Source organism: Colossoma macropomum, unplaced genomic scaffold, assembly GCF_904425465.1.
Source record: "Colossoma macropomum unplaced genomic scaffold, Colossoma_macropomum, whole genome shotgun sequence".
In the NCBI taxonomy this organism is placed as follows: domain Eukaryota; kingdom Metazoa; phylum Chordata; class Actinopteri; order Characiformes; family Serrasalmidae; genus Colossoma; species Colossoma macropomum.
In genome coordinates this window covers 46295933-46407599 of record NW_023494791.1, presented here as the reverse complement: position 1 = coordinate 46407599, position 111667 = coordinate 46295933, and the positions used below count along the sequence as shown (strand labels likewise).

The 111667-nt window shown below is 40.6% G+C and overlaps 3 protein-coding genes across 3 annotated transcripts; all 3 read right to left on the bottom strand.

Moving 5' to 3' along the window:
- Positions 1–2822: 2822 nt before the first annotated feature.
- Positions 2823–30486, bottom strand: LOC118811001 (tandem C2 domains nuclear protein). Its single transcript, XM_036575188.1, has 11 exons — positions 30267–30486; positions 28767–28949; positions 27238–27405; positions 22633–22706; positions 19834–19909; positions 17521–17621; positions 16064–16180; positions 12612–12803; positions 7395–7509; positions 5621–5820; positions 2823–4660 (listed from the first exon to the last, which is right to left on the bottom strand). The coding sequence occupies exons 1-11, from the start codon at positions 30334–30336 to the stop codon at positions 4550–4552; spliced, it is 1407 nt and encodes a 468-aa protein (XP_036431081.1). The 5' UTR covers positions 30337–30486; the 3' UTR covers positions 2823–4549.
- Positions 30487–32044: 1558 nt separating this feature from the next.
- Positions 32045–61363, bottom strand: fbln5 (fibulin 5). The gene is made up of 11 exons (XM_036575187.1): positions 61115–61363; positions 60863–60917; positions 59716–59764; positions 59320–59625; positions 44207–44329; positions 43303–43419; positions 41309–41425; positions 39049–39171; positions 38459–38585; positions 35195–35390; positions 32045–33388 (listed from the first exon to the last, which is right to left on the bottom strand). Exons 1-11 carry the CDS (start codon positions 61156–61158, stop codon positions 33227–33229), a joined length of 1419 nt encoding a protein of 472 aa, XP_036431080.1. The 5' UTR covers positions 61159–61363; the 3' UTR covers positions 32045–33226.
- Positions 61364–69746: 8383 nt separating this feature from the next.
- On the bottom strand, positions 69747–111449 carry trip11 (thyroid hormone receptor interactor 11). Its single transcript, XM_036575186.1, is given in 23 exon segments — positions 69747–72178; positions 72803–72941; positions 73257–73382; positions 80714–80828; positions 81919–82000; positions 88285–88384; positions 89062–89165; positions 89319–89482; positions 89795–89988; positions 91270–91410; positions 92413–92694; positions 94360–96942; positions 96944–97117; positions 97264–97461; positions 98450–98548; positions 98648–98685; positions 98961–99299; positions 99581–99746; positions 100560–100628; positions 100751–101053; positions 103617–103727; positions 104028–104104; positions 110926–111449. Coding segments are annotated over 23 exon segments (5964 nt in total). The 5' UTR covers positions 111062–111449; the 3' UTR covers positions 69747–71954.
- Positions 111450–111667: the final 218 nt, after the last annotated feature.

Here is a 111667-nt window from a genome sequence, read left to right as displayed (position 1 = left end):
GATGATGCTCCAAAAACAACCATCAAATAAACTACAATGAAAGCTTCATATGTAGAGGAAGCCTCAGAGGTTCACCTACATGGTAATATCTTCCATGGCAAATTATTATTTTTCTTTTAATTTCCATTTTTTTGTTGTGGCTTACAGTCAGCAGGGTGCTGACCTCATCAAGCCAGTGGACCGATACATGCTTGCTATCTGGGCAGTTTTCCCCTTTACAACAAAATCAGCCAAGACATATTTGGTGTCTTAAGTTTGCTTCTTTAGTTTTTTGCGCTGGAGCTACAAGGCTAATGTTGCTAACAAGTAATGGAAGCTTATAATTAGCGTCAATTAGCATCATTCACACTGCATCCTAAATCATCACACACCTTGCCTTTCATGCCTACTGTGAAAAAGGTTACATTTATTATTAATCATTCACTACAAGAGCAAATAACCATTACTGCAGTGAATTCAATCCTTCTGTCTATGTTTATAGATAACAGTGAGTCATACAGTGTCAGAAACCACAAGCAAGATCATTAGAGATTCCCCGTGCTGGTCTAAGCTGGTTTTTGCTGGTCTTGTGTTGGTCTGGTGCTGGTTTAGCTTGTCACCCAGCATGGTCCAGTTCACGACACGTCTTACACCATTCCAGCTGACGCTTAGCATCGCCCATGGTGATCTTAGGCTTAGGTCCAGCTGCTCGGCCTGGAAATACGTTTCATGAAGCTCCCCACACCGTTGTTGTGCTGTTGTTGCTTCCAGATGCCGTTTGTAGCTCTGTAGTGAGTGATGCTTCAGAGAACAGGTGATCGTTACATCAGCACTGGACAGCCCCACTCTGGTCTACAGCTTCACGGCTGAGCTGTTGTTGCTCCTAGACACTTCCATTTCACAGTAATAGCACTTACAGTTGACTGGGGCAGATCTAGCAAGGCAGAAATTTCTCCTGGCATCCTATGATGGTTCCATGTTTGATGTTAAGGTGTTTCAAGGTGTGGCTGACACACTTGAACTCAATAATTAGGAGGGATGTCCACATATTTTTGGCCATATAGTGTACGTGTGAACGGCTTTATCTGTGGTGCCATTTATAGAGATCTAAGCTGTGTCAATTTTAACTCTTGTTTGTTCATCATTAGTCACTGATGTTACAGCTGCTTCAGAAGACAAAACAAAGGTTAGCTACACATGCTCACCTGAAGGAACAGAGGATTTCATTTATTTAGATTGGAATAATATTTTTAATACGAGTATATTTGTGTGTATGAAAGCCACTCACACACACACACACACACACACACACACACACTCAAACCCTCTCACACTGATCAGCTGTTGAGCTGGGGTGTGTTACAGCTGCACCCCAGAGAAAGTATGTATGTGAGGCGTGTCTCTCTACAAGTAACCATTAACCCTGTTCAAACAGTTATTACGTAAATGATGATGTCAATTACACCAGCCTCCCGGATACAGAGTGCCGCACACCACACGCACTAAAACACACTGAAAAGCTCAAAGTTAGTGAGCTTGGGGAAAAGTTTACACATAATTACCTACACAAGCTTAAACCCACAGTTTGACAAAAATCTTATTATACCCAGTTTCCCCCTCAACCCAAATGTGTTCTATCAGCCAAGGCATGCCTGGTGTCTGAAGTTTGCCTCTTTGGTTTTACACTGGAGCTACAAAGCTAATGTACAGTACTGTGAAAAAGTCAGATCACACTCTCATTCATTCACTCAAGACAAAAGGCAGAAAACATACATTTAATAGAAAATTACACACAAGCCTCTACTACATATATATCACGCTTTCAGTAGTGTGTCCACCTTTTACCATTATTACAGCTTCTGTTCAAGTTCAGTCTTAGAAGTTGGTTGCATACTCAGATTTTCAAGGTCCAAGTAATCCCAGTTACAAAAGTACACATCTCAGATGTCCAGTTTCAGTAGCCACATTCACATGAAGCTTGATAATCTGGTAATAATCTGACTAATAGCTCAATCGGAACAGAATACGTCCAAGTAAACACCTTAAACAGAATAAACTAGTCCAGTTGAGGCCATTTGGAGTACAATTTCTATCCGATTGAATGAGTAAACCTGGGTGATCCTGTAAACAATCCATTAAATAGAAGAATAATTCCCGTGTAAACTCCTGTATCTGATTACATTCCCTATCGGAAAGTTTAAGTCCGTTCTGATCATGTTTGTCGCGTCATAGTGAAAGTTTATACCGTTCAACATGGCGGAGCAGAAACTGGTCTGCAGAGGAGACGTAGTTTATGCTCTGATCTTTAAAAGACGGCGGTGGGACGGACGTCCAGCTTATGTGTCCCAGAACATGACGTCTTCCTCTTCGCCTTCTTTAATAAGGACATGTGAAGGACGTTTTCCTGAGTCTGACATCACTTTAAAGCAGTTAAAAACACAAGCACTGCTCACTGCTGCTCATCTCACTCTGACTGGACTCACGTGATGCTGGTTGTCATGGTAACGTCTACACTCAGTGGTACCTCTTTGCATACACGTAATTTTGGATCAGATTACTTGTGGTGTGCATGTAAACTGAGATTTTCCATCAGATTATTGAGTAGAATGAGCATAAACACCTCAGTCTTAATTTATAATCGGAATGAATTCAATCTGATTGGCAAAAATCTTTGCATGTAAACACAGACATGGCTGAACAGCCCATCAAAAACTCCAATGAGCTAATTTCTCATTCACTTCTCATTTCATTTTTTCCCTCAGTGTACATGCACTAATTTGCGTCCTTCAAAAGCTTTCTAAAAGTTTGGCAATTATGAAAAAAAACATGCACAGCACTCAACATAACAGACATGTTTACTTTAATTGATTAGACACTACATGTGGGTATTTCCCATAACGAATAATACATTATTAGTACATATAATACATATTCAAATGCTTAAAAACTACAGCGAGCTCCAGTTCAGTTTCACACAGCACTGCTCAACTGGAAACTTATCTAGGGATCCAGCCCAGGCCTTAACTAACTAATGTCAGGTTGCCAGATTTCGATAAGTCACCCTTTATGTACGCAGAGTCATAGCAACTGCCAAACAGATGGAGCTCAAACACCTGTCAAAATACCACTTATGTAATAAGACAGTAACAGCTTTATACATCTATATGCATGAGTGTATAAACATGCACAACTCAATATAAAGTTCATTTCAGCCACACTGAAAAAGCAATGCAGACAGGAAATGAACGGCAATGGAAAACCTTACAAACACAAACGTTCCTTTGTCCTGCTCGCCCTCTCTCGCTCTTCCTGCCTCTCTTGCTGTTTGTGGAAAAAAGTGACCGATTGAAAGGTTGAATTTCCTTCAGACGGGAGCGTAACTCAATCCGTTTAACTTCTAAAAATGAAAGCTTTTTTAAAAGTGTGTCAGCTTTCCGTGACTCACAAGAGGGCCATGGAATATAAGGACACAATCTCTCTTTCTAGAGCTACTGCCAAAGGTAAGTACGCAATAAAGGCAATAATTGTGTTAACATATTGTATTTTTTTCAAATGGAAATGATGCAGACATTTGATTCAAGTAAATTCAATGCATCTGAGAAAAACTACAGCTAAAAGAAACACAATCTACAGCTGAGGTTTAATTCCTGTTCACTTTTTTTCACTCATTTTATACTAAAAAATGATATGTATGATTTTAAAGTGTTAAAGTCCCACAAATGACAGAAAATGACACCTCTATGAAGAACACCACTATGATAATGCTAATTTCTAGCACTCCTATGGGAGTTCTAATAGTATGTTAGCACTAAGCTAACACTGGTACAGACTAAAATCTTTGGCTGTTCTACGCTCTAGGACGTTTTTTTCTCATGAAAGGGGTCCCACCCACAGAAAAACAACACGTGATTGGTTGATTTCTCTGTCACTTCCTATTTATGATGGTAGTCAGTCCAGGTCCTGAAGTCCTAGCCAACAGGAGATCTCCTTAGACACCACAAAGAAAACAATCCTGATTGGACAGTTTTTCCTTGGGTGCTGCAAGAACTGAACCCTTTTGTTTCCAACTAGAACTTAATGAAATGAGAGCATAACTACAATACTTGCAGAGTTTAAATACAACAAGCTTGATGATTCTATTGAATAAAAAAGAACTGAAAATTGCAGATTTTTTTAGTTCCCAGAAATCATTAGGCCTTCTCTAGATGCCTAGAAGGCTCTGAGAGTCCTACCAAAGCCAGTGAATGAGGCTTCTGAACACAGTCTTGTGTTTTTCACAGTGGTCTATTCAACATAAAGCCAGAAAAGCCTCGAAACAGACAAATCAAGACAAAAAACATGTTTGTCAAGCACTCTTGGTGACAGCCGTGCAGCAGTTTTGAGGTTTGTCATGCAGTAATGCAGAAAGAGCTGCAGGACTTTACAAATTCAGGACTTCACAATACCTGTGTTCATGTTTACACATGTGGATACAGTCTGCTCATCGCCTATGCACTGTGTACAGTATACCTGCCTGTCGATCTACCTCTCTTTCTCTACATTCTCTCTCTCTTTGTCTCCTCTTTCTCTCTCAGGAATGTCTGACCCTGTGCCATGCCGTCACTATTTTTTCAGGGTGTGAGATAGAGTCTTTCCACTGTTCCATGGCCTCGGGTGATGGACTTTCAAAACCCAGGAGAACCTAGAGACAGAAGAACACACACAAAACATGCATATGTTCACAATTTGTGATGTAATAACATTTTCCTATTACATTTCGTGCACTTGTGTGTACATTATGCTCACATTTTTATTTTCACATTCTATATTTTCCTGTATTTTATATTTTTTCCCAGAATAATTAACAGTTGTGTGATTTAACCTCTTATTGACCAGGGTATATTTTGGTTTGTCCTTCTGAATTTACTTGACCAAATCGTAAGGCAAATTATTCAGTAACTGCATGAAATAAATGTAAATTTTTATTTTATATAAATATATTTTTTTAAAGCTTCCCTCAAATTAACAGAATGTGTGTTTTATGATCATAAACATATTGCTATATGCTTACAATTTACTGCTGAAGGCCAAAAATCTCAGACACTCTTTGTATTTTTAAAAAAAAATAATTTTCACAGAGCAGATCACTGAAGAGACGCCATTTGTTTAGTTTATAGCCCAGATTTGTGGAAAAATGGGTCGACTTTCAGTAGAAAAAAAAATTGTGAGCTTCTTTTATTATAAGGGTTTAAAATTACATCACCCATCTATTTGACTGGAAAGAAGACAGTTACAGCTCTCATACGACCCCCACCTTTTGAATGTAGCTTATGAAACATGAAAGTTATGAAGAATATGACAAAGTGCGTTTTGGAGCCACTGGTGGTCTCAAGGAGTTGAAAAGGTTAATGTACCAAAAATAGCTGTAATTAATTTTTCACTTCATTATCCAACTGCTCTTCATTCCAAACATTTTGTTTCTGATACATGCAGATGACTTCTGGGCGGCATTGTTGTGATGTCACATTAAAAAGGAGCTGCTTTTGCAGCTTCATTTCCATATATGGACTCCACACACTGTGACGTGTTTATGTAGTACTCTTTTATTCAAAAAAAAGTGAAGAAAATTCAGTGCACTAAATATACAAGTGTAAACACTCACCTGTCCCAGCAGGTGTTTTCTGCGTATGGATCCACGGCTGTACAGTTTGACTGACAGCTGTAAATTGTGGTCCTGGTTGGTGATTGGTAGGAGCACCGACTCCCCCCACTGGACCTGACCTCCAGATGACCTCACTACTTTCGTCTTCCTCTTCAGTATGAAGCGTCCATCGCTAAACATCTCCACTTTCACAAAGAAACCTGCCAGGAGCCACCAGGAAGAGAAAATTCAGATCCTCCCACACTGTAATAGACTACTATTTAAGAAAGTCATTGAACAGGAAATGAGCTACAGGCTGGAGAAGGTGAACTCAGGGTGGCTCAGGACTGCTAAGCAAACACTACATATGTGGCCTGGATCACAAAAGTACTGCTTGATTTATGTTATTTCTGTCACTGTGTGACACAGCAGTGGGCAAAATGGCAAAATGCAAAATCACAATACTGCAGAAATTTCTATACGATACACGATGCATATCTGTTTTTTCTGACATCTGATAAGTTATAGCAGACAAATTAGTGCAACATTTTAAAAATACTATTAAAAACTATGAATCCAACTAATTGAGTTCAACATTTGGCCCACTGTGCTGCACTAAATCCAATTAAACAGGACTAATTATGCTCTTATTTTAATCAAACATGCAGTTGGAATGTAGTTTTGAAGTACTGATGATTCCATTTATTGTGATGCAATTTATCACGATAACAAGTCATACTGACCAGCTCTAGTGTGACATACTGTTATCTATAAAAAAGTACAAAACTATATAATAACTGATGTTTTAGGAATGCAGTTTGTGAAGTATACATGTCCCCTACTTGTTAGCTACATTAGCCTAGTAGCTTCAGTGCAAAACTAAAAAAGCATGATACCAAGCATGTCTTGGCCGATCAATTACATTTGTGGTAAGTGAGAAAACTGTGTCAATTTATTTATGTATTTATTTTTACTCCAATATCCAATCCACGGCTCCCAAGTGGCGAGTCCGGAGTTTGATCCTTGCTGATGGTACAGCCATCCATGGCCAGGAGTCCAAGAGAGTCCAAATTGGCCTCTCTCTCCCTCTCTGAGTGAGGATGACCCCTTTGTCTCCCCCCATCACCCAGCGGATGCTAGCCAGCGCAGGCGTCTGTTAACTGATGTAACAGAACTGGCGGTTGGCGCTTTCCAATGACGCTGTGTTAGCAGCAGTTTGAAAAGATGTGGTGGAGCTTCACAGGCTGCGGAAAAAGCCTGTGCTAGCTTTCACCCTTCTAGCGCTCGTGGTATCATGGTGGTATAAGGGGGGAGTCCTAACGAGTGGGTGGAATTGGATACCACTAAATTGGGGAGAAAAGTGGGAAAAAATCAAAAAAGCTACCTAGCTCTCCCTCTATCACACGATGCTACCAAGCTGGGAAGGTAAGGGCTAGAAGGAGCTTCCTCAGAGACACATGAAGCTCCACCACATCCTTTTTAAACTGTCACTAACATGACATCATTGGAGCTCAACACTCTTAGAGAACACTGCTAATTCTATTATGTTATGCTAACAGATGCCTACATTGGCTATCATTGAGCTGAAAGACTGGGGTGAGCGAGGACCATCCTACCTACACAGAGAGTGCGAGGACAGTCATGATCTTTTGGACTCCCAACCAGTGGATGGATGGCTGGATGACGCAAGATCTCATGATGATAGCGCCAAAGCTTAGAGAGTTGAGGCTGAATCTGTCTTTATCTTTTTCAAACTATCACTTTAAAGGGCGCAGAAGTGTTAACTGTGACTCACTCTGTGTGAGGAGTGAGGATGATGATGGTAGATTCTGAGCACTGAGGATCTGGAGCTGGATCCGGCTGCTGACCGGCTGGAAGCACGTAGCCAGCTGGAGCTCAGCATGACAAACCTAGACAAACACAACGCAGGCAGTGTTACACTAAATTAAACCAACACACATACTAACACAGACACTGACACTATCAGTGCCAGAACACAAGGATGAAGCAATAAATGCTCTCCTTTCCCTTTATAAACGGAGAGTTTATCATATCTTGTATTTGTACTGTATTTATTCTGTATTTTGTGCTAATTTCATGTTTACCTTCCCCGAGACTGCAGGTGGAAGGTGGATAGTATCTAACGCTGGCGCAAAGAAACTTTTTATTAAAAGACACATCATAAGTAAAACTAAACTCTGAAAGGCAGGCAGGCAAACAGAGGGAGAATGAAACAGCATGATGAAAGCCACCTTCTTGTTATAGGCCGCAGAATTGTATTTGATTGTATTTGATTGTATAAGATTGCTCTAAGCAGGTTTTGGGGGCACCCTGGATCACAGCCCCTTGCTGTGAGCACGTACACACAGACAGACTTGATTTCTGAAAGCTAGAGACGCAAACCAGTTTCAGCAAGAACTCAATCCACTGGCCTACATTCACTATTGACCAATCCACAATCTATATCCCCTTTTCACCCGCTTATTTCCGTAAACTGTAATCTCCAAAATATTTATTTCCTTTCCAATTTCTGTTTCCCAGGTCAAGTACACCTGCACATTACTGTGCAAAAGTCAGAGACCACCTTGTATTTCATTTCCAGTCAAAACAGTAATTAGGTACAAGTTACTCGTTTTTTGGGAGATTTTTCCTGCGATTAGATGTGAGATAATCCACTTAAGGAAGGAGTAGTCAACGAAAAATGAGTGAAGAAAAGTTTCTAAAACTGGAGTTGAAAACTGATTAAAAGGTACAGAGAAAATGAGGCTCCTAACAACCACCTGGAAGACCTGGTAGACCCCAGAACTGCCCCCCGTCAGATAAACAGCACTTAAAGCTTTCATCTTTGAGAGAGAGGAGAAAATCAAGCTGCTTCAGATCTGAAAACATCCACAGGTGTTTCTGTCCATCCTTCCACTGTGAGAAGACGACTCAGCGCTGTGGGTCTGAAAGGATGTGTAGCTGTCAAGAAGAACCTCACTGAGAAAAGGAGATCAGGGGTCGGCAACCCAAATGTTAAGAAGAGTCATTCTGTCAAATTTCAACAAAAAATCTAACCACCTTTGGAGCCACATTTCATGTCCATTTTATAGAAAGAAAGCTTCACCATCTTGGCTGTAAATATGTCTCAGTATGTGCTGATGTGCTAGTATAGGCTAAAAATATAATATAAATGAAATTGCAGACTTACTTTGCTCTGCTTTAAGCTTCAGCTCAGCTATAGCCACTTTTCTCGCATCTCCAGCAGGAAACTCTTCCACGAAAGTAGAACAGTTTCTTGTAAAATGTCTCTCAACGTTCGACTTTTTACGAGGCTGAAGTCGTTTCTCAATTACCGGCTTATTGTTCGAATTTTCCTGTTCCACCTTAAATCATGCCAGAATTTAGCTAGCTGTGGGATTTAGCTAACTGTTGCTCCATTTAAGATAAAACGTGAAAATACGAACAAAAAGCTGGCGAACGAGAATCTGACTTCAGCTTCACAGGTTTTTGGTGTTTGACAGTTTCTCTGACATTATTGTTATCTACATTATGTGACCAACAGTCTGCATGCCAACCTTCAGGGTTAACGGGTGAATAAGCAGTTATACATTAACTCCAGCGTTTAAGACCATTTAGTGTTAAAAAGCTTTTACCTAAAAATCTGGAGGTGTGTCTGATGATTTCTTTGAGAAATTGAAAGTTTCTGGTAATGAGTGCACACACCAAATACTGAAAAAGATATTATATTTAGTTGGATTAGTTGAGGATTTTCTATTAAAAAAAAAAGACCCCCATGGACCCTCACAGAGCAGGTACTATTTGGGTGGTGGATCATTCTCAGCACTGCAGTGACACTGATGTGGTGGTGGTGTGTTAGTGTGTGTTGTGCTGGTATGAGTGGATCAGACACAGCAGTGCTGCTGGAGTTTTTAAACACTGGGTCCACTCACTGTCCACTCTATTAGACACTCCTATCTTGTCAGTCGACCTTGCAGATGTAGAGTCAGAGACGATAGCTCATCTGCTGCTGCACAGTTTGCGTTGGTCATCCTCTAGTCCTTCATCAGTGGTCACAGGACGCTGCCCACTGGACGCTGCTGGCTGGATATTTTTGGTTGGTGGACTATTCTCAGTCCAGCAGTGACACTGAGGTGTTTAAAAACTCCAGCAGCACTGCTGTGTCTGATCCACTCAGACCAGCGCAACACACACTAACACACCACCACCACGTCAGTGTTACTGCAGTGCTGAGAATGATCCACCACACAAATAGTACCTGCTCTGTGAGGGTCCATGGGGGTCCTGACCACTGAAGAACAGGGTAAAAGGGGGCTAACAAAGTATCAGAGAAACAGATGGACTACAGTCTGTAACTGCAGAACTACAAAGTGCACCTATATAGTAAGTGGAGCTGATAAAATGGGCAATGAGCGTAGAAACAAGGAGGTGGTCATAATGTTATGCCTGAGCGGTGTATATATATATATACATATATATATATATATATATATATATATATATACACATATGTTTTGACAGGATATTAGATTAAGAGTACTGTACACATATATACACATATACACTCAGTAAAAAATCACTGCCAGGAAAAGCCTCTCCTTAATTTACAACAGCCAGCCGTGCATTATATAACAATAAAAATGATAGGAGGACAATTTAAACCCATAAAAATATAAAACAATAAAACAATGTGGGAATTTCATAGCGAGATGTTCCGGTTGAGACAATAATCCTCATTAACTGCTTATTGTTAAGATATCTGACACCTGATACCTTTTGTAGGAGGGTCAGCACATCCAGGAACAGACAAGAGGCAAATAAGGCTGCAGTAACACAATGTGCATCATAAAACGTAATGTATCACTACTATGAAAATCAAGCACCTTGATACTCAAACAAATAAAACAAAAGCTGAAAGAGCCAAAGGTTTTTGTTCGCATCGCTGCTAATCTGTGCTAAGCATGAGGCATATTAGCAAGCTGCTTCGAATGAGCTGTTTTATGAGCTCCATCCCGAGTTGCTTTCTCTTTCTCTTTCCTCTCACTCTCTATCACCTTCTCTCTTCCTCCACCCTTCCCGGCTCACCCCCTCTCTCCTTCACTGACTCTCTCACTCATATGGTTTCAACAGTGTAAAGTTTGTGCTGTAATTGATAATATGAGCCAACAGAATTTGTGAAAACTCAAACTGACTCCACTAGTTTTAGTTCCACAGCAGTTCACTGACCGATACGACTGTCAGTTCTCAGATTTCTCAAACAGCAGAAACAACGAGGTCTAAAATAATGTGATTCAAACCGTGGAACTCAATTACAACCCAACTCAGTGCACGCTTTTAAGAAACATTTGAGAATGTATCCCTTAAATTTAGCGTTTATAGCGTTTAATTAAAATTCTACATCCCTCTGGTATTTACATTTTCAATTTGATCTGTCGGTTTTATGATTTTAACTCAATACTCATAATTTGTTCTATTACTGTTAGCTTTATTACCCATCTGTAAAGCACTTTGAGCTGCCCCAACATGAAAAGTGCTCTATAAATACAGATTATGATGATGATGATGATGATGACGATTATTATTATTATTATCATTATTATTAATAATAATAATAATAATAATGATGATAGATATTGTAGCACTGTGGATGGAGCTTCCCAGCATTTTTAGTGTTTTCTTTTTTCCAGTCCTTATTTTCTTCAAAGGACCAAAATTTGGTCTGACCAAGAGAAATGGTCTCGGGTCAGTTCATCTGCAAATACACGAGTTGAGGGAGGCTATCAACAGCCATTAAACAACAGAAGAAGAAAAAGAACTGAGGAGAGCATATGAGCCGTGGAACCAGAGAGAAGGAGATGGAAAATTTAACTGTAATTTGGTCCAAAACTTGAAAAAAATGCGTAAAAATGTCTAAATGTATATCTTTTTGTCTAAGGAGGATGAGAGAGAGAGGGAGGATAATTTTTCTCTGTTCAAACAGAAAAGGCTGCCTGCCGAACTGACACCACGCCAACGTCAGACGCTCCTCCACAAACCAGTCAGTGTTAAGTACAGGGAGACGCACCCCACGCAGGTGATGACGGCAGGACACAGGTGCGTCAGTTCTTTAGTGCTGTCACTAAATTGCAACGTGAAACCAAAACTAATCAGATCAAATGTACACAATGTAACAAAAACATGAACCATTGTCTGGACGCTGGTCTTGATTTCAGGTGAAAAGTACTCATACTTTTACTTCAGTAGAGTTTCTTTGGTCTTTCCCCAAAGTCCTGCTCGCATGTGGAAACAGTGTTTTCTGTAGAGGTGAGCTTAATCTGAGGGGATGGATCATCCTTAGACTAAGCAGGAGAATTTTTACCGAAGGAGAGAATGAGACTGATGCTGAGGACAGTTGTGAGCTGTAAAGCTACTGCAGGCTTTAACCCTTGTGTGGTGTTGGGGTCTGTGGGACCCATTTTCAATGTTCAATGAAAAAATGATGTGATTTATTATTATTTCAACCTCAGATTCTTTGGCCTTTCCTCATTTTCTGTGAAGAACATCTAAAATAACCCATTTTCAGTGTCTTCACTCTGTTCACCCCCCACACCTTTATAGTACACATGTGGTGTTAGGCTGAACCTGCAGGGAGTAAAAGTGTGGAGGTGCTGTGTCCTTCACTCTGTTCTCCTCCTACATGGCCTGCTGTTAGTGTGTGTGTGCGTGTGTGTTTGTATATGTGTGTCTGTGTGAGGGTGGACAACATGGACAGGCTGCTGACTGGCTACAGCTGCTAAAGGAGAACCCTACGCTGGACACTTGTGATATTTTAAACATCTGGTATTTTTACATAAACTGTTATGGCTGTATTGATTTAAAAAGACAGTAATGTGGTGGGTCCAGCAGACCACTGAGTAACAAACACATCAACACCACACAAGGGTTAAAAGCTGTGGCCCTTCAGTGGAGTCTGAGTGTAAGAGTGTGTGTATTTGATAGGGCAGTGAGAACGGAGTTATCAGCTTTGACTCACGCGTGGTTTGCAGGGCGGTCTGATGTCCAGCCAGTGTTGGGTCTCCTGCGGTCTGAGCGCTCTGAGAGACAACACACACTCTCCCAGTGTGCGCTTGCGTGGCGTGTGTGTCTGCAGTCGCAGCAGAAGTGCAGAACTGCGCAACTGCTCCAGGCTTAGAGAGAACACAAACGTCTCCATAAACACCATGTCCTGACAGAGAGAGAGGGAGAGAGAGAGAGAGAGATAGAGACAGAATATGAGCGGCTCAAATATCAAAGCATGGCGTTTTAAAATTTAATCTGTTATATATTGTTTTTGGGTGTTTTATATTATAAATGTTTGAGTCTGCTTGTGGGTGGTGAGTGGGCGGGGCTTATCCTATGGACACACCCACATTCCAAAGACTGGGCTTTTCCCTGAAGTTGCTTATACACCAATCAGCCATAACATTATGTCCTTGTTTCTACGCTCATTGTCCATTTTATCAGCTCCACTTACTATATAGGTGCACTTTGTAGTTCTACAGTTACAGACTGTAGTCCATCTGTTTCTGTGCATACTTTGTTAGCCCCCTTTTACCCTGTTCTTCAGTGGTCAGGACCCCCATGGACCCTCACAGAGCAGGTACTATTTGGGTGGTGGGTCATTCTCAGCACTGCAGTAACACTGACGTGGTGGTGATGTGTTAGTGTGTGTTGCGCTGGTGCGAGTGGATCAGACACAGCAGTGCTGCTGGAGTTTATAGCAGCACTGCTGTGCTAGTTTTAGAAGATTTTGGCCTAAATTTTGTTTTTTAAATCCATTAATGGTGGAGAGTTTTTGAAGATTTATCACTATTTTCCATCATCAACATTCCATATAAAACTCAGAAGACTCGTGTAGGTTCACTGGTGGTTTAGGATAGTAAATAAAATGGCTATATTTGTGTTGTAGACACCTGGTTCCAATCACCACCACTGTAAAGAAATATGAGTTGTCTCTCCTCGATATCTCAACAACTAAATGATTCAGAAATTTTGGTGAAATTCCCCTTTAACACTGTATCTTTCATTAATGTTTTTGCATACTCAGTGGGCTACTTGTTTTCTGAGCTAGATAATCCAGTTTAGGGTTTATTTTGGCATTAAAGTCCTCTAGGCCATCAAATGAATTAGTCTTTTGAAGAAAGGACATTGACTCTAGAGGGAGTTTTTCAAAGGCTTTCCAGTCCATGACATCATCAGCGTACTTCCCCTAACCCCAGCCAGGTGTTTTGTTTACGCCTACACTATAGTTTACCCTTCAGCTGGAGGCAGGTGAACCACGCAAACAAACGATATCACCAAACATTCTGGTAAACGTAAAACAAAAACGTATATGAATGCTATTAGACAGCTGCTTGTGCTGCACGAGTCGTTACTTAACTCGAGCAAACGTGACCACAATGATTTAACACTTAACAATAAAGGGTGGAATGAGAGGGCAGAACAAAGATGGATTATGTAATTAGATAAGCGCACAGTCTCACACACGAGAGAAACGCCCAGAGCTCGGAGAACCACGTCCCTCTCTTTCTAATCAGGAACATCATGTGTATCATGGATATCTGCTATAATTACACCTATTGTGTAAAAGCATGTTTTCATAGGGGTATTAAATATTAAACATATGTTACAGTCTCAGTCCTCAGGCTAAGGGCCACCGTCTGTTTGGCTGGCCAGGTGACGTCTGGTCTGGAACCACTATACTCCAATTCTACTTCGATATTAATGTCATTTTTGTGGCCCTTGTACAAAAATATCTGTGCAAAGGTTTGGCAATATTAGATGTTTTGATGTGTTTTATTAATCATTGTTTATTTGATTAATTAAACATATTGGGAAAAAACCTAAAATGTGGCCTGTGCAAAAAAAAGATATATTTTATATATTTTATGCTTTAATTTTTTTTATATGTTAAAATCACATAACTCAATTAAACAGAACTTGTGCCAGATTTAGGTTTCTTATTTTGTTCTTCACGGAGAACATCAATAATTCAATCTGAAAAGAGATGTTAACATGTTTGTTTACGGCTGTAAATGCATAATAAAGCAATAAGCCAGTGGATGTGCCATGGTAACAGGGTGTTGTTAGGCAACCCAAAATAAAAAAATACAAAATACAAATACAAAAAGTAATATTATTAACTATTTCTTATTAATAATATAATGATAGTTCTTTAAGGGTTCATTAGTAAAGAAACTGGTTCTACACACATCCACGAACATTCAAAGAACCCATTTCATGATTAAAATGTTCTTTGCATGGTGAAATGGTTCTTCAGATTGATGGAGAATGTTTCTATATGGTTCTATATAGCACCTTTTTGAAAGAGGTTCTTTATATCACCACAAAGGGTTCTTCTATTGTAACAAGGTTGATATCTAGAACCATATACAAAACATTCTCCATCAATCTGAGGAACCATTTCACGATGCAAAGAAAGTTTTTATATGGTTCTATATAGCACCTTTTTTTTTGAAAAACGTTCTACATAGCACCAAAAACGGCTCTTCTATTGCAACATGGTTGATATCACAACAGTAGAAGAACCCTTTTTGGTGCTTTATAGAACCCTTTTCAAAAAGATTCTATATTGAACCATCTACAGCACATTTTCCAACAACCTGTACACCCCTTTCAAGATGCAAAGAACCCTTTAATCATACAAAGTGTTCTAGGAGTGTTCATGCTCCTATATATATAAGAACCATATTCTTTACTAAGGAACCCTTGGAGAACCATCTTTTTTAAGAGTGTAGGCTATGTTTAGCCTAGCAACATAATGTACTATTTCATGAACTGTACAATGGTTTTTAATAACTCAGCCAACTGATATGCGCGGTCATATGTGTGCATTATGATTAGAATTGCTTTAAATTGGGTTAATATTTCATATATAAGCACATATTTGAACAAGATTACTGCCATTTGACTTGAGGCAGAACAGAGAATATAGAATAGTATATTCATTGTTACATAAATATGTAAATAATTATCTGATAACACTGTGATATAAATGTATGACATTTATATCAAACTCTATCAAATATAAGGAGACACATGTGGCCATATAGTATTTTTTAACATTAAACCCACCTAAGCTACAAGTTGCTTTTAAAGCCTTGACTCTGTTAAAGTTAAAGAATCCTTCACCCATGAAAGCTAATATGGCTAATAATTAATGAAAGGAAGTGCTGGCCTGCTAGCATGATCCAATTCACACCCTCAGAGTAGCCAAGTACAACTCAGAATCAGCATTAAAGCCTTGTGTCCTTATTTCCTGGAATTTCTGGTCACTTTTAAAAGAATTCCTGCACTGCTGAAGCAAATACAGTAGTGTAAATGCTTCCGAATGGGTCTATTGAGGAGCAGAGAGCGTTCTGCATAGTGAGCGGAGGTGTTTAGGTGTGTTCTGTGTGTGCAGTGTAACAGCAGGGCTATACTCACTGGTGTTGCGTCTTTTACTGAAGTTTTAAACTGCACAGGCCTCGCCATGGTGATGACCCCTTTAATCCCGACCCTCTGCTGCTCTGGTCCCTCTGCACAAACACACAGGTCCTTACACTGGAAATGAGAGACACAGAAAGAAAGAAAGAAAGATTAACCGTGGGGATGCATCTGAAGGTGTTGTTGTGAAGGTCTGTATGTTGTGTTGGCTATATTGTGTAACCAGTTTATTTAGTGTACTTTTGATAATACTTCTAAATCGTACTTAAAGAATCGTTATTCAGCGGTCAAAGATTTTGACCCTTGATTAACCATTAACCTTCCTGAGTGCCAACGAATTTTTGACTCGTAGCTCACTGAGTGGAGAAACTGTGAGGACAGTGCAGATTCTACGCTTTAAATCCGCATCGCACTGGTGTGTGTAAGTTGAAGGGGAGATGTTTCATTATGATTTGAATTGGACGAAGCATTATTGACAAGGTTGTCTGCTTGTTTTGTGGACAGAAAAAATGTAAGTTTTACATTTCTCACGTTTCTGTCATTTTGACAAAATAAACTGAAAAAAGTGCAGACCTGAACTTGTCGACACAGAATGTAAATCTAAATTACATAATACATTTATTATGCAACTTAATTGTGTTATTAATTGTGTATTATGTATATAATTGAAATTATGTAATTATCTAAGATTCATATAATCGTAATTGTGTTGTCATTTAATATGCATATAACTGTAATTATGTAATAATGTAACATACAATTGTAATTGTGTAGTTATCTAAAATGCATATTACTGTATTTGTGTAGGTATCCAAAATGCATATAACTGTAATTGTGCAATTATGTAACATACTGTAACTGTACAATTACATAATATGTAATTGTATAATTATGTAATTATTATACAAAATAATAATTATACTATACTGTAATTGTCTAAACATGTAATTACTTTTAAACAGTATAAACAGTATAAAAATTACACAAGATTTTAAACCTGATGTTTTTGTGCTGGGAATTCCCCTTTTGCAGATTGTTTGGGGGGCTCTTTTACATGTTTTGGAAAGCGGAAACACACTTTGCTACAAATCTGATTTGCATTAATTATGTAATGTTAAGCATAATGACACAATGACTCAATATGTTCTGGTGTAGATGAACAGGCAGTAAGTGAATAACGCAGTTATGGCCTGATGTGGCCTTTCAGTAACAGGTGAGTTTGCTTTAGTATGGAGTAAAGAGCAGAACGAAGAGGAAAAAGAGGCAGAGAAAGGAAAAGATTGAGGTAAATACAGAGATTGAAACAAGAGAGAGAAAAATGCATGAAAAGGGGGAGAGATGCGATAGTTCTGCTCTCTCAGGGTTTTGGGACAGAGGCTCCATTAAGAAGGAACAGACGGACACAAAGGTCTCCTTGTGTCCCACTGAGGCTCCACTAGACTGGGCTGTAACTTTACCTGCACCACGGTGATCCACACCTGCTCCACCGCCTCCTGATAGCTCAACAGCACACACACTTTCCCCAGCTCCCGCTCGTCACCGGACAGCGTTATGGACTCTACACACACACATACACACACAGTCATTTACACGTCTCCATACACTACCACTACCAGGGACCAGGAACAAGGAGTAGGAGGAGATTCTACAGAGGAACAGTCTGTTTATCTGGACTGTAATGCTCAGAAACACACTAATATTAGGATAAATTCAAACATTATTACAGTAAGCAGGGATTTTGGGTGCATTTGTATGCAAAAGTTTATATTACATAAGTTGACACATCCTCTATGGAGAATAAACTCAAATATGGCATTTTACTGCAACATTTATTGCATAATTTCTATTTATTTGTTTAACAAATTGCAAACTTTTGCACAGGCCACATTTATTTTTTTTTACATAAGCATATAAACAGTAACTGTGCATTAAAATAAGCAGAAGTGTGTTCTCAGCCTTCATCATTCAATACCTGCTTTGGCTAATCAAAGCTTTGTGGAGTTAAAACTGGTGTGCTGATGATTATTTAACAAGTCAATGCTGGGGGCATCAAGGCGACACCCAAAACTAAATTTTGTTCTTCTTACTGGCTCAGAAGATCAACTACTTTTTTAAAAACAAGACAATCGTTTTACTTTTTACTGCATTTACGCTTATTTGCATTTATTCTAATGATATATGGTAGTTTTACTGGCAAAACACACTTCCTGCCAAGAGAAATGGATTAAACAATATTGCCTTTTGCACAGCACTGTTTACGTCTGCGGTGGAGCCCAAAAGGCTGAGACCACTAGTGAAAATGCTTCTGTTTTGCATTTGTTTCTAATTTGATATGCTTCTTTGCTCTTTGATCAATGCTTTTCATTACAAATGATAATATCAGCATAACAATCTGAGTGACCAGTAGAATCACTCAAATTTTAACACAAATTTCAGAATTCTTAGTGTTTGTTGCTTTAATGACTGTGTGCCAGACTCTGGTCACTAACAGTGAAAGTAGCCTCTGATCAGCTGTTTAAACCCACCCCAGAGTCATCCGAACATGAGCTATACTCAAAAAATCCGACCCTGACCCTTTAGTACAAAGGCCTTAAAAGGGTCAGTTTCACAAATTTCCTTAAATTTGAACAGTGACCTAGAAACAGTGCAGAATCGTGAATATTTCTTCTTTATTTTACTTGTCATCACTTTTCTTTGCTTTAATTTTTTCGAAATATTAAAACTTTCTGTTGTTTATTTCCCAGATTAATGCCGGCCTCACACCAAACCATTTTTCAAGCGATTTCACTGTCGCAGACAAATTTAAAATCATGAGAGTCTTGCTGGAGTCGCGTCGCGCTCGCACCGTCTCGATTGTTTAGTGTGAGGTGGTCAGGATGGCTGTTTTAGGTCAGTCTTTTTCTCGTCTTGACGCTGCGACAAAATCAACCGTGTTTAATATTATCGCAAGTTTTAAGTCTTGGCTCATGCAAATAGTGATGTGCCAGGGGTGCGCGAGAGAGCAAGCGGGCGAGCGTTAGAGAGAGAGAGCGCAAAGGAGAAAATGCATCCACGTAAAAAGGCAAATCTGCTTTAATACAATAATCATATTAACTTAAAATGTAAACTGGCTGTTTTAATATCTCAGGTTCACTGGGCCTGTAACAGGAATGAGGGAAATGGACAGAGTGACATTATTGAAGAATCATCAAGCCCTTTTTTTGCTTTCTGTCAAATTTAAAAAGTAGCTGCACATTTTACAGGTTAATTAAAGATTCTGGGTGATGATCTGCCAGAGTATACAGCTCTACAGTGAACTGGGCTGAGCTCCAGATCTTTACACGCCCAGCCAGCGTATCTTCCCATCTGCACCACCATAGAGTGGAAGGAAAAGCGTTTATCTGCTTATAAATTTCCACCGGGTGCATGATGGGAAATAATCTCAGAAATCTAGTTGCAGTCTTGTAAATAGTGACACTGCAAGATTCCCAGTCTTTGCAAAATCATAGTATGTGACTAAAAACCGTGACACTGTCTTTGGATGTGAGAGGGTGTCAGACTTCAGTCTTTAAAAGTCTTTTCAAAGTCTTCTAGTGTGGTTAGCATAAGTGAAAAATCCCAGATTTTCAATGTGGTCTCAGACGTTTGGACCTCGCTGTACAAGTCAGTGGTGAACATTTACCTCAAAAACACCTCCAGACCCAAACCATTCAAGAGGGTTTGTTTAAACAGGAAACTTGCGAGTTCTTTATGAATGGAGTGTGTTTGTGGTTGAGGCACAAACGTGTTACCTAGACTACGGCTGCTCCCGAAGGAATCCTGTACGGAGGACGTGCTGCTCTGGATGCTGGACACTGAGTCAAAGCGCTGAGGAAACAGAGAGAGAGAAAACATGCCTGACCGATGTAGGGCTGGGCAATGTGACAATATATATCATCATCGTGATAAATTATGCACAATACGATATATAATGCTAACACGTTGTTTAAATAACGTTGTTTTTGCCATTAGTACTTATTGAACACTGATCAACTGCATGTTTTATTATAAAGAGAGCATAATTAGTCAGTTTAACTGGATTTAGTGCAACACAGCCTGCAAAATACTTAATAAAAATCGCTGTATTAACAGTTTTCGATAGTAATTTTTAAAACGTAGCACTGCCGGTTCTATTTTCTGAGCTCCAACTGATCAGATGTAAAGTAAATATAATGACATATCGTATATTTTGAAGATTTTAATTATCGCAATATTATATTTTTTTCCATATCACCCACCAGTAGACTGATGATTTGCTTGATGCAGTTTCATCCACAGTTTCATCATCATTGTTGAAACTGGCAAGTCTATTAGACATTACTCAACAATTTGACACAGTTTAAGGCAACTGTGTTGACTATTTAGGCATAAACAATGCTAATTGGTGGGGTATAAGCTTCCATTATCTGTTAGCAACATTAGCCTCGCAGTGCAAAACTAAAGAAGACACATCACTTGGCTGGTCGACTATAGGGGTAAAATGGTGTACACTTTGGCTGCGTTCACACAGCAGGTAAAAGTGGCCCAAGTCTGATTTTTTCACCAAATCCGAGTTTTTTGTTTGGCTGTTCACATTATCTTTTAAATGTGCTCATCGACATCAGTCTGAGCAGATCAGCTCCTAAACTGACCCACATGTGCAAAAGAACAGAGCATCACGCTGCTTCACGGCTCATCCAGAGGTAAACAATCACGACTGCCAACGAACGCCAGTCGTTCCCGGAGGTTCAGCTTCATCTTCACCAGCATCACAGGAGCCATCATGAAGCTTCACTGACTGACAGCTGGACTCATCACCCAGAATGTGTTAGAGCCGTAAAAAGGGCATGTTATTCGGCCACGGCCACTTCTTTGGTTCGCGTCCTCGGAAAACTTAAACTTTGCTTTCAAACTTTTAACTGTTCTTTGACGCTGCAGCCTCGTTCTCCTACGGCCGCATTCGGCCATTTCAAACTTTTCTCCCAAACGTTTATGAGCCCTAGCAGTGTGAAATTAGGATGAATGTCCAGTTGGATTGACGTAAAAGCCGAATGAATTCCGATCTGGCTGTTCAGTCGCATTGCTGCATATTGGATTTTAGTACCACATATGAAAGCGCAAATCCGAATTGAAAATGTCAGATTCAGTGTGTTTTTTGCTGTTCACACTGACACACAGCCACATATCTGTGTCACATATGAAGAAAAAAATCGGATTTGGGCCACTTTTACCTGCTGTGTAAACATAGCCTTTGTCTCACTATACCTGCTGAATAGAACACGATCCTCTACAATTGCTTAGTTACCTAAACCTGATGCTTTTGCATTGTAAAAGAAATCTGTGTTAGTCATACATAACTATAAAGCCCCTCAACAGACTGTTTCGAACAGTTTTAGTAAAGTGGAAAAGCCCTGTGTTGGTCAATAGTGTCATGTAATGCTTTATGAAGTTTTTTTTTTTTCATTAAAAAAATAAAAAATAAAAAACCTGGACACCCCATTGGCTAGCTCACCCAGCTTTAGGGGTCCAAGCACCTCAGTCTGATCCACTGCCTTACACTTCAAACTGGAATTCCAACCGTATGTAGCGACATTGCAGCTGGATTGAGACATTAGTGCATTGTAGAGAACTGGGCAAGACATGAAACGCTATCAAATATCCGCTCTCGCTAATGGGTTGTTGACGACAAACTGACTCAATATTGTTTATATAACTAATGTAACAAAAGAGGCCTCGCCCAAAGCAGCCTTGTCACCTGGCTTTGTGTTAAACGCTCAATGCCAATGTGATTAATTCTCCATTCATAATGCTCTCAGCTAAACTTGGCTTCTTTCATGGCAATGCGCTCTCCATCCCGGAATAAGTGAATAGATTCTATTTGTAGAAACACGTTCCTAACAGCAAAACAATACAGACCCAAAGAAAACAAGAAAGAGAAAACGGACACGTTCCTGTAGGACGTTTACAGACCTGAAGTATGAAGTGTGACAGCTACTTGAAGGTGTAATATTCCTTTATTATTGATGAAGTCACGTTTCTCCTCAAACACTTTTGTTTTGAAAGTATGGAACGTGACTGTGGCCTTCGGCAGCTGAGTAAACGTACTATACTGTTAATTAAAACCCCATCTACTCTGGTTTGATGTGCTTTAAGGAAGTAGTGGAGTACAGGTATGTGGGCACGTGCGCAACTGTGTACATTTATTTTTAGAAACATTGTTAACAGTATCTTACTTATTGCAAGATATAGATGCAATGACAGCACTTAAAACATATATGGGGACATATTATCACACACCCACACACACACACACACACACACATATATATATATATATATATATATATATATATATATATACATTTCGCAGTTCTGTCTTCCAGAATGGTGACACGAGACCACGGACGTTTGGATCACGGTTTTGGTCTCATTATATATATATATATATACTGAGGCCAAATATATACACACACACATATAATTAATAATTATATATATAATATATAATACTTATATATAATACTTACATATATAAAAACATATGTGACATTTTATTATTACATATAACTCACCTGAATGTGGCTGTGAGGGCTGGACAGGTCTAACATAGAGGCACTGAGTCTCTGTTTCCCATTCTGATCCCAGGCTGTGGAAAAAACAGAACTGAAATAAACCCGCTGCATGTTTTCTACTTCTATTAAAAGATGACATCATCATAGCAAAAGTTCATAACAACAGTACATTTATAGGAGAACCGAAAACATCCTTAACCTTAGAGTAAATTAAAGACATTTCATAGTAATCTTGGTCCATCTCAACCTCATTTGGACTCTTGTCTGAGTCTTGGGGTAAGATGGAGTTGGAAATTGCTGTCGAGACCAGCAATGCCTCCATCTGTATATAATATATCTATCATAGACTTTTCTCTGCATCAGGGGCTCGTAAAAGTTTTGCAACTCGCGGCCCACACAACCGTGAATTTAAATCAATCAGATTATTTCTTTCTGACTCTCCTAATGAGAAGCTGATTTGGTAGCTACCAAATGCTGGAAGTCAGGCTGAAGAGAGGAAAGCTGCAAACAGAATTTGAACTGTCGGGAAAAATACAAACATAACTAGCTAACATTGTGCCAGAATGATCAATGAGCTTGATATAAACATAGTGTTTAATTTTGCAATCACCAATATTTGTCAAATTTAAAATTACTTTTGGTTAAATGTTTGTATTGTAACATATTTTTGCTTCCAGTTACATATATATATTATATGTATATATGTGTGTATATATTATATATATATATATATATATATATATATATATATATATATAATACGTTCTAGGCTATATATTATTTAACAATCTTTATTTTTATACTCTGAAAAAAAATTTAACCTGATCTTGGTCTTGACTCAGTACTCGAACTACTAAAAGTCTTGGTCTTGATTCAGACTCGATGTGTCCCAGTCTTGGTCTTGATTCGGACTCGACTACTAAAAGTCTTGGTCTTGTCTCAGTTTTGACTACTAAAAGTCTTGGTCTTGACTCGCACTCAACTACTAAAAGTCTTGGTCTTGACTCAGTCTCAACCACTAAAAGTCTTGGTCGTGACTCAGACTCAATGTGTCCCAGTCTTGGTCTTGACTACGATAAGTCTTGGTCTTGACTCGGACTCGACTACTAAAAGTCTTGGTCTTGACTCGAACTCAACTACTAAAGATCTTGGTCTTGACTTGGACTTGACTACTAAAAGTCTTGGTCTTGACTCAGACTCGGCTCTAGGCATCTTGACAGTAGGAGAGAGTTAAGATTAACTTTGGGTTAGATACTAAGCTACATTCAACAAACTCAGCTGTCGTATACTGAGATAGTAGATAGATGAACAATATTCAATCAGTCAATCAATAACACCCATAAAACACAGTGTTCCACATGTAACTAATGCAAACAGTAGAATGGCAAATGAGACTAATTCATTCACTGTATGTCTTATATAACACAATCACAACAGCCACTTCAGCTCTCTCAACATGTGTATCAAGCACAAGTCTGATTGTTTTCACAGCCATCTTTACCTTCATAATCAATGCAACACATAGGTAGCAGTACAAAACCATGAGCTGCGACACTCAACAATGAAAACTGGGGCACTGCCATGTGACATCTGAAATGGACAATAGAGGACTTATGTTGAGGAATGGCCTTCCAGGTCTGAGGATGCCATGAAAATAGAAGGGCAAATATTTGAATGGAACATAGCGTGCAAGAACATGTTATGAGGAAACTCTATATGATTAACGCAGTTACACCATCTCCATAGTGACACTCTGTATTTACTTTCTGGAAAAAGATTCCTTCTCAATAACCTGTAAGGTGATAAAAGATAAAAGGCACCATATGGGACTAAGGAATGAGTCAATGTTAGTCAATGTTAGTCAATGTTAGAGTCTCGTCGAGTCTATACTTCCTTAATGCAACAGTATCATAAAGTGATCAAACTTGAACTGTCCTCGAAACAGGAAGTTAAAATTAGAGCTGAATTACACAGACAAAACACTACACTGATATTATGTTGCATTATATTTTGATATGCCTTTGCAAATATACTAAAACACCCTTGACTGGGCATGGCTAAAGTCAGTCTGAAATCAAAACGGACCTTTTTTACTAAAAGTGTTGGTCTTGACTCGGTCTCGACTACTAAAGGTCTTAGTCTTGAATTGGACTCGACTACTAAAAGTCTACGTCTTGTCTCGGTCTCGACTACTAAAAATGTTGGTTTGACTTGGACTCGACTACTAAACGTCTTAGTCTTGACTACTAAAAGTCTAGGTCTTGTCTCGGACTCGACTACTAAAAATGTTGGTCTTGACTTGGACTCAACTACTAAAGGTCTTGGTCTTGACTACTAAAAGTCTTGGCCTTGTCTCAGTCTCGACTACTAAAAATGTTGGTCTTGACTTGGACTCGACTACTAAAGGTCTTAGTCTTGACTACTAAAAGTCTAGGTCTTGTCTCGGTCTCGACTACTAAAAATGTTGGTCTTGACTTGTCTTATATAACACAATCACAACAGGCACTTCAGCTCTCTCTTGGTCTTGGTAGTTGGTCTCAACTACTAAAGTTAGTAGTTGGTCTCAACTACTAAAGGTCTTAGTCTTGACTACTAAAAGTCTTGGCCTTGTCTCGGTCTCGACTACTAAAAATGTTGTTTTTGGCTTCGTCTTCACTACTAAAAGTCTTGGTCTTGACTTGGACTTGACTACTAAAAGTCTTGGTCTTGACTCGGACTTGACTACTAAAATTCTTGGTCTTGACACGGACTCGACCACGAAAAGTCTTGGTCTTGACTCGGATGTGACTACTAAAAGTCTTGGTCTTGGCCTTGCAATAGACTAAAAACACCCTTGACTGGGCATGGCTAAAGTCAGTCTGAAATCAAAACGGACCTTTTTTACTAAAAGTGTTGGTCTTGACTCGGTCTCGACTACTAAAGGTCTTAGTCTTGAATTGGACTCGACTACTAAAAGTCTAGGTCTTGTCTCGGTCTCGACTACTAAAAATGTTGGTCTTGACTTGGACTCGACTACTAAAGGTCTTAGTCTTGACTACTAAAAGTGTAGGTCTTGTCTCAGTCTCGACAACTAAAATTGTTGGTCTTGACTTGGACTCAACTACTAAAGGTCTTAGTCTTGACTACTAAAAGTCTTGGCCTTGTCTCGGTCTCGACTACTAAAAATGTTGGTCTTGACTTGGACTTGACTACTAAAGGTCTTAGTCTTGACCACTAAAAGTCTAGGTCTTGTCTCGGTCTTGACTATGAAAAGTCTTGGTCTTGACTTGGACTTGACTACTAAAAGTCTTGGTCTTGACTTGGACTTGACTACTAAAAGTATTGGTCTTGACTTGGACTCGACCACGAAAAGTCTTGGTCTTGACTCAGATGTGACTACTAAAAGTCTTGGTCTTGACTCTGACTCAATGTGTCCCAGTCTAGGTCTTGACTTCCGACTTGACTACTAAAAGTCTTGGTCTTGGCCTTGCAATAGACTAAAAACACCCTTGACAGGGCATGGCTAAAGTCAGCCTGACATCAAAATGGACCTTTTTTACTTTGTTAGTTCCTTTACCTGGTCATATTGTGCAATTCATTATATTGTATCAAGGTAATCCCTTTTCACAATAGCCACAAAATGCAATTTCCAACTGGAGGTCCACCATTTAAGGTGGAACAGAGAATTTAGCTAGCTAGCTACCGAGACATCAGTTATGTTATTCTTGTTATGAAGAAAAGGACCATAACACATTTAAATGACATTAAACTAAGATAATACAGTGGTCATCGTAATTTTTAACAGAGAAAATACTCCCATTTGTGGGTTTCTTTGGTCTCTTGCTCAGCCATCTTGCCAGTGTTTCTTTTTTTCTCATAACTCTCTGTTTGGAGTCTCTGAAAAACCTCCATTTGGAGGGTCATGTAGCCCCAACACTTTACCCTACCCCTCTATCTCAACAAGAATTGGGACACCCTACCCCTAGATGTGAACATGCAAAATGGAGCGGTAAGGGCTTAGTGGTACTGGGTGGGGGTGAAATGGGATTGGGCCTTAGACCATATGTGCTTAGATTAGCATTGCAGAGAATTACAACATTTATATCTGCAGGGTTGCAAATGCAGTACAATGAATTACCTGCAGCCAGTTTAGCACAATTCATTAAATCAAATCGCTGTTGTCAGAAGAAAACCTCGTATCTCCAAAATCATAACTTTACAGGAGAAGGAAAAAACCTACTTTACTTCTAATGTTAGTCAATGGAACCAGAATTTTTTCAAGTCATTTTGCGTCATTTCTTTTAGTCCAATCATCATGAAATTTACACACAATGTAAAGGACAAGAGTTATTTCTAAATTATGTCAAAAACCCCAAAATGTCGAAAACTGAGATACAGGGTTTTCTTCTGACAGCAGTGAAATATCAGTTTGAAATATCACTTAATGGTTATAGGCTCATTTGCATATTGCAGACTTCAGGTTGATTTCACGATAATGACTGACAAACAATATATTGCGCAACCCTAGATTGCACCTCTGCATCAGATTCATATTTAAACAAGCCCAAACTGCCTCTAAAGGGGGCAGTAAGGTGTGTACAACGTGTAGAAATATATATGGCCTACCTGACGCACCGCCTCCGAGAGTGCCTCTCAGAATGGGCCGTCTCACGGACCCCGGCGACACAAAACTGATCACATGACCCGGGAGAACAGGAACATTGGGGTCATATACGATTTGTCCAGCAGCAGCAAGCTCTGCCTTCCTCTCTATGTACGTGGCCCATGCAGAACCTGGTGCAGTGCATTGGTATTTATTATTATCAGTGTTAATGGACACCGTATATTTCATATATTTTCTTCAATAAGCATAAAACCTAGTGCGTCCAGCTTCAGGATTACAGCACAGGACAAAGGTAGAAACCATGTTTTATTTATTTTATTTCCAATAAAAGTTATTCATTTTTCAACGTCAGAAAAAAAGCATAAAACATACATTTAACAGAAAATTACACAGAAGCTGTCGAAGCCTCAACAACAAAATATAGTGTCACATGTTCAGTATTTACTGTGTCCACCTTTATTCCAGCTTCCATTCTTTTCAGGAGACTCACTTTCAGCTCCTCAAAGAATCTGCAGACACACCTCCAAAGTTCAGTCTTAGAAGCTGGTTGATCATTTTCTGAAGTAATCAAACACATTCAGTGGTGTTGAGGTCTGGACTCTGGGGTGGTCAGTCCATCGTTCAGCTTCTTTGTTTGATGTGTCCGTCTCCTTTTCTCAGTGAGGTTCTTCTTGATCAGCTACACATCCTTTCAGACCCATAGCACTGAGTCGTCTTCTCACAGTGGAAGGATGGACAGAAACATCTGTGGATGTTTTCAGATCTGAAGCAGCTTGATTTTCTCCTCTCTCTCAGAGATGAAAGCTTTAAGTGCTGTTTATCTGATGGGGGCAGTTTTGGGGTCGACCAGGTCTTCCAGGTGGATGTAAGGAGGCACATTTTCTCTGTAGCTTTTAATCAGTTTTTGAACTCCAGTTCTGGAACCTCATGTTTTTTCAGTTATTTGCTTTTTACTTTCTCCTTCCTCATGCACATGGATTGTCTTATATCTAATCTCCTCAGAGAGATCTTTTGAAAAATTCAAAAATGAATTACTTTTCTGACTTTTGTACTCTACAGCTCCATCAAATAATTTGAAGTAAGCTGCAAAATGAAAGACAATATATATATATATATATATATATATATGTATATGTATATGTATATATATATATATACACATATGAAAGGATAAATCGGCAATGTGAAGAAAAACTTTAGTGTCCAAAAGTATCCAGACACTCATTGCTGATACAGAGGCTCAACTGCAGATATACATGTATAATCTCTATAGAAAATCACTGACCAGTAGAATGGGACAGCGGTCACCAGGTTTATACCCCTCTAGCCCAGACCTGGCATTGGGCTGTGGAGTGATGGAGCTCCATCCAATACCTTTGGGATGAGCTGGAGTGATCCAGAACTGACCATCCACCATCAGTACCTGACCTCACTAATGCTCAATCAGACCCTCACAGCAATGTTCCAACATCTAGTGAAAGCTGCATGAACAGGTGTCTGCAAACTCATGTCAAGCAGGGCAGTTACTCACTCTGGTAGTTGGGGTACGCAGCTCCTCGGGGCTGTATGTAAGACGGTCTGAAGGAGGGGAGGACGAAGGGGACCTCTTTGCCATCAGGAGGCAGTTTGGAGAGGAGATAATCCTCCGAGACACCCACATTCTTCTTCCATTCGCTCTCCCTCACTGCCTTTCCAGGGACCGGAGCTTTAATGACTACCACAGGGAAATAAAGACGTTATCAGTGGCTGAGCAATGACCAGAGGAGCCTAAAACCAAGTACAAGCAGTAGTAAAAGTAGACAAGAAACCAACTTTAGTAAAAAAAAAAAAAGTATGTAAAAACGTTTGAGTTGGGTTCCATATAGAACTGCAGCAACATTTCTTAGTACATCCAGCATCTCAGGACAGGAGCTGAAGCTTATTAGGCTCTATTCTCCTCTTTTTGGTACATTTAGATAAAAAATAACAGGCTAAAGCTCCAAAGTGAGAGGTGAGGGGTGAGAAAACAGTCCAGAAGCTTAAGCAACACCACAGAATTAAATAAAACCCCAAAATGATTAAAATGGAACTGAGGAAAAACCTATTTTCACAAATATACTGTCATGTAAAAAGCAGCATCATTTTCAGCAAAGCCCATATGGGAATCTGATGTATGGCCATATATGCATACATATCAGAAAGTGTTCCCATTATATATATAATATATATATATATATATAGGTCCTTAACATTGTGTGAATTTTCATGCTGAATGGACCAATAGAAATGCCCCAAAATCGCTTGGAATGAAATCTCTTTGCATTAACTTAAAGTGAATGTAAAGAAAGTTTGTGCCCTCTCCTATGACTGATCTGGAGACACTTGATTTTCTTAGGACAGTGACGATTTGCATTATATATGGATCAAACATATATGGTTAAATGCACCCCATTACTGTCATAACTGTCATCTGCTTGCTTTTCATTTATTTAATGCTTTAAAGATTTTACTACTAAGCTTACAATGTGCATGTATTTAGAGTTTAGTTATGCAGCTATTACACTACATTTTACATCATTAGGACATATGTGGAAGAAACAAAGAGGCATACAAACCATATTATAGATAACGTAAAGTTAACATATATGAGTAACATATTCCATTCTTTTATGAATGTTTTCTATCATATATCGTGTTACACATATGTTTGTATATGTTGACATATGGCTGAAATGATGTCCCATATTTGAAAATAAGTTGGCATATATGTCACATATACGTCCATATGTGACAAAAACAAGTTAGCCAAAAGGGAAATGCATCTAAAAATGTATAGCCCACATTTGAAACCCATATATCATGTATATCAGGTTTCAGCGTGGGAGTACTCACACACACACACACACACACACACACACACACCTGAACTTCCCTGAAGGAACTGAGTGAACTAATAAGCTTCACTGACTAAAAGCAAAATACTACGACTAAAAAACACAGTAAAGTAAAGCACCACAGAGGGACAGAGAAGAGCTGAGTCTGAGGGTCTTACTCTGAGGGTCCGGCTCTTTCTCCTTGGTCACAAAAAACCTGCAGCAGTTTTTAATACATTCCGTCGCCATGCTGTCTTCAGAATAATCCCTGTGGATCTTTCTTCTCTAGTTTTTGTTTCTCAGGTCAAGCCTGAAGCCCTGCCGAAGGTCCAGCCCGCGCGTCTGCGCTGACGGTCATACTGAGGAACTTCTCCTCAGAGCTCAGACTCACAGCGCCATTCAGCCCTCAGCGCCGCACCAAACCGTGACGTGACGCAGAAGATTTGCATCTCATTTGCATTCCGGCTGCTTTCTCTGGATCATAACTTTAAAGATCAAATCTATGATTTTTTACTGATATTTTTACATGTTTCATTTTTTAAACAATGTTGGTGCTTTTTAGTGAGATCTACGCTTCAATAAGCTGCATATCTCGCATAAACATCTATGGATGCAACGTTATCCAACAGGTTACATCTCAAAGGGGAAGTCCACGAACTTTAAAAAAAATCGTATGATGAAAAATTTTATAATCCTACAGAAACCTATCTTATATAGTGGTGACAGAACCAGACGGCCGAGCATTTAGTGTCTTTGAAAGCTCCCTCATGGAAAGTTGTTACAATATATATTTTTTATAGATTTTTATATAGTTATATAATATTCTGCCTGAGATAGTTTATGATGCACACACATATATATTATATATATATATATATATATATATATATATATATACATACATACATACATATCATATATATATATATATACACACCGATCAGTCATAACATTATGACCACCTCCTTGTTTCTACACTCATTGTCCATTTTATCAGCTCCACTTACTACATAGGTGCACTTTGTAGTTCTACAGTTACAGACTGTAGTCCATCTGTTTCTCTGCATACTTTGTTAGCCCCCTTTTACCAGCAGCACTGCTGTGTCTGATCCACTCGCACCAGCACAACACACACTAACACACCACCACCACGTCAGTGTTACTGCAGTGCTGAGAATGATCCACCACCCAAATAGTACCTGCTCTGTGAGGGTCCATGGGGGTCCTGACCACTGAAGAACAGGGTAAAAGGGGGCTAACAAAGTACCCAGAGAAACAGATGGACTACAGTCTGTAACTGTAGAACTACAAAGTGCACTGATAAAATGGACAATGAGCATAGAAACAAGGAGGTGGTCATAATGTTATGGCTGATTGGTATATATGTATATATATATATATATGGACAGATATGTAGATGTATATGTATATTTATATATACTTTTTTTCCACTGTTTTACCATCAATAAAATTACAAATATTATGTGTTTGGATAGTAAAAAGGCTATACTTGTGTTGTAGACTTGGCAACTACCACTCTAAAGGAATCAGAGTAGGATGAAAAGATCATTTTAAATGGAATTAAAACTTTTAATTTATTTATCTTGCAAAAAAAAAAAAAGGTGCTCACCCTACAGGATGGACTTTTTGGGTCGTATCTCTTTTTAGACATTCACATTTAAAATGAATAAATAAGTATATAAATAAACTAGCATTTACAGTAACTATGATTATATTATAATCATTATATATTATAGATATGTAGATTATATTATATATTATAGATTTTTGTCAACAAAATACACAAATGCACTTTAACCTGTATCTATTTTTCATTTTGAATAGAAGCAATTTCTTTACGACCCTTTAAATTTAGAGTAAATGTGCTTTTTCAGTCTAGGACGCAGTGCAGCTTATCTCCACTCTACACATTAAATGACATTTGTCAAACATGCTGTCAGGTCATCAAGTTCATTTTATTTGACTGACCAGGCTCTCTTGTTACACTGACAAATAAAAAAAACTGAGACGACAGATGATTCGAGGGGATAGATGACCTTTGGACAGAAAGAAAACATAGGTAGGCTTTCGGGGCTTCAGACACTGCTGTGATGCTTAATGATTGGGTGATGATGATGATGATGATGATGGTGATGATGAATACAAGCACTGGAAGACTGGAAAAGACTGAGGGCTGAAATTTTGGCACTAGTAAAGCTCGCTTTCACAGTTTACTGCAGGAAAGGGTTAACAAAGAGACCGCCGGGGTGAGAATAATGAAGGCCTCTTTAAGAATGAGGAAACTGTGAGCTTCTATTGTTTCTGTAAATGATCCCCGAGGAGGAAGAAACACAACACAAATGCAAACATGAACTCATAAGAACAAAGAAAAAAAACATAAATATCCTTGTGAGTGGATGTACGAGGGTGAATGTGGAGGATATGGAGGTTACAGAAGGCAGCCTTTTTTATTAAAGGGAAGTTCCATCACTTTTCAAATATGTATTTAACCATTAATGCATAGACAAAGTCATCCAGAGTGGTTTGGTGTGAAACGCTCCAATCTAGAAAAACTTACCGAGTCAGAATTATTTACAGTGGTGGTGATAGGAACCAGATGTCTGCCTTTAAAGCTATATCACATAAATGTATTGCTGGAAATGGCTACAAATATGCTGGCAGATGCCTGAGATGTTGTTTTATGATAAATTCAAGATAAATATATATTTTTTAATCTGTTAATGGTGCGTTGCTACATATATTTGCTTTGACCCCTGGTTCCTATCACCACCACTGCAAAGAAATCTGAGTCGGTCAGTTTCTCTACAATGAACCATTTCACATCAAACCACTCTGAGTGACGTTGTTTACATCTCAACCATTGAATTATGTAGAAATTTTGAAAAGTCTGTGAAACTCCCCTTTAACGTCCATTATGAAGAGGCACAGTTTGGTAAAAGGCACTATTTGGTGCAACACTACAGTCCAGACTACGAAGGAAAGGTTGATGTAAAAAAAAGGTGTAAAATACATTCCAGAACAGATATGAACAAACACAGCTGCCTGATGGGTAATGCAGTAACAGGAAGTCCATGATGGAGGTAAGGGGCACGGGCAGGAGGTCATTGGTGGGGGGGTCTCAGAAGGGGTGCTCGGAGACGAATATTGTGAGGCGAATGATGGAACTGCCACGGAAGTTGATGACATTGTTGACCGTAACCATTTCCAGGTCCAGAACGACTGTCTTTGGTCCTCTGATCGGCCGAGCCAGAACCAGCGTGGCGCTGACGTTGCTGGTTTGCTGTGATGAAAGGGCAGAATAAGGAGAACAAGTATTAAACACGAAACAAACACAGTTACACACTGTCCTGTCAAAGTGAGTCATGACTTCATCAGGAATGAACCAAAATCCATGTTATACTGACACAAATTAAGATAAATTATCATATTTTTGTTGTATTTTATTTTTTTCCCTGACTTCCACTGATAACTGTGTGAATTTATTTACCAAAATCAGTCATAACTCTTAACGCTTAATTTTTTATTAATTATTTATTTGTATTATTATTTTTTTTTACAACCTCCATTTATCCTTTAGAATTCAAAAGGCTGTACATTTACAACTGATATATGTAAACAACCCACGTTCTGATTGGCTGCCCCACATTCTCAACCAAAAAGCAGTCTGAGCTGAAACACTTATAATTTCAACATGAATGGGCGGGGCTAAACTGCTGTGGGCTGAAATGGCAGATATATGTAAACATGTTGGATTTTTCTGACATCACAAAAACAACAATTTCAAAACAGGCTGTTTTTGCTGTTTAGTGTCAATACATGGACTGGGGAGTAAATAATGTGTTCTGAATTTTACTTACTCTCTCATCTCAAAAAAAAAAAAAGAAAAATTTGATTTTCCATGAAATATGCCCTTCTCCTCCTGTAAAGTTACCAATGTGAGTTTTTAATAGGCTAGCGATAATATATTGTTCTCCTGAGCAAAACTGCATTGGATATGACGTCTGCTCTGGTTACATGTAGCGCATATTACACCATCCAGACAACAGATGACCCAGGGACAATAAAGCTTCTCAGAGTAGGAGTGCTGATCTAGGATCTGTTTCTGTCAGTAAGATCGTAATAATTAAGAGAGATCTGATCCTAAATCAGCACTCCTACTCTGAAAAGCCTGATGAATGTTCAGGTATGAATGAGGAAAAACAGTTGTGAATTCAAGTATCTCACATTTTCACATGCTTACAGCTCCCTCTGCTGACCATATTTCACAAATACACAGGATTTATGTATATAACAGCTGCACTAAACACTTGACAATACACATTCTGCATTATATAATGTTCAATATTCATTAAACGAGTCATTCAGAGTGGTTTGGTGTGAAATGCTCCGTTCTAGAGAAACTTACCGAGTCAGAACTGTTCACAGTGGTGGTGATAGGAACCAGACGTCCACCTCTGAAAGCTCCCTCACAGAAAGTTACTACATGAAATGGTCATGAATTCACTGCTTTATGTCTGAGACACTGTTTTATGATAGGTTCACTGGTGGTTTTGGATAGTAAATAAAGTGTCTATATTTGTGTTGTAGTCATGGCGACCCCTGGTTCCTATCACCACCACTGTAAAGAAATTTAAGACAGTAAGTTTCTCTGCAATTAGCCACTCCAAATCAAACCACTCGGAATGACTTTGTTTACATCTACAATGACTGCTTTATGTAGGAATTTTGAACAATCTGTGAAATTCCTTTTCAGCATCCATTACGATGAGACACAGTTTGGTAAAAGGCCCTGAGGAATTCCCCTTTAAAAGCTCATTTCAAAACTTTTTGTTTGTGTGCTGATCAGTGACGTCACAACACTGGCTTTATTCCCAAAGTAGTCCTGCTTCAGTTTTGCAATTTGGCAAGAGCTGAACAGTTTTCTGTTTAATATGTTACGTTACTGCGAACTGATAAAGAAAACATGCTCATTTATTAAAAGCATATTGAAAAGCTAGGCGTCCCGGGGCAGCGTATCGATTGAGTGCAGTTGTGCTCAGTCCAAAAGTCTCCTAAATTCAGTCCGAAAGCACCGAGCTCCACTCACCCGCATGTAAAACTCTCGTCCCTCGTTGCCAGATTTGATCTGAAAGATGTAAAAGGCTCCTGGGTAGCGGGTGGTTGCCTGCATCTGAAAGATATCTGCAGGAACACTCCGGCCAGAGGACAGGTCCATGTGACGGTACAGAACGGTGAACGGCCTGTCTCTACAGGCAGGGTTCTCCGCAGGACACATGCACTGACTGAGAGAGAGAGAGAGAGAGCGAGAGAGAGAGACCGAGGCAAGGTTAATACAATGACCAATTAGTGGTAGTTGGTATTATTATCAATATATTATTTTAAAGGAAAAGTTCTGCAAAAATCAGCCAAGACATGGTTAGTCTCTGAAGTTTGCTTCTTCAGTTTTGCACTGGAGCTTTTAGCTAATGCAGCTAACAGATAAAAAGCCACCAATGAAAATTGTGAAAAAATTGACATATTTCTTCAAGAGGTCTTCAAGGTCTTATACTGTTTTCAGCTATGCAAAATACAAAATTCTTATCCATTTATCTTCTCCTCAACTTACGTCATGCCTAATTTCTACCCCAGCTGGGTCTCCACCTAGAACAAGCTGGGAGGGTGAAGTCTAGCACATGCTTCCTCCAAGACACATGAGGCTCCACCACATCTTCTCTAACTGCCACTAACACAACATCACTGGGGCTCGTCATGCTTGCAGGGGATTGCTAATTCTGTTATGTCATGTAACAGATGTCCTCGTAGGGTAGCACTGCACTGAGCGATGGGGGGAACAGGAGGGTCATCCTATCCGCCCAGAGAGAGAGGACAATTAGGTTTTCTTGGACTACCGGACATGGATGGCTGTGGCATCGCTGGGGATCAAACTTTTGTTTATTGATTTCAAGCTTTTACACTTATTCATACAATGACGAACACAGACTAACCAGTAAGACACAAATATATCAAGGATGGATATAAAAAAGGGGATTATATAAACCTCATATATCAAAATATATGTGCATATGTGTGTGTACTACATATGGAATACATCAAACTCTCTATCTCCTGACAAATTTCCAGTGTCTGAACCCACATAAGCGAATCTACTGCTGTGTTTGTACTGTATATTGTATACTGCACCAATATATACTGTACACTGCATGCTCCTCTTTATCAGTAGTACACTGAACAGTAACAGTGGATATAATTTGGTCAAGAGACGTGCCTGGGTGACTTTTAAAAGACACTTGATATCTTGGCAGAGTGGAGGGTGTTGTTTTCTTTGCATGTCCAAATCCAAAAATAAACTTCAGGTGTGGAATCTGTGTGGTGACACTGCAAAAATGATCTTTTAGCAAGTAAACCATTATAAATCTAGCCAATATATGTAATATTTCTTGTTTTGACATCGTTGTAAGAACATTATAAGATTATTTAACTCATTTCTAGATGTTTTTACTTGTTTTTAAGCAATTATATCTAGTGAAAGTGTCTTGTTCCATTGACAGATCATTTTATTTGTTTTGAGAAGTAATAATGATTTTGCTTATTTTTAGAATGCTTAAAACAAGTAAAACGATTTGTTAATGGAATAAGATATTTATATTACTTAATATTACTTATATTATATTTATAAGATTTATATTACTTAAAAACAAGTAGAAAATGTCTAGAAATAAGTTGAATAATCTTGTAATACTGGTGCAACAATCTCCTGAGAAATACTAGACATTTTGGCTAGATTTACGATGCTTTCACTTGCTAAGATATCATTTTTTGCAGTCAAACTAGTGTGGTTTGCAGAGACGCCTATGTTTTCCTTCATTTATTAAAAGGTCAGTCACTTCATTTTCATTAACATTCGTAGTTGGTAACAGAGCGAGTTTGATTTGATAAAAGCCGATGCTGTGCAGTTTGAATGAGACCAACTCAAATTAAGTCAAGTTACTGCTTAAACCACGTTATCTGTTTAGTACATTAAAGGGGAAATCCACAAATCTTCCAGATTTTCTCCATAACGCAATAGTGAAGTTGTAAACAGTCATTCAGAGTGGTTTGGTATGAAACGCTCTGTTCTAGAGAAACTTACCAAGTCAGAATCTGTTCACAGTGGTGGTGATAGGAACAAGACGTCCATAGCATTTAATGCATAAGCGTCTGATACAGCTGGTGCTCTGAAAACTCTGACTTTGAGTGGTGCATCATTCTGTTTTCACTCATCGGTGACTAAACAGTAATGTTAATGCTGGTTTAACATACACTGTGGAGCGATTTTGTCTACAGTGGTAATAGAAACCAGAGATATACCACAATTATAGCCATTTTACTTACTATCCAAAACCAAAAGAGAACCTACACGTGTCTTCTGAGCTTTTATATGCAATGCTGATGACATATAAGGGCACTATTTTGCCTTACAATGCTATGCACATACCTCTCCACCATGAGTACATTAAAACAATACATTTTAGCCCAAAACTTTCCTCAAAACTATCGCAGAACAGTGTCTCAGACATCCGGCAGTGGATTCACAACCATTTCATGTAGTAACTTTCTGTGAGTGAGATTTTAGAGGTGGACATCTGGTTTCTCTCACCACCACTGTGAACCATTCTGATTCTGAATGACTTTGTTTACATCTCAACCATTTAACTGCGCTGAAATTCTGAAAAATACAGCAGCAGCATTTGGACAAATTACTTTCTTTCATTTTGCGGTCATTTATTTGTCCATATAAGGCTAAATCTGGGGATATTGATTTGTTTGAGGTTAACAGGGCAGTTATGTTAGTGGTTATGTCCTCCTGAAATGACCGTGTTGCATTTTGTGGTGCAGTTTATCATGAAGACAGATGTGGTGAATATTTGGCCAGAGTAGTATTCTATCTTTGGTGCACTGGAGAATTTCACATTGGTCACATACTGCATACTACCTGCTACCTTTACGGACAATCAGTATGTGAGCAGTATGTAGCAGGCTATTTGAGCACGCAGACTGCATGATACTAATTGGTGGGGTATTAGCTTTCATTACTAGTTAGCTATATTAGCTTCACAGCTTTAAAACTACAGAAGCAAACATCTTGTCGCTGGCAAACCAAAACCACATAACTCATTTTCTTTCACTCTTTATATTCACACCATTTAAAAACAACAGCTGCTCTTTAAACTGTGTGCACATTTCATGATGAATTGACCAACAGAAGTGGCCCAGAATTGCGTAAATGTACTAGGCTGGACATACAGGGTGTTGTTACAACAGCAACGATACAAATCCACAACAAAAGAATGCGTTCTTTTCTCTGACTCACTTGTCACTGAACTCTATGTAGGGCGGTTCACATATGAGGGGGTCCAGGCACGTGTACCCTCCCTGGAAATTGAAACACACTTGTGCTGTTGTACACGTGTTGTTACCAGAGTCACATTCATTGAGGTCTTCAAAATCAAACACACAACAGTTAGTTAGGGGTCAGATTGGTCAACATTCATGTCAACATCATCATCATCAACTTCAACAACAACTACAGGTAAAGAAACACAACAAACAGAATTACACAGTACAATATAAATACACAATAATACTGCACACGCATATGAACTCTAATTTTACATGCTTATAAGCAAAGACATTTTATGGAAAGAGCAGATTCTAAACTCTCAATTGTGTTTGTAAGTTACAAAGGAGATATTTAATTATGATTTGAATTTGCCACGTTTCAACACTTTTTGACATCAGAACAAACAGAAAAAGTCTGAACCTGTCAATACAGAATTAAAGTCAAGGTAAACAAAATTATTTATTCAGAATTTCAGAGATCATACTGGACTAAAAATGACCCTGAGAAAGGTAACTGAAAGCCTGAACCCTTTTTTTACGTTGCTGTGTTAAGTGTGTTACCTTCACAGCTCCTGCCGTCTTCAAAAACGTAGTAGCCCGGTGGGCATGCACACGAGAATGACCCCGGAGTGTTTATGCATGTGTGCTGACACAAGAAGTCAGAGAAACTGCACTCATCCAAATCTGATAACAGAGCAGAGGGACATGTGAGCACCTCGTTTTTATATTAATGTTAAGTCATACATATCTCACAAGTGTGTGTGTGTATATACATATATATATATATATATATATACACACACACACAAATACACCGATCAGACATAACATTATGACCACCTCCTTGTTTCTACGCTCATTGTCCATTTTATCAGCTCCACTTACTATATAGGTGCACTTTGTAGTTCTACAGTTACAGACTGTAGTCCATCTGTTTCTCTGCATACTTTGTTAGCCCCCTTTTACCCTGTTCTGCAGTGGTCAGGACCCCCATGGACCCTCACAGAGCAGGTATTATTTGGGTGGTGGATCATTCTCAGCACTGCAGTAACACTGACGTGGTGGTGGTGTGTTAGTGTGTGCTGTCCTGGTCTGAGTGGATCAGACACAGCAGTGCTGCTGGAGTTTTTTAACACCTCAGTGTCACTGCTGGACTGAGAATAGTCCACCAACCAAAAATATCCAGCCAATAGTGTCCTGTGGGCAGCGTCCTGTGACCACTGATGAAGGACTAGAGGATGACCAACACAAACTGTGCAGCAGCAGATGAGCTATCGTCTCTGACTCTACATCTACAAGGTGGACTGACAAGGTAGGAGTGTCTAATAGAGTGGACAGTGTTTAAAAACTCCAGCAGCACTGCTGTGTCTGATCCACTCACACCAGCACAACACACCACCACCACATCAGTGTTACTGCAGTGCTGAGAATGATCCACCAACCAAATAGTACCTGCTCTGTGAGGGTCCATGGGGGTCCTGACCACTGAAGAACAGGGTAAAAGGGGGCTAACAAAGTATGCAGAGAAACAGATGAACTACAGTCTGTAACTGTAGAACTACAAAGTGCACCTATATAGTAAGTGGAGCTGATAAAATGGATAATGAGAGTAGAAACAAGGAGGTGGTCATAATGTTATGCCTGATCAGTGTATATATCGCCGATGTCAGAACAAAACCTTGTATCTCCATTTTTGTCGTTTTTCAGTTTTTGACATAATTTGAAAATGCCTGTTGTCCTTTACATTGTGTATAATTTCATGATGAACCGACCAAAACAAACGGCCCAAAATTACTTGGAGAAACGTCTGGTTCTATTGACTTACATTAAAAGTAAAGTGTTTCTTTCCCCTGTAAAGTTACCATTTTGGAGATACGAGGTTTTGCTCTGACAACAGCGATATGTATGTATATATATATATGTGTTTGAATATATACATATATACATAAAAATACTTGTCAAAGTCAGGAACACTTTGTAAAAGCAAACATGAAAATTTAAAATGTTGAAGCCATAATCAACAGTCAATAATATTAATATTAATTATATATACAACATAATTAAAATAACATAATATATTACTATAAAAGTAATACAAAACAGTAAAAAGGGATTTGAAACGGATGCAGATTTGCAACAGTGTGGTAACTCATTGTTAATAACTGCCCTAGGTGTGTTGGATGTCACATCGATTCAACTGCTGAACACTTTTGTAAAAACAGTATTGATTGTTTCCACAGTTTTGTCTGCTGTGTTTCTACAGCTGGACCATGCCAGTAGTACATGCCTGCTGAATCCTCTGGCTCCTTAATTTGATTTACAAACATTTGGATTTCTCATTCATCTCTGAGCTTTCCTCTTCTATCCTTCTCTCCTGAGTCTTCCTTTCTCCTCATTTCATCCACCCACACGCTCACTGCTTTCCTCCACTCTCTTAACTCCCTCCATTGCTGTCTTTCAGAAGTTTGCTTGGTCCCCTCATATCCTTCTATCCAAAGCTGCTTTTGAATTAGTCCCTTAATCACTATTCCCTACATGGGAGCCCTATATAGAACAGAAATGCTCATCTCATCACTGTTCCCTACATTACAAAATAGCACATTATTATATAGAAGAGAATTCATGATTTCATACGCTAACATGACACAGCTTTGCTCGTCTCACTGACATTCTGTTGCATACAACAGTGCATTATGGGTTTTTATGTCCACTAGGGTAGACTACAGTGAGACTACGGTCTCAGGAACAGCCTCTCTATCTCTCCTCCTCTCATCTTTTCACTTCCTTGGCCCTTCTCTTCACCACTCCCTCCTCTGTTCACCGGTGCAGGTGGTTCCATCGGCGGCGAGCTCGAAGCCTTCGTCACAGTTACACAGGAAGGAGCCGTACGTGTTCAGACAGCCGTGAGTGCAGGGGTCAGTCTCACACTCGTCTATATCTACAGACAGAAAGAGCGAGACAGAAAGAGACAGTGTGTAAATCCAGTGCTATTCTAGTTTAACCCCTTAAGACCTACAGATCTGTCAGTGTAATAGAATTAGAGTAATAAGCCACAGGATTTGGATGTAATGTGTGTTAGATTAGGATTAGGATTAGGCCTAACCTGGTAATGATAATAATATTAGTTACAAACAACACACAGTTCACAGCAATAACTGAGGGGCATGGTTAGGACGACAAGACGGGATAGGATGCAGAAAGGGGCGGAGCCAGACCAGGGAAACCGAAGACAGTCCAGGCAAGGAGTCGAGTGGATGTACGTGAAAAAAAGTTTATTGGAAGTAAACCAAAACAAGCATACGAACTAAATAAAGCATATAAACTAAATTAACACAACGATACGCAGAGATCGCAACATACTAGACCACCCAAGGAACAAAGGAACACAAGAGCTATACATGCACACAGTAGGCGTGTCTCAGTCGAGGTAGGAGAGATCTTTCTAGCTGCTGACGTAAGTAACGTGACACGTTTAAGCCTTACATTAAAACCTCTCTGCACTCAGAAATGTGTCTTTTTACATGACTGACTCATTTTGGATGGTTTATTATGTTAATATAGACATTTTTATCAAATGGGTTACTGTAACACAGAGTTTACATTTTTCCACTGAAAACACAGACTTGCTCAGTACACCCAAAAAAGTGATGTGTGCGGCGCTACTGGCAGCTTAGTTTTAGACGTCACAAATGAGCTTCAGCCTATCACGGTTCAGCATACTAAAATATGCTAATGACAGGATAATGATGCAGCAACAGGAACTTTCAGCTATAGAACATGCCTGTGCTAATACAGCTATTCATGTTTGAACTGTGTAGTATACTGTTCACAAAAACAGATAAATGAAAGTCGGGTGTCAAACTGATGTATTAAATACTCAATACTAATTTAGTATTTACTAACACTAATACTAAAACCAACTAAATAGGAAACCTACAAAAGCTTTATTAATGCAAATTTAGAGATTAAACATTCAAATCTGAGTGTGTGAACCTATGTTTTTGTATGTGGAGCATTATCTAAGCTACTTTACATGTTCCCCGTTAGCACTAGAAGCTAGTGACAGCTTAACAAGCTATCTGTTTCATGCACTACAACACAGGTTTAATCCTGGCTCACTGATAGCTCATTAAAATATGACTTCAGAAGTACTTTATATTTTTACATTTTATTATAAAACATGGTGCTGCAGCATCTCGTGAGTTGTAGCTGTTTCTCAAGCATTTTCATGTCACACATGAATTGATGAGGAACTATAGGTCTTAACAGGTGCACCAGCTCAACCACATTCAGAAGCTCCTAAAAAAAAAGGCCTTCGCTGATAAAATTGCAGAGAAACACAGACTGCCTGGACAACATGGCTTCAACCTCGAGGACGCAGCTTCAGAGGAGACTATAAACACCTGGTAACGATAATTATTGGGCAGAGTAACAAACAACACACAGGTAACAGCAATAACTTCAGGGCGGGGCTAGGATGACAAGATGCAGAAGGAGGTGGGGCCAGACCAGGGAAAGTGGCAGATCACTAGCTTGCATGGTTGCAGCATATAAACACAGTCCAAATTAATTCTGTGTTGTTTTTTTATTATTTCATTGCCTAAACGTCAATGAAAAGATGCACTATTATAACACATAAACTGCTTATACTGCTTATGATGTATTATCACAGCACATTCCTATGATTTATAATTCTCTCTTGCCACGTTTTCTGTCATTTTTCCTCCTAGTTTATGACAAAGATTTTTTATGACGAAGCCCCAACTCATCTCTGCACTGCTAAGCCAGTGATATTCTGCGTGCGCACATGTGTACCTTGGCAAGTTCTGCTGTCAGTATTCAGGTTAAATCCCGGGTTACAGGAGCAGGAATATGAGCCTGGCAGGTTGGCACACAGCTGCTGGCAGTAACCATAACGGCACTCATCAATATCTGGATGGGAGATGATAAGAGGGATTAAAATAGAAGAGATATTTAAGGAGTTAAATAAACAAGTTCTCAAAATCTTAAGATTATCTCCAGTTACTCAATGACAGATTAATGCATGCAGTTTGCCTAAATTTTGTCTGCACTGTTGTCTGATGCTAATTGGTGGGGTATAAGCTCCCATTACTTGCCAGCTACATTAGCCTTGTAGCTTCAGTGCAAAACTAAAGAATTTCAGACACGAAACATGTCTTGGATCAACAATTACGTTTGGAATGACAGGCAAATGACATAACTTTGATTTGTCAACAGACTATCGCTGTAACCTAATCAACACAGGACTTTCAATGGACACTTTACATAAAATAACGTCTGTTCTACTAATGCAAGACCACAGACTCAATTCGTACAGCCTAAAAGCAGGTTTGTGAAATCTTGCACATTCCATTTATACAATAAAGCTCTTGTACTTGTTGGGTTTGTTACAAAATCTCCTGTATTCGGTCTATTTGTTTAGCCTGTTATTTGTTTAGGCTGTTATGAGGCTGCGTGGTGTAAACAGAAACCAGAGGGAAAAAAGGTCTCCACACAGACGTCTGGGCAATAATCCACAGAACAAAACATCTCAGCGGGTTCTGCTTGGACCTGTTTTTCAGCAGCATGTGTGTCCTCATTCTCAAAAACTGCTTTGGAAATGAAAGCAGACACTTTTTCCACAATATCTGTATCTAATATTGTTATTTCCACAGTTTCCTGACGTGACAGAACTGACTGACCGGTCTTTAGTACTCACCCTGGCACTGTCCGCCCACTAGCCAAAAGCCCTCCGTACAGGAGCAGGTGTAGCCCCCCGCTGTGTTTATACACACCTGGGTGGGATTGCACTGATGGGACTGTGCCTCACACTCATCGATATCTGAAAAAGAAGAGAAGAGAAAAAGGAAAAGTGAAAATAAGATACAAAAAAAAACAGAAGAAAAAAGAAGAGAAGAGAAGAGAAGAGAAGAATGAAAATGAAAGGAAAAATGAAAAGGAGAAAAGAAAAAAACAAGAAAAGAGAAAATAATAGAAGGGAGGAAAAGAGAAAAGAAGAGATCACAGAAGAAAGGAGAAAAGAGCAGACAAAAGGGGAAAAGGGGAAGAGAAGAGAAGAGAAGAGAAGAGAAGAGAAGAGAAGAGAAGAGAAGAGAAGAGGAAAAGTGAAAAGAAGAAGATAAAAAACAGTAGGAAAAACAAGAGAAAAGAAGAGAAAAAAGAAAAGTGAAAAGGAGAAAAACAAGAGAAGAGAAGAGAAGAGAAGAGAAAATGGAAAAATGAAAAGGCCAAAAAACAAGAGAAGAGAAGAGAAGAGAAGAGAAGAGAAGAGAAGAGAGTAAAACAGATAAAAGGAGAAGAGATTATGTCATTAATAAAGATTACACATTAAACTGGTAAAATGTATGTATTTTCACAAAAGGACAAATGTACTGACACAATTCAGGGAAAACTATATAAATTTGATTATCTGTCAAACTATCTAGGTTTTATATCACATAGAGCAACATAAGCCCTCTGTGGAATTTGCTTCCACCACTTGACAATTATGAGCAATAATCCAGAGGCACATTATAATTCACTCAGAGCACTTTACCTGTCTTTAAGTGAAATGAAGTGACTCTAGGGTATGTACTGCATACGGAACAGACGGCTCAGGAAGGCAGGGCAGCAGGCCTACTGGTCAGATCCATCACTGTTATGACTCCATCACGCTGGTCTCCCACAACTTCAAATACATCATCATTTAATCATCGCCAGCCATCTAAAACTAACAGTGTACAGTTCCCAAAGTAGAACTTGGAATTGGAGTCTCAACGCTCTCTCTCTCTCCCTCTCTCTCTCCCTCTCTCTCTCTCCCTCTCTCTCTCATATCTCTGCATCCCATTTCCAGCATATTTCCTTATGTGGAAATCACAACCCCTTTCGGTTCTCAGACAGTGAAGTCACACATTTAAAAAGAAAGCAAAGGGTGTGTATGTGTGTGTGTGTTTGAGCAGAGCGGCGGCTGAGTGTGAACTCAGATAATTATTCGTGTTTATTCAGGCTCTGGTGGTGGCTGATAGTGGAAGGCGCTGAGGGAGCCATTGTCTAGGGTTCAAAATCGGGCCACGTTCCAATCCAACCTCTGGCCAGCACCTGCTAGCACTTAAAAGGATAGTGGGTGAAACATGAAATTTACACCCCTGCCCCCTTATCCCAAATGTAGTCGATTAGCCGAGACATGTTTGGTGTAGCGCTATGATAACGTATATAGAATGTAGCTTTCAGAGGTGGACGAAGTACACAAATCATGCACTTGAGTTAAAGTAGAGATACCCAAGGTAAAATATTACTGCAGTAAAAGTAGAAGTTCCTCCCTTTAGACCTCCACTTGAGTAAAAGCACAAAAGTATTTGCCTTCAAATGTACTTAAGTATCAAAAGTAAAAGTACTAAAAGATTAATCATGACTTTAATGTCCTGTTATCATTTTTGTAACAAGACTCGCTTCATTAACTCATTTTAGGTGAAAATACTCCAGTGTCTCTCTTGGTAAACCAGTCTTTTAATAGAGTCATTAATTAGTGACGCTGATGTCTATTAAAATTATCATAAGCACAAAACACTGAAGGCAAACAGTTTCCATCAGGTAGAACTGAGTGGCTCTGAAATCACTTTTACAAACAAGCAAAGTTGTATAAATTCAGAAATGACACATCAGTCACAACTGCATATGTGTACATATTTCTATATTGTGGTCTATTTACACAAAGTTAGGTTAGTTCATCATTTATGTTGAACAGACTCTCCCAAAATTTTACGCTGCTGCACTGATGTTGAACCGTGTGCTGCACTGGGTCGGTATGACCAACAGGTCAAAACAAGCTCAGAACAAAGTGACCGCTGTGCCCTGATTGGTGTTTTTGCTTTGCGCTTCTTTCGTTTTGACATGTTACGTTTTTATACACACATAAACCAAAAGGAACGACAGATTTCTCATAATGTAGTGGAGTAAAAAGTGAGATATTTACTTTGAAATGTAGTGGAGTGAAAGTAAAAAGTCGCCCAAAATGGAAAGACTTCAGTAAAGTACAGATACACAAAAAACTACTTAAGTACAGTAACGGATTACATTTACTTCGTTACTGTCCACCACTGATAGCTTTACATTATATGAATATGAGTAGCTAACGAGTAATTGAAGCTAAGCAACTGAACCACCCATTGTGTAAACTGCACAAATCATCACACGCTTGCCTCAAGCGTGTTAGGTTGCGAGGTACTGATCATGTAGATATATGATATTGTTTATGTACAAATCAGCCGATGTCAATACATAAACATTTCTAAAAATGTAGAAATTGGCTCTAGATACACCTGGATTAGCATTTCATAAAAGTATAATGTTTATTTCTATACAGTTAAATACAGTAAACTTATTTTGAAATATGGGTCAATCATCTGTCTGATGATATTGTTTATAGCAGTCATCTTCTGATACTGATATGATTCCGGTACCATCATGCATTCCTAATACTGTTATCCACAAAGTACAAAACTGACCAAATTCAGGCTTTACAGTAGCTGCTACTACTGATGTAGCTATCCACTGCACTTGCGTACATTTTTACAGATAACAGTATGTCGTACAGTGTTTGAAATCTCATAAGGAAGACTCTTAGAGATTACATAAGAAATCAACACAGTTTGAGGCAAGTGTGTGATGACTTGAGCCTGAACGATGCTAATCAGTCAGTTATAGGCTTTACTTGCTAACAACATTAGCCTAAAGTTCCTGTCAGAGGAGTTTCACAAGCAAAAGTACATTGTTTTTATTGAAAATTGCTGCGATGAGCAGTTTCACGTCACAGACTTCTGGAGTGGACACATTTTTCGGGGTAAATTTCATACTGAGTTCAACTTTGGTGAACATTTGCGTCCACAATCATCAACACTTGCTAAAATGCTAATTGTAGCAGTCTTTACGCTAGGAGAGTTATAGCAAGTTAGCCCATTTGCTAACTGCTAGCTTAGCTCCCCAGCTAAGCAAACCCAGATAGCAAGTATATATCGATCCGCTGGCTTGATAAAGTCGGCGTCCCGCTGACTGTTTGCCACTGTTGGTCCACTATCAGACCACCCAGATTACTGTCCTGCAGACAAGCTTTAACTAGTTTTTAATCTCCCCAAACAGGTTTTAAATGCACACAGACTTTTATTTTAGAAAGTAAACTAAGACAAATATTACAAACAACTGAGAGGAAAAAAGGCCTGATACAAAATGATTTTATAGAAAAAGTTGTTGCTGACACTGTACTAGATTAAAAATATTTACTAAACTAATTTACCAAGTACAGGGAGATTCACTCGAAAGAGGCCCCGAATATTCTGTAATAACTCTCTCTAGGACGAAGCAATTTGAATGAAACAGTGTGCAACGTGCTCCTCAGTATATGGAGCTTCAAATAAGCTGGGATGCCCCTGTCTTAGCGATGAGGTAGGCGCCGGACAGCCATCACAACGTTTAACCTCTGTTTGCAACTTCCGGGTACATACTTCAAGTGTCTGTCAGAAAACGGAAATCACTTCCAGCATTGCATGTAATGCAATCGATTACACATACGTCAAGGTATGTAGTGTATTTTTTTGGTTAAGATTGCTTCATCCTAACAGGAGTTACAGCAGAATATTTGGGGCCTCTTTCGAGTGAATCTCCCTGTATAACTTAAAAGAAAGGAAGGAAAAATCAGTATATTGGACTGTGAGTGGAAAATGAGCGATGATAAGTGGAATTTTGTCTAATACTTTGCTTAACCACCGGTGGGCCGCCCATCTTGTTTAGTTTACTGTGTTTTTACTCTTTATGGTTGCCAAGTTAGCAATCTTGCTAAATGCTAGGTTAGCTGTTGGGCTAAGCGCAGCGGCAGTTATGCCACTTCTGCCAACCACGCCTGCTTTCTACCCTTTTTTTGTATCTCAGTGTGCAGCATTATGCTGCTCTGAGTCTATAATTATCTGGTTTAGTTACGTTTAGTGTGTTTTTACTCTTCATGGTTTCCAGGTTGGCAAGCTTGCTAACTGCTAGGTTAGCTATTTGGCTAAGCGCAGCTGCAGTTATGCCATTTCTGCCAACCACGCCTGCTACCTTTTTTTCTCGGTGTGAAGCATTATGCTCCTCTGAGTATATAATTATCTGGTTTAGCCATGTTTACTTTGTGTTTTTACTGTTTATGGTTGGCAGTTAGCTAGCTTGCTGCACCAAAACGGAGGATTTCTTCCAGTCCAGACCTGTTCATGCCTATTTTGCAAGGTGACACTATTTGCAATTTGGGAAATGAGGAAAAACTGTGTAAAATAGTTTTTTTGGGGGGCAAACTATTGCTTTAAGACTGCAACCTCCACTGAGGAATGGAGGGAGGTGGGCACAGCATGTGGGTTACACATGCGCCACAGCAGGGCAGAGTTAGCAGATGTGAAGTAGGGCGAGGAGAATTGGGCCGTTTTTGGAAAGGTTCACTTCAGGTCCTTATATAGACCGATTCGGTGGAACATAGCATAGGCCAGAACTTACCGCACTCATCATTCAGACAAAGAAGGAAAGATAAAGCTAAAAAGAGATCGAATGGGGGGACAGATCGGGGGAAAAAAGGGATAAATTGTGTGTAGAGAGACAGAGATATCAAACACCGTGGGCCAATTTTCCATACACAACTTATTCCTAGACCTAAAGGAGGTGATTGTGGAATATATAGCCGTTGGTTTGGCTTCCAGATCAGTTTCAGTTATGTGATGAAGTGAATGCAAGCTGGCAAATCCTTATAGCCGTCTCGTTTAACTGCACAGAACAGACCGTTCACAGGAACGATAAAGCACACATATCTCTCTCCATGCACTAGTTGCTTACCTTACGTTAAAATAAAGAGATTATAGTTAAAAGAAAGAATGAATAGAATTCATTACACAACACGACCACCTTCACTGTATTTCTCCTTCTTGGTGGGGCTGCTCAGTCAAGCAACACCTTGGCAGTGTTTAAAAGATTAAAATCCTGCAGCTAGATTGTATAATTAAGACAAGACACAGTATACAACACAGCAGGAGCAGGGTGGTCAATGTGGTGCACATGGTCTAACATAAAAAGAAAGGAAGCAGGCCTTTGCTGAAGGGGAATTCCACCGATTTTTCAAAATTCTGCATAATTCTGTTATGATTTATACAAATTCATTCAGAGTGGTTTGATGTGAAATGGTTCATTGTAGAAAAGGCCTGTGCTAAAGGGGAATTCCATCAATTTTTCAAAATTCTGCATAATTCAGTAGTTAAGATGTAAACAAAGTCACTGAGAGTGGTTTGATGTAAAATGGTTCATAAAGAAACTAACCGACCCAGATTTCTTAACAGTGGCAGTGATAGGAACCAGGGTTCGCGACATCTACAACACATTTTATGTACTATCCAAAACCACCGGTGAACCTACATGTGTCTGCTGAGTTTTTGTGCAGTGTTGAAAAAGGTAAAATTGTGGTAAATCTGAGAATATAAGTTTCTTTGGGTACTATTTAAACACCTTACATGTACCTCTTCGCCATGAATGTCATCATAAAAATATGTTTTAGCCCAAAATCCTACCTTAAAACTATTGTAAAACAATGTCAGACATCAGGCAGTGAATTCATAACCATTTCTTGTAATAACTTTCTCTAAAAGGGAGCTTTTAGAGGTGGACGTCTGCTTACATCTTGATGATTTAGTTACACAGAAATTTGGAAAAAAAAATGGTAGAATTTCTCTGTAAGGCTTGTAGTGGAAAAATTTTCAAAGCTCTGAAAAGTACCAGACTTTCTATAGACACTGTAGATTCTGTAGACTATTAGGGCAGAAATTAGGCATTTAGAGCATCCCTTAAAGCAATAGTTTGGCAAACAAAAGTGATTTTGATATTCCTTAGCGCAAATACAGCTAATCAGCCAGAACACGATTGAGTTTGGTGTCTGAAGTTTGCTGTTGTACCAGAGCAATTAGGCTAATGTAGCTAAAAAGTAATGATGGCTAAAACTCCACCAATTAACATTGTGCCTGCATGACAAAATCTCAAATAAACTTGCTTCAGTTGAAATGATTCAGTAGAATAATACTTTTAAGATGGCAAAATGGTTACTATTGTTTTTTAGCTGTGTTAGCCTTTGTTTTAGCTAGCCTTTGAGTTTATTTTTAGCTATTCATTAGCTTTTGTCCATTTATATAGATAAAAGTCTGTCATACAGTGTCAGAAAGCACATACGCAAGACTATTACAGAATTCTTAGCAACTCTCCATGGCTTGAGACAGATAAGCGATGATTATTAATTCTAATTATAAGCTTCCATTACTTGTTAGCAATTAGACCTGCGACTCCAGCACAAAACTAAAGAAGCAAGCCTCAGACACCAAGCATGTCTTTGCTGACTGACTGCATTTGCAGCAATGGGGAGATACATGTACATTACATTTTTCCCTAAACCTTTTTTAAAGAGTAGAACTTACTGTGTGTCAGAACAGAACAGAAGCTGTAACAATTAAACAGTAACTCAGCGAAAGGTTTCCTCCTATCTAGATAGCAAGACGATGGTGGGCTGATGGCAAAGCTGGCGGCCCACTGGCTTTTTGCTCAGCGTTTTCCAGGCGGCCCGCTGGTGATAATGCAGAGTATTAGACGAAATGCCACTTTTCATCACTCATTTTCCACTCGCAGTCCAATTTATTAATTTTTCCTTCATTTCTTTCTTTCGTTATCATTTGTACACCGATCAGGCATAACATTATGACCACCTCCTTGTTTCTACGCTCATTGTGCATTTTATCAGCTCCACTTACTATATAGGGTGCACTTTGTAGTTCTACAGTTACAGACTGTAGTCCATCTGTTTCTCTGCATACTTTGTTAGCCCCCTTTTACCCTGTTCTTCAGTGGTCAGGACCCCCATGGACCCTCACAGAGCAGGTACTATTTGGGTGGTGGATCATTCTCAGCACTGCAGTAACACTGACGTGGTGGTGGTGTGTTAGGGTGTGTTGTGCTGGTCTGAGTGGATCAGACACAGCATTGCTGCTGGAGTTTTTAAACAACTCAGTGTCGCTGCTGGACTGAGAATAGTCCACCAACCAAAAATATCCAGCCAACAGCGTCCTGTGACCACTGATGAAGGACTAGAGGATGACCAACACAAACTGTGCAGCAGCAGATGAGCTATCGTCTCTGACTCTACATCTACAAGGTGGACTGACAAGGTAGGAGTGTCTAATAGAGTGGACAGTGAGTGGACACAGTGTAAAAACTCCAGCAGCACTGCTGTGTCTGATCCACTCGTACCAGCACAACACTCACTAACACACCACCACCACGACAGTGTTACTGCAGTGCTGAGAATGACCCACCATCCAAATAGTACCTGCTCTGTGAGGGTCCATGGGGGTCCTGACCACTGAAGAACAGGGTAAAAGAGAGCTAACAAAGTATGCAGAGAAACTACATATTAAGTGGAGCTGATAAAATGGACAGTGATTGTAGAAACAAGGAGGTGGTCATAATGATATGCCTGATCAGTGTATTTGTTTACTAAATAATTTTAACAGCAATATCATTTATTTTATTTAATTTAAATATATTTATCTATAGTGCCATACAGTCAGTGGGGAGCCAGCGGACTGGTACATGCTTGCTATCTGGGTGGTTTCTATTCTGGCATCAACTAGATGCTTGTACATATATAACAGACTGATGTTTGGCAGAGGTTTAGTGGATAAAAGCCTCACAAGGGCAAACCTGGGAGAAAATGAGGGTGCTTGTGTGAATCCATAACCGGCTTTGATTCTAACTGAACTGACACCATGCTAATGAACAACCCACTTGCCTGCAACTCCCACATACAGTTCAATCAGTCTTCTAGACCACAAACTTTTTAATGACATCATCAGTCTGTAAACTGACCTCACCAGTGGGCCTCCTCTGGAGTTAATGAACACATGAAACGGTCTACCACTCTCCAGTCACACCTCATTAACTAACGTAACGGCAAACAGAGAACACGGGTGCTGTGGCTAGACAAAACAACATCAGGCTCTAATAAGAGTTCTAATTCTAGATTTCAAGTTACCACTGTGAATGAATTGATCTACCCATGCTCCGCCCACAAATTCGCTCTTTCGTAGCAAGTGTTATACAGTTGGACGAGCTTTACAGAACACTGGAAAATCTCATTTAGCATTTTAAGAAATTACAGCAATCTGTTTAGAACCCACTACATGATGTTGACTTCCCAGTTTAAAATTCTACTGTTCTTTGTGTGAAGTATTAATATGGATGTAGGGGAGAGCAGGACACAACCTGGCACATTTAGTTTTTTGCTAAATTATTTTAAAAGTATTTGAGCTTGAGATTAAGATTTTTTAACACAAGAAATTTGTACTTATCTGCTAAAAATTAAACATAAACTTCTAAACAGCCCATACACTTTATAAACAGTTCAACTAAGAGCAGATTGAGTGTAAATGGTACGACATACCCCAGAGATGGGGTAACAGACAGAGGGGCTGCTTGTGACAGTCACTAAAAGTCTGGTAAATCAATGCAAACAGATTGAATTCGGTTCTAGTTGTTTCAAGTGAGACACTGTGGCAAAAAGGAGCAGACGAGACAATATCAGCGCAATAGAAATGAAATATATTCCATTTCATTCCACTGTCAACATTCACACGACATTGCAATGGGAATACAAGAAGACCAAAAACACGCTCAGCAAAATCCTGTTGATCCATAAAATTTCCCAATAAAAATGTGCCTCCTAACAACCACCTGCAAGAGCTGGCCGACACCAAAACTGCCCCCCGTCAGATAAACAGAACTTAAAGCTTTCATCTCTGAGAGAGAGGAGAAAATCAAGCTGCTTCAGATCTGAAAACATCCACAGGTGTTTCTGTCCATCCTTCCACTGTGAGAAGACGACTCAGCGCTGTGGGTCTGAAAGGATGTGTAGCTGTCAAGAAGAACCTCACTGAGAAAAGGAGACGGACGCATCAAACAAAGAAGCTGAACGATGGACTGACCACCCCAGAGTCCAGACCTCAACACCACTGAATGAGGGATCGTTTGGATTGTGAGAAGCTGAAAATGCTAAACCAACTTCTAATTTTATAACTTCGTTGCTAAAAATGAATAACTTATTACTTTTTATTTGGCTGTTTTGACTGGAAATTAAATAAATGAAGGGTGGTCTCCGGTGGTCTCTCACAGTGCTGTACAAAATAAATACCACAGTAAATAAATAACACACACTAGTGCGATACGGTTTCTCATTAGGTTGAATGGGGTTTTTGCCAATGTTCTGAAATGTTTGTCCAACGTAGCAACACTTGATACGAAACGTTCCTTAATCTTTAGCTGTGGAACAAAGTGCCTGTTAAGGCCATGATGGACAGCCTTAGCGGCACTGATGAGGCCCGGTTTGTGTTTTTTGTCCTCCACGACTGAGTGCCATTGGCAACATTAGGGCTTTCCCTGCCCTCTACGCACGCACTCACAAAGCCATTACTGTCAGATGAGTGATGGCATGCTTGCAGTCTGCACTGCTTCAGCTCCATAACGCCATCTTTCAACATGCACTCACACACTTACACACCACAACCCCTCCCCAAATGACGGAGTACCCCAGCTACCAATGAGAACGCTCCTTCCACATCTGATGACTTCATTGCTGGCATGGGCAAGCACAATATGCTGAAATAGCTCTGGTTCGAGAGTGGGATTTTTCGCGGCTTACCCAAACAAGGTTTAAAGTCTGAGATTTTCCTAATACCCCAAAGAGGTGATTATCTGTCTCCGAATTGAAACGAGCAGTTTGAGCTGAATATCTGGCTCCACTTTCCCCCCATTACCCAGTTCCACTTGATTTCAGGGGAATGCAGCTTTTGCCTAACAGGATTTCTCTGGAAAAAATGTGTGTCCTTTTTATAGCATGTCCCTTGCGGGACGTAGTGGGTTGCAAATCTATGAAAGTGACCCTAAAAGACGGTGGCAGAGGACTGGAGAACACATCTGGGACTGGCATCTCCTCCCCCAGCAATCTGCACACTCAGTCCATAGTCTGCACTGAAATACAAATCATCGAATTACCATCAGTTATTAGTACTAAATGGGCAGCGCCACTTAAAGGGGAATGCCACCCACTTTTTAAAAATTTCGGGGTAACAGCTTATTTGGAGTGGTCCTTTGCAGATGATTAATAAACTCTTATCAGATTATCAGTAACACAGCAACTACATATCAGAGAAGTAGAAGTAGTGCAGCATCTGAATACATTGAGGTAAATGTCTTGTAGATGTTCTGTTGATACATTACTTACATTAAGTAGATGTTTTGTTAATACGTTACTTCCATTGCACAAAACCTAACCTTACCAACCTTACCCAACATCTAATCCTAACCCCAACCTTAACCTCAACCCATAACCTAATCCTAACCCTCACCCTGGCCCTATTCCTAACCCTAACTTTAACCTCAACCCAAAATCGAACCCTCACCCTCATATGTTTTTGACATGTTACTGAGAGTCCGTTGAGTGTTTGTTTCATCTAAAAGGACTACTCAGAATAAAATGTCACCAAATTTGGTTTGATATGAAATTCTCCGTTCTCTCAGTTCCAGAGTCAGAATTGTTCACAGTGGTGGTGATAGGAACCAGACGTCCACCTCTAAAAGCTCCCTCACAGAAGGTTTTTACATGAAATGGTTATGAATTCACAGCCTGAGACACTGTTTTGTAATAATATTTTGTCTGCATGTTAGTTTACTTTAAAACGATATATAATAATTCAATTTTATACAGCAGCAAAAGGGATTTTGCTGTTGTTACAATGTCAAATTTGTAACAATAGATTAACACTTTTTGGTGCTGTTCAGAACCCTTTTCAAAAAGCATCTACATAGAACCATCTACAGCACATTCCCCATCAATCTGAGGAACTATTTCACCATGCAAAGAACAATTTAGCCATGCAAAGAGGCCTTTAATAATCCAAAGAGAGTTTATGGCTCTATATAGAACCATTTTCTTTACTAAAGAACCATTGAAGAACCATATCTTTAAGTGTGCAGAGAAGCTAGCCTAGTTAGCGATGCAGTGCTGTCTCTGCCTTCTTAGCCACATCCTTAACAAAGCGCTCATGTTCAGGAACTCACGTTTCAGAGCCGCAAACTTCACGTTTCACTGGATTGTGAGTGTGTCTTCCTGTGGTCAACTGAAACGAATAATGCTTTCAGGATTCAAGTACTTGCAACTCGAACAGTATAGGAATACCCAAGCACCCGTGCACATCCCTAGTGCTAAGAGTGTGACCTTTCACATTGCAGGTTCTCTTCACATTGCAGCACAGTCAGACCAGGCTTCTGTAGTGTTCCCTGTGGCTCATATGGAGACAGATGAGTCGGCGCCGCCGTGGGGAGAGTCTGCTAAAGTCTTCAAGTTGACAGCCCGTCCCACTGCAGCCCCGCAGACCACCACAGATATGAGTAAATTACAGCCCGGCGCTTTATTGTGTCTGGGCACCATCTGAGACGTGACCCACTAAAAGACCCTCACCACAGAAAAGCCTCACCTAACCCAGAGAGACATCCCACCACCAGCCTTACAATCATTTCACTGCACTGGCTGATCATTATCAAAGTCCTTATAGGAAAGTCTGTTCACCGGCCATCCAGCCATCTTGGCAACACCGCCGGGCAGTTATTTCCAGTCATGCAAGACCAGGCTCTGATCTCTTTGAATGGGGAAAGACCTAAAAACTTCAAGGGCAAATTATTGTTTCAATAATGTATTTAAAGGCGCAGTATATGAGTCTGGAGAATGACTGTTGATATTTGAACTCAACAGCAAAGCAAATATACCCCTCCCTTCAGTGCTCCCTTGGAAGCTCCACCCACCAAATTCATGGATGTGCATTGCCGATGCGGACAGCACTTTTTTAGCCATAAAACCTTTCGCAAACATTGTACAGACAAATACCATGATACAACATTGGAGTGAACAATGACACAGCAAGTAATGCAACTAATTTTAGCTAGGATATGGGTTAGCAAACTGTCACTACAGTTGCTGCTGTGAAGCAAACCAGTTACTATCACAAACGTTAGCAAACGGGACAAAACAATACTGACCTATCGGCTCTCTGACACAGCACAAATTAGTTAGTGTTGCCCACCTGTCAAACAGAAACAGAGCGGCCTCCTCATCCCTTTTCATGCATTTCAACTCTCAATGAGGCTGAAGTCAGCTTCTTTTCCGCCAGCTTCTTGTTCGAATTTTCCCGTTCCACCTTAAAAGGTGCAGCAGCTAGACTACATTCAGGCGCCTCAGCTTTTTGTTCGAATTTTCCTGTTCCACCTTAAAAGGTGCAGCAGCTAGACTACATTCAGGTGCCTCAGCTTTTTGTTAGAATTTTCCCGTTCCACCTTAAAAGGTGCAGCAGCTAGACTACATTCAGATGCCTCAGCATTTTGTTCGAATTTTCCCGTTCCACCTTAAAAGGTGCAGCAGCTAGACTACATTCAGGCCCCTCAGCTTTTTGTTCGGATTTTCCCATTCCATCTTAAATGGTGCATGCACAATGCTGGGTAGGTGGTCACTGTTTGGGAAGGTCAAAACAAAACGTGGAGAGGGCCAGCGTTTTTACGGGGCAGGACTAACATGCACGCGCTGCCGAACCAGCTATAAAAACAAAAAATAGGCATATCTGGATTTCAACAACATAGAAAATAGTTGTTTTCTGCTATATTAACATTTAAAATGTCATTTATATATAACCTTTAAAATAACTGGTCAATTCTCAGAAAAATCATAAATTGTTTGTAGCATTTGGCTCAATGTCGCACAAAAAACATGCTTGTGCAGATCTCTGACTGAGCCCAAATAAAGGTGGGCTTTTCCTGCTTGCGGCAAAACCAGCAAGCCGATTGGCTCTTTTTATAGAAGGGCGGGACTTTCTCTGCAAAGAGACAACAGGTTGAGTGTTACAAGCTTTCCAATTCATTTTCTAACCAGTGACCGTCTCCTCCTTTATAACAGACGGACTCAGAAAGATCAGACGCAGAGGCAGATCCAGCATCACTACATCAGTGCGTGCACGTACAGCTGAAATGCTTCAAGAATGCTCAAAGCGCAATTTTAAGTAGAATCAAAAGTTACTTGTAGCACTTGATCCAGTTCAAAAGCAGAAAGGTGAGAGTCCCCAGTGTCAAATTCCCCACTTAACTGTGTCCAGCTGAACTGGACCTGTTTATTCAACACGGCATGTGTTAACATAACATCAAAGGTGTTACTTCAATAAACTGATACTTTTCTCTGTATGTTTACTGGCCACTTTATTAGAAACCACTCTCTTGTAGCTCCACCTTGCTGGTGGACTGTAGTCCATCTGTTGATTCACAGTTTGTGTTAGTCATCCTCTAGTCCTTCATCAGTGGTCAGTTTTTGACTACAGAGCTGCTCTGGGCTGGATATTTTTAGGTCAACAGCTGCCCTGTGGTCAGAAACTGACCAATGACGAATGTGGTAGAGCAGGACTGATAAATTTTGCAGCAACAGATAGGCTACAGTCTGTAATCGTATACTTACAGTGCTGTGTAAAAGTCAGAGACCACCTTCGTTTATTTAATTTCTTGTCAAAGCAGCCATTAAGTACAAATTATTTTTTTTTCATAAGATATTTCTGAGGAGATTAGATATAAGATGATCTGTTTGCAAAAATGGTCTTGTCAAGTAAAATTACCTTAAATATAGTCAATAAAGCTAATATTTCTCCTGTTGAGACTGTTGTAAACTTAATTTAAGATTATTAACCTTATTTCTAGACATTATTCAGTAAAATTATCTCACTATGTTGGCAGATGATTTTGCTTGTTTTAACAAATATGCTTGCAAACTAGCAAAATTATCCTCCAGTGTAGTGAGATCATTTTACTTGATAAAATGACCTAAAACAAGTAAATAATGTCTAGAAATAAGCTAGATAACCTTTTAAGTGCACACCAATCTCAAAATGAGAAATATTAGATTTATCGACTAGATTTAAGACCATTTCACTTGACAAGACACCATGTTTTGCAGTGTGCAGAAGGAAGGAGAAAGGCAAAGAAAAATAAGTGGAAAAATGTAAGTTTCTCAAACTGGAGCTCAAAAAATGGTTAAAATATATAAATATAATGTGAGTCCTAATAACCATGCAAGACCACCAAATCTGCCCCCATGAGATAAAGAGCACTTAAAGCTTTCATCTTTGAGAGAGAGGAGAAAATCAAGCTGCTTCAGATCTGAAAACATCCACAGGTGTTTCTGTCAAATAAAGACACTGCTGGTATTCTCTGAACAGTGGACTGACCACTGTAGAGTCCAGACCTCAACGTCACTGAACGTGTTTGATTATTTGGATTGTAGGAAGAAGAAAAAGCAAAACCAACTTCTAAGACTGAACTTTGGAGGTGTGACTGCAGATTTCTTTGAGGAACTGAAAGAGAGTCTCCTGAAAGAACAGAAGCTCTATTTAGCTGTGCTTTCTCTTCTGATGTTGAAAAATGAATAACTCATACTTACTGGCCATCTTTAAGTAAATAAATGATGGGTGGTTTCTGACTTTTGCACCTTACTGTATATAGTGGACCTATAAGGTACTTAGGTGCTCATGAAGTGGCCAGTGAGTGGAAGTGGATGGTACAGTATCACAGCCTGAACCTGAATCTTGGCCTTTGCTTTTTAATCTTAAGCCTTATTATTCAGTAACTACTATTAATCACTCTGTAACTACATTAAAAAGCATAAATGTGCATCAGAGCACTACCTTTCACAGAGCAAGAGGGAACACTCACCAACACACGTCCCGTCCTCCCCAAGTGTGTATCCGAGCAGGCATGGTGTGGAGGAACGGCTCACTATGGGGTAGCTGGGGCCCGGGCCGGGGCCAGGTCCAGAGCCCAGAGGCGGTTGAAGCGGGAGCTGGTCCGAAAACCCGACCGAAGTGTCGGGGAAGGATGGCTCTGGGTAAGCCGGCCGCTCGGCTCTGGCGTAAGGCTGGGAGTAGAGGCTCCGGGGCAGGCACAGGTAACCCCCGTTCTGGTTCACACAGCGCATGTCACCCCGGCAGGGGTCCGGCACGGTCCGGCACTCGTCCACATCTGCATTGGTGGGGAGGAAACAACACTATGTCACATGTCCATGTTTTACCAGTGCAGCTTTGCTGTACTACTGATCTTTGACCTACTGACCGATGCACTGCCTGGCACGGCGGTCGTATGCGAATCCCTCTGTGCATCTCTGGAAAGGGGCAGGAAAAAGTAAACACTGATTTAACTGCACTGGTGAACTGGTCAGTCTACTGTAGGCAAACATGTATTTGACAAATGGACCAGTACACAGACTGGTTTAACTATACTGAGTTCTGATTTATTAATGCATGCATACAGGCCTTGCAAGTATTTAAAACTGTTGAGGATAAAAACATAATAAAAGTCCTTCCTTGTAGAACAATGACAGATAAACTGCTAAAATGAACAGACTACATCTCTGCTAGCTGGTGCACAAGTGTGCACACTACAAGTATGCAAGCTAGAAAAACAGGACCAGGGTTTTCATTCATTTCTCAAGCACAAGTTTGTTGAAACGAGTGACATAAAAAAGCAACATACTTAAAAAGAGATGGTTGCTCAAGGGTTCTTGAATGATTGTATTTAGAACCATGAGGTCTATATAGAACCATTTCATGCTTAAATGCGTCTTTGCATGGTGAAATGGTTCTACAGATTGATGGAGAAAGGTTCTACATAGCACCAAAAAGGTTCTGCTGTTGTTACAATGTATATATATATATATATATATATGGCTCTACATAGAACCATTTTCAAAAAGGTTCCATATAGACCCATATACAACACATTCTTCATGGTTCTGTATGGAACCTTTTTGCAAATGATTCTATATAGTACCAAAAAAGGGTTCTGATGTTGTTACAAGGTCAAGCTTGAACCCTTTTTTGGTGTTATCCAGAACCATTTTTAAAAAGGTTCCATATAGAACCATATACAACACATTCTCCATGGTTCTGTATGGAACCTTTTTGAAAATGGTTCTGGATAACACCAGAAAGTGTTCTGATGTTGTTACAATGTCAAGCTTGAACCCTTTCTGGTGCTATCCAGAACCATTTTTAAAAAGGTTCCACATAGATCCATATAGAACACATTCTCCATCAATCTGAACAACCATTTTATCATTCAAAGAACCATTTAAGCACGAAATGGTTCGACACAGAAAGCACTTCACTAGAGAACCCTTAAAGAACCATCTTTTATAAGAGCGAAGCTAGTTGCGACACACGGGTATCTGTGCCAGGAGAGCGAGAGCAGCTCGACTTACCTGACTTCTCCCTGACTGAAAGCAGCACAGTAAAAATATTAAAGCAGTCAAAACTCTGCAAAACAACAGACAAGCATTAATGTGGACCCGCACTGAAGAGCCCGAGGACACCATGACAACATCTGCCTACGAATATTTCCATTCATTTAGCTCCATGAACATTTCAAAGGCACTTAAAGTGGGATTTTGGCTGAAATGACCACTGCGGCTCACATAATGCCCTTTCCAAAGAAGCAAAAGGATGAAACTAACCTCTGGTAGGTGGAGGAATTCAAGCCACGTCCTGCAAACTGCATGTTTTTATGGATTTTTGTGGTCTCCCCCTCCTCTCTCTCTCTCTCTCTCTCTCTCTCTAGCTCTCTCTCTCCCGCTCTCTCTCCAGAGCGAACACAACACGGCAGCAAAAAGCGATGACTTCTCCTTCTCGCTCCCTACGAGGGGCTCGCAGGACCAAAAAGCAGCGTCCACGACCAGAAAGTCCACACCTGGCTTTGGTTACCCGCTCCGTAGTCCCGCAAACCACGCCCCCCTGTGTCACGATTGGCTAGAGGTATCCCGCCTCCTGCGCTTCGATTGGACAGGAGGGTCCCGCCTCGTGCGGAGGGGCGGAGTCGGAATACGAGTGGGGGAAAAAAATAAATAATATGCTCCAAACCACGCCCCCTCTGACTCTGCCCCGCCCCGGATTGGCCAGAGCCTTAAGATATTGGAAACTTTAAATGAGTTATGGATGATTCCAAGAACGAGGCTGTGTCTCAATTGGCGCAGTTCTTCCTGCTGGTACACTAGTTATTACATTTTAATAAAAGACCCGGCCAGTGTAGACCAAGAGTGCTCAGTGCACTTAGCTCCGTTAGGTTTGAGGAAGGGGAATTCCACCGATTTGTCAAAATTTCTGCATAATTAAATGGTTAAGATGTAAACAAAGTCATTCAGTGGTCTGATGCGCTCTGTTCTAGACAAACTAACCCCATTTATTTAAAGCGGTGGTGATAGGAACCAGACGTCTAAATAGTTTTATGCCTCTAAAAGCTCCCTCACAGAAAGATATTACATGAAATGGTTAAAAAGATGCTGCTTGTCACCAGCAAAACCACTATTATGTTGTGTTTTGGATGCTGGTATGCTGGTGAACCAGCGTGACCATGCTGGGTGACCAGCTAAACCAGCACCAGACCAGAAATATGCCAACATAAATCAGCAAAAAACAGCTTAGACCAGCTCTGTGCTGTTTTTTTTTAGCTGGGATACTGTTTTATGGTATTTGTTTTTAGGTAACGTTTGGGCCATAAATGTATTTTTTGAAATCCATTCATGGTGGAGAGGTGCAAAATAATACCCAAAGCAAAATAGTGATATTATTTTACCATTATCAAAACTCAGAAGGGGGGTTTGGATAGTAAATAAAATGTCTATATTTGTGTTGTAGTCATGGTGACGCCTGGTTCCTATCACCACCACTGTAAAGACATCTGAAATTTCTCTATAATGAACCATTTCATACCAAATCACTTTGAATGACTTGAATTACACAGAAATTTTGAAAAATTCTGTGAAATTCCCCTTTAACAATGAATCAGAGGTGATGCACATTACAGGTTGCACAACATAACATGCCATGCCACCCCCCTTGTTCCTGTATGTCTGACAATATTGAAATATTGGTCAGCAGTCTTCTCAAACCACTTGACAGCTTCCTGAGTGACCCAACCATTGGCTATCAGGGGACTGTGATTTCGGTCACCAGTTAAGCTCTTATGGACTCCTGTCCACAGGTAGTTGTAGCCATAATTGGCCTCGCTCTCTCTGGTTGTGTAGGATGGTCCTGTTTGCTAGCCAACATGTGTATCTGTTAGCAGTTAGCATTTTCCTCCAAGCATACTGAGCTGTCCAATGATATTGCATTAGCAGGATTTTAAGCGGCACGGTGGCGCTTCACGTGTCTCAGAGGAAGCACTTGCTAGCCTTCACCTTCCCAGCTTGGTAGCATTGTGTGATGTGGGAATTGGCCACAGCTAATTTGGGCAGAAAACACTTTTATGATATTTATAATATTGGAAACTATAGAGTACCTTGTCTATGTAGCCATTATGAGTCTTAGACAGTAAATTATGCAGGGAATCACCACCATAAAGTGCACGATTTTGAACAGGCCTCGGTATTTGATAGTAAGGGGGAGTGCCTTGCAAAACAAATTGAACTGTACTGCTCCCCTTGCTCGGCCCACTCCGCTGCATGGACTGTTTAGCAGTGCAAATAAACGGAGCCCCGGAGTCCTTCAGCCACAGCTGGCCTCCATCAAACACACACGGCTTCGTTTGGAATGAAAAGCGCTATGAGCTGCCACGGGACCTCATGAGCCAACACGGGCAGAAAAAACCTGCAACCGTGAAGCTATGACGTAGCGCTAATTTGTAAGGCTTAGCAGGCTGCTAGAGGAGGCTACTGTTGGGCCTCTCCAGTTACACTCCTCACCTAAAAGCAGATGTGGAGACAGCCGTTCCAGTGTGTCTATGTGTCTCAGTGTCTTAACAGAGAAAGACTCAGGTCGTAAAAGAATTCAAAGTTTTGTCCTAAAAAGTTCTACCATACAATAAAACACTAGACTTACTCCCTGTTGGCCTCCACAGGGCACGGCATGAAACAGCAAATACCAGTTCAGTTACTCAATCAGTTGTACAGCTAAGGCAGCAGCGAAATATTCACATACAGCTGTGCTATTATTTCCATTTATAGTAAGACCTAGTAAAAAGAGAGCACATCACCTGGGACTATTTTTGTGCTCTGCGTTTGTATGTTGAGGGTAGTGATGTGCTTCTGTACACGTATCGAATAGAATACTAGAGTTAGCAACCGCTATCAAGCTAATGGAGAAATAACGATTTTATGTTAAAAATGTTAAAATGCTCATTTATATTTCACACAATGCAATACTTCAGTATTAGTGACTCAGTGACCAAAAAGACTAACTTTACAGGAGAAGAAAAAATGCTCTTAACTTTCAATATAAGTTAATATAACAAGGTTTTATTTGAAGGAATTCTGGACCGTTTGTATTGATAAGAGCCTGGTACTGTCCGAATGGAAATAAATGCCCAGTTGTGTTGCTAAGATCATCACTATGTGAACAGATTTTAATGTTGACCTAAAACAGATTACATTCTGTTGTCGACACTCTGTGTCAGCCAATAGGAGATGATGTGGGGCGGGGCTTCAGTCTGTCATGTTGATTCTGAACAAAATTATTAGGCTGAATAATTAGTAGACTGAGTGGGTGGGGCAAAACTGCTGTTCGCTGAATGGTTGGGGCTTAACTGCTGTAGCCTGAGTGGGCGGGGCTGAACTGCTGTAGGCTGAGTGGGCAGGGCTAAACTGCTGTAGCCTGAGTGGGTGGGGCTGAACTGCTGTAGGCTGAGTGGGCAGGGCTGAACTGCTGTAGTCTGAGTGGGCAGGGCTAAACTGCTGTTGCCTGAGTGGGCGTGGCTAAATTGCTGTAGGCTGAAAGGGTGGGGCAAAATTGCTGTAGGCTGAGTGGGCGGGACTAAACAGCAATAGAATGAATGGACAAGGCTGAACTGCTGTAAGCTGAGTGGGCGGGGCTGAACTGTTGTAGACAGAATGGGCGGGACTAAACTGCTGTAGGCGGAGTGGGCGGGGCAAAATGGCTGTAGACAGAATGGGCAGGGCTAAACTGCTGTAGGTAAAAAGGGGGGCTGAACTACTTTAGACAGAATGGGCGGAGCTAAACTGCTGTAGGCTAGTGGGCGGGGTTAGTCTGCTGTTGGCTGAGTGGGCGGGGCCGAACTGCTGTAGACAGAATGGGCGGGGCTAAGCTGCTGTAGACTGAGTGGGCGGGGCTGAACTGCTGTAGGCTGAATAGGCGTATGTATGTAAATGTGTTTGTTTTCATGACATCACAGAATTCAAAACAGGCTGTTTATGCTGCTTAGTTTCCACGTATGGACTGTGGGGACTGTGGGGACTGCAGGGACTGTATGGACTGTGGAGACTGTGGGGACTGTATGGACTGCAGGGACTGTATGGACTGTGGAGACTGTATGGACTGCAGGGACTGTATGGACTGTGGGGACTGAGGAGTGAACATTTTGGAACAAGTACATAAACATATTACATCACAGAAAATAATAAATCAAAGAAAAAAACTGTAAGAAAGAAAAATAGTGGATTATTCCTTTAAGTGGTCATAATGCCTTCCACCACAGACAGACGGTCAGATTTGCACAGCATGTCACTCAGAGCAAATACACAACATTAGCCTTGTACTACTAACCTTTGAACTTTCAGTACACATTTGATCCACTGTAAAACCACCTACGCTCTGTCCATCTTCAAGACAGTTGCAAAGCAGGTCATGTTAATTGTAATCTTTTCTGTCTGCATCAAAGTTAAGCCTCCAGTTTTTTACGGTTTTTGATTATTTTTCCTTTTTTTCTGTCTATTATTCTGTCTGTTGAGTCTTTTACGGTCCTTGGATGTTAAAAGAAATCATCAATAAATGCAACAGGCCAAAATACATAGGATTCTCAATTTTCCTAAAATCATTTTTTCGGAGATACATGTTTGTCTTTCAGTGATTGGTGATATTTAGCGATATGTAAATCAGCCACCTGCCATCATCTCAAACCTCTCTGTGTTTTTGTTCTCTCAGCGATCCCGACTCGTTACTCATTGAACTTGATTTGGCAGCCTAACAGGCCAGATGTGCAGCGAAGTTAAATTAGGCCTGCATATTTCAGTGTAAGCCCGTCTCAGGGGCCTGTCGATGTGGAGGGCTTTAGGGCCTGTTGGGCACGGCAGCCTGAGTGAGCGAGATGGAATGAACCTGTCAACAACCTGCTAAATCTTCCACACATCAGCAAGGTGCTCTCCAACTCCCTCCAGTCTGCTGTCCTCACAGCCCACTGGACTGACTATACAGGGCTGCCCTGAGTGAAGAGACTTGCAGTCAGTTGGATCATTCATGTTACAGAATGATACACCCAAAAGTTTGTGGACACCTGCTCCTCCAGCGTTTCTTCTGAAATGAAGGGTATTAATAGGGACTTTGTCCTCCTTTGCTGCAGTAACAGCCTCTACTCTTCTTGTAAGGCTTTACACTAAATATTGGAACATTGCTGTGAGGATTTGATTGCATTCAGCCACTAGAGCATGCATGAGGTCAGGTATTGATGTTGGGCGATAAGGCCTGGCTCACAGTCGGCATTCCAGTTTTTTCCCAACGGTGCAGAGTGGTGCAGGCCAGCCCATCCACACCAAGCTTCTGTTCTTCCTGTTCCACCTTAAATGGTCCCTGAGGTGCCAGAATGTAACTGCTGCACCATTTAAGGTGGAACGGGAAAATTCGAGCTGGAGAATGAGAAGCTCCACGACTTTTTAGTGTTTGTCAGTTTCTCGTTGCAGATTAAACGTATCAGGAAACCAGCTGGAGTGATTATAAATGCAAATGAGTCCATTCGTCTCCAAATTATTGATGTTCGTTGACCAGCAGTCTGCTGCCAACCGTCAGGGTTGAAGGGTGAATTAGCAGTTCTATATCAACTCCCGCGTTTAAGACCATTTATTGTTAAACTTAGCTTCACAGCTGAGCTATTTCCAAATTTCCAATTCAAAATAAGAGCACTTACTGTTGACTAGGGCAGCTCTACACATACACCGATCAGACATAACATTATGACCGCCTCCTTGTTTCTACGCTCATTGTCCATTTTATCAGCTCCACTTACTATATAGGTGCACTTTGTAGTTCTACAGTTACAGACTGTAGTCCATCTGTTTCTCTGCATACTTTGTTAGCCCCCTTTTACCCTGTTCTTCAGTGGTCAGGACCCCCATGGACCCTCACAGAGCAGGTACTATTTGGGTGGTGGATCATTCTCAGCACTGCAGTAACACTGATGTGGTGGTGGTGTGTTAGTGTGTGTTGTGCTGGTCTGAGTGGATCAGACACAGCAGTGCTGCTGGAGTTTTTAAACACTGTGTCCACTCACTGTCCACTCTATTAGACACTCCTACCTTGTCAGTCCACCTTGTAGAGACCATAGCTCATCTGCTGCTGCACAGTTTGTGTTGGTCATCCTCTAGTCCTTCATCAGTGGTCACAGGACGCTGCCCACAGGACGCTGTTGGCTGGATATTTTTGGTTGGTGGACTATTCTCAGTCCAGCAGTGACACTGAAGTGTTTAAAAACTCCAGCAGCACTGCTGTTTCTGATCCACTCAGACCAGCGCAACACACACTTTTTTTCTTCATAATAAAGAATCCTTGAATTGGCGCCTGATAAGCAGGTCCTATGGGATTTGAATACTGAAATAATTTGGACATGAGAAAGTTTCATGGGAAACAAATGGAGCAGAAAAATGCAGGGCATTTGTATCAGATGCTTTTCAGAAGTGCAGCCTTGTTATGCCTGGCTGTGAGGAGACAGCGAGCATTAAAACCGGACCCTCCATTCCATTAATATACACACACAAGCAATGTCAGCATTTGAATGTGCTGTTACAGTACAAAGGAGAGAAAGTTTAAACATGTAATAGCACACACTAGTCTCTCTCCCTCTCACACATTCACTGTATAGACCGATATATGTGCCAGGATCTTGTTTACACTTAATAGCTCATCACAGTACAAACTGTTTACATTCTTTCACCAAACCGTCGGTATTTACACCCTGAACTCAGGTGCATTTCTACACATGCATACTCTCAGTTTTTAAATATTTGTAGTAGCACTTCAGAAATTAAATTATTACAAATGTGTGATGATAACAGTAAAGATCAATGTGCTGTTTGCAGTTATTATCAACAGATGTAGATTCAAGTCATTAAAACATATGAGGTATCAAACAGTCATGTTATGGCTGGGATTCCAGGCTGAGAATCGGGTGGTCGCTTTCCCTTTTCAGTCGGTCAAACGGTCACCATAGTCTTCATGAGCGCTACTTAATTACAGCCTTTCTATTAGCTGGAAAATCAGATAATAGTATTTTTCCATAAGACAAACATTAAGCAGCCCAAATCATAATATCATATATTTATTCCCATTGTTTTCTCTCTGAGGCCCACTTATAGGATCTGTGTGGCTTTATGTACCAAAACAGCCGTAATTCATTTTTACATGCTCTTTTGCCTTACATAGGCTGTGGACAGCCAATCAGAGCAGAGCTCATTTGCATGCAGTTATATGCAAAAGTTTAAACACCCCTGGTCAAATGATGTTTTGTTGATTTTCATGTGAGAATACATACATTCTCTACAGAGAACACACTTATATATGGTATTTTTAGCACACAATTTATATTTATTATGTGTTAAATTCGACAAATAAACCAACAATTGTGCATTAAAATGTGCCTTAGTGTGTTCTCTGTAGAGGATGTGTTAACACAAATCAACAAAACACAATTTGACTATGGGCACACAAACCTCTGCATATGGCTGTATGCAAATGAGCTCTGTGCTATTATACCTCGTTCATAAAGCAGGCGTGGCTATAAAACAACATGATTATGTAGATACACACTGACCAGCCACTTCATTATGACCACCTCCTTGTTTCTACACTCATTGTCCATTTTATCAGCTCCACTTACTGTATAGGTGCACTTTGTAGTTCTACAGTTACAGACTGTAGTCCATCTGTTTCTCTGATACTTTGTTAGCCCCCTTTTACCCTGTTCTTCAGTGGTCAGGACCCCCATGGACCCTCACAGAGCAGGTACTGTTTGGGTGGTGTATCATTCTCAGCACTGCAGTAACACTGACGTGCTGGTGCGAGTGGATCAGACACAGCAGAGCTTGTGTGGCTTAAAATAGTATACATGTTCAATATGATGTATGAACCAAATGGAAATGTTTCATTATAATAAACATCACAAATAGGCAAAATCTCTTTATTTGTAGGTCACCACTGTCGCACTGTAATGTCTTATGGTTGCTGCAGAGCAGTGGGTCCCAAGGCAGGACCCTCTGGCCTGCACATTGTACTGTTTGCCCTGCTCACAACACACCTAATCCAACTGATCTGCTAATTACAAAGCCCTTCCTGAGTTGAAGTGGGTGTGCTTTGGTGGGAACACACAAACCTGTGTAAGGCAGGGGTCCTCCAGGACCAGGGTGGGAAACCACTGCTCTAGAGTCAGGCCCACAGAAAATAAGTTTATTCTACATATTTAAATACTGCTGGACATGTACACAATACTGAGGCCTACATGTGTTAACAGTGACGGTCCCCTTTAACAGTGAGTGTGTTTACATGCACTCCACAATCTGATCATAATCAGATTTCTGCCGTTATCTGATTATTCAAACGGTCATGTAAACAGCACACTCTGATTTCTTAGATCAAAGTAAGGTCTAGAAATCCGATTAAGAAATCTGATAAAGAGGCTGGATTTCAGCTCAGTAATCAGATTTCCCAGTGCATGTGAACTCTTATTCTGATTTCTTTCGGATTTCTCAGTCTGCGCATGTGGGAAACAGACAGCCGTACTGGGAATAAGTGAGCGGCGTTGCCATGAGATGGCATCAAATCACTTTTGGAGCGACGCTGAAGCCGACTACATGCTTGAGTTTTACATTATGTAAATGTCACGTCGTTCTCACAGAGTTTATTGGCTGATTGTAAAGCAGAAATCTGATTACTGTCGAACTCATGTAGACCCAGAGTTTCCCCATTATCTGATTACTCAAGTGCATGTAAACGTCTTGATTGGATTACTGACAAAATCTGATTTTCTGCAGTTATCGGATTATTAAGCGCATGTAAACTCACTCAATGTTTACATATTACACCACATTTCATGATAAATTTGATGATAAAAAAAAAAACCCCCACACAAAAATATTAATCATAAAAGCTCAGCTCTTTTGCGTTCGCAGAGATTTTTATTTCTGCATGATGTAACAAACACTGCAAGAGTGACACAAATTCAAACCACAGGCCGTGTCAGAAAACAGATTTATAAACTTTAAACACGTCTTTGAAAAACCTCTCAGAGCTTAAATTAATATAACAGCACTCGCCCAAACTCTTAATAAAGTAATAAACCAACTGAGCCCGTAATTCATAAAATATGCTTTCTTTTTACAGGGGCAAAAAGAACTGGCGATCATTTCTTCCGTTTCATTTTTGGTGGGAATTTAAATATAGTGCTTTCCAATTTTATTGTTTCGTTAAAAATGTACAGCTACATTTACAGAGACTCCGAGCCTTCATTACGAAAATGGAATACTTTTTTCAGCTTTTGTGTATATATACACTCACACTGTACGGGTTTCTTACACCTCCACGTCCAATTTATGAATTTTCTTCCACTTCCCAGGTGATTAAAATAGTGAAAAATACACTATACATATATATAACTACATATTTATAAAGTATAGATTTACAGAGCAGAAGTCTAATATTCAGTCATCAAACCACGACCGTCCATTATAGCTATTACTGTAACCAACACGCACCGAGTCGTCCGGAAAGAAAGAAAAGAGAAGAAAAGTGGGGAATATTTAGCAGAGCTATTTGTATGGTTTTCACAGATGCGGAAAGGGTCTAATAAATCCCACAGGCGCGCAGGAGCCAAATGGCATCGGACCATCTTTAACCAGATAAATTATCCTCTGCAAATAAAGAGCAAATGTAGTTTAAAACAAAAAAAAACACCCTGATGATTACAAACCCAATAAACACTTCTGATTACAGACGGCAAACGCAACAAGAGTGCTGACGGAGCCGAGATAATGTCGGAGGAGTTTTCATGCCAGTTATCTTCCCCATCTCCGAATCCTCTCTGCATAACTCGCGCCCCGGTTTGGTCAAATTATGCTCCAGTTCCCCAAAAGGATCCCAGACTCACTGATCCAGATCAGTTTCTGCAGGTGTAATTGTGTAATTCAGCAAAAGTAAATTATTTTGGTCAATTAATGCAGGTTAATCTTTAACCATGTCATATCACTTTTTATTATACTGCAATATCACAATACTGGTATTCTGTCCCATATGATTTCTGTATACAGTTGTGTATGTTTGAAGAGCCCTGGTCAAATGACACATTTTGTTGGTTTTCTTAACGTTTCCTACAAATTTTACTGCACAATTTGCTGAGTTTAACATATTGGGGGGAAAAAAATCAACATAAAATCTAAAATTTTTACTTTTTTCACAGGCCACAGGTTTTTATGTTTTATATCTTTCTCAATATGTTACATTCAGTTTATAAAAATAATAAATACACTAAGATGTGCAGAAGTGTGTTCTATGTAGATCTGCTAACTCATTTTCACTTCGAAAATCAACAAAACATGTAATTTGACCAGAAGCGCCAAAACCTTGTGTCTGTATATAAAGTACTGTGCAAAACTTTTAGGCAGAAAAATTCTTAATGCTATTCATCTCAGCAGTGAGTGCATTTCTGCTGGCAGAACCAGAATAAATAGGTTGGAAGAATTCAGTTAGAAGAACACAGGATTGGTTCCTGACTTCTCTCTGGACTCCAGCCATCACATGGATTTGTTCAACACCACCTGGTTTGATCTGATTAAGGACTGATTAGATGAACGAGGTATTAGAGGGTTACTGTAAATGCTGGACTTCCTCGAGGAGAGATTTGGAAATGCTTATGCTAACATTCATCAAATCACAATGTATGATTTATCTGTATTTCCTTCTTTTTGAACACTTGCTGCTCATATAAATAGCTTTACATATTATTTTGTCAGACGGCCTAAAACTTCTGCACAGGACTTCAAACATTCACAATCATTTTGAAAACAGAGACTAGCCTTTACACTGTGTGAGCATTTCATGACAAAAGGATTAACAGAAATGATCCCAAGTGATCTGGAACCAAATCATCAAATCTCAAAGTTATTTGTTTCTGTTGTTATAATTTTGGAGATGTAAGGTTTGTTACAACAGCAAGAATATATATATATATATATCTGCTGTCTAGTCAATTATCCTTCCATGATGTGCCATCACGATGAAGGCCTGATGAACATCCTCACCGTCCAGCTTCGTAGTGTCTCGCGTGTGCTGATTGGCTAAAGTGCTCTGAGTGGCAGTTTCAGTGGCCACTCACTGCTTAAGCAGGTCTTTGAGGACAGCCCCTGCGCTGGCCTCAGCAGACACAGGCATGGGCGTGAAGGTGGGAAGAGCGTCCGAGATGGGCTTCATGAGCAGGTGACCGCTCGCAGGTCCACCGCCGCCTGGAGCACCAGGGGTCAACAGAGGGATGGCTGCGGAACGAGGGGCCAGGAACGGGTTGGATTCCCCGCTGCGCTTAATGATACCCGCAGTACCTGGATAACAACATACAAACAGTTAGAAAACAAGGACAGCACGGTGTGGAGAGCGTACATGCAATACAACGCGAAACTACTTAGGATTTCTGCTTCTCAGTTTTTCGTGTTAGTAGAAAAATGTAGCCTGTATTACTATGTTTTGAATAGGCTGTAGTCTTTAGCCTATTTTCATTTTATTACGATCAGCTGCTGGCGAAAACACAGAAATGGAGGTAAAAATCCTAAAAAAAAGACCTTCGATGTGATGGTGCAGTAATGCATATGATAATGAGGGTCAATATTTGTTCCATGATAGTTTTAACATGTTTATGCCCTTAATCATATTTTTGAGCATATATATATATTTTTTTTAACTACTGCTTTACCATCATAAATATTAAATGTAAAGAAGACACCTGTAGCTTCACTGGTGGTGAAGAAATTTCACATCAAACCACTCTAAACGACTTTGTTTGCTCATCTCAACAACTGACAATTACGTATGATTTTGAAAAATGAGTGGAATTCCGCTTTAACAAGTCAGAAGGTCTGGAGTTTGGATACTTTTGCGAATCCATTCCCTGAAATTACACTGTTTTGAGCTCACGTGTACCAAGTTTAAGCTTGAACGATGCTGTCTACCTGCTGCATTTGTGGCTGCAGTACTCCGGCCAGAAGGGGGCGCACTCAGGGGCTTGATGTCATAAACAGGCAGTTTAGGTGCAGGAGCTGCTGGACTGGACTCCACTTCCAGGAATCTGACAAACATCTCAGAGAAAGACTGCACAAGACACACACACACACACACACACACACACACACACACACAGAAGAGACGGTTAAGTTTGGGTGTTTGCGTGTGGGTGTGTAATTAATCTTCTGCGTGTGGGGAACATGAGGAGAACACAGGTATCTGTCTGAGCCTAATTTGTGTGAGTTATTGCCAAAATAGATCTGTGAGTGTGTGTAGATGACGGTTTACCGCTGTGTGTGTGCACAGTTAGTGAGTGTCATATTGTGTGTTTTCATCATGTTGAGGCCACAAGTGCAGAAGTCTGATGTTTGTGTTGAGTCGTGTGTGTGAGGAGTATCTCACCCCGTTGAGGTTTTGGGCATGTGTGGGTCTTTGGGGTGTGTTGGGGACACTCTGCACCGCTCGGCTGCTGCCCAACCAGCCAGAAACCCAACCAGTCATCCCTTTCTTCCCTTCATCATCCAAAATCTACAGAGAGAGAAAGCGAGAGAGGGAATGTGTACAGGTCACTGAGAATAAACAAAAGCGATAAAAATGCCAAACCATTTCATTTTGGTTCTTGAGGTTGAGGTTAGCTTAAGTTTCTGTTTATGCTCAGAACATATTTTTTTCATATAGATTCTTACATATATAATACCTTTGGTGTGTGTATATTTTATATTATATATATATACACACACACAAACACACACAGTTATGGTACTTTATGTATGTATGTATGGGACAATATTATTATATATACGTACGTCCATATAGGTAATACATATACACACACACACACGTATGACCCCACATCCTGACCACGCATTAAAACAAACCTCTGTGTGTGTTTGTCCTTTACCAGACATAATATTGACAGACCCCAACAAAAATACAAAGTCCTTCGACTTGTACAAACAGAGCCTGATATAGACGATCACCGAAAAAAACCCTCTCCCATTCCGAAAAACCAAACTGCAGGGTGTCATCAAAACCCTGGACCAATCCCAGCAAACTCCAGCTCAGTCTAAAAACACCCCACAAGCTCGAGCCTGAAAGCCCCAGCAGATTTCAACCCTCTCCTGAGGACACAGCACCACAGGACTGACCACCGTGACCACCTGAACCACCTAAAAAAAAACCCTCCGATGAGGTGGGGATTTTTTGGGTCATTTGAAACAAGCACAGATGCTGTCAGAATACCAAATTACCCCAAATGCAGCCAATCAGCCAAGACATGTTTGGTGTCTGATGTTTGCTTCTTTAGTTTTGCACTGGAGCTATGAGGCTAATGTAGCTAATGAGTTATGGAAGTGCAGACCTGCCAACCTTGGGAAAATATGTCGTGTAGCACAACAGTGTAACACACTGCTCACTCTACCCGTTAGTGTCCTCCCCATCTGACGCCAGGTTTATTTTGACTGTAAGGCATGAGCGTGCGCGCGCACACACACACACACACACACACACACACACACACACACACACACACACACCTACACCTCCTGGTAACTTTCTAGGTGATGTAACTACTGTGGCACATGCACTCGCTTTTTTCATCCTGCCATGATCTACTCATTACAGTTACGGCTTTGACTGTAATAATAATTATGAATACAGTTCTGTGAAAAGTCACATCACATCTGCGACACATTGACAATATAACCTCACTTTGCCAACTTAAATGTCTGCTGAACAAGCAAGCTAGTTTGCAATGACATAACATTAGACTAACGTTATTAACACTAAATATTATCCTAAGATTGGCAGAAACGCGTTAACTCAATTCACAATTTCAACTTTCCACATCCACTCCAGCCTGTTTAGCTCAGCAATTGAGTTAAAAGCACCGTCCTCCCTTGTGCAACCAGACAGACGGACTGAGGTGGGGAACGAGACGGATAAAAATCATTTCGTGTTGCTGTCGATTTGCGGTCTCTCAAAATGACATTACGCATTTGTCATCTCTTCTCCTTTTGTTTTTCGGAAGGCTAGACGCTGCCGCCTCTTGGTGTTAGAATTGAGTACTGCATGTGCACAACTGAACTCACAGGCGTCCCCAGCTTTTTGGTGCAGTTTAGAGCGACAAATCGTACCAGCGCACTTTGAGGTCAAAATGCGTCCCTGCTATAAAAGACACATACAGGTTGGCAGCTCTGGAAGTGTAACATCATGCTGACCGCACGCCCAAATCATCGCTTTCTTCAAACTAAGTGGAGCTACGTAATCTCTAATAAATTTGTATGACACTGTATGACAGTGTTATCTACGAGAAATGGACAATGTTATGTTAGCATAGCTGAAAACAGTACTAGTAGCCATCTTGAAGTCTTCAAGTCTGACTGAGCTCTCCATGGAAACACATTATCATCTCTGACCACGGGAAAAGAAAACATGCTGAAGCAGCAGAGCGGTCAGTAAGCGGTAGCGCTCCCTCCGTGCCAGCAGACTGACAAACTGAACTGGAACATTGTAAGCCGTATTAGTTTCTGTTAATTAGACGTGTTTAGCAGCTACATTCGGCAGCTCGCCCGTCACAGCGCTACATTCATTAGCTATCTAACCACATACAACAGCTTAATTAGCTGAAAATACGGCTCTGTACACATGAAAACTGCCGTATGCTCATTGTGGAAACCTGTTCATACAGAGATTATCTATTGAAGTAGCATGTTGAACCAGTTAGCCTGAGGAGCTATAATATTAATCTACATATTTATTATCATATCACTTGTTTTTAGCTATTGCTAATTAATAACTGCAGCAAAATTATGAACAGCTTAAACAAAACACTACATATTTTTGTGGTATTTTAGCTCTTGGTGAACAAAAACTCAGTGCTGAACATTTTATAGCTCTTCACTTTTATAAGCCACTTCTGTGTGAATAATAACCTATTAAAATATGTTTTTTAGTTAGCAACATGCTAGGTTGCTGTAGTACAAACCTGTTAGCTACATTAGCTTTGTAGCTCCAGTGCAAAGCTAAAAAGCCTTCAGACACCAAATACGTCTTGGTTGATTGACAACATTTAGTTGAAGGGAGGTTATTTGTAAATTTGAATTTTTGCCAAACTATTCCTTTAAGCTGTATAGCAGTGGGGGGGGGGCAGAAAATGTAAAACAGAAGAAATGGAGGGATCTGGAGAACACACACACACGCACACACACACACGCACACACACACACACACACACACACAAAAAAGATCTGTTCGGGGCAGTGTTAGTTCAAGTCTCTGATCACAGCTGGCCAGTACGGCTCTGTCGTACAGCTGGACACTGCTGGCCCAAAGCCAGTCCACCTGGTGAATGCCCGGGAGGAAAGAAAGGCTTTTAGCGAAGACCTGACATGCCCCTTTCTCTCTCCCCCTCACTCTTTTCCTCCCTCTCTCACACTCTCTCGCTATGTCTGTCCCACTTTCACCATCTCTCAGACCATCTATGACATTCCATCCGGCTTACTTATCTCTTTTAGTCCTTGTAGGCATCAGCATTTCAATAGGTTTGGACATTTTTCCTTCTTTCAGGTCCAGCATATCTGTCTGTCTCCATTCCTCCCTCTTTCCTTTTAGCTTCACGCACAGGACACGAACTCATGACTCAAAAACCAGACTATTAAGGACAGACTGATAATATATTGCTTATTAACGTTGTCCTCTAACCTCAACATCTGCGTCTGAATGTGATTTGTTGCTTTCTAAAGCCAATAAATCAGTAACTCAGTAAAATCCAGCTTGTTTTTTTTCTTAATTTCTCTTCTCCACAAACAAGCAATCATTGTCCCTTACGAGTCATTTTAAAACAGCTTCATACATCGTGAACTGTTTGCAACTGGCGCACATAAATGACTCAAACAATGAATAAAAGGAACTGCAACTGCATGTATCAGTGTTTCCCCCACCATTAAATTTACGCCACCCAGGTTGAATGAGATACAGACATTCATATGTATCTGGCAGGGTGATGGTTCCTAGCGGCCCTCATTTCTTGGCGAAAATAAAATTAACTACAGTCATATGCAAAAGTTTGGCTGCCCCTGTCAGATGACATATTTTGTTGATTTTCTACATGAAAATAAATTCACACATCCTCTACAGGGAGAATTACAGAATTCAATTTGATTTACAACTGGACCAATTTTGTGAGGAAAAAAAACGATTGTTGTCCTTCTGGAATATCTAGACACGTCGCTGACTGAAAACGAGCTGTAGTGTAAGCAGGTATAAGTTAGCTCTCTATGCAGTCACTGTAAAACAAACATATAAGGTAAAATATAAGTTAATGTCCGTTACAAGCTTCAAATGTCTGTATTTAATCTGGAGCAGCCAAAAAAAAGGTTCAAATGAACTGCTGCTAGCTTAGCATTACATACTACAAGAATCCCATAGGGGTGCTAGTAGAAATTAGCCTTATACTGGAAGCGTTTTGGGTGAATCTCGAATTTTGAATGAGCAGCGGGTGGCAGAGGAGAGGTGGCTTGTCTGGCATCTAGCTCTAATATTCTAGCATCACAATAGCTTTCAATCACAGAGTTTCTTGGTCTTCAATGAAACAGTTTTTTCTTGGGGTAAAATACAATGTTTTACCTCTGAATAGCATATAATAAAAGCAGTGTTTCCACCTGTAGAGCTCCCCCTTCTGGATGCTTGAAGACAAACAATTTCCAGCAGTAGTTCTACAATTACAGACTGTAGTCCATCTGTTTCTCTGCATACTTTGTTAGCCCCCTTTTTGGATCAGACACAGCAGTGCTGCTGGAGTTTTTAAACACTTTGTCCACTCACTGTCCACTCTATTAGACACTCCTACCTTGTCAGTCCACCTTGTAGATATAAAGTCAGAGACGATAGCTCATCTGCTGCTGCACAGTTTGTGTTGGTCATCCTCTAGTCCTTCATCAGTGGTCACAGGAAGCTGCCCACAGGACGCTGTTGGCTGGATATTTTTGGTTGGTGGACTATTCTCAGTCCAGCAGTGACACTGAGGTGTTTAAAAACTCCAGCAGCACTGCTGTGTCTGATCCACTCAGACTAGCCCAACACACACTAACACACCACCACCACATCAGTGTTACTGAGAATGATCCACCGCCCAAACAGTACCTGCTCTGTGAGGGTCCATGGGGGTCCTGACCACTGAAGAACAGGGTAAAAGGGGGCTAACAAAGTATCAGAGAAACAGATGGACTACAGTCTGTAACTGTAGAACTACAAAGCGCACCTATATAGTAAGTGGAGCTGATAAAATGGACAATGAGCATAGAAACCAGGAGGTGCTCATAATGTAATGCCTGATCGGTGTATGTTTTACTATACTAAGCTGAAACTGAGACAAATCAGACAGATCAGGGTTCTCTGGTGTTGGATGTTCTGTTTCCCAAACTCAGCAGGCTCCAATATAAAGGGCTAAACATTCTTGATTCTCTATGCTTGTATCATTATGTGTTGATGTGCGCTGTGTACTGTTCTGTATGAGGGACGTATCAGGATGGAAGTCTTGCAATGAAGGATGTCAAACCGGCAGGCTCATCACAATATTAGGTCACATTCCTACATTTCTCCGATAGGTCTGACAAGTGAATTCAGCCGTTTTTGAGAACTGTTACCTTGTTTCTTTCGTTCAATTTTTGTTGAATGTAATGTTTGATGTCATGAAAACATTGTAAATCCTTTACACTGTATCCTCCTTGGACTTCAACCATCCTTAGAGAACTTGCAAGACACTTTACTCCCTTTGTCAAGACTAATGCAGCCACCTGCAGCCCATATCTGTTAACAGAATATATTTCAAGCTACACTGTTAAGAACTTCACGCCCTTATCTTTTGGCCTCTTCCAAACTCCACAGGGTCCAATGATCTAACTGTAATTCCCCTCTGCATCAAAAGGGATTATGTGAATTATTTCAAAACCCAAATCAAATAAAACACACTAATAACATTAGCGCGGAATACTCTGTACGTCAAAACATGAACTCGATCTTCATATGGATCCACCATGAATGACTGAGTGCACCCTATGTCATTCCTTTAAGTGCCTTTAGGGGGCATAAGTGCTCATTAGGAACAATGTGTTTATCCCAGAGCCAAGCAAAACAAGCAGGACAGGCAAATGGTTGTTCCTATAAGGGGCAGAACAGGAATTAGCTTTTAATAAAGACCTTTTCACTGAAATACCACACTCTTACTTTCAAAAGTCCTCTACAAATGAACCCTGAGTGTTTCAGTGTCCTCCAGCTGGGGACTGGGGACGCAATCCTGCTCCAGATTACGGCACGGCCAAGCAAAACTAATCAGGACTAAGGTCAGGAGATGGACAATAACAGGGAGTGTGACGGAATGATCTAATGCTGATGGATGATGACAGAACAGATTACAAGTCAGTTTGGGCTTGTACAGGGTTATTACTCCTATTTTCAAACCAGCTTTCTCCCAACATGATTCACAGACAATTCCCAAGTGCTATCTAGGTCTCCAATTTCATGACAGCAGTCGTTCCCAAGAGGGCTGGCCGATACGGCTCATCATTTAATCATGACATATTTAAATTGAAATTTTCTGGGTGTTCGCTCAGAAAAAACATTCAGACTAGAATAAATACATTGAACAGAGCCAATGAAATGATGTTAGGATCTAATCAGTAGCGCAATACACACCATTATTTACATACGATGTATATGAAAGTAACTGACAATTGACAGTTACAATATGTACAAATATATGTACAAATACACACACATACATATATATATATATATATATATATATATATACACATATATATATATATATATATATATATATATATATATATATATATATATATACACACATACACACACACACACACGTTGCAATTATAAATATAAACACATATATACAGAAAGTAGTGACTTTATTTGTCACTGTGTACATTAAGCTATTTCCATATTTTTCGCAATTGTCATCCAATAGAGATGGTTTGGCTAATCAATAATTCATTATGTTCAGTTGTGCTACTGATGGAAGGTAACTACTTAATGCAACTAATGGAGGCATCCAGGAGAAATCTGACACCAAAATGTCTTCTAACTGGTTCACAAGATATCAACTACTAAAATAAATATATATATATATACATATACACACACACACACACACACACACACGCAGACACTCGTACTAGATGAACTGTTTTAAACAATTTGCTTAAGATTTTTGCAAGTTACGACAAATTTGGAAGGCTCTGCGCTTTTCTTTTGGATTTTTCATCTGCCACCATTTTATCTTAGTTCTTCAGGCTTTTTTTCTGCCATTAATTCAACACTGAAAACAGCTCGAAAGTTAATTTTGTGCTGTCACAAGACTTCTTCCTCCCCATCTAGCGAGTAAGATGTGCACATCACCTAGTGTATCCAAGTTGCAGCTGTTTTAAGCCCTTGCTGCTAATACTGGACTGGGGAACAAAACAGCATAATCATTTTATCAAAACTTGCATAACTGATACTAAAAAAAAAACAAAAAAACAAAAAAACAGCTCGATTTCAATTATCATTTTATCGCCCAAGTCTAGTCTGCATGCAACGAGAGCACAGGCAGCTATGCTTTGTGGGTGGATTTAGCCGCACTGAGAAATGAACTCAAGACCCAGTCATGAGATACATCACATGATTACTACACAAGAGGGTCAGACAAATGTGGTCTGAAAACGAGAAAACAAGGAAGACATGGAGACCAAAAGGTCAGGATAAAAAAACACTAAAGATGGGGGTGAGGACTGAGAGAACGCAGGAGGAGTTGATCTAAGAAAAAGGGAGAGAGATAAAAGAAAGAGGAACCCCACCTTCTCCACTTCATCTTGTTCTAATCCAAGCACGTTTCCCATAAGTCTCAGCACTTCAGAACGTTTGTTTCGAGGGGTGTGGAAATACCCCAAAAAGAGATTCTTCATTAGGACCCTGAAGGTAAGAGAGATAAAATAAGTAGGTTAACAGATTAATGGGCTCAAATCCAGTCAGCTATACAGTTGTAAACAGACTAAAGCGCCACTGTTTACTGATTATAGGCTCTCTACATGATATACATTCTACATATTTTAGTGATAAAAATTCTACTTTTTTTTTTTTTTGGAGAATGCGGTGTCCTAACAAGACCTGCAATATGCTAAAGAAAACACATCATCATTTATCAAGCGTGTGATGGTTTCAATACAGTATTGGAAAACTGAAAAACATTCAAAATGGTCAACGTACCCTTCCTAGGGTGTCTCATTTACCGTCTCATTTACTGTCAATAATTCAAACTAGGTGTCTGGGTTCAGCCCATCAGAGCAGGGAGAGAGAGGTGTGGCCTATGCTGCAGACACACCCACATTCAAATGACTGGGCTTCTTTTCCTGTAGTCGCTTATGGCAGTGATATTTGGGGTTTATTTATTGGGCAGCTAAACCAATCTGTGGAATACACAGTCATATGCAAAACTTTGAACACCCCCATTCAAATTCCTTGCTTTGTGAAAATAAGTTAACACATCCTCTACAGGGGACAAACTAGAATAAATTTTCGCAAATTTTAGAGCACAATTTCTACATTTTGTATTTGACATATTAAAAGTAAATAAAACAAACGGCAAATGTGCCATAACTTTTGCACAGGCACATTTTATCACCCCCCCAAGTATGTTAAATTCAGCAAATAAACAGTAATTGTGCATTAAAATGTGCAGAAATGTCTTCTCTGAAGAGGATGTGTACTTATTTTCTCCTAAACCAATGCATGTACTTTCATTGGGGTGCCAAAACTTTTGCATATGACTGTATAATTAGAGCTCTGTAGAATCAAGAGATTAAAAACACATAAAATATTGAAAATCAAACCTATTCTTTACATCAGAAACAAAAACCATATTAAACCTACAAAAAAAAAATACCATCAATAATGATTGCATATCACCACATCGCCCATCTCTAACAGAAACAACAGCTTCAGTGTTCTTTATGAGAGATTTTTGTGTTTCATGTTTTCCCAACACTGTTCGTTCCTCACTTACTTGTCCACTTTGCCTTCTGTGCTGTTGAGAAGGTTGGTCAGCTTTTGCTGGGTGTCATCCAGCATCTCCTGCCTCACCTCCACTGCAACACATACATACATAACCATGAGTAGACTGTCTGTGGGCATGGTAAGGAAAATCTCTGTCATCACATCCATACGCAGGCACTGTTATTCTAACTGATGTGCTGCTTTAGGCCTTTCAAAGGAATATTTATAAAACAAACTAATACCCAGCTAACGTCTGGAACACTCACGGTGTGTGTGAGACTGTGTGTACGTCAGGAGTAATATCATAAGTCACAGTCAGGACATTCAGCATATTTGGGCTGTGTGTACGTGTTTGTTTTCACACATTTTCAAGAGAAAAATGTTAAGACTGTGCAGTAAAAACAGAGAACAACAGTTCTAACCTACAGAAGGAACGAAACACTCTTGATTCTGTAAAGTGGTCCAGGTTTCCTTTTTCCTTCTCTCCTTTTAGATTCCTGAGGTTAAAGCTACACTATGCAAGTTTTGGGGATTTGGAGACCTCTCTGGTGGACATGTGTAAAAGCAAGCAACGTGTGAAAGAACATTTTGTAATGAGGGTTATGTTTTGGACCCCTTGCCCAAGTAGATGAATCTGATGATTGCGGGCAAGTTGAAAGAGAATTCGAAGGGAATTCGGGCACAATCTGAAAGAAAGCGTTCTTTTATATATAATTTGCTGTTTTATTTATGTTTTTTAAATTAATATTATAATGCTGACCATGTTCCAAAGGCCATAACCGCTATGTTGAGAAAGAGAACCGACAGAAACAGAGGACTAATTTAACTTTAAACAGTTTTCTAATACACACATATACACACACATATATATATATATATATATATATATATATATATATATATACACATACACACACACACACACACACACACACATAAACACATAAACACACACACACACAATAGTTCATGGTTTCCCAAGGACATCTAAAGCTGAATTCCAGGGCTTCTTTGCTTTAACAAGTTTTTAAACACCTGGAGTTTTTAAACACCTCAGTGTCACTGCTGGACTAAGAATAGTCCACCAACCAAAAATATCCAGCCAACAGCGTCCTGTGGGCAGCGTCCTGTGACCACTGATGAAGGACTAGAGGATGACCAACACAAACTGTGCAGCAGCAGATGAGCTATCGTCTCTGACTTTACATCTACAAGGTGGACTGACAAGGTAGGAGTGTCTAACAGAGTGGACAGTGAGTGGACACAGTGTTTAAAAACTCCAGCAGCACTGCTGTGTCTGATCCACTCAGACCAGCACAACACTCACTAACACACCACCACCACGTCAGTGTTACTGCAGTGCTGAGAATGATCCACCACCCAAATAGTACCTGCTCTGTGAGGGTCCATGGGGGTCCTGACCACTGAAGAACAGGGTAAAAGGGGGCTAACAAAGTATGCAGAGAAACAGATGGACTACAGTCTGTAACTGTAGAACTACAAAGTGCTCCTATATAGTAAGTGGAGCTGATAAAATGGACAATGAGCATAGAAACAAGGAGGTGGTCATAATGTTATGCCTGATCGGTGCAAATATATATTCAGACGATACACACACAATACATACATGGCAGATGTCCTGACACTGTATTAAAAAAACTAACATCTGTGTGTGGTGTGTGTGGTGTGTGTGTGTGTGTGTGTGTGGTGTGTGTGTGACATTAGCAGTAAAAATAACAGTGCGAGCAGGTCAAATTTTGTGATGTAATGCAGAAACAGCCGCACACAGCGCGAGCCCTGGGAGCGGGTTTTTCTTGTGGGCAGACTGGATTGGATTTTGCTTATTTGAGTTAGCAGATAAGAGGGGAATGTGCTCATGGCTACAAATGCGCACTGGAATGTCTGCAATCTACTAACATTCTATCATGTTTTTGGCCTTTGCAATGCTTAAAATTGCAAAACGCTGCATTACGCAAATGAACCATCTAATAGCAGCTCTATCAAATCTTTTACAAACCTTGATCCCAAAAAAAGACGTGACAGTACGTGAAAAGACAAACAGAAAGCAGTGATCTGTAAATCCACTTTGACCTGCATTTTGACAACAGTGTACCTTGCTAACGAGGATGTTGGTCTACATTCACACTGAAATTGATGCATGCAGGTGATGTGCCCATGCTTGGGTGTAAAAGGAGTATCCAGGAAAGGTCTCATCGCTCGCTACTTTGCCAAAAATGTGTCAGCGAAGCCAGGAGTTTAAGAATAACGATCCTCAACGAGTGAGGATTTCGGTTATTTTACCCTCTACACTGCATAATAATTTCAAAAGATCCAGGGGATCTGGATAGACCTCATAGTCTTGTGTGTAAAGGGCAGGGCCAAAAACCACAACGAATGCTCATGTCCTTTGACCTCTCAGATGGCACTGCATTAAAAACAGCATGCGTACGACGGAGATCACTGCACAGGCTTTCACAAACCATAAATAAACAGTGTCCATCACTGGTAAGATAAGATTGTACTATGCACAGCGAAAGCTGTATGTCAACAACGCCCAGAAACACTGCCAACTTCTCTGGGCTTAAGCTCATCTTAAATGGACCCAAAAAACCCACCATTAAGTCCATAAGGTAAAACATCAAATATCATGTATTTGCACTGTTTTAATATGTAATTTAATATAGATTTAAGTGGATTAGTACAGTGAATCAGGCCTGGACCTCTGGTGTGCTTTGCTTCTACTACTATTGATTTTTGGTTGAACACAATAAATGGCAATAATCAAAGGTCAGCGCAGCGCAGGGTCAAAGTTCAACAAACTTGCACTGTGGCATGTAGTTCCATGCAGATCCGAGCAGGGAGGTCAAAACGGCTCTGATGAAGGTGATAAACTCGGCATTTTAAACATGAACACAGCAGCAAACAACTATTTTCTATGTAAAGACATAGTTGAGTAACGGCACCCTGAGCAGAGAATAAAGTTACTCGGTCTCTGTTTTTTGTTTTCATAGCCTGGACGGCCGCGCATGCCCGTTAGTCCCGCCCTGTAAATACGTCGGCCCTCCCCACGTTTTGTTCTGCTCTCCCCAGACAGTGACCGTCCGCACAGTGTAAGGGCACAATTAAAGGTGGGACGGGAAAATTCATGCAAGATGCTGGTGAAAAAAAAAGCAGACTTCAGCTTCAATGAGAATGAAATGCATGGAAAGGGGTGACAGGTGGGCAGCATTAACTCATTTTCGCTGTTTCACAGAATCTATAGGTCAGTATTGTTTTGTCTTGTTTGCAAATATTTATGATAGCAACTGGTTCGCTTCACAGCAGCAACCATAGCAAGAGACAGTCTGCTATCCACTACTGAGCTACCGTTAGCTACATTACTTGCTGTGTCGTTGTTCGTTGTGTGTACAAGGTTTGTGAAGGTTTTTATGGCCACAAAGATCTAAAAAAGGCGTGTTGGCCTCAACAATGCCCATCCACAAATTTAGGGGGCGGAGTTTCAGAAGGAGCACTGTTCTCCAGAATCGTATAGAAAAATGAATGGACGAGACGCACACAAAACCTTTTTGCTGCGATAATAAAAACGTACCTTATAAGAAAAGCAGAACGGAAGCAGGAGCACGAAAGATAAAGTGAGACAGCAAGAGAGAGTAAGAAAGCAAGTGAGAGAGCGAGAGACAGAGCAACACAGAGAATGAGGGAGAATGTGAGCGAGCTAAAGAGAGAACGAGAGAGAGAGAGCGAGGAACAGAGCGAGAGAGAGAGAGAAAGAGAAAAAAGACAGATAATAAAAAACAGTGAGTGCGGAAAAAGGGGAGTGTGCACTAGCTCTCCTTCTCCCTCTGTCGACCAAACGTTTGGCCGGCTTCACTAATCGTAAAAAAATCACTCTTGTGTGAGAGAGAGGAGAGCGAGGAATGTAAATCCATACCATCCTCAACATCCTGCCAGGAGCACACAGAGACCTTCACCCTCACCCACTGTCCTCCTGCAGCAGACTACAGCCAGCTTAATGCATCAGAGCAATCAAATACTCGGACAAATGCACTCCGTCACAGCCTCAGGAGACTTTATCAGTCTGTCTTACAGCTCTGGATTAAGTGTTCTTTTACAGTCCACCCACATTCACTGTCTACTGGAAAGAAATGAGACTATATCTATGATTAAACCTGCAACCAGACAGAGACGTTTGAAGAACACTTGACTACGATATGAGAGACTATTTTACTTTATCTATGGTCATTTGCAGGGCTGCACCGGCAAGGAATTTGTGGGTCAATATGATAACCAGCAATTAACACTTTACTGTGCAGATACTGATACTAAATTAGCTGTAACTTTACTTCTTTACACCGATCAGGCACAACGTTATGACCACATCCTTGTTTCTATGCTCATTGTCCATTTTATCAGCTCCACTTACTACAGTTACAGACTGTAGTCCATCTGTTTCTCTGCAGACTTTGTTAGCCCCCTTTTACCCTGTTCTTCAGTGGTCAGGACCCCCATGGACCCTCACAGAGCAGGTACTATTTGGGTGGTGGGTCATTCTCAGCACTGCAGTAACACTGACGTGGTGGTGGTGTGTTAGTGTGTGTTGCGCTGGTCTGAGTGGATCAGAGACAGCAGTGCTGCTGGAGTTTTTAAACACCTCAGTGTCACCGCTGGACTGAGAATAGTCCACCAACCAAAAACATCCAGCCAACAGCGTCCTGTGGGCAGCGTCCTGTGACCACTGATGAAGGACTAGAGGATGACCAACACAAACTGTGCAGCAGCAGATGAGCTATCATCTCTGACTTTACATCTACAAGGTGGACTGACAAGGTAGGAGTGTCCAATAGAGTGGACAGTGAGTGGACACAGTGTTTAAAAACTCCAGCAGCACTGCTGAGTCTGATCCACTCAGACCAGCGCAACACACACTAACACACCACCACCATGTCAGTGTTACTGCAGTGCTGAGAATGATCCAGCACCTGATCGGTGTACATTTTGCAACTATAATCCAAATACAAAGTGTACTCAGTGTAAAGTAGTGCTTACATGCTGGCACTGAAAAAAAATCGTCTCATAGCGGTACGGGAGCAACTGCGACATGCAGTCATGGAAACAATAACATTACGCATTATATATGATGAGGATCAGAGGAGAGCTTTGGCAGTGTCGATTGTTTGCGGCACAAAAAGGCAGAAGGATGCTCTGTACTCTTATTTTGGTGTTGTATAATACTGAGTGCACTTGGACGTGAGCAACATCAACACCTACTTTTTTCCACCGCTGCTGGAAAAAACAGTGGCAGAATTGTTCGTCACTGCTCGGCTGAAAACATGGAATATGCAGTCAACCTTCCACAGTCATAATAAGCAGGATAAGACGGGCTAAAACTCAAAAAATGAGTCACTGACTAATTTTAGATAGCCATGACACAGTTATTGCAAACTCTTACATTATGTAAACATTTTAGATTATTTAGCAGGAACTCTTATCTAGAACCATTTATTTTTAGAATCTAAGGACTTTTATTGTACCTCTTGTTCGTTTAGCAGTGGTTTGCTTTACATAAGGAATCACTGTCTTGCCTGAATGGGGAATCGAACCCTGCTCGCTCCATTTGTGAGTTTAAACAAAGGGAAATTTCAATGACTAATCATGACTTGTATCTTAGATTAATGTTGTTTCAATGTATTATGGGTATGTTTTCTTCATAACAAGCATAAAAAATCTCGAGTAGTTTGCTGATGTCTTGGTAGCTAGCTAGCTTAATTTCCCATTCCACCTCCAGTTACATTCTGTCACCTCAGGCGTCAGAACTGCTGTGCCATTTAAGGTGGAACTGAAAAAATCGAACAAGAAGCTGGCGAAAAGCTGACTTCGCATCACCGAAAAATCAGGGTGGGCGATAATAAATGTCTCATCCCCCCACTTTGAAGGCATATGATGCCCTAAATGTAACTAAAGCCCAGCAGTGAGGAGCTGAACTTTACCCTCCTCTGCTGTCACTGCAGACTGGCAGGGTCGCCTACAGAGCAGCGCTAGTAGCTGTTAATGAAGTAACGTTATTCTTTATTTGAGGGTCCCATTTCAGAGGGAAGATTTCAACCACTACCCGTTGTAACTCAGTTCCAAGGGGTAATTTGACGGAAACGAGGGGTAGGGGTAAAAATAAGAAATGGGACTGGGCCTTAGATTGCTGGAATAAGCCCATGTCCTTCATGTTTTAAGTTTTACCATAGTGAGAGCTCATCTTATCAAGATAAGCTTAAACAGTCACGTCAAACTAGAAAACAAACAAACGCAGTATACTGTACCACTGCTCAAAACTTTGGGGACACGCTGCCTTTTGTTTGATTTTCATTGTTACTATTATTCTCACCCTGTTTCTTCAGCTCCTCAATCTGCTCCTCCTTCAGGTCCAGCTGGTCAGTAAGCCGAGAGGCTGACTCTAAAGCAGCGTTGGCCTCGTCCAGATTCAGCTTTAGCAGAACAAACAAACAAATAAACGGTTACAAAAACACCTTACTGGATGTATAATGGTCAAATAATGACAAATGTGTAAGAAATCGTATTAAAATAGCTCGAGATGAACTACTTATATCCTACACTATACGTCCGAAAGTCTGACGACATCTGCTCATCCTTCTTCTAAAACCAAGGTCATTCATAGAGAAAACACCAACGCAGCCCAAAGCCCTATAGCCGATGCTTGGAGTTGGTCATGGTGACCTTAGACTCGTGTGGCTGCTCCAGACTGCCCCATTTTATTGGTCTATGCTTTTCTATGGAGAGTATTCAAGCTGTGTGAGCGCAAGTTGTGTTAGCAATGAGTGCAGCATTAAGCAGCTGAATTAATTCATTTCAAGGGGAGTCTGAATACTTTTGAACATCCAGTGTTATCTATTAGACTGGAAGGTTACTTAGATTATAATCAGCCTAAGTGGTCAGACTGTAAACTGTAGTAGAAACAGTGCCCTGTGGCTTTAGAACACGTCGATGTGACCTCAGATGTAAAAGAACAAGCAAACAAGTCTGTTTAAAGTATTGGTTTTGTGAGGGAAAAACAGGTTGTGTGATTTGACAGCGGCAGCCCTTTGACAGAAAGGGAGCTTTGTGTTTGTGTGTGAGAAAGACAGACAGAGAGAGATGATGTTACCTGCAAGGCGGAAGCTCTGTCCTCCAGCACCTCTGCTTTCCTTCGCCACTCCTCTTTCTCTTTCTTGTGCTTCTCCAGTTCTGCTGAGTACATGGCTTTCTCCTCTGTGTGTGTGGAAAAAAGAGAATGTAGTTAAAATCTACTATAATATCCACTCCACACCACGACAAAACAGGTATATAGTTTAAACTAGGCACGTATGAAATGACAACACATATACATATACAGTGAGAGAGTGGGTAACTGTGGGGACTCGCCTTGCTGAAACTGCTCTAGCACCATCTGCAGGTTGGAGAGAGACACTGCATACTGGTTGGTCTGTTCCTGAGCAGCATGGAGCTGGAGAAAGGCTTCGTCCCTTTGCCTGACCACACCATTCAGCTGTTCCTGTAGAGACTCCACCTGCAGACTGGCCTGCTGACTGTATCCAGGCATACAGAGAAAAATGAAGACTATTAATAAAAGAAACCTTACATCTACATATGGTTATGACTAGAAGAAATACACCTTATAAATACTGTGTCTACACAGTGCTGTGCAAAAGTCAAACTATTTTATATAAAAGTAGAATAAATATAAATACATATAACCAACATTGGGCTAATCAATGAAGGCTTCATGTTATTTTGGGGTTTTACAAGCAAAAATACATCTACTACCCTTGTAAACAGCTGTAAACAATTTTCAACTGTTCTAACTGTTGTGCTGTAAGCGATTAGAGGTTCTCTCAAACCTGGCGCTCTCCACAGCGTTGCAGGATGATGCCAGCTTCTCCTCCAGCAGCGCCACCCTGCGTCTGAGCTCACTCTCGCGGTCCTCGGCTGCCAGCGCCTCTCGCGTGTATGAGTCCTCAATCTCCAGCAGGTGATTCCGCAACCGCTCCAACTCCAGCTTCTGTCTCTGCTCCTTATCCTTTGTGTGCTGCAGCTACAGGGACACAAACGGGAGATTCTGGGTTCAGTTTGGGCTTCAATAACCGTGCTGAGTTGTTAAGTAATCTCTGTCCATTTTAACAGATACAGTGTAACACAGTGTTTATATGCAAAGATTTTTGCCAATCCGACTGAATACATTCTGATTAGAGATTAAGACTGAGGTGTTTGTGCTCACTCTACTCAACAATCTGATGAAAAATCTCCATCTACATGGTCACTACAAGTAATCAGATCCAAAATTACCTGCATGTGTAGAGAATCACTTAGTGTAGACGTTACCATGACAACCAGCATGAACGTGAGACCAGTCAGAGTGAGATGAGCAGCAGTGAGCAGTGCTTGTGTTTTTAATTGCTTTAAAATTATGTCAGACTCAGAAAAACGTCCTTCACGTGTCCTTATTAAAGAAGGCCGAGAGGAAGACGTTGTGTTCTGAGACACATAAGCTGGACGTCCGTCCCACCGCCGTCTTTTAAAGATCAGAGCATAAACTTCGTCTCCTCTGCAGACCAGTTTCTGCTCCGCCATAAACGTTATAAACATTTGCTATGATGCAGAACGTACTTAAACTTTCCGATAGGGAATGTAATCAGATTCAGGCGTTTACACGCATATTATTCTTCTATTTAACAGATTATTTACAGGATTACCCACCTCGTTCAAACAGATAGAAACTGTATTCCGAATGGCCTCAATGGGACTAGTCTATTCCAACTGAGGTGTTTACATGGATGTATTCTATTCCAATTGAGCTATTAGTCAGATTATTAATAGATTATCAGGCTGCATGTAAACGTGACTAGTTTTAGAAACCACATAAGGAACCTATTTGAGATCAACAAAGTCAGTTTCTGTTTTTTCTTTTTCTTATTTCATTGGTTTGTCGTAAGCAGTGGTGGTATAAAACATTTTTTTTTTTTAACCACAAGAAATTCCACATCAGAAGTTTGTTGCTCGATAAAAATAGGGCTTAGCTCTCCATCACTACATGCTGTGTGCTGTGCAACATGATTGACAGGCAAGTACATCTCATCCTGAGTGGCTGAGTGGCCAAGTATTGATTTAGGCAAGAAGTTTCCTAGGGTATAACTGAATTTTTTGCCAAACTGTCACTTTAAGTAACACTGATGATAAGCAAGTGGAACATGAGTGAGTGAGTGAGTGAGAGAGAGAGAGAGAGAGAGAGAGAGAGAGAGAGAGAACTGAATCACCACAGGACATGAAAACCTAAACCCAGTGTCACATCTTCCAAAACCCTCTTTCTGGCTCCTACCTCACTCTGCAGGGCTGACGTCTCCATCTGCTTCTGTTTTAGAGCCAGCATCACTTGGTCTCTCTCCTGCTGGAACGCTATCGCTTTCTCCTGCATGGATCTCACCTCATTCAGCAGCTGGTTGAGCTCCCCAGACTTACCCTAATGAACACATACACAATTTAACAGAGTCCACACATTAACCGAGAGAGCAGTACTTTAACAGACAGGCAATGCAGCAGGTTACATTACCATAAAGACATCAATTTTATCAAATGAGATGTGATATAAGGAAGTATAAACCAGTGGTGGACAGTAACGAAGTAAATGTAATTCGTTGCTGTACTTAAGTAGTTTTGTGTATCTTTACTGAAGTCTTTGCATTTTGGGCGACTTTTTACTTTCACTCCACTACATTTCAAAGTAAATATCTCACTTTTTACTCCACTACATTATGAGAAATCTGTCCTTCCTTTTGTTTTATGTGTGTATAAAAACGTTAGGTGTCAAAACGAAAGAAGCGTGAAGCAAAACACCAATCAGGGCACAGCGGTCACTTTGTTTTGAGCTTGTTTTGATCTGTTGGTCATACCGACCCAGTGCAGCACACGGTTCAACATCAGTGCAGCAGCGTAAAATTTTGGGAGAGTCTATTCAACATAAATGATGAACTAACCTAACTTTGTGTAAATAGACCACAATATAGAAATATGTACACATATGCAGTTGTGACTGACGTGTCTTTTTTCTGAATTTATACAAACACATTTCATTTTATAGTAAATTTGTTTTGCTAGTTTATGTTTATGAACAGAGACCTACAGATGCAGTTTAGTAAAGGAAACTCATTTGTGAATCTGAGTTTAAAGTTTTTATTAAACTTAAACTTGTAACTAAGCTGCAAATAAATCTTAAACTGAAACTTTGCTTGTTTGTAAAAAGTGATTTCAGAGCCACTCAGTTCTACCTGATGGAAACTGTTTGCCTTCAGTGTTTTGTGCTTATGATAATTTTACTCAAATGGAGGTCTAAATTACTGGAGTAATATTTACCTTGGGTATCTCTACTTTAACTCAAGTACATGATTTGTGTACTTCGTCCACCACTGTTATAAACAATTCAAACTGTAGATGCATGTATGAGTATGCGTACACACAAACATACCTGCTCTCGATCTTTGAGCAACTTCTCCATGGCTGCAGCCTTCTCGCTCACTGCTTTCCACTCAAACTCTCGCTCCCGCAGCAACAGCGACACCTGCATGTTGGTCTCCTGCAGAGCGCGGAACTCCGTCTCTTTCTCTCGTGATTTCACGGCCACGGACTCATTCTCCTCTTTCAGCTTCTTAACGTCCAGCTCGAGGATCAGCGCACGCTCTTTCAGGTTTGTGACTGCCTGCTTCAAAACTTCGTTATCGTTTTCCCGATTTCGCAGATTTTCACTGACCTGCAAAATGTAGAAGAAAAATCAATCAGAATCAGATTTATAGGCCAAGCATGTTGATGCACACAAGGAATTTGGTTCTAGTATTCAATGCAATATACAAACAATGTAAAAATAATACACTGTATACAAGCAACATGCAAACTATACACTGATCAGGCATGACATTATGACCACCTTCTTGTTTCTACACTCATTGTCCATTTTATCAGCTCCACTTACTATATAGGTGCACTTTGTAGTTCTACAGTTACAGACTGTAGTCCATCCGTTTCTCTGCATACTTTGTTAGCCCCCTTTTACCCTGTTCTTCAGTGGTCAGGACCCCCATGGACCCTCACAGAGCAGGTACTGTTTGGGTGGTGGATCATTCTCAGCACTGCAGTAACACTGACATGGTGGTGGTGTGTTAGTGTGTGTTGCGCTGGTCTGAGTGGATCAGACACAGCAGTGCTGCTGGAGTTTTTAAACACCACAGTGTCACTGCTGGAGTGAGAATAGTCCAGCAACCAAAAATATCCAGCCAACAGTGTCCTGTGGGCAGCGTCCTGTGACCACTGATGAAGGACTAGAGGATGACCAACACAAACTGTGCAGCAGCAGATGAGCTATCGTCTCTGACTTTACATCTGCAAGGTGGACTGACAATGTAGGAGTGTCTAATAGAGTGGACAGTGAGTGGACACAGTGTTTAGTGGTCATAATGTTATGCCTGATCGGTGTAACTACCTGGAGAAAAAAAACAGGAATAGCTATGGCCCAGAAGATGATATTACTGGTCAGCTATTTATGAGGTGTTGGCATGAGGAAAGAAACTGGTCCTGTGTCTGGCAGTCTTAGCATACAGACTACATGCAATGATGCAAAACAGAAATAACTTTTAATGATCACTGTTTTTAAATGAGAAACAACTACAACTTCATCAATTGTGTTTGGAGGCTCTCTTGCACCCTCTGCTGGGTGTATACATGCACTGCAAATTCTTTTTCAGTTTAAGAAAGAGTGTCCAAACTTATTTTCAATTCCATACGAGCAGGAGCACAAATGATCAACTGTTAAAGACTGAGACCAACGGGTTAATTAAATGGACATAGATTCTTCTGCATTTTTGGAATGAAAACCTGCAGTCACACCGATCTTTTGCGGATAAGAGTCTAGGGGATAATTTCAAGCTGCACCATTTCAGATGGAACTGGAAAATTTGAACTGTTTAAGGTGGAACGGGTTAGCTACCGAGACATCAGCATCCTACTAGCGATTTTTTATGCTTGTTATGAAGAAAAGGACCATACTACACTGAAACAGCATTAAACTAAGATAATACAGTGGTTATCGGAATTCTTCAATGGAGAAAACACTTACTTTTGTGGGTTTCTTTGGTCGCTCACGCAGCCATCTTCTCATTTTTTTCCTTTTTTCTCATAACACTGTGTCTGAAGTGTGCCTCAGTTTGGAGGGCCATGTAACCCTAACACTTCGCCCCACCCCTCTATTTCAACCAAAATCGGGGCACCCTACCACTAGAAGTGAACGCGTTAAGGGCAAGGGGTGAAATGGGAGTGGGCCTTAGGTTCCCTGGTGCTCCAAGATATTATTTGAGAAGGTTTTAATCATCTGATAAGTTAAATCAATGAGAAGTTCAAAAACACTGCAAGCAGTGACACTCACCTGGCTCAGCTGGTCCCCCTTGGTCTTGATAAGCAGGTCTTTTTCCCTGAGGGATCGCTGTAGAGTGTCAATCCTCTCACGCGCCTGCCTCAGCTCCTCCACATGGCCTCTCTGTTCACTCTCCGACAAAGACGCAGAATTCGACAAGCGATGGTTGTTCTCCTGAAGCGTTCTGATCATACTCTCCTTCTCCGCTAGAGCTCTCTGTAAGGCCTCCAATTCTTGCCGTAAACTCTCGCCTTGGATGGGTGGTGCTGCTCCCTGCAGGCCTGGAGGTGCAAGCTGAGAAACCTGGAAATGTTCAGCAACCGGGATAGATGGTGTGGACACTTCTGGGGCCTGAGTAAAGGTGTCCAGTTTTCCAAGCAGGACGTCTTTGGTGCTACTAAGCTGGCTGATGGTCTGCTGAACGTGAGCAAGTTCTTGACTCAAACTGCCCAGTCTTCTCTCCTTCTGCTCATAGCTGTGGATGAGTCTGGCGTAGTCGACAGAGAGTTTGGAACTGCAGTCGCTGTCGGCGGACACCTGCCCTTGCAGCTTAAGAAGCTCCTCCTGAAGCTGGGCAGATTCATGCTGCATGTTCTTCACTGTGGTGATAACCTGCTGCTTCCACTCGTCCATCTTCTTGACCTGTTGCTTAAGGGTGTCCCGCTCCTGCAAAAGTTCCTCAAACTGATTGCTGCTCACACCACCCTGCCCACCATTTCCTGAATCTACACTGGAGGACTGGAGGACAGTGACCAACGTTTGGCACTTCTGCGTAAGGGCGTCAATCTCTATGTCCTTCTCACGGATGATTCGAGACAAGTTCTGAATGGTTTCTCTGAACATTTCCTGACTGCCTGAAGGGTCACTCATGGTGGACAGACGCTGGTTTTCCTGCTGAAGTTTAAGCAAGGCAGCTTCTTTGGCAGCAACAATATCCATGATGCGATGGTACTCTGAACGTAGCTGACTGTTCTCACGCGTTTTCTCATTGAGCACAGCAAGCACTTGTTCTCGTTCCACCGCATAAGCTTGTATCTGCTGCTGGAGCAACAGGACCTCCTGGCCATGTCCACCCGAAACCCGAGCATGAAGCGCTTGGATTTCTAGATCTTTCTGAAGCACCATCTGTGAAAGTTTGCCCAGTTCATCGCGAGAGACAACAAGCTGATCCAGCTGTTTGGTCAAGGAAAGATTCTTCTCGTTCAGCTGGATAATCTCGGTTTCCTTCTCCTTGATACCCTTCACAAGCCTCTCAATCTCCACTTTCGACAAGTCATGCTTCTCGTTGCCATTCTCGCCACCGAGAGAATGAGTCTTGTCCTCTTGAAGGATGTCCACGGTCTGGAGTTGACTCTGTCTTTGCATGCTAAGGCTTTCTAGCTCTGACTCTAGTCGTGAGATTTCCTCATCTTTGGCACCAATGAGTCTTTCGTAGTTGAGAGTGCTTTGCTCATGTCTTGACCGAGCCTGCTCCAGTTCACTCTGTTGCATCTGTAGACTGTGTTGACATTGCAAAAGCGATTCCCGTTGCTCTTCTGATGACTTCCTTAAAGCTCCTGCCTCCTCCTGGAGTTTGTCTCTGGCTGCTTTGAGTTGTGCAACTTCTGTTTCCAGCTCAGTGATTATGTCCAATGTCCTTGGTTCTGACATCAGCTGTGGTCTGCTCTGCTGGTCCCGCAAACGGTCGATTTCTTCCTTTAGATGGCTGTTCTCCTCCTTCATGGCCCCGAGCTGCTTGTCTTTCTCTTCCGCTGACTTCCTCAGGGCATCACTTTCTTGCTTTGCCTGCGAGATGCTGGCCTCTAACTCCCTCTGTGCATCAGCAGCTTGAGCTTTGAGCGATGCTGCAAAAGCATCCTTCTCCTGTAGAAGCTCAGTAAGCTGCTTCTGTCCAGCCACGGTAATGTCCAACATTTCACTGGTGTCTCTGTGGTCAGATGCCATCTGCTCTATCTCACGCTTTAGTTCTGCTATCATCAGGTCTTTTTCTTGGTTTAGTTTCACGGCTCGCTCGTGTTCCATCTGCAAGGCAGAGGCGTCCATAGATCGGGCTCTGGTCAGATCTTCAATGGTCCCTTGATACTGCTTAGCCTGCTCCGACAGCCGCTTCTCTAACTGATCCAGCTCGCCTTCTAGCTGGCTCTTCTCCAGTTTCAACGCCTCAATGCGCGTGTCCTTCTCCAAGACCACTCTGCTGAGAGAGGCTTGGCTGTCCCGTAACTGCCGGTCCAGATTCTCCACTTTCTCAAGAGCCTGAACGCTCTCCTCTTTCAACTTCCTGTGCTCTATCTTCAAATCAAAGTCCTCTGATGACCTTTTCTCATACGAGACTTTCAACTCTGCTACCTCTTTTCTCAAGTCCTGGATCTCTTTATCCTTCTCTTCCAAAAGCTTCCTCTGACTTGCAACTTCAGTCCCCTGCTCCCCTGCATGGCTAAGCTCCTCATGAACAGCAGAAAGACGGGATTCCTTCTCCTGCAGAAGCTTCTTCAGGTCGGAGGCCTCAAGGCGTGCCTCTTTTCCAAGCTCCTGAGACTTGCTTAGTTTATCTCTCAGCTCCTTCACTGTGGATTCCAGTTGTTGCTTTCCCATGTGTCAGGTCGTTGAGGGTAAAGGCACTCTGGCTGAGCTTCTGCTTCTGAGCCTCCAGCTCTTGATGCAGTGCCTCCTTCTGATTGTGCGAGTCCGAAAGCTCAGATTTTAGACGGGTAACTTCAGCTTCTGCCTGAGATTTCTGCGCAGCAAGCTGATCTTTCAGAGTGATGAGATGCTAGAATGATAGTAGGTAAGGGGTACAGTAAATACAGGCCCAGGGAAGCCCAATTATTGTTAGCCCTGGTTTAGACAATCAAATCAAAAAAACATACAATTAAGTATAGGAGTGAATAAAGGCACAGTTCAAAACTAAAGATAAACCTGTGTCGCCTCCTGGTTCTGGCGGTCAAGTTCCTCCAGCTCAGCTGTGAGTGTGTCCATGTCGAGATGTGCTTGCTTTAGAGCCTGCTCTCTCTGATCCAGCTGGGTCTTCAAGTCTGAAACCTCCTGCTGCAGGTCCTCAGTTTGAGCCAAATGCTCTCTCTCCTCTGTTAACTTTAGTTTCTCAACCAACGCCAACTGTTCAGGGTAATAGCGACAGAAAAAAAGGATACGTTTATTTGTCTCATCTGGGAAGGGTTACATTAAAATACTGAAGAGAAAAAAAATATACAATTATTCAGTCACACTGTTAGATAATCAACTTTTTTGTGAGGAAGTGTGTTTTTATTTATTTTTTTATTAAGCATAAATTTACAATCAAGAAGTACACTAAGACACCTAACTCCCCTTAACCTGAATCCTCATCAGTTATATTCTGATATATTCCACCCACCCTCTCCCCACATTTGGCGAACATTCACGAAGACATGACTAACTTATGAAGGAACAGATATAAAACATGCTGCATTTTAACCAAAGACCTACTGTATACAAAACGCTCAATTCTGCCTAGACAGGTCCTTCTATCTAGATCCATAATGATTCATAGCTCTATATGGCAAAAATATGTAAACATTTATGTACTGTTTTGTGGAAAGCAATTCATTTTGCATGTAGGCATGGAACACAATGTAAGCATATGCATATGCTACTCCTCAAAAAAGGCCACTGATGATGTGTCAATCTTTCTTCCATTCTTTTCAATGAGAAAGATCAAAAGCATTTTTAAAAAAATGACCTCCATCATGCACTTTAACTACCAATGAATGAATACCAATGATTTATGATCTCAAGTAGTCAAAGCAACAATATTGCAACATATATCCTACTTGCACTCTTTTACATTATAAGACTTGCATACCAGCAAAGCTTTGTTAAGTGTGGTAGTCAAGTAATTTCAGCCACAGCAGGCTAAAATCTGAGTAGCAGGTGTGTGTGGAGGTGTAGGACAGGACACATCAGCTATAGAACATTTCTGTTTACTGCATGCTGTAACCAACCAGATTTTCCAAAACGGCATGCATTTCTCCATAGGTAAAAAAAGACACAGAATGGGAAACATGACCTCAGAGGTCTATAAACTTTTACAAACCAAACAAAAAAAGCACAGGTTATAGTAACAAACCTTCTCTTTCTCTACGTCCTCTTTCTCTTGTCTTAGGGTACCGATGATTGTGTTAAGCTCTAGAATATCAGCGTGCTCAACTTCCGCCTTAGGTTCAGCCTGATTCATGTGAAAAGAAAACAGAACAAACAAATGAGTGAGCAATACGATCGAGCATGTCACAAATGTTCTGACAGTAAGAAACAGAAACAGACTCACATCACTGGACTTCAATCTGGACATCTCTTTTTCAGCAGCTACAAAATAAAAAGGTTATTAGCGCCTGTTAGTTATTTGGCTACGATTTTCAATGCATTACAAATAAAACACTCTTAAAGTGTAACTCCACATCGCTACTGAAAGGCTGTAGCGTTATTCACTAGATAAAAATAAAGGTTTACTAAAAGTTACATGCAATTACATATGTGGTTTGGATGTACTCCAGAACAACAAATCCTCTAGAATTTGGCACAAAACATAAATCTCTGGAAAACGTAACACTTCAAATACATTTTGACATCACCACAATTACCTGCAAGGGCTTTCCTCAAGGCCTGGATCTCATTGTCCTGCTGGGCTTTGAACATGGCTTTGCCTTCCTGCTCCTGTACGCGAGTCTGAAGTTCACTGACGGAACTCTGAAGACGACTGTAATTCTGCAGAAGTTCTGCGTTCTCCGCCTTGGCCTCCTCCTTCTCACGTTCTAACGCCGCCCTCAGACATCCAGCCTCCTCAAGACTGGCCATTAGCTCATCATGCTTAGCCTTGTGAAGCCCTGCCTCCTCTCGCAGAGAATGAATAGTGGCCTGTAACTCCTCAAGTCTGGAGGAACCCTGCGGTGCTGATGGAGCGGCGACTGCGGCAGCACCTCCTGGGTAAAGGGAGAATATAAAGAGGTACCAAATCATCTGGCCATCATTTCAAAAATGGTCATAAATGCCTAGCTATTGCAAGATTTGCAAAACAAGCAAAAGTTACTGTAATAATGTCAGCACAACACATGGCCACATGTAGTTATGAGAGGTACACTAAACATTTAAGCTTTCAGCCAGAGAAAATCATTCTACCTTGGGCCAAGATCAATTAATTATTACAAATTAATTAATTCTTTATAAAAAAATAAATTAAAAGAAAAAACAGCAGTCTCTTTACCACTTTGAATTTGCTCCTCCAGCTCCTCTATCCTCTCCTCATACTCCGCCAGTTCCTCTCTGTGCCGTTTCGTAATGTCGGACAGTTTCTGACGATGGGCATCTTGTAACGCTGCCAGTTCATGCTGATGCTCATCAACCTCCCTGCCCATCGCCTCCCGCAGCTCCTGATTGGGTTAAATCATCTCTATCAGTATTAAAATAGGGTCTGTCTGAAGTACTGATGGGAGCAAACAATAATAATAATAATAATAATAATAATATTAATGATAATAAATAATAGTAATACAACACAACAACAACAACAACAACTACTGGTCCATGATTATAGCCCTCTTGATCTTATACAGCTTGTGGATTCTTCTTACAACGGAGGCTCTCGAGAGGAACTGGAACTTCTTTCTACTTTGCTTTTTTTGCTTTTGTTAGTATGCTGCTTGTTGAGCACTGTCCACTCTGGTGAAGATGCAAAAAGTTTTGCTTTAAAAGCTGTATTTGAATGAGACGGCTAGAACCACGGATCTTATCACTTATCAGTGTGCTGCAGCTGGGTTTCAGCCAGAACTAGAAGGTTTGAAGGTTCAAACTAGGAAAATGTGTAAACAGCATTTTAACCACATTAGTAATTTATTCCTTTATTGCATTAACTTGTTAACTTTGACAGCCCACAAAATACTACTATGACTACTACTACTACAAATAAACAACAACAACAACAACAACAACAATAATAATCATCATCATCACTTGTATAGCACTTTCCGTTTCAGTTATAAAATATCAAGAAAGTAATTTACACAGGAAGATCAGTAAAATCTGATGTTTTAGTCATGTTAATGAAAGTTATTTTAATTAATTACATGTTAGTCATGTTAATAAAATTTGTGTGATGTGTGACAGAGAAATATAATCAATTAATCAAAGACATCAAATAAAAAGTCTAATTCTAACCCAATGCAAACAGAAAATAAAGAGCTCACTTTGATGGCCCTCTGCAGTTTCAGGATTTCCCCTTGGTCTCCATTTTCAGCTCCTGGTACTTTCGATGCCTGGCAGACATGAACAAAAGAAACACTGTCAAAATTTGACCCTAAATTTACATTATAAAAAGCACATTAGACGGCTGATAAATCACATCTACATCCCAGTGAAGGAACATTAAGGACGTTACCTGGGCTACTCTCCTCCAGTGGGCCACGTCTGCCTCCAGACGATGTACCTCACTTGACAGTCGGTTGATTTCCTGCTGTGACCACAGGACATCGCTCAGGTCCACCTCATCTCCATGGAAACCATGATGCGAAGATGAGGCACGAGATAGGTAGGAAGAGGAACTTGTAGTGGTGGCACCAGTGGTTACAGGAAGCACAGCAGGGCCAGAGGTGGAAGAGGTGATGTCCTGGCTGGAGCTTCTGAGCTTCTGGACTTCTTCCTGTAAAGTGTTCTGACGGGCTTTCAGGTGGCTGATCTCCACCTGGAACCACACACATGCAGAACTGAACACAAAACCTACAAAATATAGGCTCAAATAAAATACTGCAGAATATGGAGATTAATACATGAAGACTTTATATGTATCGTATTAAATTACACTACAACATGCTTTTCTGAGCAGACAGAATTTTAAACAGCAGACAGTTCTTAGAAACTGATTAACTTTTCTGATTATTCAAACTGATATTGGATGATTTTGTATTCCAGAAGAGCAGAAAGTTTTGTTCACACTGGGTTATTGTGCTAGAATATCTGCATTTTACAGCATTTTTATTCCTCAAATATGTATTGCACTTTTCCATATCGCCGCTGTCGGAAGAAAACTTGTATCTCCAAAATGGTACCTTCACAGGAGAAGGAAAAAACCTACTTTACTTTTAATGAAAGTCAATGGAACCAGACTACCCCCCCCCACACCCAAGTCATTTTGGGCAGTTTCTTTTGGCCCATTCATCATGAAACTTACACACAATGTAAAGGACAACAGGCATTTTCAAATCATGTCAAAAACTGAAAAACGACAAAAATGGAGATACAACGTTTTCTTCCGACAGCAGCGATATGCTTCTGTAATGAATACAACCACGCGTACTTGAGAATACTTTGGAAAATACAGATACAAACTCAGTACATGTGCTTCATCGCTGCATCTACAAATGCATGTTTGACTCTACTACGCAAAGCAGAAGCCATACATCAACAACATACAGAAACACCGCCGACTTCTCTGGGCCTAAAGCTCATCTGAGACGGACTGACACAAAGTGGAAATGCGTGCTGTGGTCTGACAAGACTAGCTTTCCAACTGTTTTGGCAAAAATGGACATTGGATTTTCCAAGCCAAAAAAGGAAAGGGCCATCCTGATTGTTAACAGTGTACAGTTTAAAAGCCAGCGGCTGTCATGGCAGTGGTGGGGGGCGGGGGGGGGGTGTTAGTGGGGAGTTTTCAGGAACATTCTTGCTTATTTCAGCAAGACAATGTCGAGTCACATTCTGCATGTGTTACAACAGCGTGGCTTCGTAGTAAGAGAGTGCAGGTGCTAAACAGGCCTGCCTGTAGTCCAGACACGTCTCCCACTAAACATTAACTGTTTTAATGAAAATCTTTAATAACACTACATATTAAATAATGTAACACTGAGTAACATAACATCTTTAAAAACTATTTCATCTATACTATTAATAGACGTTACGACAAACACATGCATTCACAAGCTTCTTCTGGTGCAGATTTATGCCGACTTGCATGCTAACAGCGCTCCCTGCTGGAGAAACTTCAGACTACAACAGGTCAAGTCCATGTGCTTTACAAATTAATAAACATGGCACTTTCCGTCATTACAGTGGCATTTTCATACTTCAGCTAACCACCAGGTCACTCAAGCGGTACAGAAAATAGTGTAAATTTTACTCTGTAAATCACTCACAGCAGAGACAGAGACACCCAGTCATTTTAGCTCAGTTCTTTTACTGTAGCAAGTCACACTGAAGCAAGTTGAAGTTCTAAAGCACATCTGCATTACTCTCTCTCTCTATCTACCAGTAAAAAATAAATAAATAAATAATAAAAAAAAAACATTACCGCACTTTTTTTCCCAACATATTCAGAAGCTGTTTAACAGTAAATTAGTCCTCTCAAATTCTAAATAAATTCAGTTCTTTTCCCAAAATGGCGATTATCGCCTTACACATTGCCATCGGGTAACTTGTCCGTCATAAACAACATCCGATTACATTGCCCTCCCATCACCTAAGTGCAGTATATGACAACTGAGACCCCAGACTGATGATCAGCTGAGGTGTTATAGGAAAAAAATTCCATTTTGAGAGAATCCAGAGAAATCTCATAAAAGGCAGGGCTGAAAACCAATACTGAAAGCCTGTGACCTTTGACCTCTCTGAAAGCACCGTATTAAAAAACAACACGCTTCTGTAACGAATATAACCACATGGGCTCGAGAATACTTCGGAAAACCCTTGTAAGTAAACAGTTTGTTGCTGCATCTACAAATGCAAGTTAAGACTGATGATCAGCTGAAGTGTCATATCAAGCAAGAACAGGAAAAAAATTCAATTTCTTGACAACAACAATTTGTGTTCTCAGTTGCCAAATGATTCCTGAACGTTTCATGTTAAAATGAAAGGTGATGTAGCACAGCGGTAAACATGCCCCAGTCCCAGTCGTTTGGGAACATGCTGCTGGCATCAAATCAGTTGAAGCGTTAAATATCTTGTCTTTGCACTGTTTTCAACCGAATACACAGAAAAAAGGATTACATTTTTCCTACTTTCCCAAATTTTCCAGAACTAGGTTTGTAGCTGCAGTTTAGTATGCAGAATATTAAACACTGAATTAAAATAATATATATTCCAATATAATTTTTAAATGTGACACTACAGTTTCTCCAGTGCAGTTTGTCGGTTGCGACTTCAGAAAATACTAATGGAATATTCGAATCATGCACCAGTTAAAATGTCAAGGACCGTAATATTATATTTCTGCCATACTGCCCACCCCCACAGGAATATAAGGAGAGTGTCACCTCTTTCTGCTGCAGGAGAGTCCTGTAGTCCAGCGACTGCTGTTTGACCTGGATCTCTGCTGCCTCCAACTTCTCCTCCAGCTCAGCATTTATCCGCCTCAGACGCTCATACTGGAGCAGAGAAAGAGGACAGCAAGAAAGCGGAAGAGTTAGATACACATGACTAAGATTATTTTTAAAGACAGATTATCTGTATTGCATGTATGAATGTGCAAAAACCTACGCCAAACGCCAAAAGCTGCAATATGATGACACCGATAATGTAAAACTACACACACAGTTCTGGGAGAAAAAGACATGTTCCTCCAGTTTATATCACCTGTTCTTAGCTTTTTAGATTTCCCAGATGACCCAATACTTTTGCGCAGCACTGTATATTAATTGGTACAGTAACTACATAAGAGAACGTACCTCAGATTTCTGTGCAGCAAATGAAGCCTCCAGTTCTACCAGCTTTGAGTTGGACACCTGTAGCTCAGTGGCAGCATCTGTTGTAAAGCCAAGCACATACCAATAACTTACGCTCTATAGCAGCAAAGATCTAAATATAAAAACGTATTTATATCCACTTCACCCCTCCCCACATTTCAGACATTTCAGTTAAACACACATCCTGGCCTTTAAATAACACCATTATCCACTCATATATCAAGAGAAGACGATGGCGGTGACTGATACATAAATAACATGATGTTGAACTAAAAGAATGTCCTACAAACCTGCCATTGCTTGCTTTGATCAGACTGTTTGGTCTGTTTTCTTGTCTTAAAATACAGCATTGTCCATGCTAACTGGATAAAATCATCCCAGAATGGAAACTTACTGTTTATTTCATTTTTATGGATTATAAATCATTCTTTCAAAATGCATTAAAATGCATTAGTTTCAGTCATAGCAAGAGAACAGCACACAAAACAGCATTAAATAACGCTTATTTTATAGCATTATATCATATAAATGTAACACTGCTTTTCAGTATCAAATATAGCACTAGAACACTGCAGAAGCAATTTCATGGTACACTGCTGTATCTTTATGGCCTCCAGTTCCTTTTGCATTCCTGAAATGATGTAATCAACCCTCTCTTTGTGAAAATGGAGAAGTCAGAATCAAGTGAAAGGATCACAGAGCGAAGATGAGGTGGGTGATCAGTCCAGGGTAAAGGCCTCATTGTACTTCTTGCGAAACGAAATTCTCGAGGGTTGTGCGAAGCTGAAAGCGCCTTCCAGAGCTTACAAGCTCGCATACTTTCTGCGGTTTCGTGTTGCCTGTCGCAGACCTAAATATAATATAACCTGTATGTTTTGGTGCTTCGTACTAGTTAGTATTACTGAATAACAGACTTAACATCTCACATTTAGGAGATACTCATAGCTCATTTAACAGATGCGCGTTTCACAGTGAAATATTGGTGTGTCTGCCAAAGCCGAAGCGCCTCAAATTTGTCCATCTTTGGTTAATAACACGCCTCTTTTTTACCGACCAATCAGAGGCTTTGTCGTGTAGAGTCTTCGTCCACGGAGTTCGCCCAGCAGCCATGTGCACGACACGGCGAACGAAGCCTCCACGGGCGGTCGTGGGCTGGAGGTCAAAGAACCAGCCTTGTGATCGGAAGGTCGCCGGTTCAATCCCCTCAGCCGACAGCACGTGACTGAAGTGCCCTTGAGCAAGACACCTAACCCCCAACTGCTCCCCGGGCGCCATGGATAGGGCTGCCCACCGCTCCAGGCAAGTGTGCTCACTGCCCCCTAGTGTGTGTGTTCACTAGTGTGCATGTATGTGGGTGTTTCACTGTACGGGTGGGTTAAATGCAGAGGTCTAATTCCTCTGTGTGCAAAACACCGTTGGCTAATGGTTCTGAATTCTGTCTGCGGTTGTTTGTTTTCTCTGCAATTACGTCATATTGTTCGCTGAAGCCTGGCGAATGTCGTCTCAGCAAGAAGTCTGCCGAGGCCTTTAATTGAGTTCAAATTTTTTGGTGTTTCTACTAAAAGCTACAAATCAAATTCAATCTACATAAATTTATTGTTAAATAAAACTAAATTTTATATTTATATATATATATATATATATACATATATACACACATATATATATATATGACACTCACTGAGACAAGTTCACTGGTTGAGTTTAAGAGAACAGCGCAAATCTAAAATTCTAAAATTCTAATCTACCAACTATTATGTTAAGAAATTGTGTAAACAGAGCTTTAACTCCTTAAAATCTCAGGCTTCTTACATCCTAAAGCTTATTTTTCAGTAACTACAATGCGAATTGGTTGAGTTATTCTTAGGTTATAGAGGTGTGTAATAAAACGTTGGGCCTGCCTGTGGAGCCTGGCCATTTAAGGGGTTAAGAAATGACAAAAAACTGGTCTTAACAATTATTACATAAACTTTGAGCTGATTGCAATAATTTTAGGAGTCCAAAACTGTTCTTTACATCATATTATCCAGCCCTAGTTTTTGCAGGGTTTGTTTACTTTGGTTTTGAGCATATCACTGCTGTCAGAACAAAACCTCGTATCGCCACTTTGGGCATTTTTCAGTTTTTGTCATAATTTTAAAAAACGCTGTTGTTCTTTACATTGCGTGTAAATTTCATGATGAATGGACCAAAAGAAATGACCCAAAATGACTTGGTGAAAAGTCCGATTACACTGACTTACATTAAAAGTAAAGTAGTAAAGTTTTTCCTTTTCCTTTAAAGTTACCATTTTGGAGATACGAGGTTTTGTTCTGACAGTGATATACATTATTGACGACGTTCTCTTCTGACTCACACATGTTAATCTGGGTTAGCGTGATGAACCTACACCACACTTAAAAATAAACTGGATTGTAACATTTGATGCAGAGGCTGTCAATCAAGAGGCGGTCTTGAAACGCAATTTGTTGGGGGTCACGTCCACACAGTGAAAAAATTAACACCGAAAATATTTTTTACACTGTAAAAAATGATATCACAGACCCTGCAGAGCTACTTTTTATTTTCTATCAAAAATAATTTAAGTTTCGCAGAGTATTTCATACATTTCCTTTACTTTCCAAAACCCCCCCAAAAAATGAAATTAAAATGAGAAAAAAAAAACTAATACAGTGCAAAACATTATATCTTAGCATGGACAAACATCTTAAATCTCATCAATATATCTAATATTTCTAATTTTGAGATAATTGTAAGAGTATTATAAGATTATTCAACTTATTTCTAGGCATTTCATTTACTTATTTTTAAGTAGTTTTGTCTTATGAAAGTATCTTATTCCACTGAAAAACCATTTTACTTGATTTAAGAATTATTTCTTAAAATAAGCAAAAATATCTGCAATATTTCTCAAAACAAATAAAATCTGCCAATGGAATGAGACACTTTCACTAGATAAAATTACTTAAAAACAAGCAATAATGTATAGAAATATGTGAAACAATCTTATGATATTCTTACAATGATTTCAAAATGAGAAATACTAAATATATTGATTAGATTTAAGATGTTTCCCTTGCTAAGATATCACTTTTTGCAGTGTATTCCATTTTTATCTCATTTTAAATTCATTTTTGGGAGAATTTTGAAAATGTATGAAATTCTTTGCGAAACTTTTTATTTATTTTTGACAGAAATTTAAAAGTAACTGTACAGGGTCTACAATGAATCTCAGACTAGTTTGCCTATATTTACTTTAATTTAACAAGTGCAGAAGCATGGACAAAATTCTGGCTTCAAAATGTCCTCTGCTATTGTTTTAACTGCTTTTGTCCATGTTTTAATGGATGTAACAACTGCACTGTTCAAACTCAGCCTTGCTGATAGACAACGATGCTTTAAGTGTGATAATCGGCATGAAGGGAAACTAACAGAGAACTAGAGAGGGCTAATTTACTATTACAGAGCCTCATAAATAATATTAAATAATGTACACAAAAATTTGCAGCCTCTTCCGTTCAGCTTGGGTGTCCCAGTGGTTGAGAAGCATTCCTATATAATGATTAAAATTATGAAAATATAACACTACATGGTTTTCCAAAGGCAGTCCAGTTTAATATCAGAGGGATTCCGCAATAACGAAGTTCAATAATACTGTACTTATTATTTTTAGACATCAGGCAGGCCTGATTTAAACACCAACGTCTTTTCTTCATAGCTACTCTAAGTACAAACGAGCTACGAAACGTTTATCAGAATGCTGGTCCAGAAGTCTCTCTGATGCTGAAGTGTCTGGAGGTCACGGAAACGGATCTATAAACACAGTGAGACATGAGTCAGAGTCTATCCGCCGCTCTGCTCCGCTGGAAGCTGCTGATCAAAGTTCTCCGCCTGTGCTGGCTGTGAGATGTTCACCAACGCCGCCACACAAACAGCGTGTTTGCTTTGGGAAGCGCTGAGCTGAGCTTTTCGGTTCGCTGCACATGTTTGAATTTCAGTGATACACAGTTCATGGCCTTGGATGAGACCGCTACACCGCTCAGAAACCACACAGCACCGAAACAGATATTTAAAAATAGGCTAATGTACAACACACTGTATCCAGAGGAGACAAAGGAAACACAGGCTTCATTTCTCTGTTTCACAGCCAAAACCAAAGGATGACTTTCATAGAGTTTTCATTTAAGCAGTGCTAAACACATCACTGTGCAACGGTCAGATTTTCCAAGGAGATCAGATTCCAAGATATCTAAGGAAGCTGCATAAGGAAGGAAAAAGTCAAAGAAAAATAAGAGAAAAAACAGGAGTTTCCAAAACTGGAGTTCAGAAAATGACTATGGAGAAAATGGGGCTCCTAACAACCACCTGGAAGAGCTGGTAGCCCCCAAAACTGCCCCCATCAGATAAACAGCACTTAAAGCTTTCATCTTTGGGAGAGAGGAGAAAATCAAGCTGCTTCAGATCTGAAAACATCCACAGGTGTTTCTGTCCATCCTTCCACTGTGAGAAGACGACTCAGCGCTGTGGGTCTGAAAGGATGTGTAGCTGATCTAGAAGAACCTCACTGAGAAAAGCAGACGGACACATCAAACAAAGAAGCTGAACGATGGACTGACCACCCCAGAGTCCAGACCTCAACACCACTGAATGTGTTTGATTACTTCAGAAAATGATCAACCAGCTTCTAAGACTGAACTTTGGAGGTGTGTCTGCAGATTCTTTGAGGAACTGAAAGTGAGTCTCCGGAAAAGAATGGAAGCTGGAATAAAGGTGAAGAGTGACTCACTGAATAATTACATGAAAAATTATCCCTGAATGGCGGTCTCTGACGTTTGCACAGCACCATAAGTGTTCACAGTTTTTGTGAACTCTGTACGGCGATATCGTTACTATTAAATAATTTTTATAATCACATGGATAATGGACAATTCACTATATGGCCAAAAGTATGTGGACAACTAGGCCTATACATCACACCCATATGAGCTTGTTGGAAATCCCTTTCCAAAAACCGTGGGTATTAATATTCAGTCCCCACCCACCTTTTGCAGCTATAACAGCCTCCACTCTTCTGGGAAGCTTTCACATCATTTTGGAGTGTATCTGTAGGAATTTGCGCCCATTCAGTCTAAAGAACTTTTGTGAGGTCAGACACTGATGTTGGACGAGAGGGCCTGGCTCACGATCAACGTTCCAGTTCATCCCAAAGGTGTTCAGTGGGGTTGAGGTCAGGGCTCTGTGCAGGCCACTGGAGTTCCTCCACACCAAACTCGTCTAATGTGTCTTTATGGCGCTGCTTTGTGCAGAGGGGCTCAGACATGCTGGAACAGGAGAGGCTCTTCTCCAAACTGCTGACACAAAGCTGGAGGCAGATAACTGTGTAAAACGTCTTTGTGCTGCAGCATCAACATCAACCTTCACTGGAACTAAGGGATCCTGTAAATCAGCCCCAGCTCATCATCCCTCCTCCACCAAACTTTACTGTTGGCACTATGCATTCCGGTAGGTAACGTTCTCCTGACATCCACCAAACCCAGATTCGTCCATCAGACTGCCAGATAGCGAAGCTGACTCATCACTCCAGAGAACACTTTTCCACTGCTCCAGAGTCCAGTGGCGGCACTTTACACCCCTCCAGCCGACACTTGGCACTGCGCATAGTGATCTTAGACTTGAGTGCAGCTGCTCAGTCATGGAAACTTATTTCATAAGGCAATTTTGAACTCTGTAGTAAGTGATGCAACAGAAGATAAACACTGTGCGCTTCAGCAATCGGGGGTCCCGCTGTGTGAATCTGCGAGGTCTACCACTTCATGTCTGAGCTGTTGTTGCTCCGAGACGCTTTCATGTCACAAACGTAGCATTTACGGTTGACGGGGCAGATCTAGCAGGGCAGAAATTACACAAACTGACTTGTGGCAAAGGTAACGTCCTCCGACAGGGCCATGCTTAAAGTCACTGAGCTCATCAGTACGACCCTCTACTGCCAGTGTTTCAGTGTGACCCAATTCAGGGGCTGGATCCTTCGAAGGACACGGTCTATGAAGGTGTGTCCTTCAAAGGCTGCTTAGACCCACGAAGGCTGCACCGAAATGAGACGGTCTGCCCTACGACAGATTTTCTGTTTGGATCACAGCACCGCTGTTCCCGTCCTTACCGCTGCATCACAAAACGCCACTCCTGTCAAGTTCTTTTAAGGTTCTTTAAAGATGGCGCCAGAAACTTTGATTTTAGTTGTTTATTTTTTCATTTATTAGAATTGCAGATGCTTCACCGTTGGCTACTGATGATATTTTTTATATTTTTACGATTGTGCAGCCGTTCGCCTCGGTTTAAACCCAATACTTGTATTTAAAAGTGTCTCCTCAGCCTCCGTTTGCTTCTCTGTTGATGCCGCCATGCTCTCGAACCCTCGCCAGCACACAGTGAACCTCGGGATATGTTGGCTGGCGAAGGACGCACCCGATGGATCCTTCGTTGCCATGGAAAAGGACACATTTCTCAGCCGCATATGAAGGAGCCTTCGCATTGGGACAGCCTAGTCACGCCGCTGTGGCGCAATCGGCCTTCAAACGCAGCCGCAGAATTGGGACACACTGTTTGTCTATCGAGACTGCAAGGTGCTTAATTTGACCCACCTGTCTGAAATGAATGTGGCTGAAACACCTGAACTTATGGAGTGTCCACATACTTTTAGCCATACAGCGTTTGTTTATGTTGACTAGAATTCATATCACCCTACTCTACACTACTGAGAGGAATCGTATAACAGTATCGAAGCAGCGTCTCTCAATATCGAATCGAACCGAACTGTATCGTTCATTCCTACAGAAATGCCCTCAGCGGTTCCATATGGTTTTAAACGGCCCATAAAACTCACCTCCGACTTCTTCGGTTCCTTCCAGCAGGATGTCTTTGGTGAAATTGGAGATCTGGCCGGTGAAGGAGGACAGGCTTCCTCCAACCTGACCGAGGGACTGACCGAGCCCGGAGCTCAAACCGCCCAGCCAGGACATTTCACTCTCTCAGACACCCGGTAACCGGGAACAGGCGGGGCTGAAACGGCGGCGGGCTGGTTATTAAACTCCTGCTCCTCCGCAGAGACACTCCAGCCCGACAGACATGGGAGATATTAATCCAGGTTTAGCGGATCTTCATCAGCAGCCGTTCAACAAACGCTGTTCGCGGAAAAGCGGAGCCACCGCTGCCGAACGGAACACAAAAAACGACCCAGAAACCCAAAATAAAGCTTTCAAACCGCAAATATGACGAACTAAACCGTCTGTTTGGAGTCAGATTAACCGCACAACACCCACAGGAATGAAGACAACAGTCCAGAAACGATCCAAATCGCCTTTGTTTTGGTCCGTCTTCTCCGCACCTGCCAGCTCGACCGCGGCCATCACCGGACTGCAGCGTCACAGGGGGACGTGGACGGGGCAAAGGATTATGGGACACCGGCGGATCGAAAGCCCAAGATAGTGTGCGGAGACCGAGATCGCCCACTGACTCCCTGAATGCTTTTAGCTAGACAAGGAGATTTTTGAACGAGTTAAAACTATTAATTTGTTAAAATTTACGACGGGTTTTATAAAATTATAAGTGTTTATTAGTAGAGAATA

Coding starts and splice junctions, on each gene's coding strand:
- LOC118811001 (XM_036575188.1), bottom strand. CDS start 30,336: ATGGCGACGGAATGTATTAAAAACTGCTGCAGGTTTTTTGTGACCAAG. Junction 17,622..19,833: donor CGGGAGCAGCCGTAGTCTAG/GTAACACGTTTG, acceptor GTGTGTGTGTAG/AGTCCATAACGCTGTCCGGT. Junction 12,804..16,063: donor CAGTAAAAGACGCAACACCA/GTGAGTATAGCC, acceptor TCTCTCTGTCAG/GACATGGTGTTTATGGAGAC.
- fbln5 (XM_036575187.1), bottom strand. CDS start 61,158: ATGCAGTTTGCAGGACGTGGCTTGAATTCCTCCACCTACCAGAG. Junction 60,918..61,114: donor AATTCCTCCACCTACCAGAG/GTTAGTTTCATC, acceptor GTTGTTTTGCAG/AGTTTTGACTGCTTTAATAT. Junction 35,391..38,458: donor TACATAGAGTTCAGTGACAA/GTGAGTCAGAGA, acceptor TCTCTCTCTCAG/TCAGTGCATGTGTCCTGCGG.